The sequence below is a fragment of the Cydia strobilella genome, chromosome 24 (assembly GCF_947568885.1).
Source record: "Cydia strobilella chromosome 24, ilCydStro3.1, whole genome shotgun sequence".
NCBI classification, from domain to species: Eukaryota; Metazoa; Arthropoda; class Insecta; order Lepidoptera; family Tortricidae; genus Cydia; species Cydia strobilella.
In genome coordinates, this window is record NC_086064.1 from 5,908,609 (window position 1) to 6,049,183 (window position 140,575).

Consider the following 140,575-nt stretch of genomic DNA (forward strand, 5'->3'; position numbering starts at 1 on the left):
GTTTGTCCACGATTTTGTTTACAAGTTCAGGCGCGTGTAAGTACTGCTCTTGTCGCAGCGAACGTATGGTTGCGACGGCATTCGCAATATGTGCGGCGAAGGAAGCTATGTTCGCGTTGTCTTCTGACAAGCGCGGCATACGTTTTATATTATGCAACTCCGTTAACACAATTTCCTCCGGGTCGCCGAATTGCCGTTCTAGCGCCTCCATAATTTCGTACGGGTCCTGAACTGTGTACATTATTGATTTCACGGCGGTCCGAGCCTCGCCTTTGAGCGCGCGCCTAATACGACTTACGTTATTGACGGCACTAAACATGGGAGACGTGTCCTCGAACTCTGCCCTAAATGAAATCCATTCGGTTATATCTCCTCCGAATGAGGGTAACTCGGGCGGCTTATGGTAGATAGGTGCATAACTGCCGTGTGGCACCTCTAAATAACGCGGTTGCGGCCTACTAGTACCCCGCTCAATGGCGGCGGCGCGCGGCGGCGGCGCTGTCTCCTTCGGCAAGGGAATTTTACTATTCACGATCGCGACGTCGTGCTCCTGCGGCCTACACTGTTGTCCTACCCAATTCCTAGTACGCCGTTCAGACTCGTCAGCCACGGTACTGCCTCTGTCAGAATTCGCCTCCAATTCGGCGATCTGCAGCTTTAATTTGGCAGTATCGGACTGCTTCTGAGCGACAACTAGAGCGGCTTTATGAACCTCGAGCTCGGCCATGAGCACCGATAATTGACTATCACGATCCCTATTTACCGATTCGCGACCTCTGATTGATCCACGAACAGACGGCGCCCGCGGCGGCGGCGGCGCGACCACGGGGTCTTTATTTACTAGCGTATTCGACCTACTGCGTTCTACTACCGTATCTTCGAATGCGTTCGAGTGTACCGAATTGTTGTCTATCTCTCCACCGCTATTCACTTGGTTGCCGGTGGAGCCTTTGCTCCATGTATGTGTCTCGGTAGACGTGGTCTTGCCGGACGAGGGGGTAGGGGTCTCTGTGGGCGCGGGGGCAGGCGGGCCCTTAGCGCGCGGTCGAAGATTTCTCGTACTCTTCGTAGACATCTTCTTCTTTCTTGACACATACGCGGGGGTCCCTAACTATATACAAATTTACCTGCCTAACACCTATGCCCTGACGCCACAGAGCGCAACGTCAGTGCCCCTAAGCGTAAATCCCTCGGTGCACTGAATCTCCCGCAATGACAAAGTGCAATGCCTAGAGCGTTCGAAAGCAGTGTGATGGCATCACCATGTGACACATGCAACGAAAGTTGCCAGGACGCGTGAGTGGAGGAAAACCTACAACACAGCACGGTCCGACCGGCAAGCCGGTTTGGTGGGGTATGGAGGGGTAATTGGGTAAGGGTCTGAGCCGAAGCGTACTTCAAGGCTCAGCGCGTTCGTTTTTCAAGCTTCTTTTTTCTATCTGAGTGGAGAAAAATCTCGACACTCAGCGCGTACTTGTTTCTTTGTTCTTTCTTCTATCTGAGTGGAGAAATTCTCAACACTCAGCGCGTACTTGTTTCTTTGTTCTTTATCCGGCTATCGAAGGACCATAATTGTTGAGCGTAGACTGTTTTTCTTGAAGCTCGTACGCCGAAGACTGGAACGCGCTGACCGAAGTGAAGCTACCGCTGCCAATTACCTCAGAAATACCACCACCATGTTACCGGGTTAGTGTGAGGGTTAGTAAGAACACTTATTTTAGGGTTAATAAGATGTTAAGTGTAGAGGTGTTGTAGAAAGACTGACGAGGCTAGGTTGGGCAGTTTTTTTTTTTTTTTTTTTTTTTTGTTTTTTGGCTACACTGTTTGGCCTCTCCTGGGGCCAGTTACAGTTTGTGGTGTGAGTGAGATCAGAGTCACGGCCTGAAGGGCCGCGATACTGCCAAGAGGAAAGGAAAGAGAGAGAGAGAGTATGGAAGAATGAAAGATGACAGAGATATGAATAGAGGAGAGTAGGTAACAAAATAACAAAAGAAAACTATGGCGTTATATAAACTTAAATTGAAATTTGTTATGGAGAGCTGTATTTTATGACAATAAAAAAGACCCTAAGTCCTAGGGCAGAGGGCCCTGTGTGTCTTGAACTACTTTACGTCTATTTTCCCAAACTGGGCGGGTTGAAAAATATGAGGATGGTTTTCTTTTTTTAGTCTTGAATGATTTGAATGATTTACCACGCTGCTCTGCCAAGGCTTTATCTATTGCGAGCTCTTTGATCTGAGCCAGCGTTATCTCGTCATCGGGATCTAATAGTACATGCCTCGGCCTACGTACACGTTTCCTGGGAGGAATCTCAGGAGTGTACACCGAGGCATGCCTTATCAGATCATTTTTATGATTCGAGGCTTTGTCGAAATAACGCTGACTCAGGACTTTAAAATGTTGGGCCACAGTTTGGATGTGGAGGTCCCTGTGTAAGTCTCTGTTTTTTACATACCAGGGGGCTCCCATAATTTTTCTCAAAAATTTGTTTTGGAGCGTTTGTAGACTATTTATTGAGCTTTTTGAACTTTGAGCAAAAGCGACCGCCGAGTACGAGAACACGGTCCGTATCGCAATTTTATAAATGTGTAATTTGTTTCTGACTGACATGCCACTATTCCTCGTCATGAGCGAGTGAAGGCGACCCAGGTAAAATAGAGCACGGTTTCTGACTGTACGTATGTGTTTTTTGAAATTTAGCCTTTTGTCTAAAGTTACACCTAAATATTTTATGTCTGGCTTCCAGGGTATGGGTTGACCGCAGAGGGTAATGTTGGGAATTTTTAGCATCATTTTAGCATAAGTGGAGGTACGGGAGAAAACAATCCCCACACTCTTTTCAGGATTAATTTCCACCCTCCACAGTTTACACCAGTGCCCTAGAGCATCTGATGCATCCTGCAGCAGGCGGTAAATCCTTTCAGGGCGCGGGGAGGTTGCAAATATGGCGGTGTCGTCCGCAAATAGAGCATAATTGGTTTGAGGGAGTTTGGGTATGTCATTAATGAATATTGAAAAGAGGGTAGGAGAGAGACAGGAGCCTTGAGGAACTCCTGCTCTAATTTGACGGGATATGGATCTTGAGTTTTCAATTTTGTAACTAAATTTCCTGTTACTAAGGAAGTTTTCAATTAGTCTTGTCAGTCGGTTGTTGAGTCCTATTTTATGAAGTTTGTAGATTAGTCCTTGGTGCCATACCTTGTCGAAGGCTTTGCCTATGTCGAAGAATATGGCGCCGGTTGAAATGGTGCGGCCCCATCCTGTCATCCAAAAAATGATATGTTCCACCAATCTATGTATTTGGTTAGTGCAGGAGTGGTCAGCCCTGAACCCGAATTGCTCAGGGATGATCACCCCCTGATCTGATAGGTGTTGTTGTATGCGTGATAGAATTAGTCGTTCATATAGTTTTCCTAGGGATTTTAAGAGACTTATGGGGCGATAACTGGAAGGTTCATTACTGGGTTTACCTGGTTTTGGTATGCCGATGACATCCGCCTCCTTCCAGCAAGCTGGAAAGTGGCAGTAAATCATTGACATATTGTAAATTAATAGTAAAACAGAGAGTATGCGGTCTGGTAGGGATTTTATAATTTTATTAGGAATCCCATCAGAGCCTGGTGCTTTCTTGACTTTAATTTTGGAGATTTGCTGTTTGAGTTCGGTCATGGTTACTTGAGGAACAAGAATTGGGTTTAATGGCTCAGACTGTTTTTCAGAAACTAGGTCAGTGACAAGTTGTAAATGGGTTGGGTCCGTGGGTTGGAGGCTGGGGGAGCATTGTGCTTCTAAGCTGTCTGCGAGACATTCAGCTTTTTCAAAATCTTCAAAAGCAGGAGTAGGATAATTATCTCTCTGCAGAGGTGGCATAGGCGGCGTGGTTTCATTTTTTAAAGCTCTGGTTATTTTCCAAAAGGCTAGATGACTTGGATTTATGTTTTTTAATGTGTTATTCCATCTGTTGTTCCTCCAAAGGGAAATCTTGCGCTTTAAGTTTTTTATTAATTTATTTAGTTTATTTTTATTGTCTGGGGAGGGGAATGAGTCATACGCTCTGACTGCTGCATTCTTTTCCCTTACTAGCACTATGAGATAATCCGGGAGGCGCCATCGATGGTCATCCTCCGAGGGCACCTGCCTGGAAGATTCGTTTATAACATTTTTAAGTCCTTCCGTGAAGGAGTCAATAGCGGCATCTATTTGATAGGGACTAGATAAGCCCTCTTTCCCTATATTAAGCAGGGGGCAGTCATCTTTATCTAGCTCTTTATTAACCCTCACCCAGTCGGTTATTGTTCTAGGTGGGGGCACATAATGTGGATCAGGTCCAAGTCCCACCACAACAGGACGGTGATCGGAGGTGAGTTCGTGAATAACCCTAATTGATCTTAATTTTAATGAGACTTTTTTAAATATAGCAAGGTCCAAAATGTCAGGTTTAAATCCTACTGTTGTAGGATAGTGAGTTGGCTCGAGTGGTGTTATGATGTCTACTCCTAGGTTTTGCGTACAGGTGTGGAGTCTACGGCCATTTGTAGAAGTAATATTGCAGTTCCATAAAGAGTTTTTAGAATTTAAATCGCCGGCTATTATTACTGAGTCGTCCGAGTCAAAAAGGGCTGTGAGGTCCTCGGGAGTTATAGTTTTACTGGGAGAAAGGTAGACTGAGTAGATCGAAATTGGTTTATGACCGGCGAGAATTATTTTACAGCCAGATGCCTCTATTTGATCAAGTTTCGGTAATATGACAGGAGAGATGTGTAGTGATCTTTTATGGTATATGAGGGTACCTCCTTTCTCGCCTGTAAGCCTATCGTTTCGAATAATGGAGTAATTGGCTATTTTAGGGTCACGTCTGCTAGGTTTCAGGAAACTTTCCTGGATTAAAAATATGTCTATTGAATAGTTGCGTAGGAATAAGGCAATTTCGTCTCTTTTATTAGTCATGCTGTTGGCATTGAAAAAAGCAATTGTGAGAGAATTAGTTTTTCGTCTAGGTTGTAACTGATCCATTATTTATGGGTATTAAAATGTTTAATTGCCTTGATGAGATTGGCATGGTTAGCCATGACTTGGAATTTTTCTATAGGAGAGAGCGCGCCGCGGAATTCAGCGGCCAAAGCGCACACCTCATCAATGTCGATCGCATTTGCAAGATCGAAAACCAACCGCAGATCTTCAGCCAGACCGCCGCCTTGGTTTTGGGATAAAAATGGGGGGTTTTGATACTGATTTATTGTAGAGTTCATAGATTGTAAGTTTGAGCGAGTAAACCTACGATTATTATTAATAAATCTACCTGAGATATCATAAGTGCTATTTATATGATTGGGTTCAGTTGGGATAGAGTTCTGTACTGGGGTATGAGTTACCTGAGAACTTAGTGAGTTTTGAGTAAGGTAAGTCGGTGAAGGAGGTATAACGGGTGGGGGCTGGGCTACCAAACCCCTATCAGTACTAGGCTTACTTTTTAAATTAGGGAAGTTCAATTGGTTGTATTGTGTAACATTAGTTGACGAGTCCTGATTAGCTGCTATGGGGTTATTATAGTTGTTTGAGCTATTGAAATTACCCCATGCATTTGTAGGGTATCTCTTCTGAGGTCTTCTTTTGTTGGCCTGAGGGGCATTTGGACAGCCGCCGTAGCTGGCCGAGTGTATGCCTTTACATAGGACACATCTGACTGTACCCTCCGAGTCCTTGGTACGCGTACAACTATTGGTGTGATGGGGTAATAAACACTTTACACAACGCGCTGGAAGTTTGCAGTATCTAGCCGTATGGCCGTAATATTGGCAATTATGGCATTGTGGGATTCTACCATTGCCCCTAGGGCGCTCTACTTTTACTCCCATAAGACCGCAAACATGGGCTATATTGAAAATATTTTTACTTACATCGTCTTTTTTAAGAGTGACCAATACCATATCCATAGGGGCCCTACCACGCGTCCTACGCATTCTATGGATTTCTACTATTGGAAATCCTTGCTGCTTCAAGTCTTCGAGAATGTCATCTTCCCCAATTTCGACGGGGAGACGTTTTATGACTACACTAAATTCAGTACCATCTTTATATTGGTGAGTAAAGTACCCATCGACTAGGAGATTACACCAGGCTCTGTATTGTTCTATAGTTTGGGTGGTTATCTGAATGCCCGCGGGGGCCCAGGGGGTCTCATCTACGTGTGCGGCACTAAGCCAGCCTATGTTTCTAGAGGTAGCTTCCGCCGAAACCGGAACCCACCTACTCACGTCCTTTAAGACTATTTGCGGCGGTTTAGGTAATTTTTTTTGGGGGGTAACGTCGCTCGAACCGGGGGGGATCATGACAGGTTGGTTAGTAGCATTTGACGAATTTAATAATAAGTTTTGAGTGTCAGGATTTTGGGTTTGGGAACTAGAGTCAAAATTATAATGGGGGGGCCTACTTGGGGGCCGGTTAGAATGGACCTTGTCAGTATTGGCGGGAGGGGAAGAATGGGGCGTGGCAACCTCTGTCAAATTCCTATTTCTGTTATTTTTCTTCTTTTTGATTTTGCGGCAGACTTTTTGGAAACCGTCCTCATCATAGCTGGGGGCCTCATTTAGGGAGTCGTTAGAATTTATGTCCTCGTAATCCATGTCGGAATCATGGGCGTCTCTCGGTAGAGACTCAAAGATATTTTGCCCTAATTGTATAGTGGTGTCGTTTGTAACTGTAATATTACTGGTTTGCGATAGCGGTGCATTCCCTAACTCGACGTTCGCGTTCAATGGGGGCAGAATACTACGCGTGATTTTATCTGAGTTGGCTGCAGCGGCGGCTACAATGGCCGCTGCGTTCACGCGCTCAACTTTTTTCTTTGAGATTTTTGCAAGGGAGTCTTTATTTTTTAAAGGGCTACGGCCCCTCGAATCAATCGAGCGGGACCGGCTACGGCTCGTCTTTTTGGTTTTTAAACTAGTTTGGATGGAGGCGCTGGATTTGTTTTTGTTATTGATAGTAGCGCATTCGGCCTGTCTTTGCAAAGCAGCCTGCTCTTTAATAAACTCTTTAGCCTGATTGGGATAGTTTTTGGAAAACCATTCTAATACTTTAAACTGGTTTAGGCTCTCGCCTATGTTTCCTAATGAAAATGAATTAGACATCGCGGTTAATGACACACTTACAAAATGTACATATTAGTCACTCACCCAGAGTTAACAATCCAAAAATTTGTGAAGGCACGTAAACGTATACACACTAAGTACTATAGAGTCACTATCTCGCACAATGGCCCGCAGAGCGGATTATGAAGGGTATAACACCAAAGAGTCACTGTCTCGTAAAAGAATGTTTGCACATCCACTGCAATCCAGCACGCGGAGCCAGAACTGGGCTCAACGCGGCGGTGATATGACCGAAAATAACGGCACTCAATTCCAGCACGCGGAGCCAGAACTGGGCTCAACGCGGCGGTGATACGACCGAAAATAGCGGCACTCTATATGGCACAGGTGCGCGCGTGCGCGCGGCGCGGCGTCCGGAGCGGGAATCATACGCTTTTTTTTAGTAGTTGCCTTTATTTTATACGTTCACGGTGTACGCTGATAGTGGGGATACAACGAGCCGACATAACACGAGCCCGATCGACCAATCAACGAGTCGCGTGCAAGAGCGCAAATTAGAAATATAAAATAAAAACATTTCAATTTATACATCAAAGTATAACTAACTAATAAAAATAACACAATTAACAAAATATTCCGTAAATTATATACTTATATTTATGTAGTTGTTGTTGTTGTTGTAAATGTAAGACTTCAAATAATACAGTTATATTTATCATTCACCATCGATAAGAAAATATTCTGTGTAAGTATTCATGAAAACCTAACCTAATCAGTCTTATCAGTGAGATCTCATCAATATCATCAATAATCTTGAGACTTTTGCCATAAGACTCGATTTGAGATTGACTTTTATTTTATTTTATTTTATTTTATTTTATATACCTTTATTCTAATATTGATTGCGATCGATCGACTCGTGTATGTGTGTTGTGCTTATTGCAATGAAACAGAGGCGATATGAACCTTTGAATAAATTTGTTAGCCCTGAAAAGGGCTTTTTGATGTGCGTTTAACGCGCACAGGCGTATGACGAGAGGCGTGTGAACAGGCGACACGTCGTCGTATATACGATATATAGCGACGACAATCGACATATCCTCCACCATCACGGCCGATGTAAGTACGACGACGACAATGTGGCGCAGTCTTCTTACTTCTTCGAGGCAGCCTTCTTGGCGGCGGGCTTCGCTTTGGGAGCGGCCGCGGCCTTCTTGGGCTTGGGAGCTTTAGGCTTCTTGGTCGGCGGCTTCGCGGTCTTCTTGGCCTTAGGCGCGGCGGCGCTCTTGCCCTTGGCGGGGGTGGAAGGTTTCTTCGCGGCGGGCTTCTTCTTGGCGGCGGCGGCCTTCTTGTCCTTCGTGGCGGCCTTAGGCTTGGCCGGGGACGCAGCGGCCTTCTTCGCCTTAGCGGGCTTAGCCGCGGCGGGCTTCTTAGCGGCGGCTGAAGATTTAGCGGCGCTAGATTTCTTGGCCGCGGCGGGCTTCTTGCCGGCCGATGATGACTTCGACTCCAGTTTGAAGGAGCCGGACGCGCCCTTGCCTTTGGTCTGAATGAGTGCGCCGGATTCGACTGCGCTCTTCAGATATTTTCTGATGAAAGGGGCCAGCTTCTCGGCGTCGACCTTGTACTGGGCGGCGATGTACTTCTTGATAGCCTGCAGGGACGAACCGCTTCTCTCCTTCAACTCCTTGATGGCGCTGTTAACCATCTCGGACGTCTTAGGGTGGGTGGGTTTCGCCTTAGGCTTCTTAGCGCCAGCGGAGGCGGACGCCTTAGGCTTCTTCGCGGGCGTCGCCGGGGCGGGAGCGTCGGCAGCAACTGCGGTGTCGGCCATATTTATTTATTAATCGTCAAGTAAGTAAATATAATTAAAGTAAACTAGTAAATCGCACAAACTGCGCAAAGAGAATACAGCGGACGCGTGTAAGCGGAGCGCTGCGCTGGCGAGTACTAAACACGGCTTATTGGGGGCGCCACTTTTTATATATACTCCGGCTTAACCGTAACGCAGACCCTTATGTCGCGGGACGTTTTCTCGTAATAACACTTCCAAGTTTTCACTTACTCGTTTATGATTAAACTAAATTTATAGTGAATTATATTATAATGATTATAATAAAATTGCACATATACATTCTTTATGAATTGATATACGTATTTTAATAGAAGTTTTAGGATTTGGAACGCCGATAAACGAATGGGAGAACTTTACTTTTGGTATTATAGGTTGCGGACACCTCGGGTCAGTTTAAAAAGTGATTTTTCTTAATTAAAATCACATCTATAACTATTATGTGTCCTCCAGTTAAATTCGAAGATACCATAGATAGATGTGACACAATAACAACATTAGAAAATTATATTTATAATGTTATTTTGACTTGTTGTCTTCACTGTCGTAAAACAGCCGTACCGCGACTTGGATTGCATTGCCTACGTTCAGTGGTTTGCTCTCTGCCGGTACCGACGTAAAACGGGATAGGTACTTTATATTAAATTTAAATAATTATGTCATGTTATATTATACATTAAGATATCGTATTAATGAATATTATTATAATTCGTATAGTTAAACTCTCTTCTACGAGGATCATACAGCGCGACACTCTGAGCGTGCGTGCGGGCATCGTAGTAGGTAAGAGTCTCGTGTAGGTCGTCGTTTAGATTTATTTAGTTTTTGGTCCGGCGTATTTATTTATTTATAATAATTTAACGTATGATATTATCTGAATGTTGATATTGGAACAAACGATATAAATTATTTTGACATAAAAATCTGTTTAGGTTGATATGTATATATTATATGTAAGTACCTAAATATTATGTATTCATCATCATAGGAACACGAGAAGTCTAAAACCTGTGTTTATATACTTTTTTTTTTTTTTTTTTTTTTTCTTTTTTGTAAAGTGAGGTGAGTGGGTGCGGGGATGTTGGGTGTCCCTGTCTGTTTTGTGCACTATTTGCGAATCCTTTATCTAATTGGTCAGTTCATCGACTAGTCGTCGTTATCAGTAGCAGATCACTCACAGGTCAGGTGAGGTTCGCGGGTAAAGTAAAAAAGAAAAATATCTTACCAGTTAATTAATATTTTCTTCTTCTTCTTCGGGTTGGTGTGGTGAATTTTTTTTGTATGTACCGCTCGTGGTTCAATTTTGGATTGTTTCGCTTCCTCCGGTATCAATAGATACTTAGCACAAGCGATGCTTACGAGCTGGACGCTGTAGAAGTTAGAAGTGTTGCGCGGTGCCGGGTAAGTAAGTAATTGTAATAAATGTACGTACCTACGATGATACTAGACTATTAGTAGTTATAATAGATAGATATTTTGGATAACATAGGATGGGTAGAGATCGATTGATAGTTTGTTTGTCCGTCTGTGTCGCTACAGAAACTTTTTATCGTAATCGTATCATAGAATTATTTGCGGCCCTGAAAAGGGCCTTTTTGTATTTGCGTCTGCGCGATACGGTAATACCCACGTTAGTATATATTACACGATATCGCGCGCGACGACGCTGACAGTGCAGCGCTTAACCTCCGAAACCGTAGAGGGTGCGGCCTTGACGCTTCAGAGCGTAGACGACGTCCATGGCGGTGACGGTCTTCCTCTTGGCGTGCTCGGTGTAGGTGACCGCGTCACGGATCACGTTCTCGAGGAACACCTTGAGAACACCGCGGGTCTCCTCGTAGATCAGGCCGGAGATACGCTTGACGCCACCTCTGCGGGCGAGACGACGGATGGCGGGCTTGGTGATACCCTGGATGTTATCACGGAGCACCTTCCTGTGGCGCTTGGCTCCTCCTTTCCCCAGACCTTTACCTCCCTTACCGCGACCGGTCATTGCGACTTGTTGTAGTAGAGATTAGACTTCTCGAACGGAATACTCAACACACGACTTGCGCCGCGCGTCGACACGAGTGGAATAGCTAGCTAGCCATCATTTTGCCGCTATTTATACGTTTTACCCTATTGCGGGGCGAAGGGGGACGGGGTAAGATATATCAGAGCATTATTATTTGACTTACTTTTCATATATCTAAAGAAATATAATATTATATATACCTATTGATAAATAATTTCATATTATATGATATTTAAATAAATTTTGGATACCTGAACGTAGGGCATAATATATACTATAAAAACGGTGGTCGGCTTACGGATTAGATCCTCTTGTGAAGGATTCTTCTCCTCTAATATTTTTGTAAGCATTCAATCAGTGGTAATAATTTTGTCGATATAATAAAATTTGATGTCTTAAAATAGCGCTTAATATGAGAGTCACGTGACGATTTTAATTTACTTTCCAATATATTAGTGTGTTAACTCCTATTATTATAGGATAGGAAATAAGTTCTTTCTTAAATAATCCTTACAGTATAGTAGTATTTCGTGTATCGTAGTTAAATTTCATATATACCTCCGTACATTTTGTGTACGGTTGGTTATGTGTAAATTAAATTTATATATTTATTTATTTATTTTTTGTAATGACCATGCAGTGATCGATTTATCTACGCAAGTGTTTGTTCAAAGAAACAATTGTGAATTTTAGAATCATGTGTGGCCCTGAAAAGGGCCTTTTGATATATGACTGACAGAAGCGTCACGTTCGCACGTCCAGACGCAAAACGCGTAACGTAACCGTATGCGTTCGCGCAGACTGCGTCCTGTGATGTTGCTCCGTGCCAGTATAAACGTGGTGGTTTAGGCACGTTCACCGCGGATCCTGCGAGCCAGCTGGATGTCCTTGGGCATGATGGTCACACGCTTGGCGTGGATAGCGCACAGGTTGGTGTCCTCGAAGAGACCGACGAGGTAAGCCTCGCTGGCCTCCTGGAGAGCCATAACGGCAGAGCTCTGGAAGCGCAGATCGGTCTTGAAGTCCTGAGCGATCTCACGCACCAGACGCTGGAAGGGCAGCTTGCGGATCAGAAGCTCAGTGCTCTTCTGGTAGCGACGGATCTCACGGAGGGCGACGGTGCCGGGCCTGTAACGATGGGGCTTCTTGACGCCGCCGGTGGCGGGCGCGCTCTTGCGGGCCGCCTTGGTGGCGAGCTGTTTGCGGGGCGCTTTACCACCGGTGGATTTACGAGCGGTCTGCTTGGTACGGGCCATTGTCAATAATAATAATACGCGTGCGTGTACGTTACGTTAACGAGTCACGAGAGGGAATAAGCGATTTTTCGCCAGCGAGACGCTATTTATACGTGCTGGCTGGTCGGAAAGGGACGGGGTTAGTGTCCGTGTGAGCGAGAGGGCTATAAAATTCACATACACGTCCCCCTCGCCCCTCTTCCTTTCTCACCAACACAAAATTTCTGATTAGAATAACAATAATATTATTGAATATTAATATTAATTAATAAATAAATAAATAAAATAAATACATACATACATACATACATATATTTCATTTAAATAACAGTCATCGCTATCTAAATTCGCCTCGATCGCCGGTTCAATCTAGTTAGGTCAGGTTATGTTAGGTTTCGCGGAGTTAGGTTTGATCGAGTTAGGTTAGGTTAGGTTAGGTTAGGTCAAAGTTAGGTTAGGTTTTTTTTTTTTTTTTTTTTTTGTCATACAAAACCTAACCTAACTCGATCAAACCTAACTTTTTTTTTTATAATGTCAGGTTATGTTAGGTTTCGCGGAGTTAGGTTTGATCGAGTTAGGTTAGGTTAGGTCAAAGTTAGGTTAGGTTTTTTTTTGTCACTCAAAACCTAACCTAACCTAACCTAACTCGATCAAACCTAACTTTTTTTTTATAATGTCAGGTTATGTTAGGTTTCGCGGAGTTAGGTTTGATCGAGTTAGGTCAAAGTTAGGTTAGGTTTTTTTTTGTCACTCAAAACCTAACCTAACCTAACCTAACTCGATCAAACCTAACTTTTTTTTATAATGTCATTCAAAACCTAACCTAACTCCGCGAAACCTAACATAACTTTATGTTTTATAAAAACCTAACCTAAATTTAAATTAATATCCATAACGTCTCACGTTACACATATCTAGTATTAGATATATGCATACACTAAGCGTATGTGTTATTATTGTTGATTCCTTATTTAATACCCTTACATGTTGACACAGCTTTCGTGTTGATAATGTGTGTAATTGATATTAATCTACCGATTGACACCGTATGCACGGCTATCTAGAAACTTCTTATATTATATATTCAGAACGTATTTGTGGCCCTGAAAAGGGCCTTTTTGGTTGTTGTACAAACCACACTCTCGCAGCGTGTCGTGTCGCAATACGAACTACCTAAACCCATTACACTAAAAGTGTATTGAGAAGACAGATAGCATACGAGGAACGACGGACGCGCTTACTTGGAGCTGGTGTACTTGGTGACGGCCTTGGTGCCTTCACTGACGGCGTGCTTGGCGAGCTCACCGGGCAGCAAGAGCCTCACGGATGTCTGCACCTCCCTGCTGGTGATGGTGGACCTCTTGTTGTAGTGAGCGAGGCGGGAGGCCTCGGCGGCGATGCGCTCGAAGATGTCGTTCACGAAAGAGTTCATGATCGACATGGCCTTGCTGGAGATACCGGTGTCGGGGTGGACCTGCTTGAGCACCTTGTAGATGTAAATGGCGTTGTTGAGCGTAGACTGTTTTTCTTGAAGCTCGTACGCCGAAGACTGGAACGCGCTGACCGAAGTGAAGCTACCGCTGCCAATTACCTCAGAAATACCACCACCATGTTACCGGGTTAGTGTGAGGGTTAGTAAGAACACTTATTTTAGGGTTAATAAGATGTTAAGTGTAGAGGTGTTGTAGAAAGACTGACGAGGCTAGGTTGGGCAGTCATATTTATATGAGAGCGCGACCGCGCCCCGCCCACTGTGTCACGTGGGTGTGTTGTGCAGAGTCAGTATCCATTTGTTGGCCAATCAGCTTACGCTATTTTACAAAGTTAGGGAATAGGTAATATTTATTGTGGGACATTGATTCTTATAACTATGCACGAAATATAAAAATAAAAACATAAACACACAATGATTACAAGACATAGAAAGTTACACAATAATAAAACACAAAATTAGAGAATCACAAAACGTACAATAAAAATATCTTAAAAGCTATATACGACAATCTCCCCCGCGTGTGCCAACACCGTCTCCATTCGTGGAGTATATAGGTATAAGCCGGGAAACTGGACGACGGACTTCACCCGCTCGGGTGCGAACAATGGCTACTCTTACGTGGCCATCAGGGCCGGGAAAGAGTTGTGCGATTTCGCCTCTAGGCCATGTTCCTCGTGGCATAGAGCTGTCCGCTACGATGACGATGTCGCCTATATTTAGCTTCCGCACGTTCTGGTGAGCACTGGGCCGAGGGAGGAGGCTGGGTCTGTATTCTTTTTGCCAGCGCCTCCAAAAGTGATCGGCTAAGTTCTGCGCTGTCTTCCATGACGACAGTGACATATCTTTGTCTGTGAAGACGCCCAGCGGTGCCATTGCGCTCGACCGGCCGATGAGAAAATGGTTCGGCGTCAGAGCCTCGACATCTAGGTCTGGATTCACAGGTGTCAGTGGTCTGGAGTTCACTACGTGCTCGGCTTCTAGAAGCAGCGTATGTAGAACTTCTTCATGAGGTGCTCTCTCTTTTAGTGTAGCTTTCAGTGCAGTTTTCACGCTGCCCACGAGTCGTTCCCATGCACCGCCGGCGGAAGGGTTGCCAGGCGGTATCTTTTTCCAGATGATCGCTCGTTCAGTCAGGAATGGCTTTAGACTGTCTGGCAGCGTTTTCTTGGCCTCTGCAATTTCTCGTTCTGCTCCGTAGAAGTTAGTTGCGTTGTCGGAGTACAGAACGGTAGGCGTGCCGCGCCGAGCTATCATTCTGCGCAGTGAGAGTATCATAGAGGATGCCGAAAGTGAGGCGGCAAGCTCTAAGTGCACAGCTCGGGTAGTGAGGCAAGTATATAATACGCCCCATCTTTTCTCGCGGCGGCGGCCTATCGTAATATTCATTGGGCCAAATAAATCTACGGCTGCGGCGGTAAATGGCGGTTGATTCGCCTGGAGCCTCTCTGGTGGTAAGTCGCCTACAGGAACCTTGAGTGTGGTCCCCTTATAGGTCCGACACCATTGGCACTTATTCGTTATATAACGAATGCTACCGCGCAGACCGATAATATAATATCTCTGTTTCAGCTCGTTTATCACTGTTGAGTGGTTGCCGTGATTGTAGAGAGCATGAAAATGATGTATTAGCAGCTTGACGAAATCTTCTTTAGCGTGTAGAACGGGTATGTGTACATCTTTATCTATTCTGGCGTTCAGCACGATGACTCCATTTTTGTCGAGTTTTACTGCGATTTTATGGAGTGGCGATTTCTTCGGAATCGGCCGTCCAGTTTCCATTAACTTGATTTCCTCTGGAAAGGCTTCATGTTGACTCCGGCGTATAAGCAATATCTCTGCTAAGTTCAAATGCCCCTTATTTATGTCTGTGTCTGGTTTCTTTTTAAGCAATGCGGCTTTAAAAACCTCGGCGGCAACCAGTGTTTTAGCGGTGGCGCGGACTAAGCGTACGAACTTTGAGAACCTAAATACCTCCGGCAGGTACTCAAACTTATTTTTCGCGGCGCCTACCGAGCATACGAGCTTGTTAACGCGTTCTTCGCCCGTATCGGCGACGGGCGCGGGCGTTTTCTCTGTCGGCCAATGCTCCTCGCTTTTACGTATGAAATCGGGCCCTATGAACCATCGGTGGTTCGCTCCAAATTGCGTAGGTATACCGCGCGTCGCGTCGTCAGCTACGTTAGCTGCACTAGGCACCCAGCGCCAGTTGGCGGGGGTGGTAGTGTTCTCGATTTCCGCTAACCTATGTGCGACGAACGTTTTGTACCTACGTGGGTCCGACCGTATCCACGTGAGTGCCGTTTTGGAGTCAGACCAAAAATACTTGTCCTTTATTACGTAGTCTGACTCTTTGACTATGGTCTCCGCTAACCTAGTCGCTAGTACGCAGCTCTGTAATTCCATTCGTGGAATACTAACTACCCGGAGAGGTGACACTCGGGCCTTTGCGGCCACTAATGCGGACGTTCTAGTCCCCTCGGGGTTGACGCTGACTAGGTACACGGCCGCGGCATATATTTTTTCACTTGCGTCGCAAAAAACATGCATATATGCCTCCCTATTAAATGCGGGCACGTGTCGCGGAATTTCCAAGTCCCGTAATTGTTGTACGTTATCTATGAACGATCGCCATGCGGGTGCGAGCGAGACGGGTATGGGCGAGTCCCATCCGATTCCGGTGCGCCATATCTCCTGCATTAATGCCTTGCCTAAGACGGATATGGGGCTTACGTATCCGATCGGATCGAATATTGACATCGCACTACTCGTAACCTGTCGTTTTGTGGGTAATTTCTGACCGTTAAGTACGTCCTCGGGCGTGTTGCGAAAGTTTACGTTGAAACCTAAGGTGTCACGCTTGTGATTCCATTTCAAACCTAACGTACGTTCGCTCTCGCTAGCGCCTAACAATGACGTTTCCTCTTTACTGTTAACTACGTCAGCAATAACCGCAGGATGATTCGAAGCGAACCCGCGAAGCTCGAATGACGCGCGCATATTTAATTCGTAAACCTCGTTTACTATGCGCCTGGCGTCGTCCTCGGACGTATCGAGCGCGATCAACATGTCGTCCATGTACGTATTTTTTATTGTTTTTTCAGCTGCGATCGGAAATTGTTCGCTATGCGTTCTTGCGTTTTCGTTTTTGACGTATAGCGCGGTTGTCGGCGACGCTGCCGATCCAAATATAAGCCGCTTCATTCTGTATTCTTGTGGTGGAGAGGTGCGGTCCTCCCCCCGCCAAACGAAACGTAACGCATCGCGATCTTGCTCAATTATCTCGATCTGTAAAAACATTTCTTTGACGTCCGCTATTACCGCGATTTTACCCTCGCGGAAACGCACTAGTACGCCAAAGAGTGACTCTAATAAGTCGGGGCCGGCCAAAAGCGCGCTATTGAGCGACCGTCCGTAGGCCGTGGCGGCCGCGTCCCACACTAATCTCATTTTGCCGCGTTGCGGGTGAAAAGTTGGGAAATGCGCTAAGTACCACACCCGGGGCGCATCGAGGGGGGGCGGCGACTCCATTTTCTCCGCGTAACCCTTGTCAAGCAAGTTAGCCATATGCTTTGCATATTCGGCCTTTAACGTTGCATCTCGGTCTAGTTTTCGTTCTAGACTGTACAGCCGTTTTAATGCTTGCGCTCGGTTATCTGGGAGCTTTTCGTCGTCTGTCCGCCATAATAAGCCCGCTCGATACCTATTCTCCCCCGGTATTTTTACACAGGTGGTTTTCAGTAAGTCTAGCGCGCGCTGGTCGGGATCGGCCCGAGGTAGCTTTTGTGAAACGCCTAATGATTCTATGTCAAAATGCCGTTTCATTAGCTCTAAAGCCTCGTCGTCCGCGGTTTTAGGCCGTGCGTGCCCTACAAAATTTACCGCGGCGCGGCGCGTTCTATCTGGGCCGTGTAAAACCCAGCCCAGTCTAGTTAGGCTAGCAATAGGAAGCTCAGGCGGGCCCTCTAAAATTTGCCGAGAAATGATGAGGTGCCAATTATCTTGTCCTATCACGATGGTAGGTATGCCGGTCGGGTAACTTAATTCGTCCGCGATTTTAGTCAAGTGTTCGCACTTGTCGACTACGTCACGTGGTACGCCCTGCATTCCTATGCCAATATCGCCAATCGTGATTACCTCCATCATTTCCATGTGTCGGCTACAAAAACCCCGTATTGCGACTCGTAACGTATACGAATCTGGATTTCTGACTACGCCGCCTATGCCTTCTATTTCCAAAGTTTCGCCTTTTACGCGAGGCGCGAGTTTATCGGCCGTTTCGTGAAGCATCAAAGTCATAGCCGCGCCTTCGTCTAACAGCGCGAGGGTTTGTACGGTACCTAGCGGTCCCGACACCTCTACAGGCATGACTTTGAGGTACGTTTGCGGGAGCCTAATATTATTAACCGCTGCCGCCGGAGTACTATTATCGTTCGCGGGCGCGGCCGCGTTCAGTCCGTGTAATAGCTTATGATGTCCGGCTTCGCATTGGTTAACTCCGCACGCGATGTACTTGCACTTGAACTTACGGTGAGCCGCGTTTAAGCACCTATAGCATAATCTAGCGCCCTTTGCTAAGTCCCACCGTTCAGGAATCGTCGCCGCTAAAAATTTACGACACGCGCTAACTTTGTGCTCGTGGCCGTTCTGGCAAACGGCGCACGTGCTGCGCGAGACAGGGACGGACGATGTCGGTTGTTTGGGCTTAGCTCCGGTCGACGCGGGTTTTTTTTTGTTACTATCGCGAGGCTTAACTTGCGCGATAGCGGGTTTATTACTACGCGGCGCTTCGCGTACGTAATGATCGTGGGAATCTGATTCCGACTCCGTGCTAGGATCGCGGGAAAACGCGGGGGCGCGACGCCTATCGCGAGAACTGCTTGCTCGCCTAGGGTCGTGCTCAAAAGATACCGTGTTTACTGTGTTCCGCAATCTGTTCGACGGCCTATGTCGGTTGACGCGTTTGGCTGCAGTGCTAATTTCGTTCAAAAACTCCGATAATGCAACTAGACCGGGAGTTTGACTATTAGACTGCCTATATTTTGCCCATTCGTAACGCACAATCAGATTAAGTTTGTCCACGATTTTGTTTACAAGTTCAGGCGCGTGTAAGTACTGCTCTTGTCGCAGCGAACGTATGGTTGCGACGGCATTCGCAATATGTGCGGCGAAGGAAGCTATGTTCGCGTTGTCTTCTGACAAGCGCGGCATACGTTTTATATTATGCAACTCCGTTAACACAATTTCCTCCGGGTCGCCGAATTGCCGTTCTAGCGCCTCCATAATTTCGTACGGGTCCTGAACTGTGTACATTATTGATTTCACGGCGGTCCGAGCCTCGCCTTTGAGCGCGCGCCTAATACGACTTACGTTATTGACGGCACTAAACATGGGAGACGTGTCCTCGAACTCTGCCCTAAATGAAATCCATTCGGTTATATCTCCTCCGAATGAGGGTAACTCGGGCGGCTTATGGTAGATAGGTGCATAACTGCCGTGTGGCACCTCTAAATAACGCGGTTGCGGCCTACTAGTACCCCGCTCAATGGCGGCGGCGCGCGGCGGCGGCGCTGTCTCCTTCGGCAAGGGAATTTTACTATTCACGATCGCGACGTCGTGCTCCTGCGGCCTACACTGTTGTCCTACCCAATTCCTAGTACGCCGTTCAGACTCGTCAGCCACGGTACTGCCTCTGTCAGAATTCGCCTCCAATTCGGCGATCTGCAGCTTTAATTTGGCAGTATCGGACTGCTTCTGAGCGACAACTAGAGCGGCTTTATGAACCTCGAGCTCGGCCATGAGCACCGATAATTGACTATCACGATCCCTATTTACCGATTCGCGACCTCTGATTGATCCACGAACAGACGGCGCCCGCGGCGGCGGCGGCGCGACCACGGGGTCTTTATTTACTAGCGTATTCGACCTACTGCGTTCTACTACCGTATCTTCGAATGCGTTCGAGTGTACCGAATTGTTGTCTATCTCTCCACCGCTATTCACTTGGTTGCCGGTGGAGCCTTTGCTCCATGTATGTGTCTCGGTAGACGTGGTCTTGCCGGACGAGGGGGTAGGGGTCTCTGTGGGCGCGGGGGCAGGCGGGCCCTTAGCGCGCGGTCGAAGATTTCTCGTACTCTTCGTAGACATCTTCTTCTTTCTTGACACATACGCGGGGGTCCCTAACTATATACAAATTTACCTGCCTAACACCTATGCCCTGACGCCACAGAGCGCAACGTCAGTGCCCCTAAGCGTAAATCCCTCGGTGCACTGAATCTCCCGCAATGACAAAGTGCAATGCCTAGAGCGTTCGAAAGCAGTGTGATGGCATCACCATGTGACACATGCAACGAAAGTTGCCAGGACGCGTGAGTGGAGGAAAACCTACAACACAGCACGGTCCGACCGGCAAGCCGGTTTGGTGGGGTATGGAGGGGTAATTGGGTAAGGGTCTGAGCCGAAGCGTACTTCAAGGCTCAGCGCGTTCGTTTTTCAAGCTTCTTTTTTCTATCTGAGTGGAGAAAAATCTCGACACTCAGCGCGTACTTGTTTCTTTGTTCTTTCTTCTATCTGAGTGGAGAAATTCTCAACACTCAGCGCGTACTTGTTTCTTTGTTCTTTATCCGGCTATCGAAGGACCATAATTGTTGAGCGTAGACTGTTTTTCTTGAAGCTCGTACGCCGAAGACTGGAACGCGCTGACCGAAGTGAAGCTACCGCTGCCAATTACCTCAGAAATACCACCACCATGTTACCGGGTTAGTGTGAGGGTTAGTAAGAACACTTATTTTAGGGTTAATAAGATGTTAAGTGTAGAGGTGTTGTAGAAAGACTGACGAGGCTAGGTTGGGCAGTCATATTTATATGAGAGCGCGACCGCGCCCCGCCCACTGTGTCACGTGGGTGTGTTGTGCAGAGTCAGTATCCATTTATTGGCCAATCAGCTTACGCTATTTTACAAAGTTAGGGAATAGGTAATATTTATTGTGGGACATTGATTCTTATAACTATGCACGAAATATAAAAATAAAAACATAAACACACAATGATTACAAGACATAGAAAGTTACACAATAATAAAACACAAAATTAGAGAATCACAAAACGTACAATAAAAATATCTTAAAAGCTATATACGACAGGCGTAGCTCTCCTTGCGCTTATGCTTCTTCTTTTTCTTCGAGTCCGACTTGGAGATGTTCTTCTGGGCCTTGCCGGATTTCTTGGCGGCCTTACCGCTAGTCTTGGGTGGCATTGTGATATAGTTAGATGCTTACAGTACGATAGCCGAACTGGGAATAAAAATTTGTTGTTGTATGTCATCTCGATACCCTTTTGGGAGGGTGTGAGGGGTCTCTTCAACATCCCTGTTGCGGAGACTGAATCTATTTTCGCGCCCCATCTTCGTGGGGCGGTCTTCCACCGTCGATTTTTGGACGGCTGTGTGATCCGGTGTAGGCCAGCTTTATCGCTACCGGCCGTTATCCAACCCCGCAACCCCTAGCCTGGTGATACCGTTTGAGCGGGGCCAGGTTTCGGGGCCGCAGTGAAGGCGACCGGCAGTTTAGGCTGGCGTGTGCTTCGTAGGTGTCATCCGAGTGTGTGTGGTGTTGTTGTGTCGTCGACGACGTCTTCTTCTTCCTCTTCTTCGTTGTTGTCGTCGTCGTCGTTGTGTAGGAGGGCTCGGGGGAGATGCCGAGCCCCGTGTAGGTCCGGTGGTCGTGTGTAGTGTGGCGCGATCCCTCGTAGATGGTCGTGGCTGCAGTTGTCCGCGCGGTCATACATGACCCGCGCGAGACGCTCGATGAACTCGTCCAGGCTGCGCCACTTCAGGTACTCGGCGATGGCTGCGTTGCTGACGAATCGGGTTGCTGCGACGATGGTCCGTAGCGAGAGTGTCTCCTGGCTCCTCATCCTCTGCTTGTTGGACCTGGAACAGAAAGAAAGAATACCAGGCTGGTGTAGCGTAGGTTAGTCGAGAGCGGACGTAAGCTTTGTACAGACCGACTTTGGTCCGTACAGGGAGCTTGCTGCAGAAAACCGGGCGGAGGTTCATTCGAGCGGTTTTCGCTCGTCTGATTGTCTCCGCCGTGTGTTTCTGCATGGTGAGCCGCCTGTCTATGGTCACCCCCAGATATTTCACTGTGGGTGACCACGTGAGCGGTTGTCCTAAAAGAGAAGGAGGTGCGGGCAAGTCTCGCGCTTGCCCTGTGATGAGCGCTTGCGTTTTGCCCACATTGACTGATAGCCTCCATTTGGAGAGCCAGTCAGGAAGGGCGTCGAGCGTCGGCTGGATCTTGGAGACTGCATGCGGCATCTGAAAAGATGAAGCATAGTAAGCGGCGTCGTCAGCAAAGAGGGCTAGTTGCGCTTGTCCTACGACTGGTATGTCGTCGGTGTAGCGCGCATAGCACGAGGGCGATAGGCAGCTCCCCTGGGGGACTCCTGCCTGTATTGGGCGGTCCTGCGACACCGTGCCTTCCACTTGTACGTGGAAGCGTCGGTCTGCTAGGAATGATGCGATGATTCTCACGATGCGGCGGGGTGCTGTGGACAGAGAAAGTTTGTATATTAGACCTTCGTGCCAGACTCGGTCAAAAGCTTTCTCCATGTCTAGGAGGACAGCGACTGTGTACTCCTTTTTGTTGAGCGCCATGCCCATGTGGTGTAGGACACGGGTGAGCTGCAACGTGGTGGAGTGTTGAGACCTGAAACCAAATTGCTCCGGCCTGGGTTGGATGTGTGGCGAGAGGTGCCGGAGCAGCAACCTCTCGAATACCTTTGATAAGTTGCATAGCAACGTGATAGGCCGGTAGCTCTCCGGCTTTCTTCTGTCCTTCCCGGGTTTGGGAAGGACGATGACCCGTCCCGTCTTCCAGACGGTGGGAAAGTGCCCCGACCGCAAGATCCCGTTGAACAGGCGCGCCACTGCCGCTAAGGTGTTTAGCGGCAGTTGGCGGAGCGCCATGTTCGGGATCTCGTCGGGGCCCGGTGCCTTCTTCGGATTGCAGTGGTGCCTGATAGTCGCCTTGACCTGTGAAGGAGAAAAGTAGATTGGATCATCGTGGGTTTCGACCGGCACGTTGAGATAGTCTCGGACGTGCTGTACGATGTCCGCTGTGTGTTGCGGGTCTGTGTCGGGGAAGGGCCTGAATTGCTGCTCAAGGCTGCGAGCGAGTATTTCCGCTCTGTCCTTGGCTGCGTATTTCAGGATTCCGTCGGTGTCGTCCTCTAGTGGGTGTATCGGCTCGGGTTTCGAGCTGAGTTGTCTGCATAACCTGTGGATGGAAGGAACGTGATCGGTTAGGCTATCGATGTGCGCTTCCCAGCTTGCAGCTCTGTGCTCGTTGAGTTTGTCCTTTAACAATCGCTCCAGACGATTGAGCTCGGTCTTTACCGACTGAGCCCTAGTCCTTTGCCACTGTTTCCTGTACCAGCGCTTTTTCTCCAAAAGCGCTTGAAGCGGCCTCGGGAGCGGTTTGCGCCGGTCTGTGGGCGGGATGATGTGGGTGGCCTCGGCTAGGGCCGCCTTGATGTCTCCGGTGATTGTGGCTGCTGCTGCATCGACCTCTTCTGCGGTCGATATGGGACCTGTACGGGGAGAATTTACCATGGCTTCTGTGAAAGCCGTCCAGTCGTAGCGGCGTCCGGGTCCTCTGTTGAGTCTCGTCGTCGGTTGGTCTGCGATGGTCAGGAGCACCGGCCTATGGTCGGATGTGAGATCGTAAAATACCTGGTGCCTCATGAGTGTATCGACTCCGCGAGAGATCGCAAAGTCGATGGTGGTGCCCCTGTTGTACACGTCTGAGCCGTGATAGTGAGTGGGCTCGTAGGGCCCTCCCACTACCAGATCGAGGTCCTCCACGATCTGGTAGATAACGTTTCCCGCTTGGGAGTGCGCGGAGGAGTTCCAAGCGGAATGCTCGGCGTTGAAGTCCCCGGCCAGGATGGTCGGCACGGGGGAGTCCACCAGTAGTCGTTTGAGGTCGGCGCGCATCTCTGCCGGTCGGCAGTGTCCGCAGGGCCTGTAGATAGCAAACAAGCGCAGATTATGCCTTTGTAGTTTGATATCTATCCCCAGTGCGGATAGTGAGGCTGGCTGGTCGATGTCCACCATTTGGTGGATGATTGTCCTCTTGACAATGACTGCTAGGCCTCGGTAAGCGTACCCGGTTTCCGGGTTTGCCTGGTCGAGGCGGTACACGATGTACCCACTGGCTGAAAGCGTGTTGGACGCTTTCAACTTTGTCTCGCAAATCAGCATGATGTCGACGTCTTGGCTGTGGAGAAAAGTGCGCAGATCATTAAGTTTACCGCTTAATGTCTGCGCGTTCCAATATACTACCCTTAAATCTTTCTCTTTTAGGCCGTAAAAGAGTGTAGCTGGCGAATAACTTGCGTTATTGCTGGGGTGAGCTAGGCCTGAGTTTGGTCAGGCCTAGACAGAGACTTAATAGCTAACACTACCTCGTCTAGCGTTGGTTTCAGGGACGCAGTTACCGCGGTTTGCACCGCGGCAACTATGTCCCTGCGCAACGCTGCGGTGTCGATCTCTGCTTGCGACATCCTCTGCGGTTTGTGTTGTGGCTGCGGCAGTCTGCGTTGCCCGGGCTGGCGTTGCCTCGGCAGGTTGGCGGGTGCCATTAGGGAGCCTGTGGAAGACTCCTCCACCAGGTTAGGCGTGTCCGAGGCCCTAGTGTCCGGGCCTCGTTGCGGGCGGCGGGTTGGCGGGCGGCGTGAGTAGGAGCGGGTGCCCCCTCGCCAGTTGCGCAGCTCCTGTAAATATGTCTCACATTGCTTGTGATTGCCCGGGTGGTCTTTGTAGCAATTTGCGCACGTTGCTGGCTCCTCTCTCGGTCGCGTGCACTGGTGTGACAAGTGCGGCAGGGCGCATTTCACGCATCGCACCGGTCGATGGCATCCCTGTGAAGAGTGCCTAAAGCCCTGGCACCGATAACATTGCGGTGGCCCGGGTTTACCTCTCCAAGGTTCGACACGAACCTTGGTGTTGATGTTCGCGATGCTTGTGAGGTCCAGAAAACCAGGGTTTTCTCGCTCCGTGCCGTCGAGCTGGACGAAGAAGATGGTGCCTCCTCGTCCTCTGCCTGTGGAGATTAAGCGTGCATGTGATACAGTATACCCCTCTGTTTCGCACGCGTCCTTCACGTCCTGCACCGTCATGCTTGACGGTAGGCCGCGGATTGCAGCCTTCATTGGTAGGGTTGACTTCTCCGGATGCTTGACGAACTGGATCCTCGGGTCGAGGGCCTGCTCGCTGCTGAGGTAGGAGAATACCACTCGGTATTCCTCCCCGGTCCTGGGATAGAACCGTACCCCGGTCGGTTCGACGTTCTCGGTTTTGGCCTCAAAACCGAGACGCTTGTTGATGGCCCTCAGGTGGTGGGCCGGGTCTGGGAGGACCTCGGCCAGGATCTGGGGCGGTTTGGCCTTCTTGGTCAGGGGCGGCGCCTGCTGCTTCTTCTTCTTGCTGGTTGCGGTGTCTGTGGGCAGAGAAGTGGCGGTTTTAGGTGGCGATTTGGCCGCTTCCGCGTACGCGTTGGCGCTTACTACCGGCGTGGGTAATAGCACTTTGCGTGGCGGTGGCTGTTGTGAGCCTCCGGCGGCGGGTGTAGTTGGCTCCATTGTGTCCATCGGCTGCGAGACCTGTGGGCAGACGGCGGGTTGAGTAGGCCCGCGCGCCACAGGAGTGATGCGGTTACATTCCCGCTTTTCCTCCTGTGCCGGCGGGCTGTCCTCGTCCCGTCGCCTCTTCTGTTGGCGCGCCCTAGAGTGCGTCAACAGGGTTGAGAGTAGCGCCGCCTCGAGCGGGCCGAGGGTGCAACTGTCTAGCGATCCCCGAGCTACTCTGTCGAGTTTCTCGAATATCGCCATCCAGGAGGCCCCGGTCATCTCGAGGCCGGGCTGAGGGCGGCAAGGTGACTGTTGGCGGCGATGCGGTGAGTTGGCCGGCGTGATGAGGTTGCCGGCCGGCTGCGGCGGCGGCAGCGGACTCTCGGCGCGTAATGCATTACCACCACGTGGTGACAAGTCAAGCGGTGATGAGTCATCGCGTGACAAGTCACAACGTGTTGGGACCTGTTTGGTCGCTGACTGCTCCGCCTCCCCGTCCCCGGGCGTTCCGGAGGTGCATCTGGCCTCAGCGCCCAAGCCTTCGTCGGAGCCCTCCACGGAGTCCTCGAAGTCAAGGTCCTCTTCCGAGTCACTTGACGCCGAAGACCCCGTGTAGCTCCCACAAGCTGGTAAGCGCCTTGGCTTTGTGCACTCCGTTACGTCCGGAGAAGGGGTTGGCGTGAGCTGGTCGTTGGCCTGAGGTCGCATCACCCCCGTCGAGGCCGCTGCCGCGGCCGAGTCCTCCTCCGATGTGGCCTTCGTCTCCTTGGTAGGCGTCCTATAGATGCCCATGGCTGTGGCGTGTGTGTGCGGTGTCGGCGTGTTGACCTGTAATTAACACAGGCGTGAGCACAAGATAAAATACAGATGGCAGTGGGTTGAGACTGGGCTTGTAAACCCCGTTTGTGGCACCACCGACAAACGGCCCCGCTAGCGCCTGGTGGCTTTAGTTGGCACCGTTAGGTTTCCACCAGCAAACGATCTCAGCGAGGTCTTTTCAACACTGGGGGCCACTGAATTTAAAATAATAAATAATAATAAATCGCCTTTATTATTATTTATTATGTACTTGCACAACACTGGCGTTAACACACGACAACTAGTGAGTTGGGTAGGGTGCGTAAGTCTCGAGAGCGTGCTCAAGCGCGTGCGTTCCCGTCAACGTCACAGTTGCGACTCATTATATCTATATTATTATATCTATAAAAATTTTGTCGTTGTTGCGCTCATTTTGTTAAAGCGGAGAACGGTAAATAGGGGATTAAAGATCGAGCGTCGCGCTCGCGGTATCTCGACCAATAGCGTTCGTGCATCATTAGTATCGTCGGTCGGCATGGTGGGGAGTGAGAGCAAGCGCGTATTGATATTACTTACATATAGGTATTATTATTTTGATTATAAAATATATCAAAAAAAAAAAAAAAAAAATTATGAACATCATATGCCGTACCATCGATTATACCATCATCAGTTTTGTTCAAAACCGTAGGCGGATAACAATTATATTAATTAAATGTATAGCTTTATGTTTATTTACTATTGTTGTTGTTACAGTGACAGACTGCTGTAGATGAGCAAGTAATAGCTCTGAGCCATAACTGTCGCGAATAGGTATAAGTAGGTCTAGGCATAAAATAACGTGTAAATAATTGACGATTCTGTTTTATATTCTGTTTGTGTGATAACTGTTTTATTTCCATTTCGTGTGTTTATGTTTTTACTTTTATATGTTTTACTTCTTTTTTGTGCATAGTTATAAGAATCAATGTCCCACAATAAATATTACCTATTCCCTAACTTTGTAAAATAGCGTAAGCTGATTGGCCAATAAATGGATACTGACTCTGCACAACACACCCACGTGACACAGTGGGCGGGGCGCGGTCGCGCTCTCATATAAATATGACTGCCCAACCTAGCCTCGTCAGTCTTTCTACAACACCTCTACACTTAACATCTTATTAACCCTAAAATAAGTGTTCTTACTAACCCTCACACTAACCCGGTAACATGGTGGTGGTATTTCTGAGGTAATTGGCAGCGGTAGCTTCACTTCGGTCAGCGCGTTCCAGTCTTCGGCGTACGAGCTTCAAGAAAAACAGTCTACGCTCAACAATTATGGTCCTTCGAGCCGGATAAAGAACAAAGAAACAAGTACGCGCTGAGTGTTGAGAATTTCTCCACTCAGATAGAAGAAAGAACAAAGAAACAAGTACGCGCTGAGTGTCGAGATTTTTCTCCACTCAGATAGAAAAAAGAAGCTTGAAAAACGAACGCGCTGAGCCTTGAAGTACGCTTCGGCTCAGACCCTTACCCAATTACCCCTCCATACCCCACCAAACCGGCTTGCCGGTCGGACCGTGCTGTGTTGTAGGTTTTCCTCCACTCACGCGTCCTGGCAACTTTCGTTGCATGTGTCACATGGTGATGCCATCACACTGCTTTCGAACGCTCTAGGCATTGCACTTTGTCATTGCGGGAGATTCAGTGCACCGAGGGATTTACGCTTAGGGGCACTGACGTTGCGCTCTGTGGCGTCAGGGCATAGGTGTTAGGCAGGTAAATTTGTATATAGTTAGGGACCCCCGCGTATGTGTCAAGAAAGAAGAAGATGTCTACGAAGAGTACGAGAAATCTTCGACCGCGCGCTAAGGGCCCGCCTGCCCCCGCGCCCACAGAGACCCCTACCCCCTCGTCCGGCAAGACCACGTCTACCGAGACACATACATGGAGCAAAGGCTCCACCGGCAACCAAGTGAATAGCGGTGGAGAGATAGACAACAATTCGGTACACTCGAACGCATTCGAAGATACGGTAGTAGAACGCAGTAGGTCGAATACGCTAGTAAATAAAGACCCCGTGGTCGCGCCGCCGCCGCCGCGGGCGCCGTCTGTTCGTGGATCAATCAGAGGTCGCGAATCGGTAAATAGGGATCGTGATAGTCAATTATCGGTGCTCATGGCCGAGCTCGAGGTTCATAAAGCCGCTCTAGTTGTCGCTCAGAAGCAGTCCGATACTGCCAAATTAAAGCTGCAGATCGCCGAATTGGAGGCGAATTCTGACAGAGGCAGTACCGTGGCTGACGAGTCTGAACGGCGTACTAGGAATTGGGTAGGACAACAGTGTAGGCCGCAGGAGCACGACGTCGCGATCGTGAATAGTAAAATTCCCTTGCCGCAGGAGACAGCGCCGCCGCCGCGCGCCGCCGCCATTGAGCGGGGTACTAGTAGGCCGCAACCGCGTTATTTAGAGGTGCCACACGGCAGTTATGCACCTATCTACCATAAGCCGCCCGAGTTACCCTCATTCGGAGGAGATATAACCGAATGGATTTCATTTAGGGCAGAGTTCGAGGACACGTCTCCCATGTTTAGTGCCGTCAATAACGTAAGTCGTATTAGGCGCGCGCTCAAAGGCGAGGCTCGGACCGCCGTGAAATCAATTATGTACACAGTTCAGGACCCGTACGAAATTATGGAGGCGCTAGAACGGCAATTCGGCGACCCGGAGGAAATAGTGTTAACGGAGTTGCATAATATAAAACGTATGCCGCGCTTGTCAGAAGACAACGCGAACATAACTTCCTTCGCCGCACATATTGCGAATGCCGTCGCAACCATACGTTCGCTGCGACAAGAGCAGTATTTACACGCGCCTGAACTTGTAAACAAAATCGTGGACAAACTTAATCTGATTGTGCGTTACGAATGGGCAAAATATAGGCAGTCTAATAGTCAAACTCCCGGTCTAGTTGCATTATCGGAGTTTTTGAACGAAATTAGCACTGCAGCCAAACGCATCAACCGACATAGGCCAGCTACATCGCGCTATACTGTAAATGCGGCGTCTTTTGAGCGCGGATCTAAGCGATCGAGTCGAACTCTCCCTAATAGGTCTCGCGCCCCCGTGTCTACCCGCGATAGTAGTAGTAGTAGTGGCTCGGAGTCAGATATTCACGAAACTCATACACGCGAAGATGAGTACAAACCTAAAAATAAAAAGTATACTACCGTCGCGCTCGCGAAACATCGCGATAGTAGTCAAACCACACCGTCCGAACCTAGACTCCGCCAGGAATTGTCCGAATCTACTCCGCCGCGCAATACGTGCCCTATTTGTGAAAAGGAACATACAGTAGACACGTGCGCACAATTTACGGCGGCAGCAATTCCTGAAAGATGGGAGCTAGTGAAGGAAGCGAGGTTGTGTTTTAATTGTTTAAAATCTGCGCATCATAAACTATTTAAATGTAAATACGTTGCGTGTGGCGTCGGCCAATGCGAGGCAGGCCACCATAAGTTATTACACGGGTTGAACGCGGCCGCGTCCGCGAACGGTAATAACACAACGAGCGCAGTAAATACAATTTCTTTCGCGTCGAATAAGCCCGCAGTAATATCAAGCGTTGGCAGTGGTGCAGGCAATACGTCTTTCGCGTGGGGGAGCGAAAGCTTCCAAGACCCGCTCAAGAACGTGCCCACCACTCCGATATTACCTGCAAAACGGGAAATAGCGTCATTATTCGACCGAAACAAACCCGCTCAAATAGGAGCAACCTCTCGGTGGGTTGTAGAACCCGAACCCAAACGCGATTATAAGCCGCGATCGTCCACACTACGCACGCTCGCGCCCGTCGCCGACAACGCCGCGATACGTCATAAGCGACGACGCGTGTCGAAGTCCGTTCGCCCAAACATGAAAACTAAAAGTAAATTCGAGTACCTACCTGAGGTAAAATGTTTTTCCGAATACACGCATTTAGTTAGGGCCACGGCTAGGGTTCTGGTTGCCGCCGAGGTAAATAATGCCAAGATGCTCTCTAAGAAAATAGACACAGAGATGAACAAAGGGGATTTGATTATTGCGGAAATATCGCTAATCAAACGGAGCCAATATGAAGCCTTTCCAGAAGAGATGGAGTCCCTGGAAGCTGGGCACGCGCTACCGACAAAATCTCCGCTACGAGCGATCGCAGTAAAATTAGATGAATACGGAGTCATCGTGACAGACGTCGGAAGCAAGCAAGTACCCGTCCTGCACGCTAAGGAAGACTTCGCCAAACTGTTGATCCATCATTTTCACACTCTGTGCAACAGCAATCACTCGACATTAATTAGCGAGCTGAAACATAGATATCACATAGTCGGACTGCGCGGTAGTGTTCGTTATAAATCACGTAAGCGCCAATGGTGTCGGACCTGTAGCGGGGCCAACCTCAAGGTTCCCGTGGGCGACTTACCATTAGAAAGGCCTCAAACGAATCCACTAGTATATAACGCGGCAGCTACGGATAAACCCGACTCACACAGCAAGAAACAGAAATTGCACGTAGGCGACAGCGTCACAGTAATCGACTGCTCCGTGCCACAAAGTAAATGGTCTAGAGGCGAAATCGCACAACTCTTTCACGGCCCAGATGGCCACATAAGAGTAGCCATTGTACACACGAGCGCAGGTGACGTCCGCTGCCCAGTTTCCAGGCTTATTCCTACACGCTCCTCTACTATATACGGTGTTGACACACGTGGGGGAGAACTGTCGCGAATAGGTATAAGTAGGTCTAGGCATAAAATAACGTGTAAATAATTGACGATTCTGTTTTATATTCTGTTTGTGTGATAACTGTTTTATTTCCATTTCGTGTGTTTATGTTTTTACTTTTATATGTTTTACTTCTTTTTTGTGCATAGTTATAAGAATCAATGTCCCACAATAAATATTACCTATTCCCTAACTTTGTAAAATAGCGTAAGCTGATTGGCCAATAAATGGATACTGACTCTGCACAACACACCCACGTGACACAGTGGGCGGGGCGCGGTCGCGCTCTCATATAAATATGACTGCCCAACCTAGCCTCGTCAGTCTTTCTACAACACCTCTACACTTAACATCTTATTAACCCTAAAATAAGTGTTCTTACTAACCCTCACACTAACCCGGTAACATGGTGGTGGTATTTCTGAGGTAATTGGCAGCGGTAGCTTCACTTCGGTCAGCGCGTTCCAGTCTTCGGCGTACGAGCTTCAAGAAAAACAGTCTACGCTCAACAATCACATTACCTTTATTTGTCGTTTATTTATTATACTTCTTGACGACGAAGTCTCAAGTCTCTCATTTAGAGACGTGTGTAGTGATGTGTTTTGCAATCAGAAAAATAATCTCATTAGAATTCAGAATTATCTACTTACCGTAATTATATTATAATTAATCGATATTCATCGTTCATATATATGTATATGATATAATTATATTGATCGATCGAATGACATCGTACACGTATGCGTTATGCCATGAAACTTACAACGTTATCACAGAATCATATTGTGGCCCTGAAAAGGGCCTTTTGTAACGGTCACTCGGGCGGGAATATAACAGAGGCCACATTCACCAATCGCCGGGTGTTACCGCTATAGATGTAGCCTGATGAGAAGTGAGTACACTTAAGCCTTCTTCTCGGTCTTCTTGGGCAGGAGCACGGCCTGAATGTTAGGCAGCACACCACCCTGGGCGATGGTCACACCGGAGAGGAGCTTGTTCAACTCCTCGTCGTTGCGGATCGCCAGCTGGAGATGCCTAGGGATGATCCTGGTCTTCTTGTTGTCGCGAGCGGCGTTGCCTGCCAACTCGAGAACCTCAGCGGCCAGGTACTCCATGACGGCGGCTAGGTACACCGGGGCACCGGCACCGACGCGCTCGGCGTAGTTGCCCTTGCGTAGAAGCCTGTGGATACGACCGACGGGGAACTGAAGTCCGGCACGGTTAGAACGGGACTTTGCCTTTCCCTTAACCTTGCCACCTTTACCGCGTCCAGACATGTTTAAAGAGAGATTTAAGTTTAGTTTACACACACACGAAACGAGAGCACGATTGCTTGCTTGCGAGTGTATACGCTTTTTTTTAGTAGTTGCCTTTATTTTATACGTTCACGGTGTACGCTGATAGTGGGGATACAACGAGCCGACATAACACGAGCCCGATCGACCAATCAACGAGTCGCGTGCAAGAGCGCAAATTAGAAATATAAAATAAAAACATTTCAATTTATACATCAAAGTATAACTAACTAATAAAAATAACACAATTAACAAAATATTCCGTAAATTATATACTTATATTTATGTAGTTGTTGTTGTTGTTGTAAATGTAAGACTTCAAATAATACAGTTATATTTATCATTCACCATCGATAAGAAAATATTCTGTGTAAGTATTCATGAAAACCTAACCTAATCAGTCTTATCAGTGAGATCTCATCAATATCATCAATAATCTTGAGACTTTTGCCATAAGACTCGATTTGAGATTGACTTTTATTTTATTTTATTTTATTTTATTTTATATACCTTTATTCTAATATTGATTGCGATCGATCGACTCGTGTATGTGTGTTGTGCTTATTGCAATGAAACAGAGGCGATATGAACCTTTGAATAAATTTGTTAGCCCTGAAAAGGGCTTTTTGATGTGCGTTTAACGCGCACAGGCGTATGACGAGAGGCGTGTGAACAGGCGACACGTCGTCGTATATACGATATATAGCGACGACAATCGACATATCCTCCACCATCACGGCCGATGTAAGTACGACGACGACAATGTGGCGCAGTCTTCTTACTTCTTCGAGGCAGCCTTCTTGGCGGCGGGCTTCGCTTTGGGAGCGGCCGCGGCCTTCTTGGGCTTGGGAGCTTTAGGCTTCTTGGTCGGCGGCTTCGCGGTCTTCTTGGCCTTAGGCGCGGCGGCGCTCTTGCCCTTGGCGGGGGTGGAAGGTTTCTTCGCGGCGGGCTTCTTCTTGGCGGCGGCGGCCTTCTTGTCCTTCGTGGCGGCCTTAGGCTTGGCCGGGGACGCAGCGGCCTTCTTCGCCTTAGCGGGCTTAGCCGCGGCGGGCTTCTTAGCGGCGGCTGAAGATTTAGCGGCGCTAGATTTCTTGGCCGCGGCGGGCTTCTTGCCGGCCGATGATGACTTCGACTCCAGTTTGAAGGAGCCGGACGCGCCCTTGCCTTTGGTCTGAATGAGTGCGCCGGATTCGACTGCGCTCTTCAGATATTTTCTGATGAAAGGGGCCAGCTTCTCGGCGTCGACCTTGTACTGGGCGGCGATGTACTTCTTGATAGCCTGCAGGGACGAACCGCTTCTCTCCTTCAACTCCTTGATGGCGCTGTTAACCATCTCGGACGTCTTAGGGTGGGTGGGTTTCGCCTTAGGCTTCTTAGCGCCAGCGGAGGCGGACGCCTTAGGCTTCTTCGCGGGCGTCGCCGGGGCGGGAGCGTCGGCAGCAACTGCGGTGTCGGCCATATTTATTTATTAATCGTCAAGTAAGTAAATATAATTAAAGTAAACTAGTAAATCGCACAAACTGCGCAAAGAGAATACAGCGGACGCGTGTAAGCGGAGCGCTGCGCTGGCGAGTACTAAACACGGCTTATATATATACTTTGTCTTCTTGCACTCCCCTACTATGGGGGGTGTGAGGAGGCCATTACTGGGCTAGGCCCATTTTGGCGGCTTCTGTCGCGGGCTGTGACTACAGCCCGGTCTGTTTGGGCCAGCGTTTACGTTGCTGGCCTTTTCTCTTCATTTTTGGCGGCCATCTTGGCGGCCATCATGGTGGCCATCATGGCTTTGAGGTCATGTTGGCCATCTGCGGCTTGGTGGAGTCTAGGGGTCTTGTAAGTGTTGCGCGGTGCCGGGTAAGTAAGTAATTGTAATAAATGTACGTACCTACGATGATACTAGACTATTAGTAGTTATAATAGATAGATATTTTGGATAACATAGGATGGGTAGAGATCGATTGATAGTTTGTTTGTCCGTCTGTGTCGCTACAGAAACTTTTTATCGTAATCGTATCATAGAATTATTTGCGGCCCTGAAAAGGGCCTTTTTGTATTTGCGTCTGCGCGATACGGTAATACCCACGTTAGTATATATTACACGATATCGCGCGCGACGACGCTGACAGTGCAGCGCTTAACCTCCGAAACCGTAGAGGGTGCGGCCTTGACGCTTCAGAGCGTAGACGACGTCCATGGCGGTGACGGTCTTCCTCTTGGCGTGCTCGGTGTAGGTGACCGCGTCACGGATCACGTTCTCGAGGAACACCTTGAGAACACCGCGGGTCTCCTCGTAGATCAGGCCGGAGATACGCTTGACGCCACCTCTGCGGGCGAGACGACGGATGGCGGGCTTGGTGATACCCTGGATGTTATCACGGAGCACCTTCCTGTGGCGCTTGGCTCCTCCTTTCCCCAGACCTTTACCTCCCTTACCGCGACCGGTCATTGCGACTTGTTGTAGTAGAGATTAGACTTCTCGAACGGAATACTCAACACACGACTTGCGCCGCGCGTCGACACGAGTGGAATAGCTAGCTAGCCATCATTTTGCCGCTATTTATACGTTTTACCCTATTGCGGGGCGAAGGGGGACGGGGTAAGATATATCAGAGCATTATTATTTGACTTACTTTTCATATATCTAAAGAAATATAATATTATATATACCTATTGATAAATAATTTCATATTATATGATATTTAAATAAATTTTGGATACCTGAACGTAGGGCATAATATATACTATAAAAACGGTGGTCGGCTTACGGATTAGATCCTCTTGTGAAGGATTCTTCTCCTCTAATATTTTTGTAAGCATTCAATCAGTGGTAATAATTTTGTCGATATAATAAAATTTGATGTCTTAAAATAGCGCTTAATATGAGAGTCACGTGACGATTTTAATTTACTTTCCAATATATTAGTGTGTTAACTCCTATTATTATAGGATAGGAAATAAGTTCTTTCTTAAATAATCCTTACAGTATAGTAGTATTTCGTGTATCGTAGTTAAATTTCATATATACCTCCGTACATTTTGTGTACGGTTGGTTATGTGTAAATTAAATTTATATATTTATTTATTTATTTTTTGTAATGACCATGCAGTGATCGATTTATCTACGCAAGTGTTTGTTCAAAGAAACAATTGTGAATTTTAGAATCATGTGTGGCCCTGAAAAGGGCCTTTTGATATATGACTGACAGAAGCGTCACGTTCGCACGTCCAGACGCAAAACGCGTAACGTAACCGTATGCGTTCGCGCAGACTGCGTCCTGTGATGTTGCTCCGTGCCAGTATAAACGTGGTGGTTTAGGCACGTTCACCGCGGATCCTGCGAGCCAGCTGGATGTCCTTGGGCATGATGGTCACACGCTTGGCGTGGATAGCGCACAGGTTGGTGTCCTCGAAGAGACCGACGAGGTAAGCCTCGCTGGCCTCCTGGAGAGCCATAACGGCAGAGCTCTGGAAGCGCAGATCGGTCTTGAAGTCCTGAGCGATCTCACGCACCAGACGCTGGAAGGGCAGCTTGCGGATCAGAAGCTCAGTGCTCTTCTGGTAGCGACGGATCTCACGGAGGGCGACGGTGCCGGGCCTGTAACGATGGGGCTTCTTGACGCCGCCGGTGGCGGGCGCGCTCTTGCGGGCCGCCTTGGTGGCGAGCTGTTTGCGGGGCGCTTTACCACCGGTGGATTTACGAGCGGTCTGCTTGGTACGGGCCATTGTCAATAATAATAATACGCGTGCGTGTACGTTACGTTAACGAGTCACGAGAGGGAATAAGCGATTTTTCGCCAGCGAGACGCTATTTATACGTGCTGGCTGGTCGGAAAGGGACGGGGTTAGTGTCCGTGTGAGCGAGAGGGCTATAAAATTCACATACACGTCCCCCTCGCCCCTCTTCCTTTCTCACCAACACAAAATTTCTGATTAGAATAACAATAATATTATTGAATATTAATATTAATTAATAAATAAATAAATAAAATAAATACATACATACATACATACATATATTTCATTTAAATAACAGTCATCGCTATCTAAATTCGCCTCGATCGCCGGTTCAATCTAGTTAGGTCAGGTTATGTTAGGTTTCGCGGAGTTAGGTTTGATCGAGTTAGGTTAGGTTAGGTTAGGTTAGGTCAAAGTTAGGTTAGGTTTTTTTTTTTTTTTTTTTTTTGTCATACAAAACCTAACCTAACTCGATCAAACCTAACTTTTTTTTTTATAATGTCAGGTTATGTTAGGTTTCGCGGAGTTAGGTTTGATCGAGTTAGGTTAGGTTAGGTCAAAGTTAGGTTAGGTTTTTTTTTGTCACTCAAAACCTAACCTAACCTAACCTAACTCGATCAAACCTAACTTTTTTTTTATAATGTCAGGTTATGTTAGGTTTCGCGGAGTTAGGTTTGATCGAGTTAGGTCAAAGTTAGGTTAGGTTTTTTTTTGTCACTCAAAACCTAACCTAACCTAACCTAACTCGATCAAACCTAACTTTTTTTTATAATGTCATTCAAAACCTAACCTAACTCCGCGAAACCTAACATAACTTTATGTTTTATAAAAACCTAACCTAAATTTAAATTAATATCCATAACGTCTCACGTTACACATATCTAGTATTAGATATATGCATACACTAAGCGTATGTGTTATTATTGTTGATTCCTTATTTAATACCCTTACATGTTGACACAGCTTTCGTGTTGATAATGTGTGTAATTGATATTAATCTACCGATTGACACCGTATGCACGGCTATCTAGAAACTTCTTATATTATATATTCAGAACGTATTTGTGGCCCTGAAAAGGGCCTTTTTGGTTGTTGTACAAACCACACTCTCGCAGCGTGTCGTGTCGCAATACGAACTACCTAAACCCATTACACTAAAAGTGTATTGAGAAGACAGATAGCATACGAGGAACGACGGACGCGCTTACTTGGAGCTGGTGTACTTGGTGACGGCCTTGGTGCCTTCACTGACGGCGTGCTTGGCGAGCTCACCGGGCAGCAAGAGCCTCACGGATGTCTGCACCTCCCTGCTGGTGATGGTGGACCTCTTGTTGTAGTGAGCGAGGCGGGAGGCCTCGGCGGCGATGCGCTCGAAGATGTCGTTCACGAAAGAGTTCATGATCGACATGGCCTTGCTGGAGATACCGGTGTCGGGGTGGACCTGCTTGAGCACCTTGTAGATGTAAATGGCGTAGCTCTCCTTGCGCTTATGCTTCTTCTTTTTCTTCGAGTCCGACTTGGAGATGTTCTTCTGGGCCTTGCCGGATTTCTTGGCGGCCTTACCGCTAGTCTTGGGTGGCATTGTGATATAGTTAGATGCTTACAGTACGATAGCCGAACTGGGAATAAAAATTTTGTCGTTGTTGCGCTCATTTTGTTAAAGCGGAGAACGGTAAATAGGGGATTAAAGATCGAGCGTCGCGCTCGCGGTATCTCGACCAATAGCGTTCGTGCATCATTAGTATCGTCGGTCGGCATGGTGGGGAGTGAGAGCAAGCGCGTATTGATATTACTTACATATAGGTATTATTATTTTGATTATAAAATATATCAAAAAAAAAAAAAAAAAAAAAATTATGAACATCATATGCCGTACCATCGATTATACCATCATCAGTTTTGTTCAAAACCGTAGGCGGATAACAATTATATTAATTAAATGTATAGCTTTATGTTTATTTACTATTGTTGTTGTTGTTACAGTGACAGACTGCTGTAGATGAGCAAGTAATAGCTCTGAGCCATCACATTACCTTTATTTGTCGTTTATTTATTATACTTCTTGACGACGAAGTCTCAAGTCTCTCATTTAGAGACGTGTGTAGTGATGTGTTTTGCAATCAGAAAAATAATCTCATTAGAATTCAGAATTATCTACTTACCGTAATTATATTATAATTAATCGATATTCATCGTTCATATATATGTATATGATATAATTATATTGATCGATCGAATGACATCGTACACGTATGCGTTATGCCATGAAACTTACAACGTTATCACAGAATCATATTGTGGCCCTGAAAAGGGCCTTTTGTAACGGTCACTCGGGCGGGAATATAACAGAGGCCACATTCACCAATCGCCGGGTGTTACCGCTATAGATGTAGCCTGATGAGAAGTGAGTACACTTAAGCCTTCTTCTCGGTCTTCTTGGGCAGGAGCACGGCCTGAATGTTAGGCAGCACACCACCCTGGGCGATGGTCACACCGGAGAGGAGCTTGTTCAACTCCTCGTCGTTGCGGATCGCCAGCTGGAGATGCCTAGGGATGATCCTGGTCTTCTTGTTGTCGCGAGCGGCGTTGCCTGCCAACTCGAGAACCTCAGCGGCCAGGTACTCCATGACGGCGGCTAGGTACACCGGGGCACCGGCACCGACGCGTGAGCTGCAGCGTGGTGGAGTGCTCAGACCGGAAGCCGAACTGTTCCTGTCTTGGCACCACGTGTGGCTGCAGTCTTCTGAGCAGGAGCCTCTCGAAGACTTTTGACAGGGTACTGAGCAGTGTGATAGGCCGGTAACTCTCCGGTCTTCTCCTGTCTTTCCCCGGTTTTGGCAGCATTATGACCCGGCCAAGTTTCCAGGTCTCTGGGAAGTGCCCCGAGCGCATGATCCCATTGAACAAGCGGGTCACCGCCACTATGGTGTGCTGTGGCAGGTGACGGAGCGCCATGTTCGGGATCGAATCGGCGCCCGGGGCCTTCTTCGGGTTTACTCTCCTGGTTTCGCGTCTCACTTGGCCGGGTGAGAAGAAGACCGGGTCCTCCTCTGCTCTCGGCGGTTGCTCGAAGTACCCTGCCAGTTGCTCCTCCACTTCCCTCACGTGGGTGGCACTCGCTGCAGGGTTGGGTTGAAACGTTCGCTCCAGGACGTCCGCGAACAGCTCTGCTCTCTCTTCGGCCTTGTAGTGGAGCGATCCCCCTGTGTCCACTAGTGGCCTCACTGCCTCCTTGGTAGTGCCCAGTTGCCTGCACAGGCGATGGATAGAGGGCACGTCATCCCCTATGCTGGCAATGTGGGCTTCCCAGTCAGCTGCTGCATGGTTCCTGAGCTCGGTTTTGACCTTCTCCACGAGGTTGTTGAGCTCTGTCTTCATTGTGGGGCAGCGGGTGTGTTGCCATCTCCTTCTCAGCTGGCGCTTCTGCAGGATTAGTGACGTAATCGCCGCCGGGAGGGGTTTGCACCTCCCGCCAGCAGCGATGTTGTGCGATGATGTTTCAAGCGCCTGCTGAATGTTGAAGGTGATGGCGTTTGCTGCGGCTTCTACTTCCTCGGCGGTGGAGACCGGCCCGACTTGTGGGTTTGCCCATCTCCTCCCCCCTACCTAGCGAGGTCTGGGCAGCGGCGCGGGGGCGTCGCTGCCCATTACATAGGCCTCGCAGAGAAGGCGCGCGTGGTGTGCCCACGCGCCTTCTGAGGAGGCAGGGCTAGAAGTTACTCCCTAGCCCCCCCCCCAGAGAAGGGCCCGCTGCATGTGGTAGTGGCGGGCGGCGCCGGCGTGGTCACGGTTGCGTACTTAAGAGAACCCGTGGCCACGCCCCATTGGCGGCGCGCAGGCATACCGTTGGTTTTTTAGTGGGTAGTGGCGCCTTTTGCCGAGTCCCACATAACCCGCACTTTCTCCCCCGAGGGTGTGGGTATGCATAAAGCATTTTTCCAACGAAAAAAAAAAAAAAAAAAAAAGAAAAAAAAAAAAAAAAAAAAAAAAAAAAAAAGGTTAGGTTAGGTTTTGAGTGACAAAAAAAAACCTAACCTAACTTTGACCTAACCTAACCTAACTCGATCAAACCTAACTCCGCGAAACCTAACATAACCTGACATTATAAAAAAAAAAGTTAGGTTTGATCGAGTTAGGTTAGGTTTTGAGTGACAAAAAAAAAAAAAAAAAAAACCTAACCTAACTTTGACCTAACCTAACCTAACCTAACTCGATCAAACCTAACTCCGCGAAACCTAACATAACCTGACCTAAGGTTCATATCGCCTCTGAAGAAAAAGATGCCCTCACCAACTACCGAAGCCACAACAAAAGCCTCGCCCCCAACCGCGGCTCCAACTCAGGCGGCAGGGGGAGAAGAAGAACTAAGAGCAATAATAACAGCATTCTTGGAAGCAGCAGCCAACCACGGTCCAGAGGCGATCCGGAAAGCGCTTGAGAGTACTCTGAAACCCCGCTCAATTCAATCGTAAATTGAGGGTGGTATTCTGGAATGCGCAATCGCTGACCGGCAAGGAAGCCCTGCTCCGCCACTTCCTCCGCGAGCAGAACGTGGACATATTGCTGGTCAGCGAAACATTCGCTAAGAGAAGCATGAAGATGGGGGGCTACGTAGTGTACCAACGGAACGAAGTAAACCAGCAGGGACGCTCGTTCCGCGGAGTAGCCGTGATGGTCAGAAGATCCATCATCCACCAGCCTGTCGACTTCGTGCCCTATGACTCCTTCACGGCGCTCGGAGTCGACATTAGGGTGGCCAATGGAGACCTCCGGCTCTACACGATCTACAGACCCCCTCAGAACACCACCAGCCGCCTAAAAGCAGACCTGCGTGCGCTATTCCAGTCCTCAGGGCCGACCATCCTGGCGGGGGACTGGAACGCCAAGCACACGACATGGAACTCCTCCAAGATCGACGCTGCCGGCAGGACGCTTGACAGCATCATCACAGACGCCAACTACGATGTCACAGGCCCAGGGGAACCCACGCACTATACAGACCACCAGAGGACCTGTGACATCATAGACTTCGCAGTACATAAAGACTGCAATGCCACTCTCACATTGGAAGTGCTGCCGGACCTGCCGTCAGACCACCGACCAATACTAATGACGATCGAAGCAGCCCCATATTCAGTCCCGAGGAGGAAGGCGGGACGGAAGACCAACTGGGGGGCATTCTCAGAGGCGTTGACAAACCCACAAGTCGGGCCGGCAAGGCGGGCGGGTCGGGGTTTGCACCTCCCGCCAGCAGCGATGTTGTGCGATGATGTTTCAAGCGCCTGCTGAATGTTGAAGGTGATGGCGTTTGCTGCGGCTTCTACTTCCTCGGCGGTGGAGACCGGCCCGACTTGTGGGTTTGTCAACGCCTCTGAGAATGCCCCCCAGTTGGTCTTCCGTCCCGCCTTCCTCCTCGGGACTGAATATGGGGCTGCTTCGATCGTCATTAGTATTGGTCGGTGGTCTGACGGCAGGTCCGGCAGCACTTCCAATGTGAGAGTGGCATTGCAGTCTTTATGTACTGCGAAGTCTATGATGTCACAGGTCCTCTGGTGGTCTGTATAGTGCGTGGGTTCCCCTGGGCCTGTGACATCGTAGTTGGCGTCTGTGATGATGCTGTCAAGCGTCCTGCCGGCAGCGTCGATCTTGGAGGAGTTCCATGTCGTGTGCTTGGCGTTCCAGTCCCCCGCCAGGATGGTCGGCCCTGAGGACTGGAATAGCGCACGCAGGTCTGCTTTTAGGCGGCTGGTGGTGTTCTGAGGGGGTCTGTAGATCGTGTAGAGCCGGAGGTCTCCATTGGCCACCCTAATGTCGACTCCGAGCGCCGTGAAGGAGTCATAGGGCACGAAGTCGACAGGCTGGTGGATGATGGATCTTCTGACCATCACGGCTACTCCGCGGAACGAGCGTCCCTGCTGGTTTACTTCGTTCCGTTGGTACACTACGTAGCCCCCCATCTTCATGCTTCTCTTAGCGAATGTTTCGCTGACCAGCAATATGTCCACGTTCTGCTCGCGGAGGAAGTGGCGGAGCAGGGCTTCCTTGCCGGTCAGCGATTGCGCATTCCAGAATACCACCCTCAATTTACGATTGAATTGAGCGGGGTTTCAGAGTACTCTCAAGCGCTTTCCGGATCGCCTCTGGACCGTGGTTGGCTGCTGCTTCCAAGAATGCTGTTATTATTGCTCTTAGTTCTTCTTCTCCCCCTGCCGCCTGAGTTGGAGCCGCGGTTGGGGGCGAGGCTTTTGTTGTGGCTTCGGTAGTTGGTGAGGGCATCTTTTTCTTCAGAGGCGATATGAACCTTAGGTCAGGTTATGTTAGGTTTCGCGGAGTTAGGTTTGATCGAGTTAGGTTAGGTTAGGTTAGGTCAAAGTTAGGTTAGGTTTTTTTTTTTTTTTTTTTTGTCACTCAAAACCTAACCTAACTCGATCAAACCTAACTTTTTTTTTTTTTTTCGTTGGAAAAATGCTTTATGCATACCCACACCCTCGGGGGAGAAAGTGCGGGTTATGTGGGTCTCGGCAAAAGGCGCCACTACCCACTAAAAAACCAACGGTATGCCTGCGCGCCGCCAATGGGGCGTGGCCACGGGTTCTCTTAAGTACGCAACCGTGACCACGCCGGCGCCGCCCGCCACTACCACATGCAGCGGGCCCTTCTCTGGGGGGGGGGCTAGGGAGTAACTTCTAGCCCTGCCTCCTCAGAAGGCGCGTGGGCACACCACGCGCGCCTTCTCTGCGAGGCCTATGTAATGGGCAGCGACGCCCCCGCGCCGCTGCCCAGACCTCGCTAGGTAGGGGGGAGGAGATGGGCATACGCCCTCCTCCGAGCCCCTGCGCGCTTGCGGCGGATCGGGTGCGAGGCTGGGTCGGCCTCCCGTTCCCTCTCCGCTGCCTCCTTCTGCGACATTACATCCTCGCAGAAGGAGAGGACCGCTTTCCACGACCTCTCGTCGGCGACCATAGCCTTAACTACGGCCGGCAAGGAGAGGTCGTCCCCCACCACTGCCATGAGGTCACGGCGCTGCCCCGCCCAGGCTGGGCATTCCTCCAGGGTATGCTGCGCCGTGTCCTCGCCGCAGCTGCACTGGTGACACTCGGCCGTCACCTCCCGTCTTGCGAACCGGTGCAGGTAGCTCCCGAAGCAGCCATGACCCGTGAGCACCTGCACCAACCGGAAGGTTAGCGAGCCCCGCTCTCTTTCCAGCCAGTCTTGTAGGACCGGCCGGACCGCCTCGACAGTCCTGTGTCCTCCCTCGCGCCCAGCTAGTTCTTCCTCCCATTGGAGGACGATGGACTGCCGGACGAGGAGCCTCTGCGCCTCTACTTCCCTGGGCGCAGGATGGTACTCCTGGAGCTGGAGGTCCCTGCGCCACTCGTACAGGGCCGCTTGGGCCTCCGCCTCCAGATCCCAAGGAGGCGTTCCCGCTAATAGGCACGCCGCATCATATGAGGTGGTGCGGTACCCGCGTACGACGCTGATGGCCATCGCCCTCTGAGCCTTCCTCAGCAGGGCGACATTTCGGGCCACCAGAGTCACCGCCCAGATCGGCGCCCCGTACAGGGCCATCGATCGCACCACCCCCATATACAGACGGCGGCTCGCAACCTCCGGCCCCCCGATGTTGGGCATCAGCCTCTTCAGTGCGGCCGATGCTGTCATTAGTCGGGGGGTCAGGCGGGCAAAGTGCTCGCGGAAGCTCCAGCGGGAGTCGAGGACAAGTCCAAGATATTTCATGTTGGACTCTACCTCGATTCGAGTGCCACCAACGACGATGCTGGATCCTGCAGGTGGGGCCTTCCGGGCAGCGTGGAAGCAGAGCGCCTCGGACTTGTGCAGCGCCACCTCCAGACCCAGCATCGTTATGCGTCTCACCACCTGTGCTACCGTCACGGTGGCGAGGCGTGCTGCTTCCCGGTACGAGGTCCCCCGGGAGGTGACTAGCGTGTCGTCTGCGTAGCAAGTCACACTTGACCCCGGGAGGAGCTCCCCCCGCAGCACCCAGTCGTATCCAATGTTCCACAGGAGCGGCCCTAAGACCGAGCCCTGTGGAACACCGCACGATGTCTCCCACCTTGTCAGCCCGCCGCCCCGGACCTGATACTCCACACACCGCTCCGAAAGGTAGGCCCCGACTATTTGACACAAATAGGGAGGCACTTTATGGTGTTTCAGCGCCTCCCTAATGCACGACCATGGCAGGGTGTTAAAAGCATTGGCGATATCCAAGGACACCGCCAGGAGAACCCCACCATGGTCAACCGCCTCATCCGAGAGGGCTTTAATGCGCGCGACCGCATCTACGGTCGACCTGCCCTCTCGGAATCCAAACTGGTGTTCGGACAGGTCAGGTCCTACTCCCCGGAGGTGCTTGATGATGCGACAGCAGATGATACGCTCGAAGAGCTTGTCGGCCTCGTCGAGCAACACGATCGGACGGTAGGCTGATGGAGAGTCCGCGGGACGCCCATCTTTTTTAAGGAGGACGAGCCGGCCGGTTTTCCAGATGGTCGGAAATCGGCCGGACTGTAGACAGGCATCCAGTAGCCCGCGGAATCTCTCCCCCAGGGCCCGCAGCGCCAGAGCGAGAACGCGTCCCGGGATCCCGTCTGGACCCGGTGCCGTGTTTTTAGCTTTTAGCCTCAGCACGGCTGCATCTAGCTCTGCCTCCGTTACCGGAGGCACCACGACTTCCGCAACCTCATACCCTACGAGCTGATGGGGAGGTGCCATTGCTGGGGGCTGGTGTTCCGGTCTGTTCGGGAACAGGTTGGAAACAACCAGCTCCAGCAGTCGAGGCTCGAGACTCTCCGTCAAGGGGGGGGCCCAGGGGCGTAATTTGCCCCTGACCGCCTTGTACGGCCTCCCCCATGGATCTCGGTTTAGCGTCTCGAGAAGCTCCGCTCTGGCGCTCGCCTTCGCCTCGCAGATGGATAGCTGCAGCGCCTTAACCGCCTCTCTATAGGCTCTGTACAGCCGCGTCTCCTCCACGACGTCTCGGGTCTGCCTTCGTCGGCGGCACCGTGTGTACTGGCGTCTCGCCCTGTTGGACCGGGATCGGAGTTCTTCGATTTCTCGAGACCACCAGTACACTTGGCGCTTCGGAGGCCGTGGCTTGGCTCGTGCCATACCTGCGTCACAAACTTGTGACATGGCTTCTCGAAACCAGGCTGCCTCTTCCTCGACCTCCACAGGCTCGGAAGATGTTGTCCAGGCCTGGACGAGGGACGCTATCTCCACCGCTTCACGATCTAGGCTGTTCAGGGCCCATCGAGGGGAAGGGTTCGCAGCACGGCCATTCGGACGACGATCCGTGTCTGTCGTGCCTCCGGAAGACGTGGAGACATCGAACCGGATGTACAAATGGTCTGATAATGTCTCCACCGTCTCTAGTACTCTCCAGTCACGGACACGGGTCGCGAGTGCCGGGGTCGCGAACGTAACATCCACAATGGACTCTCCCTGCCAGCGCACGCAGGTGCTGGCCGACCCTTGGTTCAGAACCGACATGCCGGTCATCGTCGCCCACTCCTCAAGAAGGTCTCCACGAATATCTGTTGCGGGACAGCCCCAAGCCGTGGATTTGGCATTTAAGTCCCCCGCGACAACTACCTGGCGCGGTTGGGTCTGCCCAGCGAGAGCCGCTAGCTGGCCGAGGAAAGCTTCGAACTCAGAGACTCTTCTATTGGGGGAGAAGTATACCCCGATCAGGGTAATTTCGCCCCAGAGGACAGCCACATACCCTTGACCCCTCGCCAAGGTGGACGGGGGCGGTATGCCCTCTGCCTTTGTTATAATGGCCACTACGCCGTCTAGGTCCGCGGCCCAGTTATGGCTGGGAGGGACATAGTACGGCTCTGCGACCACGGCGACATCTATCGACCACTGCACCATGGACTGCAGGAGGAGATCTTGAGCCCCGGCGCAGTGGTTTATATTCGCCTGGAGGACCCGATTAAGTGACTTCGTCATTTTGTCGCATTAATCAGGCCCTCTTGTGCAGCCGGCGGCGCTGACGCTCCAGGGGCGCTTGGTTTGCTGGCCTCCTTCTGGGACGCGCGTTTCGGGGCTTTAGCCCCCGTCGTGCAGGTACTGCTGCCGGCACTGTGGTCGGCAGGTTTGCCCGCTGCAGCGCACAGAGTGCAGTGGGGCGCGGCGGTGCAATCTCTGGCCCGGTGACCGCATTGACCGCAGCGGTAACATTGGTCGCTGCGGTCGATTTCTGAGGTGCACCCCTTCCTAACATGGCCAGGCACCAGGCAGCGGTAGCACCTCAGGGGTCGGGACTCCAGCAACTTCACGTTTGCCGAAGCCCAGCCGACTAGGAGTCGCCCCTCAGCCACTTTCTTAGCGGCTGCTACGGGGCAGCGAACCCACGCTGTACCCAGGCCTGTTGGCGTACGGGAGATCCGGCCAACATTCACCGCATCTAGAGCACACCCGCCACCTTTCGCCACGGCAGCGGCGAGCTCTTCTTCTGAGACCGAGTCATCCAGGCCGGTAATGCGCATTTCCGCGCATTTTACCGGCCTAGCGATGCGGACGTCGGCCTCATTCAGCGTCTCCCTCAGCTTGGCAGCAAGGGAGTCTGCTTTGTCGCCGCTGGTGGTGGCTGGGCCCGGGATCTCCAGGATTGCCGCCCCTGTCACTGCCCTGCGGAACCTCAGACCGGTGATACCGAGCCCGGCCAGGGAAATTTTGGACTTGGCCTCCGTAATCACCGTTTTGTAGGTGACGCCCCTCTCTTCTGCTCCCATCTGAAGGGTGAGGACTACGGCTGCTGACCGCGGGGCGCGAAGTATCGCCTTGGCCTTATTGCGACCCTTCCCTTCTTGCGCTTTCAGCGGTGCCGGACGTTGTTGTGGCTTCGCAGTCGTCGCTGCTCCAACGGGAGTCTTCTTTTTACCCCGCTTGACCACAGTCGTCCAACGCCCTTCAGAGTCAGGCACTGGTGTCTGCCGCCGTGGTTGCTGGACTTGGGAAGCGGGGCCAGGAACACTCGTAGGAGGCTTTTTAGGCCCCTCCTTCTTTTTCTTCTCCTTCACGGTCCGCTTTGCACCCGATGGGTTGGTAGTAGCTGGGGTGCGACGGGGCGGAGAGCTTCCTGCTTTGGAAGGTACGGGAGCAGTCGACGCCTGGGTAGGTTGCTGTGGGAGCAGTCTCTCCTCCAAGGCGCTCAACCTTGCACCCATCATGGCACTCACCTTGGTCACGATGTTGCTCTCTAAGTCGCCTTGCTCCCGAGCAGGTGATGTCGCCGTCTCTTGGCGCGTCCCTTCGAGGCGCTGTTCTAGGCTAGCACGCAGGTCGCCCATCTCCTTACGGAGCTCGGCCATTTCCGCCTTTAGGCGAGCGTTTTCGGCGGCGAGCCTCCTCGTCTCATCGGAGACAGTCCGGCCACTCATCTCGCCGACTGCTTCCCGGATCGCAGCCACAGCCTCGTTCAGGATACGTATGTACGTGCCCTTTAGGTTTTTGGACTTAGTGGCCACGTTCTTGATAAGCCCCAGACTATCATGCACTTGCTGGTTCAGGGCCATTGCTGTGCGGTCTTCGTCGTCTGACCCACTTGTCGTCCCAAACGATTCCGGACGACGGGCAAGCCGTCTTTGGGTCACTTTTTTGGACGCGGCCCTCAGGTCTTCTTCGGTTTGCAGCTTAAGCTTCAGGAGTTCAGCCTTCGCCTTGGTCAGCCCTGCGTGGAGTGCCGTGGTTGGTCGGCGTCCTCTTCCTCGCTTGGAAGGTCCCGAGGCGGACTTTCCTTGCTCCGCGCGATCGGAAGCCTCTCTGCTCGGTGATGCTCCCGTTTCACTACCGCTGCTTCGCTGCCTCTTTCGTCCTTCGGACAATTGGGCAGTTAGCGAAGCGTCGGATTCGGCGGTTTCCGCGTCGGTTGGCACCGGAGAGAAAAATACTTCGTGCCCTGGGAGGTCACCCACGTCTATTCTCCTGGGGGAGAAGAACTCCTCCCTGCCAAGAGAGGGGACCCTTTCTGCAATGCGTTCTGTTCGCACTGCGGCTCTACGTCTCTCACTAAGCACCCTAGCTGGTTCGGGTGGAGAGCGTACAGAATCCACCGCCGCCCCCGGAAGCATGTCTTCAACATAGCGCACAAGGCGCCCTTGGGCATTCCGAAGTGACCGGAATCCATCTTTGGGGGGACTGGTGGGGGCTTCTGCCTCTACCGGACCACTATCTTCACCATCACCCCCTCCTTGCAGCCTCAAAACCAAATCACTCTGCAGATCGGTGTCCATGAAGTATTTGCCAGTGTCGTCGTTTCGGAATCTCGAGTGGTTTGCCCCCCCAGAATACGGAAGGCGGCATGTCGCCACAGCACGGGCTCTTGCCCGTCCTGTGGCGACATGGAGGATTGGAACCTCCTGGGGTAGTTCTCCATTTTCGTTTCCACTCATTTTGTTTGCTATTTTTAAAGAGGTATGCCCCTCCCTGACGCTTGTAACTGGACTCCCCCCAGCCACGCATCCCGTCGGCACGTCAGACACACCTTGGGATTGGGGTGATTTTTATAGTGGTTTTCTTCCACATGATTTCCCTCTCAGTGAGCGAAATCCCCGGCCCACTCAATGTGGGTTACGGGTCGCCCGACGATGGCCGAGGCCAACGACCGTCTGCCGACTGCAAGACGGATCTGCCGCGCTTAGTGGCCGAAGCCACTCCTACTCCTCCCCCCGCCAGGGGGAATTCCTAATGGGTCCCATCAGCGTCTCAACAGGGGCCTTGTGGCTCACACTGTGCTCTCTGCTACTCAGAGGGACACGCGGAGCCACCCGCCGTGTACCGGGGTCGTCTGGCCCTTCATCCCAGGCCTGTCCGATATGGGAAGCCCTATTCGCTATAGCCCCGGGAACACTAGCACCGCTACGCAGCCATTCCTCAGGGTATCAATCAGGGAACCGCTCCGCGGGCGAAGATCCGGAACTTGTCCCCCCGCAGCCGCCATTGGAGGCCGAGAGCCCCCCAGACGCGCAACAGATGCGCGCGGAATCCGATGCGCGAGCCTCCCGATCCACTAACACCGCCGACCCGCCCGGAGACATGGATCTGCAATTGGGTTTCACAGAAGCCCAATGCACAATCCTTCCAGACAGCTAGGCAATGTCAGAAAAGCAGAAGGCTCCCCAATCCAGAAACCACACACATCCATGACGCGTCAGGGGCCCCTCCAGTCCCCTCCAGCGTCTACGGGGGGAGAGTCCCGGACGTTCGCGCGCAAATCAGTGACCCGATTGACACCACATACACTCTCATGGCTCCTCCTCTCTGCTCCGGCCTAAGCCACCTATGGCAGCTCTTGCCATAGGTGGCTTAGTAGAGCGCCAACTCCGTCCCAGTGGGACCTGGCGTCTCGCACTGTGCCCTCTGCTGGTTTCAGAGGGACACGCGGAGCCGCCCCCCGTGTGCTACTCTTAGTCTGGCCCCTCTCCTCAGGCCTGTCCGGCTTGGGAGACCCTATCCGGCATAGCCCTGAGGGTCATTGGAGCACGCAAGCCCCTTCACCACGGCAAGGTGACAGCATTCGAAGGGGAAACCTAACCTAACCTAACCTAACTCGATCAAACCTAACTTTTTTTTTATAATGTCAGGTTATGTTAGGTTTCGCGGAGTTAGGTTTGATCGAGTTAGGTCAAAGTTAGGTTAGGTTTTTTTTTGTCACTCAAAACCTAACCTAACCTAACCTAACTCGATCAAACCTAACTTTTTTTTATAATGTCATTCAAAACCTAACCTAACTCCGCGAAACCTAACATAACCTGACCTAACTTTATGTTTTATAAAAACCTAACCTAAATTTAAATTAATATCCATAACGTCTCACGTTACACATATCTAGTATTAGATATATGCATACACTAAGCGTATGTGTTATTATTGTTGATTCCTTATTTAATACCCTTACATGTTGACACAGCTTTCGTGTTGATAATGTGTGTAATTGATATTAATCTACCGATGACACCGTATGCACGGCTATCTAGAAACTTCTTATATTATATATTCAGAACGTATTTGTGGCCCTGAAAAGGGCCTTTTTGGTTGTTGTACAAACCACACTCTCGCAGCGTGTCGTGTCGCAATACGAACTACCTAAACCCATTACACTAAAAGTGTATTGAGAAGACAGATAGCATACGAGGAACGACGGACGCGCTTACTTGGAGCTGGTGTACTTGGTGACGGCCTTGGTGCCTTCACTGACGGCGTGCTTGGCGAGCTCACCGGGCAGCAAGAGCCTCACGGATGTCTGCACCTCCCTGCTGGTGATGGTGGACCTCTTGTTGTAGTGAGCGAGGCGGGAGGCCTCGGCGGCGATGCGCTCGAAGATGTCGTTCACGAAAGAGTTCATGATCGACATGGCCTTGCTGGAGATACCGGTGTCGGGGTGGACCTGCTTGAGCACCTTGTAGATGTAAATGGCGTAGCTCTCCTTGCGCTTATGCTTCTTCTTTTTCTTCGAGTCCGACTTGGAGATGTTCTTCTGGGCCTTGCCGGATTTCTTGGCGGCCTTACCGCTAGTCTTGGGTGGCATTGTGATATAGTTAGATGCTTACAGTACGATAGCCGAACTGGGAATAAAAATTTGTGTGTGTTGTGTCTTCTCGATACCCCCCCTTTGGGGGGTGTGAGGGGTCTCTCCAACATTCCTGTTTCGGAGACTGAATCTATTTTCGCGCCCCATCTTCGTGGGGCGGTCTTCCACCGTCGATTTGTGGACGGCTGTGCGATCCGGTGTAGGCCAGCTTTATCGCTACCGGCCGTTATCCAACCCCGCAACCCCTAGCCTGGTGATACCGTTTGAGCGGGGCCAGGTTTCGGGGCCGCAGTGAAGGCGACCGGCAGTTTAGGCTGGCGTGTGCTTCGTAGGTGTTATCCGAGTGTGTGTGGTGTTGTTGTGTCGTCGACGACGTCTTCTTCTTCCTCTTCTTCGTTGTTGTCGTCGTCGTCGTTGTGTAGGAGGGCTCGGGGGAGATGCCGAGCCCCGTGTAGGTCCGGTGGTCGTGTGTAGTGTGGCGCGATCCCTCGTAGATGGTCGTGGCTGCAGTTGTCCGCGCGGTCATACATGACCCGCGCGAGACGCTCGATGAACTCGTCCAGGCTGCGCCACTTCAGGTACTCGGCGATGGCTGCGTTGCTGACGAATCGGGTTGCTGCGACGATGGTCCGTAGCGAGAGTGTCTCCTGGCTCTTCATCTTCTGCTTGTTGGACCTGGAACAGAAAGAATACCAGGCCGGTGTAGCGTAGGTTAGTCGAGAGCGGACGTAAGCTTTGTACAGACCGACTTTGGTCCGTACAGGGAGCTTGCTGCAGAAAACCGGGCGGAGGTTCATTCGAGCGGTTTTCGCTCGTCTGATTGTCTCCGCCGTGTGTTTCTGCATGGTGAGCCGCCTGTCTATGGTCACCCCCAGATATTTCACTGTGGGTGACCACGTGAGCGGTTGTCCTAAAAGAGAAGGAGGTGCGGGCAAGTCTCGCGCTTGCCCTGTGATGAGCGCTTGCGTTTTGCCCACATTGACTGATAGCCTCCATTTGGAGAGCCAGTCAGGAAGGGCGTCGAGCGTCGGCTGGATCTTGGAGACTGCATGCGGCATCTGAAAAGATGAAGCATAGTAAGCGGCGTCGTCAGCAAAGAGGGCTAGATGCGCTTGTCCTACGACTGGTATGTCGTCGGTGTAGCGCGCATAGCACGAGGGCGATAGGCAGCTCCCCTGGGGGACTCCTGCCTGTATTGGGCGGTCCTGCGACACCGTGCCTTCCACTTGTACGTGGAAGCGTCGGTCTGCTAGGAATGATGCGATGATTCTCACGATGCGGCGGGGTGCTGTGGACAGAGAAAGTTTGTATATTAGACCTTCGTGCCAGACTCGGTCAAAAGCTTTCTCCATGTCTAGGAGGACAGCGACTGTGTACTCCTTTTTGTTGAGCGCCATGCCCATGTGGTGTAGGACACGGGTGAGCTGCAACGTGGTGGAGTGTTGGGACCTGAAACCAAATTGCTCCGGCCTGGGTTGGATGTGTGGCGAGAGGTGCCGGAGCAGCAACCTCTCGAATACCTTTGATAAGTTGCATAGCAACGTGATAGGCCGGTAGCTCTCCGGCTTTCTTCTGTCCTTCCCGGGTTTGGGAAGGACGATGACCCGTCCCGTCTTCCAGACGGTGGGAAAGTGCCCCGACCGCAAGATCCCGTTGAACAGGCGCGCCACTGCCGCTAAGGTGTTTAGCGGCAGTTGGCGGAGCGCCATGTTCGGGATCTCGTCGGGGCCCGGTGCCTTCTTCGGATTGCAGTGGTGCCTGATAGTCGCCTTGACCTGTGAAGGAGAAAAGTAGATTGGATCATCGTGGGTTTCGATCGGCACGTTGAGATAGTCTCGGACGTGCTGTACGATGTCCGCTGTGTGTTGCGGGTCTGTGTCGGGGAAGGGCCTGAATTGCTGCTCAAGGCTGCGAGCGAGTATTTCCGCTCTGTCCTTGGCTGCGTATTTCAGGATTCCGTCGGTGTCGTCCACTAGTGGGTGTATCGGCTCGGGTTTCGAGCTGAGTTGTCTGCATAACCTGTGGATGGAAGGAACGTGATCGGTTAGGCTATCGATGTGCGCTTCCCAGCTTGCAGCTCTGTGCTCGCTGAGTTTATCCTTTAACAATCGCTCCAGACGATTGAGCTCGGTCTTGACCGACTGAGCCCTAGTCCTTTGCCACTGTTTCCTGTACCAGCGCTTTTTCTCCAAAAGCGCTTGAAGCGGCCTCGGGAGCGGTTTGCGCCGGTCTGTGGGCGGGATGATGTGAGTGGCCTCGGCTTGGGCCGCCTTGATGTCTCCGGTGATTGTGGCTGCTGCTGCATCGACCTCTTCTGCGGTCGATATGGGACCTGTACGGGGAGAATTTACCATGGCTTCTGTGAAAGCCGTCCAGTCGTAGCGGCGTCCGGGTCCTCTGTTGAGTCTCGTCGTCGGCTGGTCTGCGATGGTCAGGAGCACCGGCCTATGGTCGGATGTGAGATCGTAAAATACCTGGTGCCTCATGAGTGTATCGACTCCGCGAGAGATCGCAAAGTCGATGGTGGTGCCCCTGTTGTACACGTCTGAGCCGTGATAGTGAGTGGGCTCGTAGGGCCCTCCCACTACCAGATCGAGGTCCTCCACGATCTGGTAGATAACGTTTCCCGCTTGGGAGTGCGCGGAGGAGTTCCAAGCGGAATGCTCGGCGTTGAAGTCCCCGGCCAGGATGGTCGGCACGGGGGAGTCCACCAGTAGTCGTTTGAGGTCGGCGCGCATCTCTGCCGGTCGGCAGTGTCCGCAGGGCCTGTAGATAGCAAACAAGCGCAGATTATGCCTTTGTAGTTTGATATCTATCCCCAGTGCGGATAGTGAGGCTGGCTGGTCGATGTCCACCATTTGGTGGATGATTGTCCTCTTGACAATGACTGCTAGGCCTCGGTAAGTGTACCCGGTTTCCGGGTTTGCCTGGTCGAGGCGGTACACGATGTACCCACTGGCTGAAAGCGTGTTGGACGCTTTCAACTTTGTCTCGCAAATCAGCATGATGTCGACGTCTTGGCTGTGGAGAAAAGTGCGCAGATCATTAAGTTTACCGTTTAATGTCTGCGCGTTCCAATATACTACTCTTAAATCTTTCTCTTTTAGGCCGTAAAAGAGTGTAGCTGGCGAATAACTTGCGTTATTGCTGGGGTGAGCTAGGCCTGAGTTTGGTCAGGCCTAGACAGAGACTTAATAGCTAACACTACCTCGTCTAGCGTTGGTTTCAGGGACGCAGTTACCGCGGTTTGCACCGCGGCAACTATGTCCCTGCGCAACGCTGTGGTGTCGATCTCTGCTTGCGACATCCTCTGCGGTTTGTGTTGTGGCTGCGGCAGTCTGCGTTGCCCGGGCTGGCGTTGCCTCGGCAGGTTGGCGGGTGCCATTAGGGAGCCTGTGGAAGACTCCTCCACCAGGTTAGGCGTGTCCGAGGCCCTAGTGTCCGGGCCTCGTTGCGGGCGGCGGGTTGGCGGGCGGCGTGAGTAGGAGCGGGTGCCCCCTCGCCAGTTGCGCAGCTCCTGTAAATATGTCTCACATTGCTTGTGATTGCCCGGGTGGTCTTTGTAGCAATTTGCGCACGTTGCTGGCTCCTCTCTCGGTCGCGTGCACTGGTGTGACAAGTGCGGCAGGGCGCATTTCACGCATCGCACCGGTCGATGGCATCCCTGTGAAGAGTGCCTAAAGCCCTGGCACCGATAACATTGCGGTGGCCCGGGTTTACCTCTCCAAGGTTCGACACGAACCTTGGTGTTGATGTTCGCGATGCTTGTGAGGTCCAGAAAACCAGGGTTCTCTCGCTCCGTGCCGTCGAGCTGGACGAAGAAGATGGTGCCTCCTCGTCCTCTGCCTGTGGAGATTAAGCGTGCATGTGATACAGTATACCCCTCTGTTTCGCACGCGTCCTTCACGTCCTGCACCGTCATGCTTGACGGTAGGCCGCGGATTGCAGCCTTCATTGGTAGGGTCGACTTCTCCGGATGCTTGACGAACTGGATCCTCGGGTCGAGGGCCTGCTCGCTGCTGAGGTAGGAGAATACCACTCGGTATTCCTCCCCGGTCCTGGGATAGAACCGTACCCCGGTCGGTTCGACGTTCTCGGTTTTGGCCTCAAAACCGAGACGCTTGTTGATGGCCCTCAGGTGGTGGGCCGGGTCTGGGAGGACCTCGGCCAGGATCTGGGGCGGTTTGGCCTTCTTGGTCGGGGGCGGCGCCTGCTGCTTCTTCTTCTTGCTGGTTGCGGTATCTGTGGGCAGAGAAGTGGCGGTTTTAGGTGGCGATTTGGCCGCTTCCGCGTACGCGTTGGCGCTTACTACCGGCGTGGGTAATAGCACTTTGCGTGGCGGTGGCTGTTGTGAGCCTCCGGCGGCGGGAGTAGCTGGCTCTATCGTGTCCATCGGCTGCGAGACCTGTGGGCAGACGGCGGGTTGTGTAGGCCCACGCGCCACAGGAGTGATGCGGTTACATTCCCGCTTCTCCTCCTGTGCCGGCGGGCTGTCCTCGTCCCGTCGCCTCTTCTGTTGGCGCGCCCTAGAGTGCGTCAACAGGGTTGAGAGCAGCGCCGCCTCGAGCGGGCCGAGGGTGCAACTGTCTAGCGATCCCCGAGCTACTCTGTCGAGTTTCTCGAATATCGCCATCCAGGAGGCCCCGGTCATCTCGAGGCCGGGCTGAGGGCGGCAAGGTGACTGTTGGCGGCGATGCGGTGAGTTGGCCGGCGTGATGAGGTTGCCGGCCGGCTGCGGCGGCGGCAGCGGACTCTCGGCGCGCAATGCATTACCACCACGTGGTGACAAGTCAAGCGGCGATGAGTCATCGCGTGACAAGTCACAACGTGTTGGGACCTGTTTGGTCGCTGACTGCTCCGCCTCCCCGTCCCCGGGCGTTCCGGAGGTGCATCTGGCCTCAGCGCCCAAGCCTTCGTCGGAGCCCCCCACGGAGTCTTCGAAGTCAAGGTCCTCTTCCGAGTCACCTGACGCCGAAGACCCCGTGTAGCTCCCACAAGCTGGTAAGCGCCTTGGCTTTGTGCACTCCGTTACGTCCGGAGAAGGGGTTTGCGTGAGCTGGTCGTTGGCCTGAGGTCGCATCACCCCCGTCGAGGCCGCTGCCGCGGCCGAGTCCTCCTCCGATGTGGCCTCCGTCCCCTTGGTAGGCGTCCTATAGATGCCCATGGCTGTGGCGTGTGTGTGCGGTGTCGGCGTGTTGACCTGTAATTAACACAGGCGTGAGCACAAGATAAAATACAGATGGCAGTGGGTTGAGACTGGGCTTGTAAACCCCGTTTGTGGCACCACCGACAAACGGCCCCGCTAGCGCCTGGTGGCTTTAGTTGGCACCGTTAGGTTTCCACCAGCAAACGATCTCAGCGAGGTCTTTTCAACACTGGGGGCCAACAATTTTGTCGTTGTTGCGCTCATTTTGTTAAAGCGGAGAACGGTAAATAGGGGATTAAAGATCGAGCGTCGCGCTCGCGGTATCTCGACCAATAGCGTTCGTGCATCATTAGTATCGTCGGTCGGCATGGTGGGGAGTGAGAGCGCGTATTGATATTACTTACATATAGGTATTATTATTTTGATTATAAAATATATCAAAAAAAAAAAAAAAAAAAAAAATTATGAACATCATATGCCGTACCATCGATTATACCATCATCAGTTTTGTTCAAAACCGTAGGCGGATAACAATTATATTAATTAAATGTATAGCTTTATGTTTATTTACTATTGTTGTTGTTGTTGTTACAGTGACAGACTGCTGTAGATGAGCAAGTAATAGCTCTGAGCCATCACATTACCTTTATTTGTCGTTTATTTATTATACTTCTTGACGACGAAGTCTCAAGTCTCTCATTTAGAGACGTGTGTAGTGATGTGTTTTGCAATCAGAAAAATAATCTCATTAGAATTCAGAATTATCTACTTACCGTAATTATATTATAATTAATCGATATTCATCGTTCATATATATGTATATGATATAATTATATTGATCGATCGAATGACATCGTACACGTATGCGTTATGCCATGAAACTTACAACGTTATCACAGAATCATATTGTGGCCCTGAAAAGGGCCTTTTGTAACGGTCACTCGGGCGGGAATATAACAGAGGCCACATTCACCAATCGCCGGGTGTTACCGCTATAGATGTAGCCTGATGCGAAAGTGAGTACACTTAAGCCTTCTTCTCGGTCTTCTTGGGCAGGAGCACGGCCTGAATGTTAGGCAGCACACCACCCTGGGCGATGGTCACACCGGAGAGGAGCTTGTTCAACTCCTCGTCGTTGCGGATCGCCAGCTGGAGATGCCTAGGGATGATCCTGGTCTTCTTGTTGTCGCGAGCGGCGTTGCCTGCCAACTCGAGAACCTCAGCGGCCAGGTACTCCATGACGGCGGCTAGGTACACCGGGGCACCGGCACCGACGCGCTCGGCGTAGTTGCCCTTGCGTAGAAGCCTGTGGATACGACCGACGGGGAACTGAAGTCCGGCACGGTTAGAACGGGACTTTGCCTTTCCCTTAACCTTGCCACCTTTACCGCGTCCAGACATGTTTAAAGAGAGATTTAAGTTTAGTTTACACACACACGAAACGAGAGCACGATTGCTTGCTTGCGAGTGTATACGCTTTTTTTTAGTAGTTGCCTTTATTTTATACGTTCACGGTGTACGCTGATAGTGGGGATACAACGAGCCGACATAACACGAGCCCGATCGACCAATCAACGAGTCGCGTGCAAGAGCGCAAATTAGAAAGAGATAGATATAAAATAAAAACATTTCAATTTATACATCAAAGTATAACTAATAAAAATAACACAATTAACAAAATATTCCGTAAATTATATACTTATATTTATTTAGTTGTTGTTGTTGTAAATCTAAGACTTCAAATAATACAGTTATATTTATCATTCACCATCGATAAGAAAATATTCTGTGTAAGTATTCATGAAAACCTAACTAACCTAAAGTCTTATCAGTGAGATCTCATCAATGTCATCAATAATCTTGAGACTTTTGCCATAAGACTCGATTTGAGATTGACTTTTATTTTATTTTATTTTATATATCTTTATTCTAATATTGATTGCGATCGATCGACTCGTGTATGTGTGTTGTGCTTATTGCAATGAAACAGAGGCGATATGAACCTTTGAATAAATTTGTTAGCCCTGAAAAGGGCTTTTTGATGTGCGTTTAACGCGCACAGGCGTATGACGAGAGGCGTGTGAACAGGCGACACGTCGTCGTATATACGATATATAGCGACGACAATCGACATATCCTCCACCATCACGGCCGATGTAAGTACGACGACGACAATGTGGCGCAGTCTTCTTACTTCTTCGAGGCAGCCTTCTTGGCGGCGGGCTTCGCTTTGGGAGCGGCCGCGGCCTTCTTGGGCTTGGGAGCTTTAGGCTTCTTGGTCGGCGGCTTCGCGGTCTTCTTGGCCTTAGGCGCGGCGGCGCTCTTGCCCTTGGCGGGGGTGGAAGGTTTCTTCGCGGCGGGCTTCTTCTTGGCGGCGGCGGCCTTCTTGTCCTTCGTGGCGGCCTTAGGCTTGGCCGGGGACGCAGCGGCCTTCTTCGCCTTAGCGGGCTTAGCTGCGGCGGGCTTCTTAGCGGCGGCTGAAGATTTAGCGGCGCTAGATTTCTTGGCCGCGGCGGGCTTCTTGCCGGCCGATGATGACTTCGACTCCAGTTTGAAGGAGCCGGACGCGCCCTTGCCTTTGGTCTGAATGAGTGCGCCGGATTCGACTGCGCTCTTCAGATATTTTCTGATGAAAGGGGCCAGCTTCTCGGCGTCGACCTTGTACTGGGCGGCGATGTACTTCTTGATAGCCTGCAGGGACGAACCGCTTCTCTCCTTCAACTCCTTGATGGCGCTGTTAACCATCTCGGACGTCTTAGGGTGGGTGGGTTTCGCCTTGGGCTTCTTAGCGCCAGCGGAGGCGGACGCCTTAGGCTTCTTCGCGGGCGTCGCCGGGGCGGGAGCGTCGGCAGCAACTGCGGTGTCGGCCATATTTATTTATTAATCGTCAAGTAAGTAAATATAATTAAAGTAAATTAGTAAATCGCACAAACTGCGCAAAGAGAATACAGCGGACGCGTGTAAGCGGAGCGCTGCGCTGGCGAGTACTAAACACGGCTTATCACTTGATATCATCTTACACTCCCCATTAGGGGGGTGAGGAGGCCATTTCTGGGCTTAGCCCAATTTGACTGCATCTATCGCGGACTGTTACGACAGCCCGGTCTGTTAGGCCAACGTTTATGTTGTTGGCCTTTTCTTTCTTCTCTCTATCTGTGCTCTTCTTACTCTCCCATGAGAGTAATGCATTATCTCAGCGCTCTCTTGATCGCCTCCGGGCCCTGAGCTGCTGCTACTGTTATGAGTCTTGCGAACATGGCTTCTAAATCCGGTATCCCCGCCTGTAGAGTTGGAGCTGGGGTAGGGGCGAGGGGGGGGTACTGGGGCTTCTTTGCTGGTTTTGGGCATCTTTTTCTTCTTCTTTTTCTTCTTTGTTTTGGGCTTGGTGGCCTCGGTCACGTCTGTTGCGCCCCTTTGGGTGGGGGCGTTGTCCGGCGCCATTAAAGAGGCGGGCGCCGACTCCTCCACTGTGGGCTTCTTGACGCTGGCGTTGGTCACAGGGCCTGTCTTCGTTGGGACCGTGTGTGCATTGGAGCCCGCTTTCCGGTTGCGGGCCTCTCGCAGGTACACGGGGCATCTTCTGTAACTTGCCGGGTGGGGGCCCGCGCAGTTGGCGCACGTGCATGTGTCCTCTTTCGGCCTGTCGCATTTGTACGCTGGGTGGGGGCCCGCACAGCGCACGCATTTCTGCGGCCTGTGGCACCCCTTCGAGTGATGTCTGAACCCCTGGCAGTTGTGACACTGCGGGGGTCCGGATTTCCCTCTCCATGCCTCTACTCTTATGCCTTTCAAGTAGAGGAGCTCGCTGACCCGATAGATTGCGGTGTGGTCTCGCGGGGGGCCCGCTAGCTGCACGAAGTACACGCAGCCTGGCTTGTCCCCTCTGGCGTTAATTTGCTTGATATGTTCTACCGGGTATCCGAGCTCCTCGAATGCTTTCTTGATGTCGTCAAGTGGTGTGTCGGATGGTAGGCCCCGAAGCGCCACCTTCATCTTCTTGTCCTTCTCCATCTGGTAGACATGCCACTGTACGGCTAGTTTTAGGCTATCTAAGTGGTCGTAGATAGCCTTGTACTTGTACACGACGCGCATAGTATTTTGTAACTTAGAGTCATTTTAACATGTAATAATTTTAAGTCGCGTCACGTATAGAAATAAATGGTATTTAGTATGTTTTTATAACAGGACAAAGTATGAGTAGCATACTTTGTACCTCTTAAAGGAATCCAATAAGAGAATTCCAATTAGGTAAAGTTAGGATTGCAATATAATTTAATTAAGATAGGCTTATAACAAATAAAGAATTTTCCTCATTGTGTTTCATTACGTAGATCTGTATAAGAAAATAGGGCAAAAGTATACGCAACCTTATTCTAATAAGAAATTGTGATAATAGAATAGAATCTAATAAGATAGGTAGGATAAATAAATAAAACATGTAATTTGTTAATATATAACTTTAATAAATAAAGAGAAACGTAGGAGAGTCGAGGAAAGAGAGGTCTGCGCATGCGCGAAGCGCAGACGCCCGCGCCGGCGCGGCGCGGGGGACGAGGTCTTTAAATATGGAGGGAATAAAAGGCGGTGCGCCGGCATTCATTCGCTTATTCGGTATTATTATTCTATGTATACAATTTCCGCATCCGGACACCGCGCCGCGCGCACGCGCGCACCTGTGCCATATAGAGTGCCGCTATTTTCGGTCGTATCACCGCCGCGTTGAGCCCAGTTCCGGCTCCGCGTGCTGGAATTGAGTGCCGTTATTTTCGGTCATATCACCGCCGCGTTGAGCCCAGTTCTGGCTCCGCGTGCTGGATTGCAGTGGATGTGCAAACATTTTACGAGACAGTGACTCTTTGGTGTTATACCCTTCATAATCCGCTCTGCGGGCCATTGTGCGAGATAGTGACTCTATAGTACTTAGTGTGTATACGTTTACGTGACTTCACAAATTTTTGGATTGTTAACTCTGGGTGAGTGACTAATATGTACATTTTGTAAGTGTGTCATTAACCGCGATGTCTAATTCATTTTCATTAGGAAACATAGGCGAGAGCCTAAACCAGTTTAAAGTATTAGAATGGTTTTCCAAAAACTATCCCAATCAGGCTAAAGAGTTTATTAAAGAGCAGGCTGCTTTGCAAAGACAGCCCGAATGCGCTACTATCAATAACAAAAACAAATCCAGCGCCTCCATCCAAACTATTTTAAAAACCAAAAAGACGAGCCGTAGCCGGTCCCGCTCGATTGATTCGAGGGGCCGTAGCCCTTTAAAAAATAAAGACTCCCTTGCAAAAATCTCAAAGAAAAAAGTTGAGCGCGTGAACGCAGCGGCCATTGTAGCCGCCGCTGCAGCCAACTCAGATAAAATCACGCGTAGTATTCTGCCCCCATTGAACGCGAACGTCGAGTTAGGGAATGCACCGCTATCGCAAACCAGTAATATTACAGTTACAAACGACACCACTATACAATTAGGGCAAAATATCTTTGAGTCTCTACCGAGAGACGCCCATGATTCCGACATGGATTACGAGGATATAAATTCTAACGACTCCCTAAATGAGGCCCCCAGCTATGATGAGGACGGTTTCCAAAAAGTCTGCCGCAAAATCAAAAAGAAGAAAAATAACAGAAATAGGAATTTGACCGAGGTTGCCACGCCCCATTCTTCCCCTCCCGCCAATACTGACAAGGTCCATTCTAACCGGCCCCCAAGTAGGCCCCCCCATTATAATTTTGACTCTAGTTCCCAAACCCAAAATCCTGACACTCAAAACTTATTATTAAATTCGTCAAATGCTACTAACCAACCTGTCATGATCCCCCCGGTTCGAGCGACGTTACCCCCCAAAAAAAATTACCTAAACCGCCGCAAATAGTCTTAAAGGACGTGAGTAGGTGGGTTCCGGTTTCGGCGGAAGCTACCTCTAGAAACATAGGCTGGCTTAGTGCCGCACACGTAGATGAGACCCCCTGGGCCCCCGCGGGCATTCAGATAACCACCCAAACTATAGAACAATACAGAGCCTGGTGTAATCTCCTAGTCGATGGGTACTTTACTCACCAATATAAAGATGGTACTGAATTTAGTGTAGTCATAAAACGTCTCCCCGTCGAAATTGGGGAAGATGACATTCTCGAAGACCTGAAGCAGCAAGGATTTCCAATAGTAGAAATCCATAGAATGCGTAGGACGCGTGGTAGGGCCCCTATGGATATGGTATTGGTCACTCTTAAAAAAGACGATGTAAGTAAAAATATTTTCAATATAGCCCATGTTTGCGGTCTTATGGGAGTAAAAGTAGAGCGCCCTAGGGGCAATGGTAGAATCCCACAATGCCATAATTGCCAATATTACGGCCATACGGCTAGATACTGCAAACTTCCAGCGCGTTGTGTAAAGTGTTTATTACCCCATCACACCAATAGTTGTACGCGTACCAAGGACTCGGAGGGTACAGTCAGATGTGTCCTATGTAAAGGCATACACTCGGCCAGCTACGGCGGCTGTCCAAATGCCCCTCAGGCCAACAAAAGAAGACCTCAGAAGAGATACCCTACAAATGCATGGGGTAATTTCAATAGCTCAAACAATTATAATAACCCCATAGCAGCTAATCAGGACTCGTCAACTAATGTTACACAATACAACCAATCGAACTTCCCTAATTTAAAAAGTAAGCCTAGTACTGATAGGGGTTTGGTAGCCCAGCCCCCACCCGTTATACCTCCTTCACCGACTTACCTTACTCAAAACTCACTAAGTTCTCAGGTAACTCATACCCCAGTACAGAACTCTATCCCAACTGAACCCAATCATATAAATAGCACTTATGATATCTCAGGTAGATTTATTAATAATAATCGTAGGTTTACTCGCTCAAACTTGCAATCTATGAACTCTACAATAAATCAGTATCAAAACCCCCCATTTTTATCCCAAAACCAAGGCGGCGGTCTGGCTGAAGATCTGCGGTTGGTTTTCGATCTTGCAAATGCGATCGACATTGATGAGGTGTGCGCTTTGGCCGCTGAATTCCGCGGCGCGCTCTCTCCTATAGAAAAATTCCAAGTCATGGCTAACCATGCCAATCTCATCAAGGCAATTAAACATTTTAATACCCATAAATAATGGATCAGTTACAACCTAGACGAAAAACTAATTCTCTCACAATTGCTTTTTTCAATGCCAACAGCATGACTAATAAAAGAGACGAAATTGCCTTATTCCTACGCAACTATTCAATAGACATATTTTTAATCCAGGAAAGTTTCCTGAAACCTAGCAGACGTGACCCTAAAATAGCCAATTACTCCATTATTCGAAACGATAGGCTTACAGGCGAGAAAGGAGGTACCCTCATATACCATAAAAGATCACTACACATCTCTCCTGTCATATTACCGAAACTTGATCAAATAGAGGCATCTGGCTGTAAAATAATTCTCGCCGGTCATAAACCAATTTCGATCTACTCAGTCTACCTTTCTCCCAGTAAAACTATAACTCCCGAGGACCTCACAGCCCTTTTTGACTCGGACGACTCAGTAATAATAGCCGGCGATTTAAATTCTAAAAACTCTTTATGGAACTGCAATATTACTTCTACAAATGGCCGTAGACTCCACACCTGTACGCAAAACCTAGGAGTAGACATCATAACACCACTCGAGCCAACTCACTATCCTACAACAGTAGGATTTAAACCTGACATTTTGGACCTTGCTATATTTAAAAAAGTCTCATTAAAATTAAGATCAATTAGGGTTATTCACGAACTCACCTCCGATCACCGTCCTGTTGTGGTGGGACTTGGACCTGATCCACATTATGTGCCCCCACCTAGAACAATAACCGACTGGGTGAGGGTTAATAAAGAGCTAGATAAAGATGACTGCCCCCTGCTTAATATAGGGAAAGAGGGCTTATCTAGTCCCTATCAAATAGATGCCGCTATTGACTCCTTCACGGAAGGACTTAAAAATGTTATAAACGAATCTTCCAGGCAGGTGCCCTCGGAGGATGACCATCGATGGCGCCTCCCGGATTATCTCATAGTGCTAGTAAGGGAAAAGAATGCAGCAGTCAGAGCGTATGACTCATTCCCCTCCCCAGACAATAAAAATAAACTAAATAAATTAATAAAAAACTTAAAGCGCAAGATTTCCCTTTGGAGGAACAACAGATGGAATAACACATTAAAAAACATAAATCCAAGTCACCTAGCCTTTTGGAAAATAACCAGAGCTTTAAAAAATGAAACCACGCCGCCTATGCCACCTCTGCAGAGAGATAATTATCCTACTCCTGCTTTTGAAGATTTTGAAAAAGCTGAATGTCTCGCAGACAGCTTAGAAGCACAATGCTCCCCCAGCCTCCAACCCACGGACCCAACCCATTTACAACTTGTCACTGACCTAGTTTCTGAAAAACAGTCTGAGCCATTAAACCCAATTCTTGTTCCTCAAGTAACCATGACCGAACTCAAACAGCAAATCTCCAAAATTAAAGTCAAGAAAGCACCAGGCTCTGATGGGATTCCTAATAAAATTATAAAATCCCTACCAGACCGCATACTCTCTGTTTTACTATTAATTTACAATATGTCAATGATTTACTGCCACTTTCCAGCTTGCTGGAAGGAGGCGGATGTCATCGGCATACCAAAACCAGGTAAACCCAGTAATGAACCTTCCAGTTATCGCCCCATAAGTCTCTTAAAATCCCTAGGAAAACTATATGAACGACTAATTCTATCACGCATACAACAACACCTATCAGATCAGGGGGTGATCATCCCTGAGCAATTCGGGTTCAGGGCTGACCACTCCTGCACTAACCAAATACATAGATTGGTGGAACATATCATTTTTTGGATGACAGGATGGGGCCGCACCATTTCAACCGGCGCCATATTCTTCGACATAGGCAAAGCCTTCGACAAGGTATGGCACCAAGGACTAATCTACAAACTTCATAAAATAGGACTCAACAACCGACTGACAAGACTAATTGAAAACTTCCTTAGTAACAGGAAATTTAGTTACAAAATTGAAAATTCAAGATCCATATCCCGTCAAATTAGAGCAGGAGTTCCTCAAGGCTCCTGTCTCTCTCCTACCCTCTTTTCAATATTCATTAATGACATACCCAAACTCCCTCAAACCAATTATGCTCTATTTGCGGACGACACCGCCATATTTGCAACCTCCCCGCGCCCTGAAAGGATTTACCGCCTGCTGCAGGATGCATCAGATGCTCTAGGGCACTGGTGTAAACTGTGGAGGGTGGAAATTAATCCTGAAAAGAGTGTGGGGATTGTTTTCTCCCGTACCTCCACTTATGCTAAAATGATGCTAAAAATTCCCAACATTACCCTCTGCGGTCAACCCATACCCTGGAAGCCAGACATAAAATATTTAGGTGTAACTTTAGACAAAAGGCTAAATTTCAAAAAACGCATACGTACAGTCAGAAACCGTGCTCTATTTTACCTGGGTCGCCTTCACTCGCTCATGACGAGGAATAGTGGCATGTCAGTCAGAAACAAATTACACATTTATAAAATTGCGATACGGACCGTGTTCTCGTACTCGGCGGTCGCTTTTGCTCAAAGTTCAAAAAGCTCAATAAATAGTCTACAAACGCTCCAAAACAAATTTTTGAGAAAAATTATGGGAGCCCCCTGGTATGTAAAAAACAGAGACTTACACAGGGACCTCCACATCCAAACTGTGGCCCAACATTTTAAAGTTCTGAGTCAGCGTTATTTCGACAAAGCCTCGAATCATAAAAATGATCTGATAAGGCATGCCTTGGTGTACACCCCTGAGATTCCTCCCAGGAAACGTGTACGTAGGCCGAGGCATGTACTATTAGATCCCGATGACGAGATAACGCTGGCTCAGATCAAAGAGCTCGCAATAGATAAAGCCTTGGCAGAGCAGCGTGGTAAATCATTCAAATCATTCAAGACTAAAAAAAGAAAACCATCCTCATATTTTTCAACCCGCCCAGTTTGGGAAAATAGACGTAAAGTAGTTCAAGACACACAGGGCCCTCTGCCCTAGGACTTAGGGTCTTTTTTATTGTTATAAAATACAGCTCTCCATAACAAATTTCAATTTAAGTTTATATAACGCCATAGTTTTCTTTTGTTATTTTGTTACCTACTCTCCTCTATTCATATCTCTGTCATCTTTCATTCTTCCATACTCTCTCTCTCTCTTTCCTTTCCTCTTGGCAGTATCGCGGCCCTTCAGGCCGTGACACTGATCTCACTCACACCACAAACTGTAACTGGCCCCAGGAGAGGCCAAACAGTGTAGCCATTATTAAAAAAAAAAAAAAAAAAAAAAGCGGTGCGCCGGCCATAGGAAGCCATTACGAATCGAGCAGCCGAGCAAGAAACACCTCTCCAAAAGAAGAAAAGAAGACCTCTCCGACCTCGACCCTCCTGCATCTGATTTAAGAAGAGCTCCAGTTGTTTTACTCCATCCTTGCCGCCTATGCCGCACCCTATACAGTCCACACCCCTACGATAGATCTCAAGACAACAAGATTAGGGCCTAACACTCACATTGTTTGGTCCTCGTCGAAGCCGGATCTCTGAAGCAAGAAAAATAGCAAGATGGCAGTAACAAGAAGCAACCACGGCAGAGAAGAAAATTCGTCAGATGAAACGCAGGCCACGGACCAGACCGGCGATACATCTGGTACAGGAGAGACGTCAGGCACAGGCGAGACGTCACGAACAGGCGATACGTCACGCACAGGCGAGACGTCAGGCACAGGCGAGACGTCGGGCACGGGCGAGACGTCAGGCACGGGCACCACCACAAGAACGCGCGCTGCAACAGAAGCCAGCATCGCCGGCACCAGCACGAATGGGGGCCCAGCCGACACGTCGGGAATCAGAGCAACGCCTGCAGTTAGCACCGTCGCCACACTCGTCGGGCGAGATTCCGTCGAGTTAATGCCACCGCCGCCAGTTCCCGCTAAGCCCGCTCGGTCACACCGATCCAAGGCCTCCAGCAAGAGACTCCTCGCGGAGTTAGAGGCCAAGGAGAAGTTAGCCGAGCTGGAGCTGAAGCGCGTACAAGCCGAAACAGAACTAGCAAGAATCAGACAACAAAGACTCGACCTCGCCTCGTCAAGGGAAGAGTCTGAAGAGGAAGAGGACCTTGCTCCACAACGCATTGCCGATTGGTTCAACCGCCGCCCAGAACAACCAACAGCGATTGAAGAAGAGCCCGCCCATGAAGAAGCACACGTGCCGGCCCCGCGCGCCACTAGAAAACACGCGCGGCCGGAGGCCCCTCGAGCCACCCACGCCATGGACGTGTCATCGCTGACCGCCGCCCTAACAGAAGCCATCCAAGCCGGCAAGTCCTACAGAAAATACATACCAGACCTGCCGACATTCAGTGGCCTATGCAACGAGTGGCTACAATTTAAAGCCGCGTACAACGAGTCCGCCCCCAGTTTCGCCGCAAGTGAAAACGTCGCCCGTATAAGAAAAAGCCTCAAGGGAGTAGCCTTGGAAGCCGTAAGCGCCCTCCTCATCAGCCGGCCGCACCCCGAGGACATCATTAAAGCACTAGAAAGAAGATACGGAAGGCCAGACGCATTACTCGTCAACGAACTGGAGAAGATGAAGGGACTGCCGCGACTCACCGACAGCCCGCGCGACCTGTGCATATTCGCCAGCAAGATCGCAAACACTGTCACGACTATCGAGATATTGAAGAAGCCTCAGTACCTCTACAATCCAGAGCTACTGCGGTCGATGGTCGATAAACTCACGCCTATACTTCGAAGCAAGTGGTACGACTACGCGGCCACGAGAGAAGATACGCCCGAGCTTAAGAAGATTGCCGACTTTCTAAACAACGAAGCCGACAAGTGCACGCCTTACGCTCCGCCTGAAAATACGACGGAGAACAAAGAAGTGAGGACCGCAAGAAAGAAGCCCGAGCGAACGTACGCCGCTACCGCCGACACTAAGAAGCCAAGAGAAGAGAAGCAAGCGTGTCCACTATGCGAACACGCTACTCACCAACTGCCGTCGTGCCCGCAATTCATCAAAATTGACACGAACGAGCGCTGGGAAGTAGCGAAGAAACACAACATTTGCTACCGATGCCTCGCTAGCAAGCATCGCCGCTTCGCGTGTCGTGCGAAGCCCTGCGGCCACCTGGGCTGCCCCATGAGACATCATCGCCTACTACATCACGAGAAGACGCCGCAATCAGTCGCCGCTGCGCAAGTCGAGCCACCACAACAACATAAACCGGAAGAAATAGTGGCCTCGGCAGTGAACACAGTCGCCTGCGCACAACCACGAACGAGCCGCGCCTACCTGAAGATAGTGCCAGTAACACTGCGCGGCCCGCGAGCGACGCTAGACACGTTCGCCCTATTAGATGAGGGCAGCACGGTGACAATCATCGACTCAGCACTGGCGGACGCACTCGGGCTAGACGGTCCCACTGAACCAATGTGGGTGCAAGGCGTAGGCGGGAAAGAGATGGAGCACAATCAGAGCAGGAGGGTCGAGGTCTTCATCAAGAATAAGCACGACAGCCAAGAACAACGCATAACGAACGCGCACACCGTCGGCAGCCTCGGCTTCACCACACAGTCGATCGGCATGGAAGAAATAGACGGCTGCGCGCACCTCCGGGGTATCAAGCACAAGTTAACCTACCGCGGTGCAACCCCACAAATACTCATCGGCCAGGACAACTGGGACCTGATCGTGTCACGAGAAATAAGAAAAGGCCGGCGCGGACAACTCGTCGCGTCGAGGACCCTACTAGGATGGGTACTTCACGGCTGTCGCACCACAAAAGCGAAGCCGATCGCCTACTGCTGCGCACATCACTCGTACCGGGCCGACCGAGAACATAGAAGAAACCATGAAGAATTATTTCGCCCTCGAGTCTCTATCAATCGAGCCGAGGCGACCCCGTAGTGATCCCGAACAACAAGCTCTACGCATACTAGAAGAAAAGAGCCGCCGCCTACCCAATGGCCGGTTCGAGACGGGGCTACTGTGGCGCAACGAAACAGAGAAGATACCTAACAATCGCACCGACGCACTCAAGCGGCTGCACACGCTCGAGAGGAAGCTGGATCGTGACGCAAGCCTAAAGTAACAATATAACGAACGCGTCAACAACCTACTTACCTCAAACTACGCCGAGCGCGCGACAACGCCCCCGAGTGACAGAACGTGGTACTTACCTCACTTCGCAGTCTGCAATCCAGAGAAGCCGAAGATTAGACTGGTCCACGATGCTGCGGCCACCTCACACGGTCGCAGCCTCAACGACATGCTACATACGGGCCCAGATTTCCTACAATCGCTACCCGGCGTCATCATGAAGTTTCGACAACATAGCATCGCAGTCTCAGCCGACCTGAAAGAAATGTTCATGCAGATAAAAATAAGAGAAGAAGACCGGGACGCCCTCCGCTTCTTATGGAGGGGCGATCGCCGCGAGGGAGAGCCAGAAGAGTACCGCATGACTTCCGTCATATTCGGCGCGTCATCATCACCGTGCACCGCCCTATACATAAAAAATAGGAATGCACAAGAACACGCGACACAGTACCCGCAAGCCGCGCGAGCGATAGAGCGAAATCACTACATGGACGACTATCTACAAAGTTTCGACACAATAGAAGAGGCAAGACAAGTAACAAGAGACGTCGACTATGTGCACAAAAAAGCCGGGTTCCAGTTGCGAGGATGGGCCACGAACGAAAAAGAAGCAATAAGTAACGTCGTCGGCAGCGAAGAGCGAGAGGGAAATACTGTCCCTATCGGCGGGAGCGAGATAGAAAAAACGCTCGGCCTGCTATGGAACACAAATGAGGACAGTATCCGCTTTCGCCTCAATACAAGAAGAGCGCAGCCCGAAGTAATCAACGACCTGCGGCCTCCGACGAAGAGAGAAGCACTCAGTGTCATTATGTCAATTTTCGACCCGCTCGGCCTCATATCACCAATCACTACGCCGGCCAAGCGAATCATGCAAGACACGTGGCAACATAGCACAGGCTGGGACGAAGCGATACCAGAGCAGCTACACGAACGCTGGAGCGAATGGCTACGACAACTTCGAGACCTAGGTACCCTAAAAATACCTAGGTGCTACGACACTACGCCCGCCGCCACACACGAGCTGCATACTTTCGTCGACGCCAGTGAAGAAGCCTACGCCGCCGCAGTGTATTGGAGAATGACGCGAGCCGACGGCTCAGTCAAGATAGCCCTAGCCGCCGCAAAAAGTCGAGTCACACCCAGGAAACCGGTCTCCATTCCTAGATTGGAGCTACAGGCGGCCGTCCTAGGCGTACGGCTAGCAAAAACAGTCGTCGAAGAACACAATTTCGAAATCACTTCGAAAACATATTGGAGTGACTCTCGCACGGCACTGGCATGGATACGCGCCGAGCCCCGCACATTCAAGACGTTCGTGGCACACAGACTCGCCGAAATAGAAGACTGCACTAAGAAAAACGAGTGGAGATGGGTACCGACAGCACACAACGTGGCCGACGACGCGACCCGCGCCACCCCGGCAGATTTCGACTCGCAACATAGATGGTTCACCGGCCCGCCCTTTCTCTATGAACAAAAAGAGACTTGGCCCCACGAGAATAAGGTCGAAGTTCCCGCGACCGGCGAAGAAAAAGAGACGTGCGCTGCGATCGCCGTCCTTACGCAAGATAAACACGCAGCTATACCCGAGATCGAACGCTTCTCAAAATGGATGCGGCTGCTGCGAGCGACCGCGCGCGTGCTACAGTTCATCGACCTAGTGCGCCCTCAACCCCGCGCGCCCGCCCCGCCCGCGACACAACTTATCGCGGCGGCGAAGCGCAAGCGGACACGAGCGAACGCGGAACAAGACGGCGCATGGAACAAACGCACGCAACACACGCGCGTGCCCGCCAAGAGTGCAGCTACCCAACCCCAAGAGGAGAAGAAATACTTAACGCTAGAAGCCAAATACCTAAACGCCGCCGAAAAGTTACTAATACGCGCCTCACAAGAAGATAGCTACGAGAAAGAGAGAAGGCGAATAGCGAGCGGCCGTACGCCCGACAAGGACGACCGACTGGCCAAGCTGAGTGTTTATATGGACGAGGACTGTATCATACGACTACGGGGAAGAATAGCGGCGGCCGGCAACATACAAGAAGAGACAGTGCAACCAGTAGTGCTATATGGGAAGCATCACTACACGAAATTGTATGTTTCTCATGTGCATGAACAATTACATCATGGCGGTACGGAAATAGTGGTGAACGAGTTGCGACAGCGAGTGCACATAGTGAAAATAAGGCCGACAGTGAAACAAGTGATCGCTCAGTGTCCGAGATGTCGACTACGTCGTGCGAAGCCCGCGGCCCCGGCCACTGGTGACCTACCGGCGGCACGCCTGGCGCATTATGTGAGGCCCTTTACCTACACGGGTCTAGACTACTACGGGCCGCAAGAAGTCACAGTGGGACGTCACAGAGAAAAAAGGTACGTCGCGCTGTTCACATGTATGACGTCGAGGGCCGTACACCTAGAAATGGTAGCCTCACTAAGCACGGACTCGGCCATCAACGCACTACGCCGTTTCATTGCCCGGCGCGGGTGCCCTACAGAGCTGTGGAGTGACAACGGGACCGCCTTCAGAGGAGCCAACCGCGAGTTGACGGAAGCCATGAGAGACGCCGCCCACGCGCGCCGCATAAACTGGCGTTTCCTACCCCCCGCCGCACCCTTCATGGCGGGCGTGTGGGAACGTATGGTGCGCACGGTGAAAGAAGCTATGAAGGCCACCCTACATGAAAAATACCCGAGCGACGAGACTCTACAAACCCTACTGGCGGAGGCGGAGGCGACGGTCAACTCGAGGCCCATAACCTACGTAGCGGTGAATCCAGAAGACCCGCCGGCACTGACTCCAAACATGATACTGCTCGGGCCGGACTGCTACACCCCGGCTCCCGGCACCTTCGAAGAGAGCGACATGAACGCGCGACAACACTGGAGGCGCGCCCAGCAGCTGGCCGACACCTTCTGGCAGCGCTGGGTTCGCGAGTACGCGCCGCTACTACAACACCGGCGGGAGCCCCACGGCGCAGGAGTCACCCCGGCCGTCGGCGATGTCGTAATAATATGCGACTCCAACCTCCCCCGCAACATATGGCCACGTGGAATAGTGAAGCAGACGTATCCGGGCAAGGACGGCGTGGTACGAGTCGTGGACGTCACCACCAGCAGAGGACACGTGCTGAGGCGGCCAACAAAGAAGATCGTCGTGCTACCAGTGGGATCGCAAGGCGACGGCGGGAGAAATGTACACGACGCGCATAGTATTTTGTAACTTAGAGTCATTTTAACATGTAATAATTTTAAGTCGCGTCACGTATAGAAATAAATGGTATTTAGTATGTTTTTATAACAGGACAAAGTATGAGTAGCATACTTTGTACCTCTTAAAGGAATCCAATAAGAGAATTCCAATTAGGTAAAGTTAGGATTGCAATATAATTTAATTAAGATAGGCTTATAACAAATAAAGAATTTTCCTCATTGTGTTTCATTACGTAGATCTATATAAGAAAATAGGGCAAAAGTATACGCAACCTTATTCTAATAAGAAATTGTGATAATAGAATAGAATCTAATAAGATAGGTAGGATAAATAAATAAAACATGTAATTTGTTAATATATAACTTTAATAAATAAAGAGAAACGTAGGAGAGTCGAGGAAAGAGAGGTCTGCGCATGCGCGAAGCGCAGACGCCCGCGCCGGCGCGGCGCGGGGGACGAGGTCTTTAAATATGGAGGGAATAAAAGGCGGTGCGCCGGCCATAGGAAGCCATTACGAATCGAGCAGCCGAGCAAGAAACACCTCTCCAAAAGAAGAAAAGAAGACCTCTCCGACCTCGACCCTCCTGCATCTGATTTAAGAAGAGCTCCAGTTGTTTTACTCCATCCTTGCCGCCTATGCCGCACCCTATACAGTCCACACCCCTACGATAGATCTCAAGACAACAAGATTAGGGCCTAACACTCACAGTACTCTTCTTCTGACTTGGGTTCGAAGCGTAGTCCGCGACCCACCGGATAGGCGTTAACGGCTCGTCCCAATTTTGCTGCTATTTCTCTCGTCACTGCTCCCCAGTTTGGTAGCACCGGCGCCACGATGCAAGGGTATTTGGTCTTCTTCTTGGGGGGCTGTAAGGGTTGCTGGCCTGCAGCGGCGGCTCGCTCGGGCTTCTTCTGGGTGGGCTGCGAGGCCGTGGCTGCGTATGTGTTCTTGTTTGGGGGCTCTGTTGTTAATGGTCCCTGTATGCTTTTTCCAGCTGCCATGTCTGCTGTGGGCTGCTGTACGGGCTCCGTTGTTTTGGTGCCCGGCTTCTTTTTCGGGATGATATTCTTACATAGGCGGCCAGCCACGCCTTTAAGCTTGCCGACGGCTGCTCCATACCCATAATATGGGCAACTACAATAGTGTCACTATGTAGTTGCTCCATAGGGGAGTGGGGCTGGTCGGCGAGCCCGGGCGAGAATAGCCGCGTCGTCTGGTCCGGCAACAAGGATGTTGCGTCTGGTCCTGCTTCTGTAGGTTCTTCAGGCGCGGGTGTGGTGGTCCGTGAGGCTGGGGCTTCGCTTACAGTGTAGTCATCGCTGTCTACGAAGTCGCTGCCCACGATTAATCCGGTGGTAAGGGAGTCGAAATCGGGGGGTAGGGGGATAAATCCTGACTCCCGACTACCCTCCGTCTCCTCCGGCGTTTTCGGTTGTGTTCCCCGCCTACGTGATGCTGCTCTCGTTGATGGGGGTAGATCGCTAGATCGAGATTGCGATCTACCCACATGTTGCTTTTTATTTCCCTTCATAGGGAAATCCTCTCTGCGATCTAGCGACGTTATACGTCGCCGGCTGGGGCCAAACCCCGCATTACCCTAACCCGGGGCTTCCGTTTTAGCGGGACCGGGGTCAGGCAACGCGGTGAGGGCTAAACCGGCGACGTTGCTGCTATGATGAGTGCGGTCCCCTCCGGCCTAGGCCGGGCCGCCGTATTCCGCGAATTTTTTCTTCACGAAGTAATTCCGGAATGTGCGTCGCGATGTACGTCCGAGCTTCACCGATCACAGATGCAATCCAACACGGCTTATTGGGGGCGCCACTTTTTATATATACTCCGGCTTAACCGTAACGCAGACCCTTATGTCGCGGGACGTTTTCTCGTAATAACACTTCCAAGTTTTCACTTACTCGTTTATGATTAAACTAAATTTATAGTGAATTATATTATAATGATTATAATAAAATTGCACATATACATTCTTTATGAATTGATATACGTATTTTAATAGAAGTTTTAGGATTTGGAACGCCGATAAACGAATGAGAGAACTTTACTTTTGGTATTATAGGTTGCGGACACCTCGGGTCAGTTTAAAAAGTGATTTTTCTTAATTAAAATCACATCTATAACTATTATGTGTCCTCCAGTTAAATTCGAAGATACCATAGATAGATGTGACACAATAACAACATTAGAAAATTATATTTATAATGTTATTTTGACTTGTTGTCTTCACTGTCGTAAAACAGCCGTACCGCGACTTGGATTGCATTGCCTACGTTCAGTGGTTTGCTCTCTGCCGGTACCGACGTAAAACGGGATAGGTACTTTATATTAAATTTAAATAATTATGTCATGTTATATTATACATTAAGATATCGTATTAATGAATATTATTATAATTCGTATAGTTAAACTCTCTTCTACGAGGATCATACAGCGCGACACTCTGAGCGTGCGTGCGGGCATCGTAGTAGGTAAGAGTCTCGTGTAGGTCGTCGTTTAGATTTATTTAGTTTTTGGTCCGGCGTATTTATTTATTTATAATAATTTAATGTATGATAATTATTATCTGAATGTTGATATTGGAACAAACGATATAAATTATTTTGACATAAAAATCTGTTTAGGTTGATATGTATATATTATATGTAAGTACCTAAATATTATGTATTCATCATCATAGGAACACGAGAAGTCTAAAACCTGTGTTTATATACTTGTTTTTGTTTTTTTTTTTTTTTTTCTTTTTTGTAAAGTGAGGTGAGTGGGTGCGGGGATGTTGGGTGTCCCTGTCTGTTTTGTACACTATTTGCGAATCCTTTATCTAATTGGTCAGTTCGTCGACTAGTCGTCGTTATCAGTAGCAGATCACTCACAGGTCAGGTGAGGTTCGCGGGTAAAGTAAAAAAGAAAAATATCTTACCAGTTAATTAATATTTTCTTCTTCTTCGGGTTGGTGTGGTGAAAAAATTTTGTATGTACCGCTCGTGGTTCAATTTTTTTGGATTGTTTCGCTTCCTCTGGTATCAATAGATACTTAGCACAAGCGATGCTTACGAGCTGGACGCTGTAGAAGTTAGAAGTGTTGCGCGGTGCCGGGTAAGTAAGTAATTGTAATAAATGTACGTACCTACGATGATACTAGATTATTAGTAGTTATAATAGATATTTTGGATAACATAGGATGGGTAGAGATCGATTGATAGTTTGTTTGTCCGTCTGTGTCGCTACAGAAACTTTTTATCGTAATCGTATCATAGAATTATTTGCGGCCCTGAAAAGGGCCTTTTTGTATTTGCGTCTGCGCGATACGGTAATACCCACGTTAGTACATATTACACGATATCGCGCGCGACGACGCTGACAGTGCAGCGCTTAACCTCCGAAACCGTAGAGGGTGCGGCCTTGACGCTTCAGAGCGTAGACGACGTCCATGGCGGTGACGGTCTTCCTCTTGGCGTGCTCGGTGTAGGTGACCGCGTCACGGATCACGTTCTCGAGGAACACCTTGAGAACACCGCGGGTCTCCTCGTAGATCAGGCCGGAGATACGCTTGACGCCACCTCTGCGGGCGAGACGACGGATGGCGGGCTTGGTGATACCCTGGATGTTATCACGGAGCACCTTCCTGTGGCGCTTGGCTCCTCCTTTCCCCAGACCTTTACCTCCCTTACCGCGACCGGTCATTGCGACTTGTTGTAGTAGAGATTAGACTTCTCGAACGGAATACTCAACACACGACTTGCGCCGCGCGTCGACACGAGTGGAATAGCTAGCTAGTTTTTTTTTTTTTTTTTTTTTTTTGTTTTTTGGCTACACTGTTTGGCCTCTCCTGGGGCCAGTTACAGTTTGTGGTGTGAGTGAGATCAGAGTCACGGCCTGAAGGGCCGCGATACTGCCAAGAGGAAAGGAAAGAGAGAGAGAGAGTATGGAAGAATGAAAGATGACAGAGATATGAATAGAGGAGAGTAGGTAACAAAATAACAAAAGAAAACTATGGCGTTATATAAACTTAAATTGAAATTTGTTATGGAGAGCTGTATTTTATGACAATAAAAAAGACCCTAAGTCCTAGGGCAGAGGGCCCTGTGTGTCTTGAACTACTTTACGTCTATTTTCCCAAACTGGGCGGGTTGAAAAATATGATGATGGTCACACGCTTGGCGTGGATAGCGCACAGGTTGGTGTCCTCGAAGAGACCGACGAGGTAAGCCTCGCTGGCCTCCTGGAGAGCCATAACGGCAGAGCTCTGGAAGCGCAGATCGGTCTTGAAGTCCTGAGCGATCTCACGCACCAGACGCTGGAAGGGCAGCTTGCGGATCAGAAGCTCAGTGCTCTTCTGGTAGCGACGGATCTCACGGAGGGCGACGGTGCCGGGCCTGTAACGATGGGGCTTCTTGACGCCGCCGGTGGCGGGCGCGCTCTTGCGGGCCGCCTTGGTGGCGAGCTGTTTGCGGGGCGCTTTACCACCGGTGGATTTACGAGCGGTCTGCTTGGTACGGGCCATTGTGAATAATAATAATACGCGTGCGTGTACGTTACGTTAACGAGTCACGAGAGGAGAGGGAATAAGCGATTTTTTTTTTTTTTTTTTTTTTAACATAGGCATTAGAGTCGGCCGGACGTTTCCGGCCCTATTTCTCTTTACCCTAAAAAGTAATTATTATTATTAGCTACCCTAAAACTAATATTAAACTAAATTTACAGATCAATCCTAATTATTTGTATACACATTAAAAAGAGAAGTAAAAACCCTTGTACAACTCGCTATATTTACAGATTTAAACTAACTTGCAAAATTTAACAAATTGCGCAACAGTGATTAGAATGTCAACAAAAACAACCTTGAGCGTCGCACGTGCCGAGCACGTGGCGCGGCCGCGTCCCATTCGCTATCGCGTCAAGGGACACGCCCATTCCCCGCCCTCGGCACGGCGACAAAGAGTAGTTACAAACAGAGTGGCCATATGGCATGTAGTTAAAATTTATACAATACTAATTTGTAATGGAATATTGTTCCTGGTTTTAACTATAATTTTTGTACATTATATTTTAAATGTTTATACAATATTTCTACAATGAGATTTATACAATGTTTACACAATGAAATGAGTTATAAATTCATTTAAAATTTATCCAAGGAAAAATAATAATAATAGTGAATAATTATTACATTACGAGTTTGAAATTGGACCACAACTGGACGGAGGCCTGGTGAAGTGGTACCAGCGAGTCGCTATTTATACGTGCTGGCTGGTCGGAAAGGGACGGGGTTAGTGTCCGTGTGAGCGAGAGGGCTATAAAATTCACATACACGTCCCCCTCGCCCCTCTTCCTTTCTCACCGACACAAAATTTCTGATTAGAATAACAATAATATTATTGAAATATTTATTAATTAATAAATAAATAAATAAATAAATAAAATAAATAAATACATACATACATACATATATTTCATTTAAATAACAGTCATCGCTATCGAAATTCGCCTCGATCGCCGGTTCAATCGAGTTAGGTCAGGTTATGTTAGGTTTCGCGGAGTTAGGTTTGATCGAGTTAGGTTAGGTTAGGTTAGGTCAAAGTTAGGTTAGGTTTTTTTTTTTTTTTTTTTTTTGTCACTCAAAACCTAACCTAACTCGATCAAACCTAACTTTTTTTTTATAATGTCAGGTTATGTTAGGTTTCGCGGAGTTAGGTTTGATCGAGTTAGGTTAGGTCAAGTTAGATTAGGTTTTTTTTTATAATGTCATTCAAAACCTAACCTAACTCGATCAAACCTAACTTTTTTTTATAATGTCATTCAAAACCTAACCTAACTCGATCAAACCTAACTTTTTTTTATAATGTCATTCAAAACCTAACCTAACTCCGCGAAACCTAACATAACCTGACCTAACTTTATATTTTATAAAAACCTAACCTAAATTTAAATTAATATCCATAACGTCTCACGTTACACATATCTAGTATTACATATTATTGTTGATTCCTTATTTAATTACCTTACATGTTGACACAACTTTCGTGTTGATAATGTGTGCAATTGATATTAATCTACCGATTGACACCGTATGCACGGCTATCTAGAAACTTCTTATATTATATATTCAGAACGTATTTGTGGCCCTGAAAAGGGCCTTTTTGGTTGTTGTACAAACCACACTCTCGCAGCGTGTCGTGTCGCAATACGAACTACCTAAACCTAAAAAGTGTATTGAGAAGACAGATAGCATACGAGGAACGACGGACGCTTACTTGGAGCTGGTGTACTTGGTGACGGCCTTGGTGCCTTCACTGACGGCGTGCTTGGCGAGCTCACCGGGCAGCAAGAGCCTCACGGATGTCTGCACCTCCCTGCTGGTGATGGTGGACCTCTTGTTGTAGTGAGCGAGCGGGAGGCCTCGGCGGCGATGCGCTCGAAGATGTCGTTCACGAAAGAGTTCATGATCGACATGGCCTTGCTGGAGATACCGGTGTCGGGGTGGACCTGCTTGAGCACCTTGTAGATGTAAATGGCGTAGCTCTCCTTGCGCTTATGCTTCTTCTTTTTCTTCGAGTCCGACTTGGAGATGTTCTTCTGGGCCTTGCCGGATTTCTTGGCGGCCTTACCGCTAGTCTTGGGTGGCATTGTGATATAGTTAGATGCTTACAGTACGATAGTCGAACTGAGAATAAAAATTTTGTAGTAGTAGTATCATCATCTCGATACCCTCTTTGGGAGGGTGTGAGGGGTCTCTCCAACATTCCTGTTTCGGAGACTGTGTCAATTTTCGCGCCCCATCTTCGTGGGGCGGTCTTCCGCCGTCAGTTTGTGGACGGCTGTGCTATCCGGTGTAGGCCAGCTTTATCGCTACCGGCCGTTATCCAACCCCGCTGCCCCTAGCCTGGTGATACCGTTTGAGCGGGGCCAGGTTTCGGGGCCGCAGTGAAGGCGACCGGCAGCTTAGGCTGGCGTGTGCTTCATAGGTGTCATCCGAGTGTGTGTGGTGTTGTTGTGTCGTCGACGACGTCTTCTTCTTCCTCTTCTTCGTTGTTGTCGTCGTCGTCATTGTGTAGGAGGGCTCGGGGGAGATGCCGAGCCCCGTGTAGGTCCGGTGGTCGTGTGTAGTGTGGCGCGATCCCTCGTAGGTGGTCGTGGCTGCAGTTGTCCGCGCGGTCATACATGACCCGCGCGAGACGCTCGATGAACTCGTCCAGGCTGCGCCACTTCAGGTACTCGGCGATGGCTGCGTTGCTGACGAATCGGGTTGCTGCGACGATGGTCCGTAGCGAGAGTGTCTCCTGTCTCCTCATCTTCTGCTTGTTGGACCTGGAACAGAAAGAATACCAGGCTGGTGTAGCGTAGGTTAGTCGAGAGCGGACGTAAGCTTTGTACAGACCGACTTTGGTCCGTACAGGGAGCTTGCTGCAGAAAACCGGGCGGAGGTTCATTCGAGCGGTTTTCGCTCGTCTGATTGTCTCCGCCGTGTGTTTCTGCATGGTGAGCCGCCTGTCTATGGTCACCCCCAGATATTTCACTGTGGGTGACCACGTGAGCGGTTGTCCTAAAAGAGAAGGAGGTGCGGGCAAGTCTCGCGCTTGCCCTGTGATGAGCGCTTGCGTTTTGCCCACATTGACTGATAGCCTCCATTTGGAGAGCCAGTCAGGAAGGGCGTCGAGCGTCGGCTGGATCTTGGAGACTGCATGCGGCATCTGAAAAGATGAAGCATAGTAAGCGGCGTCGTCAGCAAAGAGGGCTAGTTGCGCTTGTCCTACGACTGGTATGTCGTCGGTGTAGCGCGCATAGCACGAGGGCGATAGGCAGCTCCCCTGGGGGACTCCTGCCTGTATTGGGCGGTCCTGCGACACCGTGCCTTCCACTTGTACGTGGAAGCGTCGGTCTGCTAGGAATGATGCGATGATTCTCACGATGCGGCGGGGTGCTGTGGACAGAGAAAGTTTGTATATTAGACCTTCGTGCCAGACTCGGTCAAAAGCTTTCTCCATGTCTAGGAGGACAGCGACTGTGTACTCCTTTTTGTTGAGCGCCATGCCCATGTGGTGTAGGACACGGGTGAGCTGCAACGTGGTGGAGTGTTGAGACCTGAAACCAAATTGCTCCGGCCTGGGTTGGATGTGTGGCGAGAGGTGCCGGAGCAGCAACCTCTCGAATACCTTTGATAAGTTGCATAGCAACGTGATAGGCCGGTAGCTCTCCGGCTTTCTTCTGTCCTTCCCGGGTTTGGGAAGGACGATGACCCGTCCCGTCTTCCAGACGGTGGGAAAGTGCCCCGACCGCAAGATCCCGTTGAACAGGCGCGCCACTGCCGCTAAGGTGTTTAGCGGCAGTTGGCGGAGCGCCATGTTCGGGATCTCGTCGGGGCCCGGTGCCTTCTTCGGATTGCAGTGGTGCCTGATAGTCGCCTTGACCTGTGAAGGAGAAAAGTAGATTGGATCATCGTGGGTTTCGACCGGCACGTTGAGATAGTCTCGGACGTGCTGTACGATGTCCGCTGTGTGTTGCGGGTCTGTGTCGGGGAAGGGCCTGAATTGCTGCTCAAGGCTGCGAGCGAGTATTTCCGCTCTGTCCTTGGCTGCGTATTTCAGGATTCCGTCGGTGTCGTCCTCTAGTGGGTGTATCGGCTCGGGTTTCGAGCTGAGTTGTCTGCATAACCTGTGGATGGAAGGAACGTGATCGGTTAGGCTATCGATGTGCGCTTCCCAGCTTGCAGCTCTGTGCTCGTTGAGTTTGTCCTTTAACAATCGCTCCAGACGATTGAGCTCGGTCTTTACCGACTGAGCCCTAGTCCTTTGCCACTGTTTCCTGTACCAGCGCTTTTTCTCCAAAAGCGCTTGAAGCGGCCTCGGGAGCGGTTTGCGCCGGTCTGTGGGCGGGATGATGTGGGTGGCCTCGGCTAGGGCCGCCTTGATGTCTCCGGTGATTGTGGCTGCTGCTGCATCGACCTCTTCTGCGGTCGATATGGGACCTGTACGGGGAGAATTTACCATGGCTTCTGTGAAAGCCGTCCAGTCGTAGCGGCGTCCGGGTCCTCTGTTGAGTCTCGTCGTCGGTTGGTCTGCGATGGTCAGGAGCGCGAGACCGTCCTATGGTCGGATGTGAGATCGTAAAAAATTTTGTACTAAGTTGCGCTCATTTTGTTAAAGCGGAGAACGGGAAATAGGGGATTAAAGATCGAGCGTCGCGCTCGCGGTATATCGACCAATAGCGTTCGTGCATCATTAGTATCGTCGGTCGGCATGGTGGGGAGTGAGAGCGCGTATTGATATTACTTACATATAGGTATTATTATTTTGATTATAAAATATATCAAATGCCGTATAGATTATACCATCATCAGTTTTGTTCAAAACCGTAGGCGGATAACAATTATATTATTTAAATGTATATAGCTTTATGTTTATTTACTATTGTTGTTGTTGTTACAGTGACACACTGCTGTAGATGAGCAAGTAATAGCTCTGAGCCATCACATTACCTTTATTTGTCGTTTATTTATTATACTTCTTGACGAAACGATGTCTCAAGTCTCTCATATAGAGACGTGTGTAGTGATGTTGTTGAGCGTAGACTGTTTTTCTTGAAGCTCGTACGCCGAAGACTGGAACGCGCTGACCGAAGTGAAGCTACCGCTGCCAATTACCTCAGAAATACCACCACCATGTTACCGGGTTAGTGTGAGGGTTAGTAAGAACACTTATTTTAGGGTTAATAAGATGTTAAGTGTAGAGGTGTTGTAGAAAGACTGACGAGGCTTTTTTTTTTTTTTTTTTTTTTTAAATGTTAAACTGAGTTGGAAGATTCCTTCCGTTACTACTGCTATGACGCCGGGGGGTCCCGGAGGGACACCCCGGGGAAAAAGGGGGTTGCCTGTGGCCAGAGGGGACACAGGTCTTGGAGAAAGTTAATTATGTCGGTAAGTAAGTAAGTCAGTCGTAAAAACTGTTTTTAAACGGAGATTGTAAAAAGTCTGTAGGTCAGTTAGGTACTATGATGGATCAGTTGAAGAGAACATCATCCAGGGTCATGCGGCAGAACCGGGGATGACCGAATATCGGGTCCCAGGCTCCTCCCCACTCTCCTTTTGGTAATATTTGGCCGATACCTACAAGACGGAGCAGACAAGGCAGCACCCATGTCTTTTAGTTGATTTAGTAAAGCATCAAATTCTTCTTCAGTTGCGTTAGTGATATCAATTGTGGGACCAACTGGGAAGCGCTTAGGCGGATTAAAAGTACCCTTATTAATGGCGGCAGTGAGGGTATCTTCCGGGTCATGAAGGACATGTTTGGGGCGTCTATTTAGGGGATTAGAGACAGGATAAGGCGTGTAACTTACCAACTCTCTAATGAGGGGGTTGGGATTGTGGGGGGCCTTGTCAAAGTACCGTCTTGAGCAGGTATTCATAAAATGGGCTACGGATGTTATGCGAAGATCCCTGTGGAGATCAGCAACTCTGATATAAATTGGAGCACCGACTGCACTCCTCAGGAATCTGTTTTGAAGTATTTGAAACCTCTCAAGGCGTCTCTTTGATGTGTGTGCAAATACCACACTGGCATAGGTAAGAATGGGTCTTATACAAGTTTTAAAAATGGTTAATTTATGTCTGGTGGCCATTTTGTTTGAATTAATCATTGGATGGAGACGTCCCATTACAAAAGCTGCCCTATCCCTTACAGTTTTTATGTGGGATTTAAAGTTTAAATGTCTGTCTAGTATGACTCCTAAATATTTTGTTTTGTCGGTCCAATTTATAGGCCTGCCGTAAAGTTTGATTGGAGGGTGTGCCTCCAGCTGTTTTGGGTAGTTTTGTTTTTTCCTTGAAAAGAGCACAGCAGCGCTCTTATCTGGATTGACCTCTATTCTCCATCGATCAAACCAACTCCCGAGAGAGTCGATAGCCCGCTGGAGAAGCGAGGTCAATCTTGAAGGGATGTGGGATGAGGCATAAATAGCAGTATCATCAGCGAATAGGGAATAGTGAACTCCTGGAATCTTAGGCAGGTCGTTGATGTAAAGAGCAAATAAGGTGGGTGAGAGGACCGAGCCTTGGGGGACGCCCGCTCTCACTGGGTGACGCTCCGAAAGGGTTCCCTCGACTCTATAGCTAAAGCTTCTATTCGACAAGAAGTCTCGTATGATAAGAACGAGACTGTCTGGCACTTGAAGTTCAAGCAGCTTGTACAGCAAGCCGTCGTGCCAGACCTTGTCAAAAGCTTTAGCTACGTCCAGGAATATAGCTCCTGTTGGGACTCCCTTCCAGTTCGTCAACCAGTAAAGTATGTGCTCAGTAAGGCGATGCACTTGATGTACGCAAGAATGTTGGGCTCTAAACCCGAATTGCTCTTGAATTATAAGATCCCTGGAGTTCACCACCTCCATTAATCTGATATGAATGATTTTTTCATAAAGTTTGCCTAGGGTGTTCAAAAGAGAAATGGGTCTGTAGTTGGCAGGCTCATTTCTAGGTTTACCAATTTTAGGAATTCCAATGACAACTGCCACTTTCCATGCGGCTGGAAAGTGACAGTTGGTCAATGCAGCGTTGAAGATGTTTACCAGTAGAACGATCAGGTTATCAGGGAGTAAACGTAGCAACCTGTTCGGAATCGCATCCTCACCCGGGGCTTTTTTGACTTTTAATTTATTTATAAGTCGTTTGACCTCAGTGAATGAAGTGGGCCTAGGAGGAGGATCTGATGGAGCTGTGGAGAGTTTGTCTACCACCATCTCCTCCACCAGTGGAATATGGTCAGGGTCGCAGGGCTCTTTACCTGGAGAGCATTGCGATTCCAAACAGATTGCTAAAGATTCCGCTTTTTCGTCGTCCGTAAAGGCTGGGGTCGGGAGATCAGGTCGGACCAGTGGCGGCATAGACACAACAGTGTCTGCCCTGAGGGTTCTCGCCAGCCTCCAATACGCTTGGTGACTGGGTGACAACTCCTCAAGGAAACCATTCCACTTTTCCTCTCTGAACTCCTTCACCCTCTCCTTTACTTGTCTGCGGAGCCTATTTAATAAGTTTTTATTTTCATGAGATGGAAACCTGTCATACTCTCTTGTAGCATAATTTTTATTTTTAATAAGTTCTCTGATGTCGGCTGGTAAACGCCATTTGTGATCGTCTTCAACTGGAACTTCTTTGGAACACTTGTCAATAATTGCACGGATACCGTTTGTGAGGGAAGATACTGCCGCATCTATGTCTTTCGTGGAGGAGATTGGGAGCTGGGAAATATCTTTGAGTGGGCATTCCTCTTTGTTAAGTTCAACTCCCACATTAACCCAGTTAGTGACCTTTTTAAGCACTGGTGAATCACTAGGGGAAGATCCAAGGCGGAGGATTACAGGACGATGGTCTGAGTCGGCCGCGTGAATGACCTCAATGGAGCTCACTCTTAGGGAAATTCCCTTCAGAAGAGCCACATCAAGGACATCAGGCCTATGATTAAGCTGGTGAGGAAAATGAGTTGGCTCAAGCGGGGCTAGCATATCTATATTGGGAGTGGATAATAGGAATTTGTGAAGGTTTCTTCCATTAGTATTAGTGGAGTTGCAATTCCACTGGCTGTGCTTGGCGTTAAGATCACCTGCCAATATGACAGCTTCGTCAACGCCAAACACCGCCTCTAGGTCTGAATCTAGTATTGCTTTATCAGGTGGTAGATAGGCGGAAATTATAGTGATTGGGATATGGCCATTAAGGGAAATCCGACACGCGGTTGCCTCTAGGTTAGTGAGAGATGGTAGATCAACCGGACAGCAATGTAAAACGCGGCGATAGTAAATGAGGGTGCCTCCTCCTCTGGAGGTCAGTCTGTCAGTTCTTGTGGATGAGTAGTTGGCTATTCTAGGGGTTCTACGACTAGGTTTAAGGAATGATTCTTGGATCAGTAACAAATCTAATTTGTTTTCATTCAGTAAACAAGATAAATCATCTTTTTTGCCATTTATACCATTAATGTTCAAGAAACTTAAGTTCACCGATTTGGGTTTCAGTCTTTGATTGGGTGTACTATCCATTATGGACTGGCCGGGGAACACAACCTCCTTACTGTTCTTATTATATTCGCATGTTGCGCCATTATTAGCAATTGTTGACCAGGGGAGGCCGCGCTTCTTAGCCTTGATGCCAATAAGCAAACCTCATCTATATCTAAAGCGTTGGCTAGATCCATTACTAATTGAAGATCGGCTGTAGGGTCACCCATCGGCGGGTTTTTGGGATAAGACGAAGCATTAACTGCTGTTATGTGATGATTGTGATTGGGTATTTGGGTTTGGGTAGGATATGGAATTGCGTGCTGTGAGGCAGTGCCTCTCACTCTTGGAGGATTAGGTGTATTAGGGGTCGGGGCCCCTCCATTTTTTACAGTATTACTAAAGTGATTTTCATGCATTTGCTTAGATAACGCTGATCTTGGGGTTCGGAGGGGTGGGTAGCTGGTGTTGGATTGCGGGTTTGGGTGGTGGGTTAGGCCTTGATGGAACTGTGACTGAGCTTGATGGGAAATCGTGTGGGCTTGGGTAAGGGGCTGATTAACGGCATGGGGTAGCTGAGGGGGGAGTGGGTGTGGTTGGTTAAGGGAGATGCTCGTGGCAGTTTGCGTGTTGATTGTAGGGAGTTGCCAAGCGTTCACTACCTCTGTGTGGTTTGGTTTGGGATCGAACACCCTTCTAGATTTGGGTTGCTTGGGAGGAGGAGCCTTAGGGCATTGCGTAAAGCTAGCAACATGATCGAGTTTGCAATTGCAACAGTGAGTGGGGTACAAGCCTGTAATTGGGTCTTTTTTCCGATCACATTGATCAGTGGGGTGAGAATTGCCACATTTAACACACCTCGGGGAGAGATGGCAGTGCTTGTGAGTGTGGCCCCACCTTTGACAATTGTAGCATTGTGGGGGGCGGAGGCTACGATGAGGTGGCTCGATCTTAAGGCCACTTAGACCGCAGATCGCTTTTAAGTTGAAGGCCTTCCGCCCCTCTGGGGTGCGTTCTGATACCACTCGAACAGCGTTAAAAGGCTCACGTTTTGGGCCTTTAAGCATACGATGGACCTCAAGGACTGGGAGACCTTGACTCCTCAGGTCTTCCAGGATGTCGTTGAGCTCCATCGAGACAGGAAGGCCCAGTATCACTGTTTGCAGCTTCTTCTCCTCCTCTGGTGGGTAGGAGAAGAAACCGTCAACTAGGAGGCGCCTCCAAGCCCAGTACTGTGCTGGGGTCTGAGTTTGGATAAAAAGAAATGTTTCTTCAGTATCTTTATCTTTACCTATGCTGGCATAAAGGTATCCTAGGTTAGTTCTTTGCGCCTCTTGGGAGAGCTTTTTCCATCTGCTTGGGTCTTCTATTCCAAGCAATGGTGGTTTTTTGGTTTTGGGCGGTGTCTCCTTCGTAGGGGAGGTCTCGGTAGCTGAGTTGGGTTTGCGGGGGTCGCGGTCGTCTGCAATATCATTGTTGATAATCGGGAATTTATCTTGGGGTAGTATAGTAAAACTATTCTGGGTTGAAGTTGTGTTACTGTTATTAAGGTATACACTGTGACAAGTTGACTTACTGATTTTAGAACGTTCACTGTGATTTGGTCGAGTCGTGTTTGTTGAGGGGTCTGATTGAGTGAGAAGGCCTGATCTGCGTCTACGTCTTTCCTTCCTACCCTCTACTAAGGTGAAATCGTCATCTGAATTAAAAGATTCGTATTCCATGTCGGAATAATATTTTGACTTGTCATTATCCGAGGTCAGTTCGATTGAGTCTTTTTGTGTGAAGTCTCCTTGAGACTTTTGACTATAATCAGTTTGGGATTGGGAATTGGGTGGTATTTGGGGCGTAAAGGGGGTGGGGGGGGCGGGGGTCACGAAGATATTTTGGTCGTTAGATAAGGAATTTGGATAATTACTGTGGATGTTGTTATTTACTGTGAAGTGGTCTGTTTCAACCTCTGTTTGGGGAGAGCGCGATCGGGAACGCGTGACTGGAGCACTGCGGCCACTGCGGGCGCTTGAGTTAGATGGGGAGCGCTCTTGCGAGCGAGTATAAGGGTGAGAGCGGGAAGACACACTCGCGCGCCGCCGCGCGTGCGAGGGGGACAGCGTGCGTACGCCGTCAACTGAATGAGAATCGGAGTTACCGGATACTCTTTTAACCTTTTTCCGCCTAAGCGCTTTTATACGAATGATTTCATCATTATTGACATTCATATCTTTAATGGGTGCTGCCTTACCTGCCTCATCCCGGTCAGGTTGCTGCGATGGTGGAGTCTGCGACAATAATGGGGGAACCGCCATTTCGGCGGCGGGCGGCACAGCGGGGGCCGCCTGTTTTTTGAGTTGATGTTCCTTCCACTGATCAATTAAGTGAGGGTAATAATATCGGACAAAATCTTCAAAGGAGGGCATGTTGGCAATTGAACGTAAGAGTCACTGTCTCTGGATTAAAACACACGGCAAGGTGGCACTGCACTAGGCACTAGAGTAAGAGTCACTATCTCTGATAATTTTTTTAATGTAGCACTGCAATCCTTAAGCACAAACACAGGCACACGGAGCGAGGCTCAACGTGGCAGGGCGCAGGTGGCGGTACGTAATCGAACTGGTACGAGCATCTCGCGGAGCGCACGCGTGCGCTCAACGCGGCGGTCGGAGGCGGAATCTCACGACTGACGAGGCTAGGTTGGGCAGTCATATTTATATGAGAGCGCGACCGCGCCCCGCCCACTGTGTCACGTGGGTGTGTTGTGCAGAGTCAGTATCCATTTATTGGCCAATCAGCTTACGCTATTTTACAAAGTTAGGGAATAGGTAATATTTATTGTGGGACATTGATTCTTATAACTATGCACGAAATATAAAAATAAAAACATAAACACACAATGATTAAAAGACATAGAAAGTTACACAATAATAAAACACAAAATTAGAGAATCACAAAACGTACAATAAAAATATCTTAAAAGCTATATACGACAATCTCCCCCGCGTGTGCCAACACCGTCTCCATTCGTGGAGTATATAGGTATAAGCCGGGAAACTGGACGACGGACTTCACCCGCTCGGGTGCGAACAATGGCTACTCTTACGTGGCCATCAGGGCCGGGAAAGAGTTGTGCGATTTCGCCTCTAGGCCATGTTCCTCGTGGCATAGAGCTGTCCGCTACGATGACGATGTCGCCTATATTTAGCTTCTGCACGTTCTGGTGAGCACTGGGCCGAGGGAGGAGGCTGGGTCTGTATTCTTTTTGCCAGCGCCTCCAAAAGTGATCGGCTAAGTTCTGCACTGTCTTCCATGACGACAGTGACATATCTTTGTCTGTGAAGACGCCCAGCGGTGCCATTGCGCTCGACCGGCCGATGAGAAAATGGTTCGGCGTCAGAGCCTCGACATCTAGGTCTGGATTCACAGGTGTCAGTGGTCTGGAGTTCACTACGTGCTCGGCTTCTAGAAGCAGCGTATGTAGAACTTCTTCATGAGGTGCTCTCTCTTTTAGTGTAGCTTTCAGTGCAGTTTTCACGCTGCCCACGAGTCGTTCCCATGCACCACCGGCGGAAGGGTTGCCAGGCGGTATCTTTTTCCAGGTGATCGCTCGTTCAGTCAGGAATGGCTTTAGACTGTCTGGCAGCGTTTTCTTGGCCTCTGCAATTTCTCGTTCTGCTCCGTAGAAGTTAGTTGCGTTGTCGGAGTACAGAACGGTAGGCGTGCCGCGCCGAGCTATCATTCTGCGCAGTGAGAGTATCATAGAGGATGCCGAAAGTGAGGCGGCAAGCTCTAAGTGCACAGCTCGGGTAGTGAGGCAAGTATATAATACGCCCCATCTTTTCTCGCGGCGGCGGCCTATTGTAATATTCATTGGGCCAAATAAATCTACGGCTGCGGCGGTAAATGGCGGTTGATTCGCCTGGAGCCTCTCTGGTGGTAAGTCGCCTACAGGAACCTTGAGTGTGGTCCCCTTATAGGTCCGACACCATTGGCACTTATTCGTTATATAACGAATGCTACCGCGCAGACCGATAATGTAATATCTCTGTTTCAGCTCGTTTATCACTGTTGAGTGGTTGCCGTGATTGTAGAGAGCATGAAAATGATGTATTAGCAGCTTGACGAAATCTTCTTTAGCGTGTAGAACGGGTATGTGTACATCTTTATCTATTCTGGCGTTCAGCACGATGACTCCATTTTTGTCGAGTTTTACTGCGATTTTATGGAGTGGCGATTTCTTCGGAATCGGCCGTCCAGTTTCCATTAACTTGATTTCCTCTGGAAAGGCTTCATGTTGACTCCGGCGTATAAGCAATATCTCTGCTAAGTTCAAATGCCCCTTATTTATGTCTGTGTCTGGTTTCTTTTTAAGCAATGCGGCTTTAAAAACCTCGGCGGCAACCAGTGTTTTAGCGGTGGCGCGGATTAAGCGTACGAACTTTGAGAACCTGCATACCTCCGGCAGGTACTCAAACTTATTTTTCGCGGCGCCTACCGAGCATACGAGCTTGTTAACGCGTTCTTCGCCCGTATCGGCGACGGGCGCGGGCGTTTTCTCTGTCGGCCAATGCTCCTCGCTTTTACGTACGAAATCGGGCCCTATGAACCATCGGTGGTTCGCTCCAAATTGCGTAGGTATACCGCGCGTCGCGTCGTCAGCTACGTTAGCTGCACTAGGCACCCAGCGCCAGTTGGCGGGGGTGGTAGTGTTCTCGATTTCCGCTAACCTATGTGCGACGAACGTTTTGTACCTACGTGGGTCCGACCGTATCCACGTGAGTGCCGTTTTGGAGTCAGACCAAAAATACTTGTCCTTTATTACGTAGTCTGACTCTTTGACTATGGTCTCCGCTAACCTAGTCGCTAGTACGCAGCTCTGTAATTCCATTCGTGGAATACTAACTACCCGGAGAGGTGACACTCGGGCCTTTGCGGCCACTAATGCGGACGTTCTAGTCCCCTCGGGGTTGACGCTGACTAGGTACACGGCCGCGGCATATATTTTTTCACTTGCGTCGCAAAAAACATGCATATATGCCTCCCTATTAAATGCGGGCACGTGTCGCGGAATTTCCAAGTCCCGTAATTGTTGTACGTTATCTATGAACGATCGCCATGCGGGTGCGAGCGAGACGGGTATGGGCGAGTCCCATCCGATTCCGGTGCGCCATATCTCCTGCATTAATGCCTTGCCTAAGACGGATATGGGGCTTACGTATCCGATCGGATCGAATATTGACATCGCACTACTCGTAACCTGTCGTTTTGTGGGTAATTTCTGACCGTTAAGTACGTCCTCGGGCGTGTTGCGAAAGTTTACGTTGAAACCTAAGGTGTCACGCTTATGATTCCATTTCAAACCTAACGTACGTTCGCTCTCGCTAGCGCCTAACAATGACGTTTCCTCTTTACTGTTAACTACGTCAGCAATAACCGCAGGATGATTCGAAGCAAACCCGCGAAGCTCGAATGACGCGCGCATATTTAATTCGTAAACCTCGTTTACTATGCGCCTGGCGTCGTCCTCGGACGTATCGAGCGCGATCAACATGTCGTCCATGTACGTATTTTTTATTGTTTTTTCAGCTGCGATCGGAAATTGTTCGCTATGCGTTCTTGCGTTTTCGTTTTTGACGTATAGCGCGGTTGTCGGCGACGCTGCCGATCCAAATATAAGCCGCTTCATTCTGTATTCTTGCGGTGGAGAGGTGCGGTCCTCCCCCCGCCAAACGAAACGTAACGCATCGCGATCTTGTTCAACTATCTCGATCTGTAAAAACATTTCTTTGACGTCCGCTATTACCGCGATTTTACCCTCGCGGAAACGCACTAGTACGCCAAAGAGTGACTCTAATAAGTCGGGGCCGGCCAAGAGCGCGCTATTGAGCGACCGTCCGTAGGCCGTGGCGGCCGCGTCCCACACTAATCTCATTTTGCCGCGTTGCGGGTGAAAAGTTGGGAAATGCGCTAAGTACCACACCCGGGGCGCATCGAGGGGGGGCGGCGACTCCATTTTCTCCGCGTAACCCTTGTCAAGCAAGTTAGCCATATGCTTTGCATATTCGGCCTTTAACGTTGCATCTCGGTCTAGTTTTCGTTCTAGACTGTACAGCCGTTTTAATGCTTGCGCTCGGTTATCTGGGAGCTTTTCGTCGTCTGTCCGCCATAATAAGCCCGCTCGATACCTATTCTCCCCCGGTATTTTTACACAGGTGGTTTTCAGTAAGTCTAGCGCGCGCTGGTCGGGGTCGGCCCGAGGTAGCTTTTGTGAAACGCCTAATGATTCTATGTCAAAATGCCGTTTCATTAGCTCTAAAGCCTCGTCGTCCGCGGTTTTAGGCCGTGCGTGCCCTACAAAATTTACCGCGGCGCGGCGCGTTCTATCTGGGCCGTGTAAAACCCAGCCCAGTCTAGTTAGGCTAGCAATGGGAAGCTCAGGCGGGCCCTCTAAAATTTGCCGAGAAATGATGAGGTGCCAATTATCTTGGCCTATCACGATGGTAGGTATGCCGGTCGGGTAACTCAATTCGTCCGCGATCTTAGTCAAGTGTTCGCACTTGTCGACTACGTCACGTGGTACGCCCTGCATTCCTATGCCAATATCGCCAATCGTGATTACCTCCATCATTTCCATGTGTCGGCTACAAAAACCCCGTATTGCGACTCGTAACGTATACGAATCTGGATTTCTGACTACGCCGCCTATGCCTTCTATTTCCAAAGTTTCGCCTTTTACGCGAGGCGCGAGTTTATCGGCCGTTTCGTGAAGCATCAAAGTCATAGCCGCGCCTTCGTCTAACAGCGCGAGGGTTTGTACGGTACCTAGCGGTCCCGACACCTCTACAGGCATGACTTTGAGGTACGTTTGCGGGAGCCTAATATTATTAACCGCTGCCGCCGGAGTGCTATTACCGTTCGCGGGCGCGGCCGCGTTCAGTCCGTGTAATAGCTTATGATGTCCGGCTTCGCATTGGTTAACTCCGCACGCGATGTACTTGCACTTGAACTTACGGTGAGCCGCGTCTAAGCACCTATAGCATAATCTAGCGCCCTTTGCTAAGTCCCACCGTTCAGGAATCGTCGCCGCTAAAAATTTACGACACGCGCTAACTTTGTGCTCGTGGCCGTTCTGGCAAACGGCGCACGTGCTGCGCGAGACAGGGACGGACGATGTCGGTTGTTTGGGCTTAGCTCCGGTCGACGCGGGTTTTTTTTTGTTACTATCGCGAGGCTTAACTTGCGCGATAGCGGGTTTATTACTACGCGGCGCTTCGCGTACGTAATGATCGTGGGAATCTGATTCCGACTCCGTGCTAGGATCGCGGGAAAACGCGGGGGCGCGACGCCTATCGCGAGAACTGCTTGCTCGCCTAGGGTCGTGCTCAAAAGATACCGTGTTTACTGTGTTCCGCAATCTGTTCGACGGCCTATGTCGGTTGACGCGTTTGGCTGCAGTGCTAATTTCGTTCAAAAACTCCGATAATGCAACTAGACCGGGAGTTTGACTATTAGACTGCCTATATTTTGCCCATTCGTAACGCACAATCAGATTAAGTTTGTCCACGATTTTGTTTACAAGTTCAGGCGCGTGTAAATACTGCTCTTGTCGCAGCGAACGTATGGTTGCGACGGCATTCGCAATATGTGCGGCGAAGGAAGTTATGTTCGCGTTGTCTTCTGACAAGCGCGGCATACGTTTTATATTATGCAACTCCGTTAACACTATTTCCTCCTGGTCGCCGAATTGCCGTTCTAGCGCCTCCATAATTTCGTACGGGTCCTGAACTGTGTACATAATTGATTTCACGGCGGTCCGAGCCTCGCCTTTGAGCGCGCGCCTAATACGACTTACGTTATTGACGGCACTAAACATGGGAGACGTGTCCTCGAACTCTGCCCTAAATGAAATCCATTCGGTTATATCTCCTCCGAATGAGGGTAACTCGGGCGGCTTATGGTAGATAGGTGCATAACTGCCGTGTGGCACCTCTAAATAACGCGGTTGCGGCCTACTAGTACCCTGCTCAATGGCGGCGGCGCGCGGCGGCGGCGCTGTCTCCTTCGGCAAGGGAATTTTACTATTCACGATCGCGACGTCGTGCTCCTGCGGCCTACACTGTTGTCCTACCCAGTTCCTAGTACGCCGTTCAGACTCGTCAGCCACGGTACTGCCTCTGTCAGAATTCGCCTCCAATTCGGCGATCTGCAGCTTTAATTTGGCAGTATCGGACTGCTTCTGAGCGACAACTAGAGCGGCTTTATGAACCTCGAGCTCGGCCATGAGCACCGATAATTGACTATCACGATCCCTATTTACCGATTCGCGACCTCTGATTGATCCACGAACAGACGGCGCCCGCGGCGGCGGCGGCGCGACCACGGGGTCTTTATTTACTAGCGTATTCGACCTACTGCGTTCTACTACCGTATCTTCGAATGCGTTCGAGTGTACCGAATTGTTGTCTATCTCTCCACCGCTATTCACTTGGTTGCCGGTGGAGCCTTTGCTCCATGTATGTGTCTCGGTAGACGTGGTCTTGCCGGACGAGGGGGTAGGGGTCTCTGTGGGCGCGGGGGCAGGCGGGCCCTTAGCGCGCGGTCGAAGATTTCTCGTACTCTTCGTAGACATCTTCTTCTTTCTTGACACACACGCGGGGGTCCCTAACTATATACAAATTTACCTGCCTAACACCTATGCCCTGACGCCACAGAGCGCAACGTCAGTGCCCCTAAGCGTAAATCCCTCGGTGCACTGAATCTCCCGCAATGACAAAGTGCAATGCCTAGAGCGTTCGAAAGCAGTGTGATGGCATCACCATGTGACACATGCAACGAAAGTTGCCAGGACGCGTGAGTGGAGGAAAACCTACAACACAGCACGGTCCGACCGGCAAGCCGGTTTGGTGGGGTATGGAGGGGTAATTGGGTAAGGGTCTGAGCCGAAGCGTACTTCAAGGCTCAGCGCGTTCGTTTTTCAAGCTTCTTTTTTCTATCTGAGTGGAGAAAAATCTCAACACTCAGCGCGTACTTGTTTCTTTGTTCTTTATTCGGCTATCGAAGGACCATAATTGTTGAGCGTAGACTGTTTTTCTTGAAGCTCGTACGCCGAAGACTGGAACGCGCTGACCGAAGTGAAGCTACCGCTGCCAATTACCTCAGAAATACCACCACCATGTTACCGGGTTAGTGTGAGGGTTAGTAAGAACACTTATTTTAGGGTTAATAAGATGTTAAGTGTAGAGGTGTTGTAGAAAGACTGACGAGGCTAGGTTGGGCAGTCATATTTATATGAGAGCGCGACCGCGCCCCGCCCACTGTGTCACGTGGGTGTGTTGTGCAGAGTCAGTATCCATTTATTGGCCAATCAGCTTACGCTATTTTACAAAGTTAGGGAATAGGTAATATTTATTGTGGGACATTGATTCTTATAACTATGCACGAAATATAAAAATAAAAACATAAACACACAATGATTAAAAGACATAGAAAGTTACACAATAATAAAACACAAAATTAGAGAATCACAAAACGTACAATAAAAATATCTTAAAAGCTATATACGACAGATGTGTTTTGCAATCAGAAAAATAATCTTATTAGAATTCAGAATTATCTACTTACCGTAATTTCATACTGTAATAACATTCATTCATTCATCGTTCATATATATGTATATGATATAATTATATTGATCGATCGAATGACATCATACACGTATGCGTTATGCCATGAAACTTACAACGTTATCACAGAATCATATTGTGGCCCTGAAAAGGGCCTTTTGTAACGGTCACTCGGGCGGGAATATAACAGAGGCCACATTCACCAAACGCCGGGTGTTACCGCTAGAGATGTAGCCTGATGAGAAGTGAGTACACTTAAGCCTTCTTCTCGGTCTTCTTGGGCAGGAGCACGGCCTGAATGTTAGGCAGCACACCACCCTGGGCGATGGTCACACCGGAGAGGAGCTTGTTCAACTCCTCGTCGTTGCGGATCGCCAGCTGGAGATGCCTAGGGATGATCCTGGTCTTCTTGTTGTCGCGAGCGGCGTTGCCTGCCAACTCGAGAACCTCAGCGGCCAGGTACTCCATGACGGCGGCTAGGTACACCGGGGCACCGGCACCGACGCGCTCGGCGTAGTTGCCCTTGCGTAGAAGCCTGTGGATACGACCGACGGGGAACTGAAGTCCGGCACGGTTAGAACGGGACTTTGCCTTTCCCTTAACCTTGCCACCTTTACCGCGTCCAGACATGTTTAAAGAGAGATTTAAGTTTAGTTTACACACACGAAACGAGAGCACGATTGCTTGCTTGCGAGTGTATGCCCGATCGACCAATCAACGAGTCGCGTGCAAGAGCGCAAATTAGAAAGAGATAGATATAAAATAAAAACATTTCAATTTATACATCAAAGTATACCTAATAAAAATGACACAATTAACAAAAAATATTCCGTAAATTATATACTTATATTTATGTAGTTGTTGTTGTTGTAAATCTAAGACTTCAAATAATACAGTTATATTTATCATTCACCATCGATAAGAAAATATTCTGTGTAAGTATTCATGAAAACCTAACCTAATCAGTCTTATCAGTGAGATCATCAATAATCTTGAGACTTTTGCCATAAGACTCGATTTGAGATTGACTTTTTATATTGATTGCGATCGATCGACTCGTGTATGTATGTGTGTGTGTGCTTATTGCAATGAAACAGAGGCGATATGAACCTTTGAATAAATTTGTTAGCCCTGAAAAGGGCTTTTTGATGTGCGTTTAACGCGCACAGGCGTATGACGAGAGGCGTGTGAACAGGCGACACGTCGTCGTATATACGATATATAGCGACGACAATCGACATATCCTCCACCATCACGGCCGATGTAAGTACGACGACGACAATGTGACGCAGTCTTCTTACTTCTTCGAGGCAGCCTTCTTGGCGGCGGGCTTCGCTTTGGGAGCGGCCGCGGCCTTCTTGGGCTTGGGAGCTTTAGGCTTCTTGGTCGGCGGCTTCGCGGTCTTCTTGGCCTTAGGCGCGGCGGCGCTCTTGCCCTTGGCGGGGGTGGAAGGTTTCTTCGCGGCGGGCTTCTTCTTGGCGGCGGCAGCCTTCTTGTCCTTCGTGGCGGCCTTAGGCTTGGCCGGGGACGCAGCGGCCTTCTTCGCCTTAGCGGGCTTAGCTGCGGCGGGCTTCTTAGCGGCGGCTGAAGATTTAGCGGCGCTAGATTTCTTGGCCGCGGCGGGCTTCTTGCCGGCCGATGATGACTTCGACTCCAGTTTGAAGGAGCCGGACGCGCCCTTGCCTTTGGTCTGAATGAGTGCGCCGGATTCGACTGCGCTCTTCAGATATTTTCTGATGAAAGGGGCCAGCTTCTCGGCGTCGACCTTGTACTGGGCGGCGATGTACTTCTTGATAGCCTGCAGGGACGAACCGCTTCTCTCCTTCAACTCCTTGATGGCGCTGTTAACCATCTCGGACGTCTTAGGGTGGGTGGGTTTCGCCTTAGGCTTCTTAGCGCCAGCGGAGGCGGACGCCTTAGGCTTCTTCGCGGGCGTCGCCGGGGCGGGAGCGTCGGCAGCAACTGCGGTGTCGGCCATATTTATTTATTTATTAATCGTCAAGTAAGTAAGTAAAGTAAATTAGTAAATCGCACAAACTGCGCAAAGAGAATACAGCGGACGCGTGTAAGCGGAGCGCTGCGCTGGCGAGTACTAAACACGGCTTATACTTGATATCATCTTACACTCCCCATTAGGGGGGTGAGGAGGCCATTTCTGGGCTTAGCCCAATTTGACTGCATCTATCGCGGACTGTTACGACAGCCCGGTCTGTTAGGCCAACGTTTATGTTGTTGGCCTTTTCTTTCTTCTCTCTATCTGTGCTCTTCTTACTCTCCCATGAGAGTAATGCATTCTCTCAGCGCGCTCTTGATCGCCTCCGGGCCCTGAGCTGCTGCTACCGTTATGAGTCTTGCGAACATGGCTTCTAAATCCGGTATCCCCGCCTGTAGAGTTGGAGCTGGGGTAGGGGCGAGGGGGGGTACTGGGGCTTCTTTGCTGGTTTTGGGCATCTTTTTCTTCTTCTTTTTCTTCTTTGTTTTGGGCTTGGTGGCCTCGGTCACGTCTGTTGCGCCCCTTTGGGTGGGGGCGTTGGCCGGCGCCATTAAAGAGGCGGGCGCCGACTCCTCCACTGTGGGCTTCTTGACGCTGGCGTTGGTCACAGGGCCTGTCTTCGTAGGGACCGTGTGTGCATTGGAGCCCGCTTTCCGGTTGCGGGCCTCTCGCAGGTACACGGGGCATCTTCTGTAACTTGCCGGGTGGGGGCCCGCGCAGTTGGCGCACGTGCATGGGTCCTCTTTCGGCCTGTCGCATTTGTACGCTGGGTGGGGGCCCGCACAGCGCACGCATTTCTGCGGCCTGTGGCACCCCTTCGAGTGATGTCTGAACCCCTGGCAGTTGTGACACTGCGGGGGTCCGGATTTCCCTCTCCATGCCTCTACTCTTATGCCTTTCAAATAGAGGAGCTCGCTGACCCGATAGATTGCGGTGTGGTCTCGCGGGGGGCCCGCTAGCTGCACGAAGTACACGCAGCCTGGCTTGTCCCCTCTGGCGTTAATTTGCTTAATATGTTCTACCGGGTATCCGAGCTCCTCGAATGCTTTCTTGATGTCGTCAAGTGGTGTGTCGGATGGTAGGCCCCGAAGCGCCACCTTCATCTTCTTGTCCTTCTCCATCTGGTAGACATGCCACTGTACGGCTAGTTTTAGGCTATCTAAGTGGTCGTAGATAGCCCTGTACTCTTCTTCTGACTTGGGTTCGAAGCGTAGTCCGCGACCCACCGGATAGGCGTTAACGGCTCGTCCCAATTTTGCTGCTATTTCTCTCGTCACTGCTCCCCAGTTTGGTAGCACCGGCGCCACGATGCAAGGGTATTTGGTCTTCTTCTTGGGGGGCTGTGAGGGTTGCTGGCCTGCAGCGGCGGCTCGCTCGGGCTTCTTCTGGGTGGGCTGCGAGGCCGTGGCTGCGTATGTGTTCTTGTTTGGGGGCTCTGTTGTTAATGGTCCCTGTATGCTTTTTCCAGCTGCCTTGTCTGCTGTGGGCTGCTGTACGGGCTCCGTTGTTTTGGTGCCCGGCTTCTTTTTCTGTCTCTGTGGCAGGGGGGGAGGCACCCCGGATGGGGGGCCTGGCTTCTGTGGCGGCTCCTTTTGTGGGGCTGAGGCTTGGGCTTCTGTTGGTCTGGCTGATGCGTGGGGCGCAAATAAGTCACCCCTGTGCACCTGCAGGCTGCCGATAGTTAGCGTCTCCTTAGGGGACGGCGCCTTCCAGGGTGGCGGTGGTGTTTCTGAGTTCTCCTCTGGCGCCCCTGCAGACTGGGGGCGACGTCGCAATCTCGGGTCCGTGGGGGGCGAGCGCTTTATGCAGATGCGTTTTCCGGCACCCGCTGCGGTGCCCGGGCTCTCCCTCGGGCGTTTCTCCGGTCTCAGGAAGGCCGGGTGGGCCCTGAGGAATTCCAAAAAGTGTAGTTCCGTTTCTATTCCCATTTCGTGGGATGATATTCTTACATAGGCGGCCAGCCACGCCTTTAAGCTTGCCGACGGCTGCTCCATGCCCATAATATGGGCAACTACAATAGTGTCACTATGTAGTTGCTCCATAGGGGAGTGGGGCTGGTCGGCGAGCCCGGGCGAGAATAGCCGCGTCGTCTGGTCCGGCAACAAGGATGTTGCGTCTGGTCCTGCTTCTGTAGGTTCTTCAGGCGCGGGTGTGGTGGTCCGTGAGGCTGGGGCTTCGCTTACAGTGTAGTCATCGCTGTCTACGAAGTCGCTGCCCACGATTAATCCGGTGGTAAGGGAGTCGAAATCGGGGGGTAGGGGGATAAATCCTGACTCCCGACTACCCTCCGTCTCCTCCGGCGTTTTCGGTTGTGTTCCCCGCCTACGTGATGTTGCTCTCGTTGATGGGGGTAGATCGCTAGATCGAGATTGCGATCTACCCACATGTTGCTTTTTATTTCCCTTTGTTAGCGACGCTCTAACACGACAGTAGATGATTCTAAGTTAATTTAAATCGAATAGTTTAAGATTGTATTCTTAATAAAGATTTTATCGTTTAGGTAGGCAAATTCGCTCTAGATTGTTATTAGTTCGTAAGTAACATGTATATACGCGTTATTTTATAGCCTAGGATTAGTTATGTATCTAGGTTTCATTCGATTTCATAAGAAAAGGTCAAATTATTTCCCTTGAATTCCTAATCCCATAGTAAAAAGAGTGAGATAAAGCATTAGAAAGAGATTAAAATGTAGATTCGTTAATTGGCTCACGAATTATAGCCAATCATAAGAAAATGTAGACAAGGATAGGTAAGAATGAGCAGGACGCACGATCAACTTCTCATTGGTCACACAAAATCCGCCGAGCATTTCGATATCGCTCAGATTTTACTATGGAGTTAGTACGTTCGATCAAATATCACGTAAATTATAAATATCCGACCATAATAATGTATGTAGAAATCGTAGAGAATAATATCGTTTATCGATCAGTGCAGGTACTATTGTCATAGGCCTAGCCAAAGTATTGTATTCGGCCAGCGAAAGGGCAAAAAACCCGCGCTATTGTCCTCGACGCGAGCGGACAATAGCTCGTATTGTGTGAGTATTACCGAGCAGAACAGAAGAGATTCGCTAATCGAGTAGCCTAATGGTTTAGATGTTAGGATACATAAGTTTTAATTCGATAATTACGTGATTAATTAAGTAAACATAATGTAAGCGATAACGAGATAACTAAAATCGAGGCGATGACGGCCGGATAGCGTCATTAGCCAATCAGAGCCCTTCGAATCGAACGAATGGAAATCGATCTTATCTCCTTATCGTAGGAGCTTTCCTTTTCTTAAATTTTCGTATAAATACAGGGAAGGACGACTGGGAAAGCACAGTATCGGAAAAGCAGCTTCTACTATCAAAAAGTCCTCAAGAAAACCTGAAGAAGTTTAAAGTGCTCAGTCGTTCTACTCTCAGTTACCGTGTTAGGAGTATTTTTATACCTTGTACCGCGATTAATAAAAGTCAGTTTTTACAAGTGTCGTAATTAGTTTAATTCGAATTCGTGGATAGTTATCCTGGTCCTTCGAGGGTGAGTCGGCGTGGGAACGGTCACGTCTCGGCAGTACGAGTGGCGGCGGCAGGGCGTGCCAGCGACCAGACTCTACAACTGAGCTCCGGAGGCTATAGTGCGTCGCGGATTGCATTACCCTTCATAGGGAAATCCTCTCTGCGATCTAGCGACGTTATACGTCGCCGGCTGGGGCCAAACCCCGCATTACCCTAACCCGGGGCTTCCGTTTTAGCGGGATCGGGGTCAGGCAACGCGGTGAGGGCTAAACCGGCGACGTTGCTGCTATGATGAGTGCGGTCCCCTCCGGCCTAGGCCGGGCCGCCGTATTCCGCGAATTTTTTCTTCACGAAGTAATTCCGGAATGTGCGTCGCGATGTACGTCCGAGCTTCACCGATCACAGATGCAATCCAACACGGCTTATTGGGGGCGCCACTTTTTATATATACTCCGGCTTAACCGTAACGCAGACCCTCATGTCGCGGGACGTTTTCTCGTAATAACACTTCCAAGTTTTCACTTACTCGTTTATGATTAAACTAAATTTATAGTGAATTATATTATAATGATTATAATAAAATTGCACATATACATTCTTTATGAATTGATATACGTATTTTAATAGAAGTTTTAGGATTTGGAACGCCGATAAACGAATGAGAGAACTTTACTTTTGGTATTATTTCTTTGCGTCGTACTTTTTTTTTGCGTCGCGCCTTTTTTTTTGCGTCGCGCCTTTGCTCTGAGCGGACGTGTAACTGGTTGTTGAATTGAATTTTGTGGAAGTTAATTTATAAATTCTTTCAATTTATTCTGTTTTCTCGGACCCTCCTTGTCTTTCGTGGGATTAGCTCCATATAAGCCGTCGGCCATATTGAACTGTGTCGGACGTCCCGCTCTTATGGAGTGGGTTTCGTGTGTGAACTTAGCTGTGAAGTGTCAGTGACTATGTTAATTGTGCAAGTTGATATTTGGTAAACAATAATACTTTTTGTATTTTTGTGGGATTTGAACCCGGGTTCGCTGCGTCGCAGCCGCGCGTGTTACCGCTGAGCCACGGATCGTTGAGCGTACTCGGTCGAATCTAGCGGATACCTCTAGCGAAGTCAACGCTGTTCTTGCTTTTGAACTTTATAGCATACGTCATATAGTTTAATTTAAAATGATTTGCAGTGGTTGCAATTCCAATGTCGAGGCGAACGCTTCATTACAATGCACGGGCTGCGGCAAATACTACTGCTTGAAATGCTTAGACATATCACCATTGCAATCAGAGGAATATATAACCAAAGTTGTTAAATCATGGCTTTGCTCATTCTGCACTTCAGTGACTAATCGACGACGAAGAAACGATGGCACGCCGGTTATGGGTGTAAACACCGTGCTGTTGACGGGCCGGGGCCCCGTGACCGGGGCCGGGGCCGGGGCCGAGGTCACACTAGATGACTCCGTTATGTCTTGGGACGCCACATTAGACGATTCAAAGTTAACTAACAACGCACACGGCACGAGTGTGTTGCAGAGTGAGTCGCTGACCACTCCTCCTAACAGGCTCCAGTCATTGCATAATACTCCCTCTCAGTCTGATCAGCACGCCGAGTTATTAAATAGTATTCTGCTTAAAGTATCGGCGCTGCAAACACAGTTTTCGGCCATCCAAGCAATCCAAGCAGACATGAACCAGGTTAAATCTGATGTGGCGGATATGAAAAACGGCCTTGAATCAAGACTGCAGGAAATGTCAAGTCGGATTGAGAGTATTGAGTCTAGAGTCACTGGACTGGAGAATTGTAAAGCGGAAGTAGATGAGTTAAAAACCAGCGTAAAAAATATAGTGGCAGAAATGCGTAGTAATGAACAGTGGGTAAGGAGGTCCAACATCCAGATTAACGGAGTGCCTGAAGCCAGAGGCGAAAATCTATACTCAATTTTGAACTCGCTGGCAGGGTTAAGTGGTTACCCTCTTAACGTTGCGACGGACGTCGACTTTGTGACCCGCGTTGCTGTGAAAAACGACACGGACAGTAGGAAACCAAAGCCGATCATTGTCAAACTACAGGCACGCTACAAAAAAGATGATTTTATCTCTTCTTTGCGGAAGCTAAAGAATTTAAAAGCTAAAGATGTGGGATTTACCGACAACGACTCTCGCATATACGTTAATGACCACCTGTCCGGATTCAACAAGTTCTTGCTTAAACAGGCTCAACTCAGAAAAACTCAAAAGCAGTACAAGTATTGTTGGGTCCGGAATTGTACGGTGATGGTGCGGAAGACGGATAATTCACCGATTCTGTACATTACGACTGAGGAAGCGTTAAACAAAATAACATAAGCGTGACCCTGCCCATGTTGTCGTTTTTGTTTATAGGATATGTTCTCGGATTAATATTAATATTTTTATCCATATTGGTTGAACTATATTTGTATTTCAGAAACAAAACTATTACTTACTGTTGTTTTGTATTTATCATAGTGGTGCTTTGTTTACGAGTTATGTTTGCATTTATTTTGCGAGAGTATTTTAAAATCTTAACAGAAAATTTGTACATACATATTTTATTAACGGACCAAATATTAAATAAGCGAACTTTACATGCGTACTATAATATCATCTTATCAATTTTATTTAATGGGATTTAAGCTATACTATCAAAATGCTCGTGGACTCAGGACTAAAACTACTGTATTTTTTCGAAATCTATTGAAATATAATTATGACTTCATATGTATTACTGAAACGTGGCTGGTTCCTGGCATTTATGACTCAGAATTGTTTGATTCGAGGTACAACGTGTACAGGACGGACCGAGACTGTGAGAGACTAGGGGTGACGCGGGGTGGCGGCACGTTGATAGCGGTGCGCCGCGACCTGCGGGCTGACGCGCGCGGCGCCGGCGCGCGCCCTCTCGTGGCGCTCCCGGACGCCGACGTTACATGTCTTGATATTCATATAACTCAAGGGCCAGTATCTAAAAAATTAAGGTTGTTTACTTGTTACTTCCCCCCAAGTAAGGAACTAATGGATTCCGAATCACTATTTTTTGAGTATTTGTCTGACTTACATGCGGATTATCCCGATGATATATTTCTGGTTCTAGGTGACTTTAACATCGGAGATGCGGTTTGGAGCCAACTTGATCAGGGCCCTCATAGCCTTAGGTTAGGTAATCCTAACTTTAACAGCCTCACAGCCCAGCTATCAGCATTTTTACAATTTACAAACTTTGAACAATATAATCACATTTCTAATAAGAACGGTAGGCATCTGGACCTAGTCCTTTCTAATCACTTGTGTGAGGTAGCTAGCGCGGACCCTCTTGTACCCATAGACGCTCATCACCCAGTCCTTTGTATAACGATTGAAATTGGTTCGACTGAGCGTCTTCTAAAACCGGCCCCGCGTGTAGTACGTCGATTTTTTGCCGCCGATTATAATAAAATTAATTTGAAATTGAGGGAAATCAATTGGGAGACGCAACTAGATACTAATAATATCGAGAGTGCAGTCAATGACTTTTACACCACTATAAATAATATAATTCAAGAATTAGTTCCCTCCAAAACAGTTACAAAACCAAGTAATTTTCCTTCTTGGTATTCCCGTAATCTTATCACGTTAATTAAGAAAAAAAACAAGATACACAAAAAATGGAAAATATATGGACGAGTAGCTGACTATAACGCTTTTTCTAATTTACGCTCTAAAATAAAAAACGAAGAAATTTCTTGCTACAATTTATTTATCTCTAGGGCTGAAAATAATATAAAAGTTAACTCTAAGTCGTTTTGGTCATTTATAAAATCCAGGAAGGATAGCACTGGTATTCCGGATTCGCTCTATTTAGACAATATTACGGCAAACGATGGAGTCAGCACGGCTAATCTATTTAGTGACTTTTTTCATTCAGTATTTGAACCTATCTCAACTTCCATGCCTAGTGTCAATAGCCCACAAAATTGTGTTATTTTTAGCGATGGCCAGGATTTAAATAAAAATATTAAGAACAAATTGACTTAATTTATTTCAATTTTCACAATTTTGATCTTTAACACTAAGTAGTAAACTAATCAAGTAATCGCAATAATTAATAACTAAAAATAGACAAAATCTAACTGCACAGAATGGACAAGATGCTTCCTTATACAACCCTTACTCCTCGTTGCTGGTGCAGAAAAGAGACCGGTTTGAGGCGTACTCGCGCTTATAAAGGCTTCTGAGGGGGGGCGGCGGTTGTGACGTAGCATGACGTCGTACTCAATCGTCATCTATCTCCTTTTACGGCCTCTCCTGACACGTGGTCGCCCTCGACCACATGGTCGTCTAGGCTCCTGCGCTGTAGCGTCTCGAACGTCATTGTCGCAGTTATCTATGCGTCTGGCGGAGCTCTCTATTGTTTGGATGGCAGATGGTAGGTGGTGGCTCGTGCGTGCTACGGCTTGGCTCTCCTGGCTGTTAGGTTCCGGAGGCGCGGCGCTAGTAGTTGGACCCGGCTGACTGTCATCAGCAGGTGGGCTGACAGTTTCAGTGCTTGAATCAGTAGTGGTCGTGCCATATGCAGTGTCCTCGTCACCTGGAATTGATAACAAAATAAATTAAAAAAAAAACCGTTCATTAATCAACTTGAAAGACAGAGGCACCTAGTTTGCGTGTCTGTTTCATGAACGGATGGAGGCACCTAGTTTGCATATCCAATACTACTGTCTCTTACGGGTAGAGGCACCTAGTTAGCTTACCCTTTGTTCAATAAATTTGGGCAGGTGTCTTAAACGCCTAGGCCCTAGGACATAGGCACCTAGTTAGCGTATCCTTATATACATAACCAAATACGGACAGAGGCACCGAGTTAGCGTGACCTAGCACAAGCAGTAAAAATCTACTTATGACGCGGCTTACGGACAGAGGCACCGAGTTAGCATGTCTATCTACATAGCACCAAATACAGAGGCACCTTGTTTGCATGTACAAGCTACATAGAATGCAATTTCATGTACTCACTATCAAAGAAGACGGCACAAGACTCGGGGGTCCATTCTCCGCGCCATATAACCATATGCTCAGCTGCAGCTTGTGTAGTTTTGCCGTAGGAGCCACCCACCAGTCGCAGGTTGTAGCGACCATTTGGCAGTACTCTCGTGACGCGGTAAGGCCCACGCATCCCGGAGTCGAGCTTGCCAGTCATCTGCGAAGTTTTTATTACAAAAACCATATCATTTAATTTAAATATACGCTCCGCCCGGCGATTTTTATTCACATGTTCGTCTTGCTTTCGTCGATTTTCATTTAACAATTCAGTGGCGCGTTGTCTTTGTAACTCTCTAAGGCCTTCACGGTTTGGTTGCGTGTTATCAAGAGCTACGTCGCGAATAAGGGTCCTTATTAACGGTGTCGTACCCTCAATACCGACCAGCAATTGTAAAGGGGAAGTTTGAATAGTTTTCTGCTTTGTACTGTTAATAACAAGTTGAAGCCTCCAAAGGCTGGTAGACCACTGACTATTTTTTGTGGCCTCTACGCGAAGCATGTTAAGTACAGTTCTACAATATCGCTCCACTTGTCCATTCTCACCGTGCATTTGAGGAGTTATAAAATGTATGCTAGACCCTATACTCTTTACCCAACCTTGAAACAGAGAGCTTTCAAACATACGACCCTTATCGCAAACTATAAGTTTAGGTGTACCAAACAAAGAGATTGCGTTAGAAAAACAATTTTGCAACTCATTTGCGTCTTGTTTAATCATTGGGTAAAGCAAACAATATTTTGAAAATGCATCGACTATTAATAAAACATACTTAAAGCCGTTTGACTCTGGCAGTATACCTAATGCATCAACGTGTATGGTATTAAAAGGAACATCGGGCTTGTGCCAAGAAGAAATCGGTTGATGTGGAGCTCTAGGTACTTTCTTTGATGATAAACAAATCAAACAATGTGTTATGTATTTCTTAACAAAAGCGCGTAATCCAGGAAACCAAAAGTGTCGCAAAATGAGATCCGTAGTTTTATCGATCCCAATATGATCATGCTGATCGTGAAAGATACGTAGCAAACTCAACCTGTGACCCTTAGGTATAAACCACAGTAACCTGGATTCCTCGCCAGTAGGAGAGTCCTTATAATATAACAAATCATTTTCCACAACGTAACGAGATGCGTCAAGTTCATTATTGTTAACTTTGTCAATCAAATCGCGAGTCTCCTCGTCCGCGGATTGAGCAATTTGTGCCCAGTTTTTTGGTCTATTTATGTGGCAGACATCTACAGGATTTCGACTTAGATAGTCCGCGTGTTGCATCATTACTCCCTTTCGGTATTCTATCGTGAAATTGAAATCCTGCATATAAATCCACCACCTCGCCACACGTGGTAGGAGATCCTTCTTTCGTTCTGTCAATTTTAATGCATTGCAGTCTGTTATTATTTTGAAAGGAACTCCTAGCAAGTAGTGGCGAAAATGTTGCAGGGCCTTAACAACAGCGAGGGTCTCCAGCTCATATGAGTGATATTTAGGTTCGGCCCCTTGAGTAGTCTTACTAAAGTAGGCCACCACACGTCTACGATTATCATTATGTATTTGAATCAGGACTCCGCCATATCCAACCGAACTCGCATCTGTGTGAAGTTCCGTTGGCAGCGAAGGATCGAATACTGCGAGCACGGGCTCATTAGTAAGACACTCTATTAAATATTTTCGAGCCTCAATCTGTTCCTCACCCCATATGAACGGAACCCCTCTCTTCGTCAATCTAGCTATGCAAGCAGTCTTAGCTGCATAATCGGGTATATATCGCCGGAAGTAACCGGCTAGCCCAAGCAATTGTCGTATTTGACGTACGTTTGTAGGCACAGGAGAGTCAATCAAGGCTTTTATTTTTCTTTCGCTCGGCCTAACCTGACCATGTGATATCCTACGACCTAAATACTCTACTTCTGTAGCAACAAACGTACTCTTTTTTAAGTTAATTGAAAACCCGGCGGAGGTCAACGTTTCAAGAGTTTCACGTAAGTTATCAAGTGCCTCGTCAACGGTTGAGGCTAAAATTAAAACATCATCTATGTACGTCAAAACTTTACCCGCGTCAATAAGCGCCTTCAGTGTCTTTGTTATTATTCGCTGGTAAACGACAGGCGCATTAGAAAGGCCATATGGGACCTTTAGGTATTCAAAGTGCCCTTCGGGCGTTACAAAACCTGATTTTGGAATCGAATCGCTATCCAGTGCTATCTGATGGAAGCCAGTGGCCATATCTAAACAACTGAAGTACTTGCTTTTGCCAAGGCGGTCTATATGGTCCTCGATCAGAGGCAGTGGAAAGCGATCTTTCACCGTAATGGCATTTAACGCACGATAATCTACGCACATACGGTCTTTTCCGTCGCGTTTTTTAACAAGAAGTATCGGGCTAGCGTACGGTGATTGTGACTCGCGAATAATACCTTTATCTAATAGGTCACACACTATCTCGCGCACTTTAGATTTCTCATCGATAGACATTTTGTAAGGTCTATAATTAATAGGAGTGTTATTTGTCAATTCAATGTGCATCTCGCCCGTAGTAACAGTTGTATGGGCCGTGCCCTCAATTAAATGGTCTTTAAAGTCATTAATAATTGAAAACAATTTCTCACGATCGCTCCCGCTAAGCGGACTATTGATATCGCTTTCGGTAAGCAAACTATTGATCGGTTGTTGCTCACTGGATTGTACATGTAACACGTCCTTTCTACCGCTTGTATTAGAAAGCTGAGTAACGTAATGTTTACCATTTAATCGAAGATATGCTACTCCCTCGCCGTTCAAAGCATCCGTCCCAATAATCACAGGCACACTTATACACTCAGGGGGCACAATTAATAAATCAACTTTCAACGCGTAATCACTAAATTCAACTAGGAATGTTACATAACCAGTGCAAACGATATTACCGCCTATGCCGCGCAAAACTTCATAAGTGGGTAGTACAGTGTGTTCAAAATGTTTAAGCACCGATCTACTGACCAAAGAGAAGCGAGACCCACTGTCAATCAAAACATCCGTAGGTATGCCTTGTATTACCGCCGTTGTTATATCACTGTCGTCCGAACTACCCGTTAATTCTCGACAAAAATTTACATTGTTTTTATTCCGCGATTCTGATCGCTTCTTAGCAAAACATACAGTGTCGTCATGGCCCGGTTTCTTACAAAATGAGCATACGTTCGCGGTAGCATTAGACGAGGTGGCAGAAGGCTTTTTCTCGTCTTGTTTGGGGCTTGATTCAGGCTGTTTAAGTCGTTTAGGGCAAAATCGTTGCGGGTGGCCTATTTCGAGACATGAATAACATTTCAATTCACGATTGGGCGTATTAAAAGTACGACCGCGTTTCCGGTTATTTGTTTCAATGTGCCTACTGCGTGACGGACGTGTGGATGATTGCGCAATATTTGAATTAGGTTTTGTATAAATAGAAAGAAACTCGACTAGATCTTTGGGCAATAGTTGAGCGTTAGTCGCGGCAGCACGAATCTGAGCATCAGTTATACCTCGTATAACAATAGCAACCGTTAACTCGTCGCTTAAACCTTTTACTATGTTCAATCTGAGTAATGAACGTCTTGCATATTCTGCATACGTGGTATAACTGTCGGAATTTGTACTCATGACACTAAATAAAATATTAGCAACATCGATTCTTCGCGAGCACAATGGTTTAAATTCGAGTTTGAAGTTCGTCCATGAGCGATCGTTGGTTACCCACTCGTTAAGCCAACTACGAGCGTCCCCTTTCAAACAGTTAGCTATTCTAGAAAGGCACTCATTGTCATCCCAACGATTGATATCCCGAGCTCTCTCAACCTCTTCACACCAAGAATCGATGTCATGCAAACTTGGATCAAAATTTGAAATATAATAATGGTTGGATCTTACTTTTGTCAATGCGGTAAGGGCCCCAATGAGCCGGTCAGTAGCATCAGGTGCGCCGATAGAACTCGCATTTGGTTCGCCGACGGTGCTAGCGCTTGATCCGGGTGGTACCGAAGGAGCCTGCGAGCTGGATCCAGGAGTAACGATGTCGAGGCTGCTGACCGCGTCCACGCGGCTGGCGTCCTGCTCCACGTGGTTGGTGGCGCCATTGGCCGGGCTCGGGACCACCGGCGCGCTGTCTTCAAGTGCGTGAAGGCGCGCTAATATATCGCCAAGCTGCTCCTGGAGGCTGTCCGTTCTTGGAACTGATTGATTATTCTGCCTACTCCTACCCCTATTACGAGTGAATCTTTCGGCCATTGTTCTTTTATTTAATTTTTTTTTTTTTTTTTTTTGACGTGAATAAATGTTCGCTGCTTATCAAAAACTACGATAGGCGATAGGCACTATCCCAATTCTGATTTTAGCGATGGCCAGGATTTAAATAAAAATATTAAGAACAAATTGACTTAATTTATTTCAATTTTCACAATTTTGATCTTTAACACTAAGTAGTAAACTAATCAAGTAATCGCAATAATTAATAACTAAAAATAGACAAAATCTAACTGCACAGAATGGACAAGATGCTTCCTTATACAACCCTTACTCCTCGTTGCTGGTGCAGAAAAGAGACCGGTTTGAGGCGTACTCGCGCTTATAAAGGCTTCTGAGGGGGGGCGGCGGTTGTGACGTAGCATGACGTCGTACTCAATCGTCATCTATCTCCTTTTATTATTAATAGCGTTCATATTGACGCACCTCTGGTGGAAAAATACTTGAAGAAATTAAAAGAATCCAAAGGCAGTGGCCCGGATGGCATTCATCCTGTGTTTTTAAAACGTTGCAGTAAGTCTCTTGCATTACCGGTATGTTTACTCTACAACCTTTCACTTAGGTCTGGGTCCTTACCAAAAATTTGGAAAAAATCTATCATTGTGCCTATTTTTAAAAGTGGTGATAAACATAATATTAGAAACTACCGCGGCATTTCCAAATTGTCTATACTTCCTAAACTATTTGAAAAAATAGTTTATGACACGCTCTACCCAACAATAAGACCGATGTTAATGACGCAGCAGCATGGCTTCATTAATAAACGGTCAACTGAGTCTAATTTGTGCGAGCTCCTTGATTATGTTCTAAGCGCAATGGACAAGAATTACCAAGTCGATGCTATCTATACCGATTACTCAAAGGCATTTGATAAAATTTCACACTCTGTCTTATTAAATAAACTTGAAATGTTCGGTATCCATGGAGACTTGTTGCGTTGGCTCACATCGTACTTGCGGGATAGAACTCAGGCAGTTACTATCAAAGGATACACCTCTAGTTTTGTGCCTATTACGTCAGGGGTCCCACAGGGCTCGCATTTAGGACCACTACTATTTAACATATATATCAATGATGTCATTAACTGTTTTTTGAATTCTAAAGTATTATTGTATGCTGACGATACTAAGATATTTACCATTGTGAAGTCCGAGGCTGATTGTGTCAATTTGCAGGATGACCTTAATAGATTGGACAACTATTGTTTATGTAATAACCTGTACTTAAACATAAATAAATGTTCAATTATTACATTTACGCGGAAGCTTGACCCTATAAACTTTAATTATACCATCGGAAACCAACAGCTTACTAGAGTTACGGAGGTTAGAGATTTGGGAGTATATTTAGACAGTAAAATTCAATTGGTTTCACACATAGATAAGATAACATCTAAAGCCTACAAAATGCTTGGTTTCATTTTTAGGCAAAGTAAAGATTTTAAAAACCCCACAACGTTACTTCTTTTATATAATGCATATGTAAGGTCATATTTGGAATACGCATCTACAGTTTGGAGTCCCAACTATTTAGTGCACATTAATTCATTAGAAAGTGTTCAAAAAAAGTTTCTTAATCGTATGAAGTATAAATTCAAATCTTTTAAGCCCGAGAATTTTGAGTCCTTGCAAGTGAGAAGAGAAAAGCGGGATGTAATTTTCTTGTACAAAATATTGAATGATTTAATTGATTCGGAAGAACTTCTCAGCAAGGTGTCATTTAGATGTCCTACGTATCGTACACGGTCCACCGCTTTACTATCAGTTCCATTCACTCGCAAAAAATATGTAAACAACAAATTTTTAGCAAGAGCATGCAATATATTCAATAAGAAATATTCACACATTGATTTGTTCCAGCATAGGTGTAATAGATTTGTTTCTGTCATCAAACAAAATAAAAAAATATAATAGATGGCAAATTTCGTTAACTCGTAGCTAGTAATAAAATTGTAATCTTGTGTTGTATTGTTATGATTGTTATTGTAATTGTACCTATTTGATTTCAAATTCTAAATTGAAAATTGTGCTTGTTATTTTCCAAATTCTAAATTATGCTTGTTATTATTACTCAATGTTATTGTTAAATTCAACTTTAAATTCAAAATACCTAATAATTGTACTTTTTTTTCGGAGCAAAGGAATTTTGTATTAACTATAAGTGGAAACTCTTTTGGCCTATGTTCTTACTATATCTTTTACCTTATTGTATTATTATGTGCTGTATGTTTCCCAAATAAATAAATAAATAAAAAATAAATAAAAATTATAGGTTGCGGACACCTCGGGTCAGTTTAAAAAGTGATTTTTCTTAATTAAAATCACATCTAACACTATTATGTGTCCTCCAGTTAAATGCGAAGATACCATAGATAGATGTGACACAATAACAACATTAGAAAATTATATTTATAATGTTATTTTGACTTGTTGTCTTCACTGTCGTAAAACAGCCGTACCGCGACTTGGATTGCATTGCCTACGTTCAGTGGTTTGCTCTCTGCCGGTACCGACGTAAAACGGGATAGGTACTTTATATTAAATTTAAATAATTATGTTATGTTATATTATACATTAAGATATCGTATTAATGAATATTATTATAATTCGTATAGTTAAACTCTCTTCTTCTACGAGGATCATACAGCGCGACACGTGCGTGCGGGCATCGTAGTAGGTAAGAGTCTCGTGTAGGTCGTCGTTTAGATTTATTTAGTTTTTGGTCCGGCGTATTTATTTATAATAATTTAACGTATGATATTATCTGAATGTTGATATTGGAACAAACGATATAAATTATTTTGACATAAAAATCTGTTTAGGTTGATATGTATATATTATATGTAAGTACCTAAATATTATGTATTCATCATCATAGGAACACGAGAAGTCTAAAACCTGTGTTTATATTATACTTTCTTTTTTTTCTTTTTTTTGTAAAGTGAGGTGAGTGGGTGCGGGGATGTTGGGTGTCCCTGTCCGTTTTGTGCACTATTTGCGAATCCTTTATCTAATTGGTCAGTTCATCGACTAGTCGTCATTATCAGTAGCAGATCACTCACAGGTCAGGTGAGGTTCGCGGGTAAAGTAAAATGTGGTGTGTGCGGTTGCATGTGATTGTTTATAAGTATATGATGGTGTTATTAAAAAAAAAAAATATATATATATATATATATATATATATATATATCTTTTACCAGTTAATTAATATTTTCTTCTTCGGGTTGGTGTGGTGAAACTAAAAATGTTGATGAAACCCTCAAGATTCCAATTTTGTATGTACCGCTCGTGGTTCAATTTTGGATTGTTTCGCTTCCTCTGGTATCAATAGATACTTAGCACAAGCGATGCTTACGAGCTGGACGCTGTAGAAGTTAGAAGTGTTGCGCGGTGCCGGGTAAGTAAGTAATTGTAATAAATGTACGTACCTACGACGATACTAGATTATTAGTAGTTATTTAGTAGATATTTTGGATAACATAGGATGGGTAGAGATCGATTGTTTGTCCGTCTGTGTCGCTACTGAAACTTTTTATCGTAATCGTATCATAGAATTATTTGCGGCCCTGAAAAGGGCCTTTTTTTATTTGCGTCTGCGCGATACGGTAATACCCACGTTAGTACATATTACACGATATCGCGCGCGACGACGCTGACAGTGCAGCGCTTAAGCGCAGTTTTCCCGGCGCGGCTTCATCTTCTTTGGGTCCACTTGCGACGCTTTACTGCCGGCCGAGGTCCATGTTCGGGTCCTCGCGGCTGCAGGGTTCAGTGGAGACGCTGGTAGTCCCCTCCGGCGGGGCCGGGCGCGATTCGCCTATTTTTTCCGTAGGAAAAAAACACGTACGAATTAGCTGGTGCGCGAGTAGGGTGCGTCCGTGCAGGTGGGTACCGTTGGCAATCCTGTAGCTAGCTAGCCATCATTTTGCCGCTATTTATACGTTTTACCCTATTGCGGGGCGACGGGGGACGGGGTAAGATATATCAGAGCATTATTATTTGACTTACTTTTCATATATCTAAAGAAATATAATATTATATATACCTATTGATAAATAATTTCATATTATATGATATTTAAATTAATTTTGGATACTTAGGTTTAGACGTAGGGGATAATATATACTATAAAAACGGCGGCCGGCTTACGGATTAGATCCTCTTGTGAAGGATTCTTCTCCTCTAATATTTTTGTAAGCATTCAATCAGTGGTAATAATTTTGTCGATATAATAAAATAGCGCTTAATATGAGAGTCACGTGACGATTTTAATTTACTTTCCAATCTATTAGTGTGTTAACTCCTATTATTATAGGAAATAAGTTCTTTCTTAAATAATCCTTACAGTATAGTAGTATTTCGTGTATTGCAGTTAAATTTCATATATACCTCCGTACATTTTGTGTACGGTTGGTTATGTGTAAATTATATATATATTTTTGTAATGACCATGCAGTGATCGATCGATTTATCTACGCAAGTGTTTGTTCAAAGAAACAATTGTGAATTTTAGAATCATGTGTGGCCCTGAAAAGGGCCTTTTGATATATGACTGACAGAAGCGTCACGTTCGCACGTCCAGACGCAAAACGCGTGGTACAAAATAATACATATAATGTAACCGTATGCGTTCGCGCAGACTGCGTCCTGTGATGTTGCTCCGTGCCAGTTTAAACGTGGTGGTTTAGGCACGTTCACCGCGGATCCTGCGAGCCAGCTGGATGTCCTTGGGCATGATGGTCACACGCTTGGCGTGGATAGCGCACAGGTTGGTGTCCTCGAAGAGACCGACGAGGTAAGCCTCGCTGGCCTCCTGGAGAGCCATAACGGCAGAGCTCTGGAAGGGCAGATCGGTCTTGAAGTCCTGAGCGATCTCACGCACCAGACGCTGGAAGGGCAGCTTGCGGATCAGAAGCTCAGTGCTCTTCTGGTAGCGACGGATCTCACGGAGGGCGACGGTGCCGGGCCTGTAACGATGGGGCTTCTTGACGCCGCCGGTGGCGGGCGCGCTCTTGCGGGCCGCCTTGGTGGCGAGCTGTTTGCGGGGCGCTTTACCACCGGTGGATTTACGAGCGGTCTGCTTGGTACGGGCCATTGTGAATAATAATAATACGCGTGCGTGTACGTTACGTTAACGAGTCACGAGAGGGAATATTTATACGTGCTGGCTGGTCGGAAGGGGACGGGGTTAGTGTCCGTGTGAGCGAGAGGGCTATAAAATTCACATACACGTCCCCCTCGCCCCTCTTCCTTTCTCACCAACACAAAATTTCTGATTAGAATAAGAATAATATAATTGAAATATTAATAAATAAATAAATAAATAAATAAATAAATAAATAAATACATACATACATACATACATATATTTCATTTAAATAACAGTCATCGCTATCGAAATTCGCCTCGATCGCCGGTTCAATCGAGTTAGGTCAGGTTATTAAAGTTAGGTTAGGTTTCGCGGAGTTAGGTTTGATCGAGTTAGGTTAGGTCAAAGTTAGGTTAGGTTTTTTTTTTTTTGTCACTCAAAACCTAACCTAACTCGATCAAACCTAACTTTTTTTTATAATGTCAGGTTATGTTAGGTTTCGCGGAGTTAGGTTTGATCGAGTTAGGTTAGGTTAGGTCAAAGTTAGGTTAGGTTTTTTTTGTCACTCAAAACCTAACCTAACTCGATCAAACCTAACTTTTTTTTATAATGTCAGGTTATGTTAGGTTTCGCGGAGTTAGGTTTGATCGAGTTAGGTTAGGTTAGGTCAAGGTTAGGTTAGGTTTTTTTTTGTCACTCAAAACCTAACCTAACTCGATCAAACCTAACTTTTTTTTATAATGTCAGGTTATGTTTGGTTTCGCGGAGTTAGGTTTGATCGAGTTAGGTTAGGTTAGGTCAAAGTTAGGTTAGGTTTTTTTTGTCACTCAAAACCTAACCTAACTCGATCAAACCTAACTTTTTTTTATAATGTCAGGTTATGTTAGGTTTCGCGGAGTTAGGTTTGATCGAGTTAGGTTAGGTTAGGTTTTTTTTATGTCGGTAAGTAAGTAAGTCAGTCGTAAAAACTGTTTTTAAACGGAGACTGACGAGGCTCGGTTGGGCGGTCATATTTATATGAGAGCGCGACCGTGCCACGCCCACTGTGTCACGTGGGTGAGTTGTGCAGAGTCAGTTTTCATTTATTGGCCAATCAGCTTACGCTATTTTACAGAGTTAGGGAATAGGTAATATTTATTGTGGGACATTGATTCTTAATAATAAACATTGATTGACTTATAACTATGCACAAAAAAAAAGTAAAACATATAAAAGTAAAAACATAAACACACGAAATGGAAATAAAACAGTTATCACACAAACAGAATATAAAACAGAATCGTCAATTATTTACACGTTATTTATGCCTAGACCTACTTATACCTATTGGCGACACTAACCCAAAACCTTTTTTTTTTTTTTTACATGGGGAAAGCGTTTACGCATACCGCCGGGCCCGGACTTTACCGGTTATGTGGGACTCAGGGCTGTATAGAGGCCCCACTACCCACTAAACCCCATGGTGTCCTCTCGCCGCTGTGGTTGCGGGGTTACGGGGAAGCTCACGCAATGCGTCCGCGACCCCGCAGCGGCTATCCTGCCTAGGATCCATACTCTTTTTTATTACCCTGACCTACCCAGTGGAAGCGCTTCCAGGACACTAGGTCGCGCTTACCATCTCGGGAGCCAGCGTCATGGGCGGGGACGCCCCCGTGTCCACCGCCCGCTGGCTCTCATTAGGGCGGCAGGTTCCGCTCATGAGCGGCACGTCTGCGGCCTATGCGGCGGCGGCGCATTGGGTCAGCCTCGGCCTGGACTTCCCGTTCGCGCTCGGCCGCCTCCTTATCTCTCATGACGTGCTCGCAGAACGTGAGCACAGTCTCCCACGCACTTTCGCTGCCTAGCATGGCCTGAACTACGGCTGGCAGCGAAAGGTAGGTAGGTGGCGCTTGAAGTGAGCCCTACTTGGGCGACCAACTCCTCCCGTTCCTCGCCAAAAACTGGGCACTCAGCCAATGTGTGTTGGGCCGAGTCTACGCCGGCTCCGCATTTGGTGACACTCCGGTGTCGGTTCCCGCTGGGCAACCTTGTGCAGGTATCTGCCGAAACAGCCATGCCCCGACAGTACCTGCGTTAGTCTGAAGGTAAGGACACCGGAGCGTCTTTCAACCCAGTCACGGAGGACTGGTCGTACCGCCTCTATAGTGTGGGAGCCAGCCTTCGGCCGCTCTAGCCGTTGCACCCACATCTCCGTCGCGTCTTCTAGCAGCTCAGTGTGCCGCTTCGCCACCTCCTGAGGTGCTTTCGGGTCACCTCGGGCTCGCGCCTCCCCGCGCCACTGGTACAGCGCCGCGAGGACCCTCGCGTCCAGGTCCCAGGGCAGAGAACCGGCCAGCACGCACGCGGCCGCCGCGCTCACTGTGCGGTATCCTCTGATTACCCTCAGCGCCATTGCCCTCTGCGGTCGTCGCAGTTGGGCAATGTTGTGGCTGCTGAGGGAATCCGCCCATACTGGGGCACCGTAAAGCGCCATCGAGCGCACCACACCCGTGTATAAGCGGCGACATGAGGCCTTGGGCCCTCCCAGGTTGGGCAGTATATGCCCAAAGGCCGCCGCTGCGCGCAGTAATTTGGGCGCTAAACGCTTGAAGTGAGCCTCGAAGTTCCACTTGCTGTCAAGCAAGACGCCGAGGTAGAGTAACGTCGGCTTGACAGCAATTGGAACACCTCCCAAAATAATTTCTGCGCCGCCTGGAGGCGCTCTTCGCGGGCCGAAGAAACAAATGGCCTCGCACTTCGCTAGCGCCACTTCTAGTCCTAGACGCCGGATTCGGGCCACACAGTGGGCGACTCCCGCCGTCGCGAGCACAGCTGCGTCGCGGTAACTGGGTCCTCTGGCCGTCACGAGCGTATCGTCAGCGTAACACGTGACGTCTACTCCACGCAAGTTTTCCCCCCGTAGGACCCAGTCATAACCTATGTTCCACAGGAGTGGCCCTAGAACTGACCCCTGCGGAACTCCACACGACATACTCCTTCGACTCCAGTCCTCTCGCCCTGGCCAGACTACAGCCCTCTCGCTGAGGTAGGCGGCTATGATTTGCGACAAGTGTGGGGGCACCTTGTGGTACCGCAACGCCTCCTTTACGGTTTCCCAGGGCAGGGTGTTAAAGGCGTTAGAGATGTCTAATGACACCGCCAAGACGACTTCGCCCCGGGACACAGCCTCCTTAGCCATGGCCCGAACCCGCAATATGGCATCTACCGTCGAGCGGCCCCTACGAAAGCCGAACTGGTAGTCGGCAAGATCCGGCCCTACGCGCTCCAGGTGCTTGATGAGGCGAGCTGCGATTATCCGCTCGAAGAGCTTGCCCACCTCATCAAGCAAGACTATAGGACGGTAACCAGATGGAGAGTGAGCCAGCCGCCCGGGTTTATGCAGAAGCACTAGCTTCCCAGTCTTCCAGTCCCTTGGAAAGCGGCCCTGCTCCAGACACGCGGTCAGGAGCCTCAACAGTCTTGACCCTAGGGCGTCCATGGCCAGGACCCAAGCACGGCCCGGAATGCCGTCAGGCCCGGGGGCCGTGTTCTTGGCACGGAGCCGAAACACCGCCGCGTGGAGCTCAGTGGATGATACTGTTGGGACTTCTTCATCCTCTCCTGCTCTCATCGTTGGCGGCACCATGGTAGGCGGCAGATGTGGCCCCCTTTCGGGGAAAAGCGTCTCCACCACGCGGCCTACAAGCTCCGGCTGGAGCGATTGGGTGAGCGGGGGTGCCCATGGGCGCAGCTTGCTCCGGACGAGCTTGTAAAACCTAAACCAAACCTAACCCAAACCTAACCCAAAACTTAACCTAACCCAAAACCTAACCTAACCCAAAACCTTTTTTTTTTTTTTTTTTTTTTTTTTTTTTTTTTTTTTTTTTTTTTTTTTTTTTTTTTTTTTTTTTTTTTTTATAGAGGGGGAATGCGTTACGCATACCACCCAGGCGCAGGGACGGGCCTGGGATGGTTATGTGGGACTCCCATACAGGCTAATGGGACCCATGGTTTACCCACTAAACCCCCTCTGTTGCCGCCTCACTGCTATACGGCGAGGTCCCAGGAACGCCGAAGTACTCTTCCGCAACCTCGCCAGCGGCCGTCCGGACTCGGACCCGGCTCTTGGGGAAATTACCCCTTCACCTCAATGGGCGCCTTGTTTGCGCCCGCCCACGCAGGGACCTTTGTGTAGGCGACAGACGTCCCCGAGCCTGCCGCCCACAGGGACCCTTATGGGGGTAACCGGCGGTCGTATGCCAACCGCCGCCGCCCCACGCGCTTGCGGCGCATTGGCTGAGAGGTCGGATCTTCCTCCCTGCCGCGTTCCGCTGCCTCCTTCTGCACCATCACGTCCTCACAGAAAGAGGCCACCGCCTTCCATAGACTCTCCCCACCAAGCATGGCTTTCACCACCGCTGGCAAGGAGAGGTCTCTTCCCACTGCGGCCACGAGTGCGGCCCGCTGCTCCGCCCACGCTGGGCATCCAGCCAGCGTGTGTAGCGCTGTGTCTTCAGCGTCGCCGCAGTGGTGGCACTGCGTCGTTGGTTCCCGTCCCGCCCTCCTACACAGGTATCTCCCGAAACAACCGTGTCCCGAGAGGACCTGGGTAAGGTGGAAGGAGAGGAACCCCCCCTTTCTTTTGACCCATCGCTCCAGAACGGGTCGGATGGCTTCGACAGTCCAGTGGCCGGCACTTGGCGCCGCCAACCTTTCATTCCACTTGTGGAGGAGCACTCGACGGGAGTCAAGTCTCCACCGTCTGACCTCCTCCAGAGGTGGTTGGATCCCCTCAGCCCGCGCCTCAGTGACACGCCAATAAACATCAGCGAGCACTGCTGCGTCGAGGTCCCAAGGCGGAGTCCCCGCCAACACGCACGCTGCCTCGTAGGAGACGGAGCGGTATGCCCTCACCATCCTGACCGCCATGACACGCTGTGGCCTTCGCAATTGGGCCTGATTTTCGGCGGTCAGGGAGAAGGCCCAAATGGGCGCCCCATATAGGGCCATGGACCGCACTACACCCGCGTACAGTTTCCTGCAGCCCACATTCGGCCCACCGACGTTGGGTAGAAGCCGGCTAAGTGCCGACGCCGCTCCAATTAGTTTGGGAGCAAGTCCCTCAAAGTGTTTCTTGAACGTCCAACGGCTGTCAAGGACTATGCCTAGGTACCGCATTGTCGACTTAACACCAATGGACGTTCCCCCCACCATTAAGCTGGAACCCGCCGGAGGGGCTTTCCGAGGCCCATGAAAACACAAGGCCTCTGATTTATTTAGAGCAACTTCCAGCCCCAGCCTCCTAATCCGAGCCACGACCGACGCTACTCCCGCTGTGGCCAGAAGTGACGCCTCCCTGAAGCTGATGCCTCGAGCCGTTACCAGGGTATCGTCGGCGTAACAGGTCACGCTCACCCCCGGCAAGTTGGCCCCCCTCAGCACCCAGTCGTACCCGATGTTCCACAGGAGTGGTCCTAGGACAGACCCCTGTGGAACGCCGCACGACAGCCCCTTCTCCTCCCAAGCACCGCGCGCAGGGTACCTAATAGTTCTATCGGTGAGGTAATCCTCCACCGTCTTCCGCAGGTACTCAGGCACGGCATGGCGCCTCAATGCCGCCTTGATACAAGCCCAGGGCACGGTGTTGAATGCGTTGGCGATATCTAGAGACACCGCCAAAACCACCTGGCCCCGGGACACTGCTTCCTCCGCTAGAGCCTTCACCCTCGACGAGGCGGGCGGCGCGGGCAGTGCACGACGTACAACCGCCGCGGACACTCGTGCCTGAGGATGGATTCCCAAAGAATCCGAAACATGTCGCGACTAAAAATAATAGTGAGTAAAAACCGTATTGATAAATATCTACCGGATACTTTATAAAAATGGTCGGGTGATCATGCTACCCAAACCAGGCAATGACAGAGGAAGACCGTAGAGCTACAGGCCGATTACCTTGCTCAGCACCCTCTCCAAGGTGTTCGAGCGGCTTCTGTTGGGACGGCTCCAGCCCTACATAGAGCCAAGGACGGAGTAATTCGGGTTCCGCGACGGCCACTCCACCACACTGCAGCTCACCAAAGTGCTCCACTTCATGACGACGGCCATGAACAAGAAGGAGCACACAGCGGCCGTCTGTCTGGACATGGAGAAGGCCTTCGAGAGGGTGTGGCACGAGGGGCTCATCTACAAACTGTCGAAGACCCAGGCACCCCGGCGCATCGTCCAAGGTGTGGCCTCGTTCCTGGCCGAGCGCCGCTTCATTGTCGCTGTCGAGGTCGCAGGGCAGCGTCCTATCACCAGCCTGCTACGCCCTATACACCGACGACCTCCCGGTCGAGGGGGACGTCAAGCTGGGCCTCTCGCCGCGTCCATGAACCCCAAGTATGCCGCAAAGAAGATCCTGTGACGATAGATTCGGCCCACTTACCGGATTGGCGACGGTATCACGCGCCTGCACCGTGTCCCCGGGCTGCACGTGCCGCTCAGCGCCCGGCCGGTGCTGTCCAGCCCGATCCTGTGCCCTATTTACTCGCTCGGCTCGTTCGAACGTGGGCAGTATTACATCTAATCGTCCACGCAGACGCCTACCCATTACACCCGTTGTACAATGCTGTGTTGCGATACTGGATTAGAAACCTGCAAATAGCTACATCTATACCTGCACCCTCGTTTAACGCTTTTTTTCATTGCCCGTTTGGCGGTCTTGACGGCGTTTTCAGCAGCGCCATTACCTGCCGCTTGATAAGGGCTCGTTATGGTGTGCGTGATATAGTTATTTGTGCAACAAGAGAGGAAAGTTGGTTTTTCTTGCGAGTGTTTATTTTGAGTCCCGAGAAAGCGAAAGATTCTATAATTGAATCACGAGCGAAGCGAGTGATTCTAAGGTAGAATCTTGAGCGTAGCGAGGGACTCAAAAACACGAGATGTAAAATAACTTTGCTCTCGTGTTGCACACATAATTTTTCACCTCAGTAGTGAGAACATATTAAAGGTTAAAATGTATTTCGAATTACACAGAATAAACAGAAAAAAAAGTATTATAATATGTACGATACGATACGATACGATACGAGACGAGACCGGACCGGACCGGACCGGACCGGACCGGACCGGACCGTACCGTACTGTACCATACCGTACCGTAGTACGAAGTTCATGGCCTTCACTAAATTAAAAAGCTACATTGTTTCACTCCCTGGAGTGAGGAAAGTGCGACTTTCCTCGACGAAAGTAGGCTTGCTCGAGCTGCTGAGGTGAAAAAGTTTTTTTTTAAATACTCGGCAAACTCTGCAGAGGCGAACGGTGGTCCCATCACTTACTATCTGACTGGGGAGACCAAATCGAGCGAACTGCTTCCTTCACTTGAGGATTGTCGCAGCAGCATTAGTACTAGGCATTTTTTGAATTTCGATCCACTTGCTGTGGGCATCAACTGTAACTAAATAATGTTTACCCTGAAACTCACCGAAATCACTAGTAGGCTAGTACACTTACCGGCCAACCATCTCTAACATAATTAAATATATTTTTTAAACCGCGTCCGATTGCGTCCCTGACGCCACATCTCTCGCGCTGATAGGAAACGACTCTTTTACATAATTAATGTATGACATTGCATCGTTCGACTTAACAAATTCAATCTGAAAATCGTAAGCTGCAACCTATAGTCGCGTATCTTTGTAACCTACTAGCGGCCGTTTGCGGTAAACCGTGTTTAGACCCAAATATAAAAGTTAGAGGCTTGTGGTCCGTTTTAATAATAAAATGGAGGCCATACAGGTACTGATGGTGTTTAATAACACCCGCAATTATTGCGAGCGCCTCTTTGTCTAGTTGACTATACGCCCGCTCGGCCGCGGTCAGCGTCCGAGACGCGAAACATATGGGCCGCTCCGAGCCGTCCGGGAAGCGGTGAGACAATACGCTGCCCAGACCGTACGAGCTGCTGTCAACGGCTAACACTAGAGGAAGGTCGGGATCGTAATGCACCAGTACGCCAATGTCAGCCACGACATTCTTGACATGTAAAAATGCTTTATTGCAATCTGTCGACCAAACCCAAGGTACGTCTTTACGTAGCAACCGATGTAGCGGAAAAAGCGTTGAGCTAAGGTTAGGTGTCGTATATAGCTTTTAAGATATTTTTATTGTACGTTTTGTGATTCTCTAATTTTGTGTTTTATTATTGTGTAACTTTCTATGTCTTGTAATCATTGTGTGTTTATGTTTTTATTTTTATATTTCGTGCATAGTTATAAGAATCAATGTCCCACAATAAATATTACCTATTCCCTAACTTTGTAAAATAGCGTAAGCTGATTGGCCAATAAATGGATACTGACTCTGCACAACACACCCACGTGACACAGTGGGCGGGGCGCGGTCGCGCTCTCATATAAATATGACTGCCCAACCTAGCCTCGTCAGTCCGTCAACAACTAGTCTACACTTAACATCTTATTAACCCTAAAATAAGTGTTCTTACTAACCCTCACACTAACCCGGTAACATGGTGGTGGTATTTCTGAGGTAATTGGCAGCGGTAGCTTCACTTCGGCCAGCGCGTTCCAGTCTTCGGCGTACGAGCTTCAAGAAAAACAGTCTACGCTCAACAATTATGGTCCTTCGATAGCCGAATAAAGAACAAAGAAACAAGTACGCGCTGAGTGTTGAGAATTTCTCCACTCAGATAGAAGAAAGAACAAAGAAACCAGTACGCGCTGAGTGTCGAGATTTTTCTCCACTCAGATAGAAAAAAAGAAGCTTGAAAAACGAACGCGCTGAGCCTTGAAGTACGCTTCGGCTCAGACCCTTACCCAATTACCCCTCCATACCCCACCAAACCGGCTTGCCGGTCGGACCGTGCTGTGTTGTAGGTTTTCCTCCACTCACGCGTCCTGGCAACTTTCGTTGCATGTGTCACATGGTGATGCCATCACACTGCTTTCGAACGCTCTAGGCATTGCACTTTGTCATTGCGGGAGATTCAGTGCACCGAGGGATTTACGCTTAGGGGCACTGACGATGCGCTCTGTGGCGTCAGGGCATAGGTGTTAGGCAGGTAAATTTGTATATAGTTAGGGACCCCCGCGTGTGTGTCAAGAAAGAAGAAGATGTCTACGAAGAGTACGAGAAATCTTCGACCGCGCGCTAAGGGCCCGCCTGCCCCCGCGCCCACAGAGACCTCTACCCCCTCGTCCGGCAAGACCACGTCTACCGAGACACATACATGGAGCAAAGGCTCCACCGGCAACCAAGTGAATAGCGGTGGAGAGATAGACAACAATTCGGTACACTCGAACGCATTCGAAGATACGGTAGTAGAACGCAGTAGGTCGAATACGCTAGTAAATAAAGACCCCGTGGTCGCGCCGCCGCCGCCGCGGGCGCCGTCTGTTCGTGGATCAATCAGAGGTCGCGAATCGGTAAATAGGGATCGTGATAGTCAATTATCGGTGCTCATGGCCGAGCTCGAGGTTCATAAAGCCGCTCTAGTTGTCGCTCAGAAGCAGTCCGATACTGCCAAATTAAAGCTGCAGATCGCCGAATTGGAGGCGAATTCTGACAGAGGCAGTACCGTGGCTGACGAGTCTGAACGGCGTACTAGGAATTGGGTAGGACAACAGTGTAGGCCACAGGAGCACGACGTCGCGATCGAGAATAGTAAAATTCCCTTGCCGAAGGAGACAGCGCCGCCGCCGCGCGCCGCCGCCATTGAGCGGGGTACTAGTAGGCCGCAACCGCGTTATTTAGAGGTGCCACACGGCAGTTATGCACCTATCTACCATAAGCCGCCCGAGTTACCCTCATTCGGAGGAGATATAACCGAATGGATTTCATTTAGGGCAGAGTTCGAGGACACGTCTCCCATGTTTAGTGCCGTCAATAACGTAAGTCGTATTAGGCGCGCGCTCAAAGGCGAGGCTCGGACCGCCGTGAAATCAATTATGTACACAGTTCAGGACCCGTACGAAATTATGGAGGCGCTAGAACGGCAATTCGGCGACCCGGAGGAAATTGTGTTAACGGAGTTGCATAATATAAAACGTATGCCGCGCTTGTCAGAAGACAACGCGAACATAGCTTCCTTCGCCGCACATATTGCGAATGCCGTCGCAACCATACGTTCGCTGCGACAAGAGCAGTACCTACACGCGCCTGAACTTGTAAACAAAATCGTGGACAAACTTAATCTGATTGTGCGTTACGAATGGGCAAAATATAGGCAGTCTAATAGTCAAACTCCCGGTCTAGTTGCATTATCGGAGTTTTTGAACGAAATTAGCACTGCAGCCAAACGCGTCAACCGACATAGGCCGTCGAACAGATTGCGGAACACAGTAAACACGGTAACTTTTGAGCACGACCCTAGGCGAGCAAGCAGTTCTCGCGATAGGCGTCGCGCCCCCGCGTTTTCCCGCGATCCTAGCACGGAGTCGGAATCAGATTCCCACGATCATTACGTACGCGAAGCGCCGCGTAGTAATAAACCCGCTATCGCGCAAGTTAAGCCTCGCGATAGTAACAAAAAAAAACCCGCGTCGACCGGAGCTAAGCCCAAACAACCGACATCGTCCGTCCCTGTCTCGCGCAGCACGTGCGCCGTTTGCCAGAACGGCCACGAGCACAAAGTTAGCGCGTGTCGTAAATTTTTAGCGGCGACGATTCCTGAACGGTGGGACTTAGCAAAGGGCGCTAGATTATGCTATAGATGTTTAGACGCGGCTCACCGTAAGTTCAAGTGCAAGTACATCGCGTGCGGAGTTAACCAATGCGAAGCCGGACATCATAAGCTATTACACGGACTGAACGCGGCCGCGCCCGCGAACGGTAATAGTGCTCCGGCGGCAGCGGTTAATAATATTAGGCTCCCTCTCTAAACGTACCTCAAAGTCATGCCTGTAGAGGTGTCGGGACCGCTAGGTACCGTGCAAACCCTCGCGCTGCTAGACGAAGGCGCGGCTATGACTTTGATGCTTCACGAAACGGCCGATAAACTCGCGCCTCGCGTAAAAGGCGAAACTTTGGAAATAGAAGGCATAGGCGGCGTAGTCAGAAATCCAGATTCGTATACGTTACGAGTCGCAATACGGGGTTTTTGTAGCCGACACATGGAAATGATGGAGGTAATCACGATTGGCGATATTGGCATAGGAATGCAGGGCGTACCACGTGACGTAGTCGACAAGTGCGAACACTTGACTAAAATCGCGGACGAATTAAGTTACCCGACCGGCATACCTACCATCGTGATAGGACAAGATAATTGGCACCTCATCATTTCTCGGCAAATTTTAGAGGGCCCGCCTGAGCTTCCCATTGCTAGCCTAACTAGACTGGGCTGGGTTTTACACGGCCCAGATAGAACGCGCCGCGCCGCGGTAAATTTTGTAGGGCACGCACGGCCTAAAACCGCGGACGACGAGGCTTTAGAGCTAATGAAACGGCATTTTGACATAGAATCATTAGGCGTTTCACAAAAGCTACCTCGGGCCGATCCCGACCAGCGCGCGCTAGACTTGCTGAAAACCACCTGTGTAAAAATACCGGGGGAGAATAGGTATCGAGCGGGCTTATTATGGCGGACAGACGACGAAAAGCTCCCAGATAACCGAGCGCAAGCATTAAAACGGCTGTACAGTCTAGAACGAAAACTAGACCGAGATGCAACGTTAAAGGCCGAATATGCAAAGCATATGGCTAACTTGCTTGACAAGGGTTACGCGGAGAAAATGGAGTCGCCGCCCCCCCTCGATGCGTCCCGGGTGTGGTACTTAGCGCATTTCCCAACTTTTCACCCGCAACGCGGCAAAATGAGATTAGTGTGGGACGCGGCCGCCACGGCCTACGGACGGTCGCTCAATAGCGCGCTTTTGGCCGGCCCCGACTTATTAGAGTCACTCTTTGGCGTTCTAGTGCGTTTCCGCGAGGGTAAAATCGCGGTAATAGCGGACGTCAAAGAAATGTTTTTACAGATCGAGATAATTGAGCAAGATCGCGATGCGTTACGTTTCGTTTGGCGGGGGGAGGACCGCACCTCTCCACCGCAAGAATACAGAATGAAGCGGCTTATATTTGGATCGGCAGCGTCGCCGACAACCGCGCTATACGTCAAAAACGAAAACGCAAGAACGCATAGCGAACAATTTCCGATCGCAGCTGAAAAAACAATAAAAAATACGTACATGGACGACATGTTGATCGCGCTCGATACGTCCGAGGACGACGCCAGGCGCATAGTAAACGAGGTTTACGAATTAAATATGCGCGCGTCATTCGAGCTTCGCGGGTTCGCTTCGAATCATCCTGCGGTTATTGCTGACGTAGTTAACAGTAAAGAGGAAACGTCATTGTTAGGCGCTAGCGAGAGCGAACGTACGTTAGGTTTGAAATGGAATCACAAGCGTGACACCTTAGGTTTCAACGTAAACTTTCGCAACACGCCCGAGGACGTACTTAACGGTCAGAAATTACCCACAAAACGACAGGTTACGAGTAGTGCGATGTCGATATTCGATCCGATCGGATACGTAAGCCCCATATCCGTCTTAGGCAAGGCATTAATGCAGGAGATATGGCGCACCGGAATCGGATGGGACTCGCCCATACCCGTCTCGCTCGCACCCGCATGGCGATCGTTCATAGATAACGTACAACAATTACGGGACTTGGAAATTCCGCGACACGTGCCCGCATTTAATAGGGAGGCATATATGCATGTTTTTTGCGACGCAAGTGAAAAAATATATGCCGCGGCCGTGTACCTAGTCAGCGTCAACCCCGAGGGGACTAGAACGTCCGCATTAGTGGCCGCAAAGGCCCGAGTGTCACCTCTCCGGGTAGTTAGTATTCCACGAATGGAATTACAGAGCTGCGTACTAGCGACTAGGTTAGCGGAGACCATAGTCAAAGAGTCAGACTACGTAATAAAGGACAAGTATTTTTGGTCTGACTCCAAAACGGCACTCACGTGGATACGGTCGGACCCACGTAGGTACAAAACGTTCGTCGCACATAGGTTAGCGGAAATCGAGAACACTACCACCCCCGCCAACTGGCGCTGGGTGCCTAGTGCAGCTAACGTAGCTGACGACGCGACGCGCGGTATACCTACGCAATTTGGAGCGAACCACCGATGGTTCATAGGGCCCGATTTCACACGTAAAAGCGAGGAGCATTGGCCGACAGAGAAAACGCCCGCGCCCGTCGCCGATACGGGCGAAGAACGCGTTAACAAGCTCGTATGCTCGGTAGGCGCCGCGAAAAATAAGTTTGAGTACCTGCCGGAGGTATGTAGGTTCTCAAAGTTCGTACGCTTAGTCCGCGCCACCGCTAAAACACTGGTTGCCGCCGAGGTTTTTAAAGCCGCATTGCTTAAAAAGAAACCAGACACAGACATAAATAAGGGGCATTTGAACTTAGCAGAGATATTGCTTATACGCCGGAGTCAACATGAAGCCTTTCCAGAGGAAATCAAGTTAATGGAAACTGGACGGCCGATTCCGAAGAAATCGCCACTCCATAAAATCGCAGTAAAACTCGACAAAAATGGAGTCATCGTGCTGAACGCCAGAATAGATAAAGATGTACACATACCCGTTCTACACGCTAAAGAAGATTTCGTCAAGCTGCTAATACATCATTTTCATGCTCTCTACAATCACGGCAACCACTCAACAGTGATAAACGAGCTGAAACAGAGATATTATATTATCGGTCTGCGCGGTAGCATTCGTTATATAACGAATAAGTGCCAATGGTGTCGGACCTATAAGGGGACCACACTCAAGGTTCCTGTAGGCGACTTACCACCAGAGAGGCTCCAGGCGAATCAACCGCCATTTACCGCCGCAGCCGTAGATTTATTTGGCCCAATGAATATTACAATAGGCCGCCGCCGCGAGAAAAGATGGGGCGTATTATATACTTGCCTCACTACCCGAGCTGTGCACTTAGAGCTTGCCGCCTCACTTTCGGCATCCTCTATGATACTCTCACTGCGCAGAATGATAGCTCGGCGCGGCACGCCTACCGTTCTGTACTCCGACAACGCAACTAACTTCTACGGAGCAGAACGAGAAATTGCAGAGGCCAAGAAAACGCTGCCAGACAGTCTAAAGCCATTCCTGACTGAACGAGCGATCACCTGGAAAAAGATACCGCCTGGCAACCCTTCCGCCGGCGGTGCATGGGAACGACTCGTGGGCAGCGTGAAAACTGCATTGAAAGCTACACTAAAAGAGAGAGCACCTCATGAAGAAGTTCTACATACGCTGCTTCTAGAAGCCGAGCACGTAGTAAACTCCAGACCACTGACACCTGTGAATCCAGACCTAGATGTCGAGGCTCTGACGCCGAACCATTTTCTCATCGGCCGGTCGAGCGCAATGGCACCGCTGGGCGTCTTCACAGACAAAGATATGTCACTGTCGTCATGGAAGACAGCGCAGAACTTAGCCGATCACTTTTGGAGGCGCTGGCAGAAAGAATACAGACCCAGCCTCCTCCCTCGGCCCAGTGCTCACCAGAACGTGCAGAAGCTAAATATAGGCGACATCGTCATCGTAGCGGACAGCTCTATGCCACGAGGAACATGGCCTAGAGGCGAAATCGCACAACTCTTTCCCGGCCCTGATGGCCACGTAAGGGTAGCCATTGTTCGCACCCGAGCGGGTGAAGTCCGCCGTCCAGTTTCCCGGCTTATACCTATATACTCCACGAATGGAGACGGTGTTGGCACACGCGGGGGAGATTGTCGTATATAGCTTTTAAGATATTTTTATTGTACGTTTTGTGATTCTCTAATTTTGTGTTTTATTATTGTGTAACTTTCTATGTCTTGTAATCATTGTGTGTTTATGTTTTTATTTTTATATTTCGTGCATAGTTATAAGAATCAATGTCCCACAATAAATATTACCTATTCCCTAACTTTGTAAAATAGCGTAAGCTGATTGGCCAATAAATGGATACTGACTCTGCACAACACACCCACGTGACACAGTGGGCGGGGCGCGGTCGCGCTCTCATATAAATATGACTGCCCAACCTAGCCTCGTCAGTCCGTCAACAACTAGTCTACACTTAACATCTTATTAACCCTAAAATAAGTGTTCTTACTAACCCTCACACTAACCCGGTAACATGGTGGTGGTATTTCTGAGGTAATTGGCAGCGGTAGCTTCACTTCGGCCAGCGCGTTCCAGTCTTCGGCGTACGAGCTTCAAGAAAAACAGTCTACGCTCAACATTAGGTATAATATAAACTTCGCGTAGTAGTTAATTAACCCCAAGAATGATCGTAGCTGCGTGACGTCATTCGGCGCAGGTGCTTCCACAATAGCTTTAATCTTGTCGGGGTCGGGATGCAAACCTTGTTTATCTATAATAACCCCAACGTAAACAATGCTATCTTGCATAAATTGAAGTGTAGGTATAGAATTCGTGCCTGCCCTTGTATCCCGGTGTACCTTGCTACATTGTTTTAATTCGCACAACAGTTCCCTTCGGGCCACTGAAGCTAACGAATATCATTATTACCATTATCATTATTTTCATATAATCTCTTTTAAAATAATTAATTTTCCTCATAAATTAAAAACAATTATTATCCGCTTCATATTACTCACAAACCATCAAAACTACTACATATAGGAATTTAATTCGCTTTTAGGTGATCAGGCTAATTGCATCATAAAAACTTATCTGCTTAGCTTTGCCATCTTTATCACAACTTTATAAACCTCACAATTTTAACCTTCTATCTTCGCGAATTTTCTCATTAAACCAGTCCTTTATATTGTAATAACTTCATTTTCTAAAATAATCGTTTAACATCACTTTACAAAATGTTACCTACGAACATTTAATTTTCCATATCAGATAGTAAAATAATATCAAGTTTTATTTCATAGACATATCATAATATTTAACCTTTTTTCGTTTAATCTTTGTTACATATTATATGTATTCCACGTTTAATTTTTCTATATACCTATATATCACTTATTTTCTTCCTCGTTATTTGTTTATTATGCATCAAGTCCGTGTTAACAAAGTAAAATCCGGTAAAAAAAATTTTCTTAATATAAAGTGCAAGTTAAATATCCACATGTACACTTACAAAAATAATTAAAATCTCGAACACAATTATTGAGTGTACCTTAATATAATAAGAGTCCATTTCTTCTTGTCCATTTGGGTCCACTTAGAGTCATCCAGCCGCGCCCACAGCTTTCGTTACTGGTTAGCAATAACCGTCATCACATACACATGCAGTCTTGGTTCGCGGATTTGCACAGTACTTTATCCGAATAGTTAAATCACGTTTTCACATTCACGCTGATAGATTTCTCACAAAAATAGTTTTATTTACGTTATATTAGCAAACCGGCGCTGGTATATCACTTGCCTTCTTGTCCATATTATGTCTTGCTTTATTTAATTTTACGTATGTTTATCACTAGAGTCCACTTTCCCACACATTATTTTAGTTTATTTAAATTATTGTTTGTTTTTCACTGTTTTTTTTTTCTTGCGAATGTCCACATATTAAGAGTTTTAAATTATTTTTTTGTATTTTTCACACGAATCTTTGCCATTGAAGCGCGCCCTGCCAGTGCAGAACCACCTACTGCACCGGCAGGCGCCATATGGCGTAGACTTTACGCCACTGGCAGGATCGCCATGTAAAGATGGGACCCAAAACAGAAGTAAAACACAAGACTGTCGAGTACAACTGAACTATTTATTCATTAAACTAGGTATATATAAACTTATGAATCTAGGTTACACGTGTTTAAGTGGGGATGGCTACACGTGGAAGGTGTCATATGGTTTGACCTCCATTCCTTATATAGAGGAGACATTTTACATGACTTTCCGTATATGGATTACATTCCTAACCTAATATGGGGAGAGTCGTCTTACATGACTCCGTATATGGTACCGCTAAGCTATATGATCCTTATGATCTAATTACATGTTATTTGAATCCTTACCTAATATTCTATACCTACACTTCAAAATGAACACTTTTCTAATTTAATTCTGACACCTACATCGCGCAATCTTTCAAACAACGCCGCCAGGTTAGCCATATGCTCGTCCCTGTCGCGCCCGGTTACCGCAATGTCATCCAGGAAGACAACCATATGCTCGTCCCTGTCGCGCCCGGTTACCGCGATGTCATCCAGGAAGACAGCCATATGCTCGTCCCTGTCGCGCCCGGTTACCGCGATGTCATCCAGGAAGACAGCCATATGCTCGTCCCTGTCGCGCCCGGTTACCGCGATGTCATCCAGGAAGACAGCCATATGCTCGTCCCTGTCGCGCCCGGTTACCGCGATGTCATCCAGGAAGACCGCGACCCCCCGCAGCCCCCTGAGTGTCATAATCATAATCATTTATTGTATAATATTAATATTACGTGTCAGTTATTTACAAAAAATATTGAATATAAAAGTTGATTAATAATATAGGCAATAATCATTAATATAATTAATTATAATAATTATACACTAGGTATAACTCATAATTTAAACTTTTAAAAATTCGTCGAAACTGTAAAATGTGTGCTCGAGAAGCCATTTTTTTAATTTCTTTTTAAAACAAGCTAGAGAAGGAGCCGAGGTGATTGACACTGGCAACCTGTTATATACAGTCGGGCACATCACGTGAGTTATCTTCTCCGATCTCGCTAGTCGGCGCTTTACCGGCAACAGCCTGTTCGGGTGACGAAGCACGCGGGCTGAGTCGGAGCGTTTTTTAAAATGGCACATATTTTTGTAGGCGTACGTGGCAATCTGTAATATTCTTAGGGACGGCAAGGTTAGTATACCAAGTTCCTTGAAGTAGGGCCTTACGGAGGTATCTTGGGACAGCTGCATCACCGCGCGCACGGCTCTTTTTTGGAGTCGGAACGCGCGCAGCCAGTCCGCGGCGCGCCCCCACAGCTCTGTGCCGTACTGCAGTTGCGAGTGGATGGTTGCAAAGTAGCACGTCCGCACCACATGTCTCGGCACGACTCGATCGAGGCGGTGCAGTGCGAAGCATGCACCCCCTAGCTTCCCACATAGCTTATCTATATGGGGAGCCCAGGACAGCTTTCGGTCGATTTCGAAACCCAAGAATGTGGTCGACTTTACCTGCTGCAAACATACGCCGCCAGCGCGAACCTTTAGGGGTCTCGGTGTGCGGCCACCGACTTGAAAATGGATAAAATGAGTCTTGGTTAAATTGAGCGCTAGGCCGTTTAAGCTAAACCACCGAGATAACTGGTTCGCGGCGTCGTTGAGACAGGTCTCCAAGTGATCCACATTTGGCGCCGTTATAACACCTGCAACATCATCTGCATACATTAGGATGTCGGCTGTTGTCATTGCTTCGGGCAGATCATTCAGTAGCAGGGAAAACAGAATATTCGAAACCGACGATCCCTGGGCCACTCCCATAGATGTAGTTAGCGGATCGGACTTAGCTAATCCTCCATCTCCCACCACAACTTGGGATCGGCTACGCAACGCATCTGTGAGGAGGCTATGAGCTTTGCCACGTATGCCGTAGTGTAGCAACTTGGCGGCGATGATGCTGTGGTCGGCCACATCGAATGCCTTGGAAAGGTCACAGCACAGCATCGCAACTTGCTGTTTCCTCTCCAGGGCATCCATGACCTTGCGTATGGCTTCACGCGCTAGGTCGGTAGTGCAGCGGCCGGACCTGTACGCATATTGCCGGTCATATAAGAATGCTGCCAGTCTCTGACACAACCCATTTTCCAGTACCTTAGCAACGCACGGAATAATAGACACTGGCCGGTACGCATCCTCACATTCTCTTTTTCCTTTACCTTTGAAAAGGGGAGAGACCTTACTTATTTTTAAAGATTTTGGGTATGATCCTTCTCTAAGGCATAAATTATACAAGTGCGTGAGTACCGGAGATAAACTACAGGCGACCGCATTCAACAGATCCATGGATACGCCATAAATGTCTTTACTTGTTTTATGAGGTATCCGGGACGTTATTATGGTGTATACTTCATCGCAGGTGAAAGGAATAAGTCTTATGGACTGGTCTGCAGGGGCGCTCGTCGTGCTCAGCTGATCGCGCACTCGGTCAAGGTCAGCGCGGGGGGCTCCGCACGCCGTCGCGGCACCCACGAACCTAGCATTCATAGCATCTACCGCTTCTTTCTTTGTGCTATATTTTACGCCATTTGGATCCACCACGAGTTCTGTGAAGTCTACAGGAAGCCGTACATTTTTTCCTCTTTCTTTGTTTACTATATTCCACATAGTTCTGCACGAATTTTGTGTCACGGCCATCTGAGATGAGTAAAATTGCGTTTTACGTTCCTGAATCGCATGTTTATATTCAATATTCAATTTTTGTATGTAGTTTATTAACGCGTTATTAGATGGAAACTTACGTTCCAAGTTAAGGCAATCAGATAATAAAGATTGAATGTTTAATATGTCTTGAGTGATCCAAGATTCGGTCTTTTTCGAACGGAAATTTCTTTTTAATGGGAAGCAAGTATTTATTCTGTTAGATAAAGTATTATTCAACTGAGCTGATAGGGCTTCGGCTGTATGACCATTATTTGACACAAAATTCGCCCAGTTTATACTTTCCAACGTGGATATGAAATTGACGCGATTCATTTCAGAGTAGTTTCTGAATAAACGAAATGGTACAACAGGTTTCCTAAGTTGATTTGTCACGTCTAAACGCACTGCGTAGTGATCACTGATGTTAGTCACTACAGGAGATGCTGTAATCAGGCCTACCTCCACATTGGTGTATGCGTGGTCAAGTGCCGTGGACGAGTGCGAACTAACTCGCGTGGGAAACGTAACTTCGTTCCTACAGTCATAGGCTACCAATATATCCTCTAGATTTTTGCAGTCTACAGTTTTTTGTCCGATACAATTTATGTTCATATCACCTATAATGATAAAAATTTTATTAAATTCAATGACTTTCTCGAGCACACATTCAAGGTGGGTCAGAAAATCTTTCGTATGAATTAAATTAGTCCGATATAGGCAAATCACAATGAGATTATAATCTAACAAATAAACAGCTGATAGTTCACATACTAGTTCTTTAGATAAGTCAACAATTTCGGGTATGTTTACTGCTTTGATACTATTTCTGACATATATGCATGACCCACCGTGAAGAGATTGCTTACGACAAAAGGACGATACCAGAATATATTTGTCTACACTGATGCACTTTAAATTTACGTCAGAGAGCCAATGTTCGGTAATGGCTAGTACGTCGCATTTAAGGTCGGCAGTAAGTAACACTTCCAGCTTTTCCGATTTGTTATTAAGTGATTGTATGTTTTGGTGGCATACGATAATCGGCGCATTCGATGCATCCTCATCCTGTGTGTGTGAAGTGGACGCGCGCGCAGGCGCGCAGTCACTGAGGCACTGTAGCGGTGGCGGGCTGCTCAGTGGTGGGGCCCCGCTCGGCGCGGGGACGGACGCGAAACCAGTCGGTGAAACGTATGCCGTGTGGCCACGAAGTCGGCGATTTCAACCGGTGCCGTTTTGTTTTAATGTCCCTTTTTTCGACGGCATATTCCTTCGATTCGTGTATCTTATTTAAAAAGGTCACAACTTGCTCTGGTGAAGTATCCGGCTGGAAGTTCCAGGCTTGTATGTATTTAAATCGCTCTGCAGATTGCAGATTATTGTTTTCCTTGCCAACTCCAGTAATTACTGCAGACTTAGATTTTCGCTTTTTGCGCCGGGGATGTTGCCATGTGCCAGCTTTGTCGTCTTCTTCTGCGTCGGTTACCTCCGGTGTATTAATTTCGGTATGTCGTAATGTCGTAGGTGCGCTATCTTCGTGTTTGTGCGTTGCCAACTCAGGTTCATTATTTAGTGGCCCAACATCTGTCTGTGACGTCACCGGAGGGGAAGTTATTGCAGCCTGCTCTTGCGCGCATGCAGTATGCGGTGTTGTTGTCTTCTTTGCACTCACCGTTGAAAGCGGCGACGGTTTTTGTCGTGTCTGACCCTTATTGGTAGTTGTCGTCTTACTTGCACGATCGGCTGCTCTTCGGGCGCGTTCGGACACTGTGGTAGTGGTTGGTATGCTCTTTCTTCCCATTGGAGCTGCAGATAGGTTCGCGCTACTCTTGTCTACTACCAGTTTAGCCGATGCACACATAGATATACTGGCTGTGTCGACACACGACAAAAATTTTTCGAGTACCTCCTTTTGCTTTTTGATAAGCTTTTGTTGAGCTATAATTTTGTCATTTTGTGCAAAAATAAGCACTGTTTGCACTTCAATTTCTTCAGCCAACGAATCTAGCGTTTTCTTTGCTTCGTCAAGTGAACTTTTAAAGTCGTTTTTGGCCATTTTATAGGGATATCCAATAAAAATAGCCAAAAGCACTCCACTACACGTCTATCTTGCAGCGCGCACACACATAATCTCATGTCTCCTCCATTCACTTCTGAAATTTCTCTGGAATGCAACTTAAACCAAATGGAGTGCGTCTATATATAAAAGTACCTATATGGGTAGTAATGGCAGTGAAGGGTTGAGATTCCTCGTCCAACAATAATTGTTGGTACGCGGTACGCGTTTGTAAGGTCAATCTTACTGTATTGCTCGCCGCCACTCAACGCGGCAAATAACTTCTCGAAGTTCTCGATTCGTGGCAGCGGGTACGGGTCCTGTCCTGTACCAACTTAGGATTAACGGTCACTTTGTAGTCGCCGCAAATACGGATTTCGGCCGATTTTTTAATTACTGGTACAATGAGTGTACCAAAATCTGAATAATCGACTTTATAAATAGTACCCTCCGCCACGAGTCGTTCGACTTCCCGCTCCACCGGCTTACGTAATGCTAAAAGCAATGACCTCGCTTATAAACACAGGATCAGTGTTAGACAATTTAAATGATAAATTTTTTGGATTAAAAGTGCCTAACCCTGGTGTGAATACAGTCGGAAACCTTTGCCGCAAATCATCAACTAAATTACTTTCCGATAAATGCAAAATTAAATCGAGAATGTCAACTATACTAATCTGTAATCGTCTCAGCCACGAACGTCCTAGCAAAGGAGGTCCGCCATTTTTAATTATACCCACAGCTTAAGGTTTTCCGAAACATGTTCACCCAAAACACCTTTGACACGAATGTAACCAACGGGTTTTATTGGGGTCCCGTTGTAAGAACGTAAACACAAATCACTAATCTGCAATGGTTCATTTATAAAATACCGCTCATAACATTATTCCAAGTTATTCTAAAGTTTTAACATGTCATATTTTCATTCATTAATGGATGACCCCTTATGTGAAAAATACACGGAAAAATATGTGACATTCTCAAGCAAAAGGTACCACATTGTCACTTACCATAAGGAAGAAATCTGCTTATGTTTCATCTTCAATCAAAAGGGTACTTATTGTCGGTATTGAGTTATTGCTACCAGCATATAGTCCAAAACATGCTCTTTTAAATGCAAAAAGAATCAGAACTAAGTTGCGTACTTAATTTTTCTGATTTAAAAAAAATTCATCATGTAAATGTACAGTTGAGATATCCGATGTTTAAGTTTGAAAGTCTAGAGACTGTTTCTGAACAAAACAAAATTTCCTCAATTTCAACTTGATTTACAATATCACTGATATCTCGGAATCCATAAGCGAATGTGGTATCTTTTAATTGAAGATGACACATATCTTTATACAAATAACCTGTCAGTGTCAGTGTCCTTATGGCAAGCGACAATGTGGTACCTTCTACTTGAAAACGACACATATTATAATCCAAGGTAGCAAGGTAAGTAGTTGAATTGAATTAGCAAATAAACAAAGTTTGTTTATGTTTTATTTCAAATACAAAAGAAAGAAAAATAATGTTTTTATAGTAATTACTAATTAGTTCTTAATCAACCTGGCACTTAATCACTTTGTTCATTGTTTTTATTATTTTAATATTCATCTTCATTATAACTATTAATTATGCGCATACAATTTCTGGCCAGCTTCCCGTAGCTCTTATGGTAACGGCAGGAGCAGCCCTCGAACCAGTGGTGCTCAGCTTCCGTCACCTCATTTGCCTGAGGCTCGAATACTGTACACTTCTTTATGGACTCCAAACAATTGTTCTTGTAATAAGTCCTGTACATGAAATCACAGTATTTCATCCCTAGAGCAATTTTCGCTTGCAATGTATTTGCAGTTTGTAATTCAGATTCAAATGACTGTTCTTCAATACAGTTATAATGAAGGTACGGAGTTGACTGACTTCTCAATAGACATGTCATGGTCTCATTAGATTCTTCCTCTCTCCACCTTCCCTCTGCAACTAAAACCAAGGCATCAATGTTCAAATCTTGCAATGGTTCCCGAGACTTTATTAGCAGTTGAAATAAGACAGCTTGAGTCTGTATTGGCAGCAGCATTATCCATAATGTTCTAATCAAGGTCTGGGGAACAATTTTGTCAGTTTTAGCAACCAAGTTGTTGATAAACTGAAGTAAAGACTTTGGTCGTAATCCTTTCATGTTACGAAAGGTGAAGCTGTAAGTTTTATCATTTTGTATCAGCGAAAATGTTCTAACAATTCTTTCCTTTAAGTTAGCATACTTGTTTTCAGTTGGTTGGTTCGGTAAGTCAGTCAAGAACAAGGCTGCTGTTAGGATCTCCTCAGACTGCAGGGCATCCATGGTGTATTCAAACTTGAGTTGATCATCTCTGACAAAGTTCTCTGAAAAAGCTGCCTCTAATGAATAAAACCACAGTTCTGGGTCACTTGCAACAAACTTGGGTAAAGTTATCTTTGGTTTATTTGTTCTTGGGTGAGAGTGATACTTCACATATGCAGCAATTCCATCAGCTGTTGCGGCTAGCTCTTTGGGGCTTTTGTCGTCCAGTGGCTTCGGATTCAACAAAACGGCAGTAAACATCACTTTCTGGATGTGACGAGGCAGTCGAGCCAGGAAGAACGTTCGTGTGATAGACTTAGGAATAGCATGACTACAAGACTATATACTGATTAGTACGTCGAGAAAAGCCGAAGGTTTAAGATCACGACAACGAAAAAACGCTATTCCTTTAATAGTAGGATCAAAAGCGAATTTGTCGTTTATCTCACTTAAGACATGCTGTCGTAGTCCTTGATATTTCTCTCCATCCGCACTTTCCGGCAAATCTTCAACTAAAAACCCATAATCAGTTTCTTCTAGATAATGCTTCACGTAATCGTACTTATGGTTGTCACAGTAGACTCCTGTAGACAGTATTAGTTCCACCGAGTTTATCCAAAACTCGAAGTCGCAAATCTTTATAGTCGGCAGTTCAAACCAAGTTTTCAAATGTTTCGACGACATTATCACATTTATCACTGCAGCTGTTTGATTTCCCTTTTTCAGTTATGGAGTCTATGATTAATTGTGGGATTTGTGGGTACGGTACTCGTACATTAAAACTGGCGTTGGCTATGGCTTGGCGCACTTGGCGGGAGTTGCGGGTATATTGACATTTGACACTTTACATTGACAGTTACAACTATTGCCATGTAAAGCTCGCTCGAGACTACGTGGCGCGAAGCCGTGACCGCGAGTGTGGAGTCGATTTCGCTAATAGCGAATTAGACTCCACACTGGCGTTCGTGGCTTCGCGCCGCGATTCGCGCACGAGTGTGGAGGGCCCTTATGGGTTAGTATGGAAGTGCGCACACGTAGCGAAGCGACTCCCGGGCCTTTTTTTTTCGCGGGTTCGGAGACAAGCCCGCGACGCAACTGTCTTCTTCCCTATAGGGCACTCCACACTCGTGCGCGAATCGCGGCACGAAGCCGCGAACGCGAGTGTGAAGTCTAGTTCGCTAATCAGCGAAATCGACTCCACACTCGCGTTCGCGGCTTCGCGCCGCGTAGTCTGGAGCGAGCTTATTGGTTTCAATGCAAGTGCGCGCACGGCGACAAAAAAGTTGCCGGTCGGCCAGAGGGCCTACCGCGAACCACGTTCGACGTGTTGTAAGCACTTGTAAATTCGTATGTAAGTGTGACAGGGGAGGAAATATGTCGAACGTGGTTCGCGGTAGGCCCTCAGAAAGTCTCCCGCTTGTCGCGTCGCTACATGCGCGCACTTTCATACTTACCCAAAGGCTTGATGAGAGATGAAATAGTTGCGGACACAAAAGTCGTTCTCGTGCGCGCATCACGAGCAACTTAGTCGCAAGGTGATTTATTTGTCTCTTTTCGACAAATAAATCGCCTGGCGACTAAGTTGCTCGTGCGTGCATGCCCTAAATATTATGGTCCCTCCACACTCATGCGCGAATGACGGTTTCGTGCGCGTAGTCTGTAGCGAGCTTTATAAATGAAAAAATATTTTTTTAAGTTTCGCTTCTAGTTTCTGGATGCAAGTTTAAGTTTATACTGTTTAAAACAACTGTTTATACTTTGTTTTTCTCAATCTTAGTGTGGGTAATAATAACTGTATATTCTACTTAGTTTGAAGAGTTTTTGAGATATAATTAGAGACAATAGAGACGAGACCATGTCTAAACAGGCACGCAAGATTTGCGAGTTGCCGGAGTTTTCGCCGAGTAATATCGACTTCTGGCTTCTGGTTTAAATCTCTGGAGCTGATACTTACCGCCGCATCATATAGCGATGATGAGATGCACAATTGTCTGAAACAGTATCTAGTGGACAACGAATTATTAACGAGGAGTTGGAATGGCAAAGAGTTTGTTCTTCAATGGCCGATTCCTGAGTTCCCACCGGGGCAAAGGTATCTCGGCTTAAAAAATCATCACTTAGCTATAAGAATCATGAAGACAATTATTGTTTTAATAGTTTGGAAAACGTGATAAGAAATGTAGGGCTCTTGTGTTCTAGAGAACTAAGGCCTTCAGCTTTTCTTGAGGTATTGAATACAGTATTAGAAAGTTGTGTTCCTAAGTGTATACGGCGAACGTTTTGGTTGGCTCGGCTACCGCGGAAGGTCCAGAAAGTATTGTTTGCAGCGATTCTCTTGGACCCACGGCCTTTAGAGGACAGACCTCTAGAAGACCTGGCGGCCGTCGCCGACGCCATTGCTGCTTACGAGAAATACAACTCTCACCCAAAAACAAACAAGCGGAAGATAAAG

At 48.5% G+C, this 140,575-nt stretch overlaps 12 protein-coding genes and 4 pseudogenes across 12 annotated transcripts; 2 read left to right on the top strand and 14 right to left on the bottom strand.

Annotated features, from left to right (window-relative positions):
* Positions 1–1,799, bottom strand: part of LOC134752475 (uncharacterized) — an 18,918-nt pseudogene extending 17,119 nt beyond the window's left edge.
* Positions 1,800–8,244: 6,445 nt separating this feature from the next.
* LOC134752476 (late histone H1-like) lies at positions 8,245–8,925 on the bottom strand. Its single transcript, XM_063688170.1, has one exon. It carries the CDS (start codon positions 8,923–8,925, stop codon positions 8,245–8,247), a length of 681 nt encoding a protein of 226 aa, XP_063544240.1.
* Positions 8,926–10,624: 1,699 nt separating this feature from the next.
* LOC134752477 (uncharacterized) lies at positions 10,625–34,598 on the bottom strand (annotated as a pseudogene).
* On the bottom strand, positions 13,430–20,939 carry LOC134752333 (histone H2B-like; annotated as a pseudogene).
* Positions 34,599–35,464: 866 nt separating the features above from the next.
* Positions 35,465–35,881, bottom strand: LOC134752334 (histone H3). The gene has a single exon (XM_063688007.1). It carries the CDS (start codon positions 35,873–35,875, stop codon positions 35,465–35,467), a length of 411 nt encoding a protein of 136 aa, XP_063544077.1. The 5' UTR covers positions 35,876–35,881.
* A 1,210-nt stretch (positions 35,882–37,091) lies between these two features.
* LOC134752478 (histone H2B) lies at positions 37,092–37,469 on the bottom strand. The gene has a single exon (XM_063688171.1). The coding sequence runs from the start codon at positions 37,467–37,469 to the stop codon at positions 37,092–37,094; it is 378 nt and encodes a 125-aa protein (XP_063544241.1).
* A 12,591-nt stretch (positions 37,470–50,060) lies between these two features.
* Positions 50,061–50,438, bottom strand: LOC134752479 (histone H2B). Its single transcript, XM_063688172.1, has one exon. The coding sequence runs from the start codon at positions 50,436–50,438 to the stop codon at positions 50,061–50,063; it is 378 nt and encodes a 125-aa protein (XP_063544242.1).
* A 6,175-nt stretch (positions 50,439–56,613) lies between these two features.
* Positions 56,614–56,988, bottom strand: LOC134752480 (histone H2A). Its single transcript, XM_063688173.1, has one exon. The coding sequence runs from the start codon at positions 56,986–56,988 to the stop codon at positions 56,614–56,616; it is 375 nt and encodes a 124-aa protein (XP_063544243.1).
* A 789-nt stretch (positions 56,989–57,777) lies between these two features.
* On the bottom strand, positions 57,778–58,458 carry LOC134752482 (late histone H1-like). Its single transcript, XM_063688174.1, has one exon. The coding sequence runs from the start codon at positions 58,456–58,458 to the stop codon at positions 57,778–57,780; it is 681 nt and encodes a 226-aa protein (XP_063544244.1).
* A 7,763-nt stretch (positions 58,459–66,221) lies between these two features.
* Positions 66,222–71,985, top strand: LOC134752483 (uncharacterized). The gene is made up of 3 exons (XM_063688176.1): positions 66,222–68,479; positions 68,568–68,731; positions 68,852–71,985. Exons 1-3 carry the CDS (start codon positions 66,222–66,224, stop codon positions 71,983–71,985), a joined length of 5,556 nt encoding a protein of 1,851 aa, XP_063544246.1.
* A 3,373-nt stretch (positions 71,986–75,358) lies between these two features.
* Positions 75,359–76,490, bottom strand: LOC134752484 (histone H3-like). Its single transcript, XM_063688177.1, has 2 exons — positions 76,109–76,490; positions 75,359–75,675 (listed from the first exon to the last, which is right to left on the bottom strand). Exons 1-2 carry the CDS (start codon positions 76,488–76,490, stop codon positions 75,359–75,361), a joined length of 699 nt encoding a protein of 232 aa, XP_063544247.1.
* Positions 76,491–78,236: 1,746 nt separating this feature from the next.
* On the bottom strand, positions 78,237–78,613 carry LOC134752024 (histone H2B-like; annotated as a pseudogene).
* A 16,226-nt stretch (positions 78,614–94,839) lies between these two features.
* On the bottom strand, positions 94,840–95,214 carry LOC134752485 (histone H2A). Its single transcript, XM_063688178.1, has one exon. It carries the CDS (start codon positions 95,212–95,214, stop codon positions 94,840–94,842), a length of 375 nt encoding a protein of 124 aa, XP_063544248.1.
* A 667-nt stretch (positions 95,215–95,881) lies between these two features.
* Positions 95,882–96,562, bottom strand: LOC134752486 (late histone H1-like). Its single transcript, XM_063688179.1, has one exon. It carries the CDS (start codon positions 96,560–96,562, stop codon positions 95,882–95,884), a length of 681 nt encoding a protein of 226 aa, XP_063544249.1.
* A 17,489-nt stretch (positions 96,563–114,051) lies between these two features.
* On the bottom strand, positions 114,052–114,462 carry LOC134752487 (histone H3-like). Its single transcript, XM_063688180.1, has one exon. The coding sequence runs from the start codon at positions 114,460–114,462 to the stop codon at positions 114,052–114,054; it is 411 nt and encodes a 136-aa protein (XP_063544250.1).
* Positions 114,463–125,330: 10,868 nt separating this feature from the next.
* LOC134752489 (uncharacterized) lies at positions 125,331–130,131 on the top strand. The gene is made up of 2 exons (XM_063688181.1): positions 125,331–129,077; positions 130,108–130,131. Exons 1-2 carry the CDS (start codon positions 125,331–125,333, stop codon positions 130,129–130,131), a joined length of 3,771 nt encoding a protein of 1,256 aa, XP_063544251.1.
* Positions 130,132–140,575: the final 10,444 nt, after the last annotated feature.

What these genes read in the sequence shown, in the direction of transcription:
- LOC134752476 (XM_063688170.1), bottom strand. Translation starts at nt 8,925, where the DNA reads ATGGCCGACACCGCAGTTGCTGCCGACGCTCCCGCCCCGGCGACGCCC.
- LOC134752334 (XM_063688007.1), bottom strand. Translation starts at nt 35,875, where the DNA reads ATGGCCCGTACCAAGCAGACCGCTCGTAAATCCACCGGTGGTAAAGCG.
- LOC134752478 (XM_063688171.1), bottom strand. Translation starts at nt 37,469, where the DNA reads ATGCCACCCAAGACTAGCGGTAAGGCCGCCAAGAAATCCGGCAAGGCC.
- LOC134752479 (XM_063688172.1), bottom strand. Translation starts at nt 50,438, where the DNA reads ATGCCACCCAAGACTAGCGGTAAGGCCGCCAAGAAATCCGGCAAGGCC.
- LOC134752480 (XM_063688173.1), bottom strand. Translation starts at nt 56,988, where the DNA reads ATGTCTGGACGCGGTAAAGGTGGCAAGGTTAAGGGAAAGGCAAAGTCC.
- LOC134752482 (XM_063688174.1), bottom strand. Translation starts at nt 58,458, where the DNA reads ATGGCCGACACCGCAGTTGCTGCCGACGCTCCCGCCCCGGCGACGCCC.
- LOC134752483 (XM_063688176.1), top strand. Translation starts at nt 66,222, where the DNA reads ATGGCAGTAACAAGAAGCAACCACGGCAGAGAAGAAAATTCGTCAGAT. An exon ending in TACTGCTGCGCACATCACTC is followed by an intron (nt 68,480 to 68,567) that starts GTACCGGGCCGA and finishes GCGACCCCGTAG; the next exon opens with TGATCCCGAACAACAAGCTC. An exon ending in GCTCGAGAGGAAGCTGGATC is followed by an intron (nt 68,732 to 68,851) that starts GTGACGCAAGCC and finishes CTCACTTCGCAG; the next exon opens with TCTGCAATCCAGAGAAGCCG.
- LOC134752484 (XM_063688177.1), bottom strand. Translation starts at nt 76,490, where the DNA reads ATGGCCCGTACCAAGCAGACCGCTCGTAAATCCACCGGTGGTAAAGCG. An exon ending in CATATTTTTCAACCCGCCCA is followed by an intron (nt 75,676 to 76,108) that starts GTTTGGGAAAAT and finishes TACTACAACAAG; the next exon opens with TCGCAATGACCGGTCGCGGT.
- LOC134752485 (XM_063688178.1), bottom strand. Translation starts at nt 95,214, where the DNA reads ATGTCTGGACGCGGTAAAGGTGGCAAGGTTAAGGGAAAGGCAAAGTCC.
- LOC134752486 (XM_063688179.1), bottom strand. Translation starts at nt 96,562, where the DNA reads ATGGCCGACACCGCAGTTGCTGCCGACGCTCCCGCCCCGGCGACGCCC.
- LOC134752487 (XM_063688180.1), bottom strand. Translation starts at nt 114,462, where the DNA reads ATGGCCCGTACCAAGCAGACCGCTCGTAAATCCACCGGTGGTAAAGCG.
- LOC134752489 (XM_063688181.1), top strand. Translation starts at nt 125,331, where the DNA reads ATGCCTGTAGAGGTGTCGGGACCGCTAGGTACCGTGCAAACCCTCGCG. An exon ending in TTCCCGGCCCTGATGGCCAC is followed by an intron (nt 129,078 to 130,107) that starts GTAAGGGTAGCC and finishes ATTCGCTTTTAG; the next exon opens with GTGATCAGGCTAATTGCATC.